Source organism: Amblyomma americanum, chromosome 9 (genome assembly GCF_052857255.1).
Source record: "Amblyomma americanum isolate KBUSLIRL-KWMA chromosome 9, ASM5285725v1, whole genome shotgun sequence".
NCBI classification, from domain to species: Eukaryota; Metazoa; Arthropoda; class Arachnida; order Ixodida; family Ixodidae; genus Amblyomma; species Amblyomma americanum.
In genome coordinates this window covers 139,416,955-139,561,133 of record NC_135505.1, presented here as the reverse complement: position 1 = coordinate 139,561,133, position 144,179 = coordinate 139,416,955, and the positions used below count along the sequence as shown (strand labels likewise).

Below are 144,179 nucleotides of genomic sequence, written 5' to 3'. Positions count from 1 at the left end.
AAACTCATTTTTAACAGCTATTGGTGGAACATGATGTTTTCTTTGTGTTGTGTTCATTGTGCATTGCTTCAATTTATTGGTTCGAGGCCGTTACATTGTTCGCGATATGTATTCAAACATGCTAGATGTAATCTTTTTTGTGTGTATATGCTTTACGTGGCCATTTTTACACAAATTCTCAACCCCATTCCTGCAATAGCCCCAATAGCGGATGCAGTATGTAAAAATAAATAAACACAAAAATCAACGGTAATTACTGCCACTGTGGAACGACAGGGGTCTATCTTGCGTTGAGCAGGCACTACTGCAAGGAACTCTGCTTGAAAAATAGGGGTGAAATCCTGAAGGCGCAGTGAAAAGGACCAATCTAAAGGTGGACAAAATCTTCCCACACGTTTTAGTTGCATTGCGAGGCACCGATTGTTATCGCAATGATTGCAGTAAGGGTCGTTGAATGATTTTCTAGTATTGTATTAAGAATACGGGGCGAAAAAAGATTTGTATTTTGGGGAAAATGCTATCGAAGTCAAATTGAATAAAGGGCTCACTGCGTAGCGCTGGACGGATGTTATAAATTTGTACATTTAAAGGCTCAAGAAGGCTTTGCACTTACATAACCTGTTGGGTATGGAAATGAGGCGATTGGACACTAAAAAAGGAGGACTGCTGGCAACAGAAAATGATTTGCAAATGCTGTAAATGTGGTTCATAGATTCTGAGCTAAGTCTGCACAGTTAGAAAGTGAAGTCTAGATAAGAGAGGGGGAATGCGGTCTTCATAGTAGAGTACATTGGTAGCCACAAATTTGGGGTGACCAAGGCACATACGGAGTGCTTCCCGCTCCAAAACTCCAAAAGGACGAGAGCCAGTGAGCTCTTGGCTTCGGGTAATTTCTTTCAGCAAAACAACCTGCAGTGTCAATCACTCAACTCTACACGCAGCAGAAAGCCTAAATTTAAAACTACCACGCGGAAAAATAGGAAAAAAAACGCCTGAAGCTTTGAGCTGTTCACAAAAAAGTAATTGAAGCTTCTCGTGAAGCTTCTTCGCTGCTGCTTGCTTACTTTCTGCTTGTGAGCTTCCAAGTCACTGGTCGCCTGCGTAGCAGCTGGACGAGATTTCAGACGGCGTTCTTGCAAACAGATTAGTGTTCACGAACGGCAGTGGTGCCCACTACAGGAATATCTTCCGGGCTCGATTTGTCGTCGATGGGCAGTCTTCTCGTGTTAACATGCTACCGAAACACTGGAAGTTGCCCTTCGTCTTCTGTGTCTGTGTTCGGATCTGCCGCGTGCTTCCGAGGAGCGCGCCGTGATTGATATCATAGCCCTGCTTCCGCGTAGTGTCCGGGTCACGTTATGATGAATGTAACTTTAATGGTGGTGCAGCTGTGTCTATTCTGACGCGCCAGACGTATGTCCATGGAACCATGGAAGCTTTTTGTTGTTGAAGAAAATCTTTGTAAATGTCCGAATTTAAAGGGGGTAAGCGGAAAACTTAATGCGTACTCTCTTACCTGACGGCATCTGAGACAGCGTTGGAATGGAGAAAGAGAGTCGTTTTGACGAAGCCGAAGCTTCAAAAAGAATATTTTGTCATGAAAAACTTTGGAGTGCCTGCGTATGCACTGTTTTAAGCAAGGAGCGGAAATTAAAATATCAAGTGCAGAGGAAATTTTGCACCTGTATTTTAGACCCCAATGAAAACTCTCAAGTAACAGAACAGATAGTTCCGGCACTTATAAGCTTCTCCCATCCAAAACTTCCGTACAGTACAATGGACCACATTAAAATGGACCTTCTGAGCCATCCAGCTGAACACTTTCGCTGCTCCAGCGCGTGGCATCGTCTGCCACTATGACTGAAGTGTTGCACTGCCTTTGTAGCGAGAGCTATACTGGGCTACCAGTCGAGCATTTCGCGGTAGATGGGAGAGGCCAGTTGTGCGCATGCGCCGTTACCATGCCAACCGAAGAGGAGCGAAGTGGGGCGTGCGCTTCGCCGTCGCCGCGCGCCCGCTCCGCCATCGGAGCCGCGCGCTTCGTCGTAGATTCGCCGCCTCGCCGCACAATCACCCGAACCGCCCGTTGCATCCTCAACGCTGCGTATAAAAGGCAGAGATTTAATGGGCGGCTGTATCACAACGTCTGACATGCACGCAGCGAAGGAGAGTCCAACCGCTACTAAAGGGCGGTAGAAACAAAAGAATATTAACTATTCCGACCCCGAGGTTGTCACCTGGCACTTGGCTACTAAACAAAAAGAGAATGAGCGTCTGAAGGCGAAGAGAGCAGCGCAGACGCCCGAACAACACAGAGGAACGGCTTGCCAAACGGAGATTCCAGCTAGACTGCCGAGCATAACAGACGGCGGATAGGCGCCCAGATGGAGCCCAATGTCTCTCATTGCTAAACATACAGTGACCACAACAAGCTCAGCCAGGGAAACGTACCTCTCGCTACGTATATATCCTGGCATAGCCGAGCTAAGCCACTGCCATTTTTTTTTATTTTCATTCTAGATGTATTTTGTATATCGCATCGCATGTCTGCGGTCTATGTTCCATGCCTTCTCCCTAATGCCCAGAACGGCGCTGTAGGAACCTATAAGAATACATGAATACATAAGTAAACGCGTTAGCGCTAAGGGTCCCGTGTAGCTGATAAGTCGGCGTTAAGCGAAAAATTCCTACGGAAGCGAAGAATAAAACTCATGAAGAGGGCAAACAATATTCGGATTGACGCCAAATGTCTCAGAGAAGTTCCTGTAACGAAATGAAAGCAACCTAGATGAAAAGAAAATTGTTTTATTTTGGGCTTGGGTGGGAATCGAACCTACGAACGTTGTATTGCATGCCGGGCACGCTACCCGTAGGCCACTAAGACTTTTTTTGAACATGGTTTTAAGGCTCGTTGATTCGAGCTGGATAAATGTGGACCTAGCGAATGCGTTCTGGTCTTCGAATCAGTCAACAGTCCTAGAGATGTGTACTGATGCGCACATGAGTAATTGTGAGTATGTTTATTACGAGTTAGGTCATTGTTTCAGTGTTGAGCAGGCAAAACTCGATAAGCCTATCACGTTAAACACTTAAAGGCGAAGCTTAAACGTCCCCGAAGTTTATTTTTTTTCGAGTTCCACCGCACAGCAATCCCTTCTATGCACTGCAAACCCTCTCGCCGACCAGCTGACCATAGTCCTTCTGGCGGAAGCGTACCTAGAGGTGTTATTTCGACCTTCAGTAGTTTTTTTTTTGCCTTATCATGCTCGCTTTTCGCCTCGTGGGAAGGTAGAATTCTTGAATTTTGTATCATCAATATTTGAAGTAACAAACGTTTTTTGCTACACTGTCTCAGCTAAGTCCTAATGACGGTCTATTTGCGTAGTTAGGCAATATGCGAATTAATAGTCCTAGCACTAATTGGCCCTTGTTTTCCGTTGTTTATATTGGTTTTGTATTGTTTATCACTGTTATGCTTTGTTATTCGTGATATGTGATTAAAGTGGTATATGAAGTGTATTCCGTGTGTGTTTGCATGGCATGTATGGAGTAAATGCATGACAAAGTGTTTATTACTGTCATTCTATGCATTAATATCACTCACGGCTTCCATTACGCAGAAAATCCGGTGTCGTCGGCCACGTTGTAAGCAGGAAAGCAGGTTGCCCACCTGCAACCCTGGTCACCTGCCATTCTTACGTCACCACAACCTACCTACTGCGACAGGTGGCAGGCATAGCAGCCCTATTCCCCGGAGTAACCAGATGCAAATTACACGTGGCGACCATGATGCGTTATAACGATAACTTTTGGCAAAGTGTCATGAACTTTGCTCAGATATAGAGGGTCTTGTACCCTCAGCTACAAATTCTGTTTCTTTCGCAAATTATAACGCTGCACTATTCCATATATTTAGCAGAAAAAATAAGACCGGTCGTCGCCAGTGCAAACGTTCCACGACTGAAAACGGAGAGATAATATAAATGGTTTTTATTTATCGCTCTTTCGCGCCTTTGCCTCATTGCTTTCGGCTTTGGAAAGGTTGAAAACGCTGCTTAAAAGTTTCGTTTATTTTCATTTCGTTGAACGAGGAGGGGCACCTTTTTAGTCGCCAGCATGGCAGCGCCTGTAACACGAAGCCAAAATCAAAAGAGGTGATTATTATTCCGGCATGGGTGGAAAACTGTGATGGATATTAACCATGATATCCCAAGCGTCTTCTTAGAGAAGAAAACTTGTGAGCGGGAGAGAAAAAAATACAAGAATAAATATAGCTGATTTACATTTAATGTAGAAGTGGATTACAGCCGTGAAACGTAAAAATTGCTTCTGTTTAACGCTCCTAAGGACTTTCTGGTGTCGAATTCAACTCGTTTTTGATATGAAAGTTTCAGAATCATACAGACACGTACGCCCCTCAGATGGTTGTTTTGGAGGATCTTCTCTTTCCCTATCTTAGCCTCATGCGCTGCTTAAGGGATGATCTGTGGGGTGGCTTCCGGCGGTTCGCATTATCCTAAAGTTTTAGTCAGCGCTTTTGTTTTCTCAAAAGAATAGCATGCTCCGAGTGTACGGGTTAGGTCTTTCTGTAAATGAGCGCTGATTTTAGCATTTTATTTTCTAACTATCGATTTCATTTGAGGTATTTCGTGCTTTACAAGCAACTTGCAGAGTCACATTCTTCCTTTCCTGCTGTCTTTGCTCTTTTGTTTTGTGCGCGTGTGAGTGAGCACACACGCAAGCAAAACACCCTTGTAGAACCGCAGTGTAATCTGAACGTCGATATGGGGAGCTTTGAAAGTGTTTACCCAATAGGAGCGCTGGAACGGTAGCCAAGATCTGGTTCTCTTTTAATCTTTGGCTTAAATATTCGTTACTTTGTTTCGTGACGGGCAGTCTTTTCGAATACAACTTCGACAAAAAATGCATATTTTTTGTTCTTTCTGTCCTTTATTTCAACAAGCGTCGGGTACTCCTCAGAATATCTCAAGCGATGAGTACCCAAAAGCAGCACATTTCCGTGTGGATGGCGCATATAAAAGGCTTGGAAGCTAATTAACGCAATTGGTAAAATATTCTGCGGCATGAAATGTAGTAGGATATTCCTATAGGCAATAAGTACCTTCTTTCGGTCCTCTCAGGGCAACTCCCAGTGATGCTCATGCATTCCTCGAAGCTATCATGTACACTTTAAATACACCAATGCTCCACCGTTAACCTTGAGGTGGGCTCCCACTTAAGCCGATGTATTACACCGGTAATTGCATCAGTGATTTCGGCCCGTTCCATAAAGTGCGGCGTCGACACAGGCGCACGCCTCTCCAAAAGGTAAATCCACCCCTCTTTTCGGCGCATGAGGTTATCCTGAGTGCGATTGCAGCGCTGTGGACGCACAGGTGCTCAAAAACCAGGGGTCGTGTGAGAAAGGACACGAGAATGGCAAACTATAAGCTCATAATGCATTTAATAGCTCTAATCTAATTACGTGTGTGTATGTGGAGGATGGGAAGGGGGGTGAGAGAGCAACAGAGATAGGATATTCCAAGCAATGCAAAAAGAAGCAAACATGTAAGAGTCGTACCATGGGGTCCTAATAGCCATTGAGGTGAACCTCTGCGACTACATGGCCTTCAGGGATGCCACATATAAGGCATCGCAAACTGATTTTCCATTCAAAAACATGCACATACATCAGCGCGGTTCCCTCCCGAGCTCTCAAGCAAAGTGATGATCGTCGATCTTTGATTAATAGCCGTCCTTGCTGGAGAGGTACGTTGCTCGTCACATAAGCTGGTGTTACTCAAAGCTTTACACCACACTCATTTCAGGATCATTTCAAAGCGCCAACTGTTTTGTCAGCCCCAAACGTGCTTTTGTTACGCACATTACTCGATGAAATTAGTCCTGAATAAGAAAATAATGTATGACTTGGAGTAGCGAGAAAGCTTCTGCTAACTTTGTTAAAAGTTTCTGGCTGCTTGGGCTTTGGAAGGCTTTGCGCAGCTCTTACAACCTTTTGTCCTTAAAGTTCCGAGACTGAGTCCATTAAAAAAATATGTTTAACGTTGAAATCATTTGTGCAGCACCCCTTCGAAATAGTCTCCTTTGCAGTTTTATACAGAGCTTCCAACGCTTCTTGAGGTCTGGGAAACAGTTGGAAAACGCTTCTTTTGGCAGCACTGTCAGCTCCTTTTTCGTGGCGTCTAGAATGGCCTCCACGCTCCCCATCCAGCGACCTTTTAGGGCTCTCTTCACAAGAGGAAACAGGAAAAAATCGCATGGGGAGAGGTCAGGCTAGTATGGTGGATTGGGAAGTGCAGTAATGCTGTGCTTGGCGAGAAATTCTGTCACGCTGGGAGCAGCGTGCGACCATGCGTTATCGTGGAGAAGGCTCCATTTTCCAGATGCCCACAAGTCAGGGCGACGGTGTCGCAGCCCATCACGCATGTGTTGGAGCACGCGGGTATAAAATTCCTGATTCATCGTCTGCCCTTGTGGGACGAACTCGTGGTGTATGACACCTCTTGCATCAGAAAAAACTATCAGCATCGTCTTTGTTTTGGTCTTCTGTCGCCGCACCTTTCTCGACGCCGGAGAGCTTGTGGGCCGCCATTCGGCGCTCTGCCTCTTTGTTTGAGGACCGTGTTGAAAGCACCATGTTTCGTCTTCAGCAATGATGCTGTCAACGAATGCAGCATCCTTCTCTGCCTCGGAGAGGAAATCAGCGTTCACTGATGCCCGCGTGTCCTTCTGGTCCTGTGTGAGGGAGTGTGGCACAAGTCTAGCATTCAGCTTTCGTTTCCCCAAGTTCTCATGCAAAATTTGGTGGAATGGTGTCTTACTAATGTCGAGAGCATCTGGTAGCACGCGGACTCTAATGGTGTGGTCTTGCTGTATGATTTTCCTGATCCGAGCCACGTTGTTTTCTTTCCGTGAGGTTGAAGAGCGCCCCTGCCTTGTGTCGTCTTCCACCGACGTTCTCCCCGAAACGAACCTCTTGTGCCACTCGAAAACTCGCGCCAGCGATAATGTCTGGTTGTCGTAAGCGTCACGAAGAAGCTCATACGTCTGTGTGGTTGTCTTGCCAAGCTTCACACAGAATGTTATGTTTACACGCTGTTCGAGGTGGACGCCCATCTCCACATTCACTCCCAGCAGAATGCGCAGACGACTTGTGACAATGTATTTTTCTACATGTAGTGCCATCTAGCGGCTGTCACAGCAATTAACATAAATAGCTCAGGTTAGCCCGAAGAGACGGCGCTACACCCACGCAGCAACATTAGTTTTGGAGGGTCATTTCTAGAGAGGAGAATAAATTAGTCTCGAAACTTTACGGACAAAGGTTGTATTTGTGTGATTATGTTCAGTGTTTCTTTTTATCCTCTTTGCTGCTATGAAGCTATATTTTTAATAATATGCATTCAATCTCTACCTAAAGCACATCATAGTGAACTGATTGAATGAAAGTTTACGACAAAATATAAAAACGTTACCAAGTTCTCAATGAACAGGGTTTGAAGTTTTACATACCTAAAGGTCTCTTTCATTGTGTCAAGGTCATGTCTCAAAAAACGGCTGTACCGTGAAACGCCAAAACTGGAACAGAAGTACCGCGCTATTCTTAATTCTATGACACACAAGAATGAACACAGTAAGTATTGTACATATTCATAGGCTTTACTCTTGTATGCAATCAAGGTGGCATACGCTTCAATTACGTTAAGAGGATTTGAACAGCGCTCTCTGACAAGGCGAATATTCTCAGGAAATGCGCACTAGTGTTTGTATTTGTCGCAAAAAAGCGTCTTCGATCATGTTACCAACCCTCGCACATGGGTAGCGGCTCTCGGACCGTGGTAACCTGTTATCAGATGGGCGCTCGGTTGCAACGAAAAGGCCTCAAGCGTTGGAATGGCCCTCAAGATAACATCCTGAAAGGACCAAATGGCGCTGTCTCCTGTGCACCTGCGCATCTTGGAAGTCACCAGCTCGACGTGCCACATCAGTTGTGCGGCGGAAGGACCAATGACGTAGCCAAGGCGGAGCGTAGTGCTCTGAACGCTTCCCGTAACACGTATGCGTGAGGCCGGAACGGCAAAATTGAGGCGGGTCGAACGAACATCTTGACACAAGACCTGAGCGTTTCCTCCTCTCCTTGAGGCAAGGAGCCTCCTCTCTATAAGGCAAGGAGCGGGTCGAAAGGGAAATAATAGAGGCTTATCATATACAGAAAGCTGGGCCCACGTCGTCGGTCAGACACAGCGACCAAGAACCGGGTTTTTTAGACGGACTCATGTAGAACGTGATATGTCATTGAATTGTGATTCTGTATTTTTTCCTCATACGTTGTTTTTGGCGGCGTTAATGTACTGGCGTATAAAAAAAAAAGGCCGCTACCGTCTGGAAGACGAAGTAACGAGTGATTCTGCATTTTTTACTGATACGTTGTTTTTAGCTGCGTTAATGTACTGGCATATAAAAAAAGGCCGCCACCGTCTGGAAGACGTTGAAGTAACGAGCGTCAGCTTTATTGGCCACGCGCAAAACGAAAGTCTTTCCGCATCCAGCAGGGCCAGTGAAGAAAACCCTGAGCGGTTCGGAAGAGTAACATAAATTTTCCGCCTAGCGGAGCGATTAGGGTGCCTCAATGCCAGCGCCGGGGTGGAGACAACTACAGCGGCGCCGCCATATTGAATCACACGGGATCAGCGGCGCTAGCGTTTGTAACGACGCCGTTCATGCTCTCGGCGCGCTTCAAAGTGCTTTAACTTGAACAGCCTTTTGTAGCGAGAGCTACACTGGGCTACCAGTCGAGCATTTCGCGGGACATGGGACAGGCCACTTGTGGTTCGATATGGCGGCGTGGCTTAAGTTGTCTTCACCCGGCGCTGGCATCGAGGCTTCCTAGGAGCAATCGACGCCCAGCGCCATCTATCAGAGAAATTACGATGCACGTCTACCCGTTGTCGACTACACCCCCTCAGGATACGCACCAAACGGAATTTGCTTCGTTTGGGGGTTCATGGTGGACCTAGAATTCGGCTTGCGGTGCGATATGGTAACGCTTCAATTCGTAACATAGCAACATAATTTTTCCACCTAGCGGAGTGATCGACGCCTAGCGCCAACTATCAGAGAAATTACGATGCACATCTACCAGTTGTCGACTACACCCCCTCAGGATTCGTACCAAAGGGAATCTGCTTTGTTTGGGGGTAACGTACCAATTCAATTAGTAATTGCACGTATACACCGTTTACTTATTATTTAAATGTGGTTTTATTTCTATACCACAACTCGTAGGGCTTTATTTTCCTACCAAATTCGGTACACAACTGTCCCCGGATGGGTGCCCCTTGTTGTCAGAGTATATATAGTGATCCCGTAACGGGACAGTTATCCTGCTTGTTATAGGATATTTCTTGGCTGTGAGGGGGGAAAGGGAAGCGCGGGCACAACCAATTTTAGTGGCCCCCATCTTGAATTCGAGAAACCAAAACTTGCCGCCATTTCCTCCCCTGACGTCATACTGAAAAGGGGGTTAGGAGGGGCGAAAGAGATGGGTGGGCGCTGCCAATTTTAATCGCCGCCATCTTAGATTCGAGAAACCGAAACTATGCCAACATTTTGTCCCCTGCCGTCATACTCACATAGTTTCGCCTCTATACACTATATTGGACCGTGACACCATCATTGGCACGCGGCATGTGGTTGTTTCCACAATGCTATTGTAGATGGCGCTAGAAGTCTCAATGCGAGATGTGCTGTTTTCTAGTTGCTGCCACAGATGGCACTGTGATCCCTGGGTGGTAGCAGACCCCACGATATCTCGAAACGTGATGAGTAAGAGCTCACGCTCTTAAAAGATGTTTTCCGCAGTAAGCTCAGTTGGTAGTAGCCGCTCTTTCTATCCAACCTTTATTTCCTCTGTGCGTGCCCTTTGTGTCGTTCAAATTGATAGCATGAACCAGCTAGCCCTACAGCAAGTACTACTGCGCTGTATTCGAGAAGCGATCCAAACAAAACATTGTAGACCTTGTCAGTTTGTTGTCAGTTCAGTTGTCAGTGTGTTATCAGTTTGGTGCCTGAATATAATAATAATAATTGGTTTTTTGGGGAAAGGAAATGGCGCAGTATCTGTCTCATATATTTTTGGACACCTGAACCGCGCCGTAAGGGAAGGGATATAGGAGGGAGTGAAAGAAGAAAGGAAGAAGGAGGTGCCGTAGTGGAGGGCTCCGGAATAATTTCGACCACCTCGGGATCTTTAGCGTGCACTGACATCGCACAGCACACGGGCGCCTTAGCGTTTTTCCTCCATAAAAACGCAGCCGCCGCGGTCGGGTTCGAACCCGGGAACTCCGGATCAGTAGTCGAGCGCCCTAACCACTGAGCCACCGCGGCGGGGCAGCCTGAATATGCATTCCTGATTTCTGCGTTGTAATTTCTGCATTTTGCGTTGTTCGTCACGTCAATGGCTTGTTTTAAGTTGTGTGAAACGAGGAGGTGCAGCATGGCGTTTTTGCTGCCTTTCCGGCTGTCACCTAGTAGTCGCCTCAGCAGTGAGGGATGTTGTGAATTGTGCCTGTTTGATGAGGGACAGAATGAAAAAGCTACTCTACTCTCCTGCCATCGGGTGAGTGTACTACGGATGACCACTTGAGCGCCCTCTCAGCGACTGAGCGCAGCGGGCCATAAAATGCACTGCTGTACCGGTCTTTAATGGGAAGGCCACATAAAATGCTAACCCCATCGCGGGAGCACGCACTCAAGGAACACGGAAGAGACGGCGCAATATCATATACGAGAACCAAAAAGCCTATTGCGTTGAGAGTGGTATAAGAGCCTATGTTGATTCGAATCCAGGAGAGGGCTTGGCTGTCAATTTTTTGTGGATTCGCAGTCTTTCTGTGAAGAAAGGAAGATTGCACATACAAACAGAACAATTGCCTCATCGACTGTGTCACATCACTTGGAGCGATGCAGAAATAAAAAAAAAAGCGTCAAAGCAATTAGTATTTGTGCATGACCCCTCAGGGACATACTGGATCTTAATGCTTGTTGCATTTATTTTTCTGGAAGCAAGGAGTAACATTGGAAGACAATTTGACGTTAACTTGGTCGAGTGCAGAACCATTGTACGACACGCCTAATTATGCAAGAGCTCTTTCCACTGTTTTCCACTGTACAAAGACCATCCATAATTTTGTCAATAACCAAAATTCTGCTGTAATTGCTGTATTCTTTGCAGAGCTGACGTTTACAAATTACAACTTTCTCATAAGAGATCCCAATATAGCTCTCCGCTCTGGGACTGACATACTGCAATGAGTGCACTGCAATGCTGTATATAGTTTGTTTTATCCCTTCCCTTACGGCGCGTTCAGGTGTCCAACGATATACGAGACAGATACTGCGCCGTTTTCTTTCCCCAAAAACCAATTATTATTAACCCAAATTCTGCCGTCGCAGTTAAGTTCCAAAGGGGGCACGTGACCAGTATTAGCATACTTGGAACGCGTCTGTGAGTCGGGCGACTAGAGGACTTAAGCTGATTGCTAGAGATCAATGATTCAAGCACTAGCAAGTGTTCATAATCTAGAAGTGTTCATTATCTAGCCCGGGTCTGACGCCGATGCATAGAAGCACTATAAGCTGGTCATAAACGGTAGCATTGTGAGGCCACTTGATATCGCCAGAAGCGGACCTAAGGCATCTCTAAGGCTGAACAAAAACCGAAGAACGCTGGCCTAAACACATGGCCGAGACCGACTCGAAGAATGCTTCTGGCAGAATTTATGAGCTACTCCGAAACAAACCGTGTGAAAAATGTCATTTGATGATAAGACCCTCAACGGAGTTCAATAGCTATCGCGGTAGAGCACCAGATTATACATAGAGTTGACAGTTTTTTTTTGCCTATTCATAGAGCGCGCTTTGGGACGCATTTTCAATATTACTTAGGTTATTCAGAATCTGTAGAGCATAACGATATGCTTTCTGACGCGTTTCATCGATATTTTCTATTGTGAATTGGTTTGAATCTTTTTATTTCTATTAGAAATGGGACGAATCATTTTACTTACGTGTTCGCCAACGCTTCGACTGCGTTCAAATAACTCCACCATGAGGAACTATCTTTGACCACTGCTACGCTTACGTAATTCGTACAAAACGTCCCGTAGGTTGCGATATCTGGAAGACACAGTGTGCAGCACATTTCGCTTTAAGGCCGACATTTCTGAAATGAAACTAATGTTAACGTACATATAGGACATCTAACGTACGCTCCACCTCCAACCCAGGTTAGGGGCACCTGTATTTTCTTTTTACTATGACTGTCGTACTATAGTGATTATTTGCTACGAGTCGTAAACCACCTTTAGGGGACAAGGTAGGCGTCTGTCTTGTATTTTCGCCGATGTTCGAGACCCCTTATCTCTGCTTCTAAATGGGTTAAAGCAATATCAATAGTATTGTTGCATTCAACTTTCTGTGCTGTTTTTACTCAACTACAATTTTGTTTAATAAACATTGTTTATTTTGTTCGTTTCTTCACTGGACTCTCCCAATTCTAGTTCAGTAGACGCTGCCTTGTATTTGTTAGGTACTGGGTAGTTCCTGAGAAAAAAGGTCAGTTGGCACAAAATTTACATTACGCATTACGCAAATTTACATTACGGAAGTTTACATAACATTACACCATGATAGATAATTTCCCATTAAATAAGCGAAAATTCGCACAGTTGTAAGCACGAGAATCAATAATTTCTCTAAGAAAAGGTTCAAGGAAGCGCAAATCTCTGTACAGCGCAAGGCTCATAATCCAGCTGCGCCAATATATAGTCACTTGTTTACCGGCCCAGAACATCAATTCAACTACCAAGCATCCAGTTTTCTTAAACGCCGTTTATACTCAGATCCCAACCCGCAATGCCATTTGAAGAGGAACCGTCTGATATCTATAAAACAGATACCCTTCTTCGCTGTAGTTAGCGGAACAGCCCTTCGTTGATTCACTCGATAATTGGAAACCTGAGTAAATGCACGTAAAACACCCGACTCCGCATTGCAATACATTATATAACATTGACGAATTCCGCACCTGATACAGCTAAAGGCACACGGTCTCCACGGTCATTCTCTTTATATATGTTGCTTCTGCAAAAGAAAAACAAAGCAGAGCTACATATACTTCCTTCACATGATTCCAAGAGCTACACACATTGAGTAAAACCGAAAGTTGGGCGAGTTGCTATACATTTATGATGAAAAAATAGCTCGAAGTTTATTGCGCTTCTTTGCATCGTCCTGTCCGTCCTTCGTGTTCCCTTCGCGATGTTTTTTCCTCATGAAGCTACGCACATGAATGACTTCGTGTTCAGTTTCCTAAAAGAGAAAGAGAGCTTTATGACAGGAAAATGCAGCGAGTTGGATGTAAAGCGATTTACTGCAACCTCCCACTGTATTGTGGGAATAGGGAAACAACAGAAAGTGGTTCATGATATTCGTCTGCTAGAAGGCGTTTTGTGCTGAAATTTGTACCCGCTGGCGTAGTACATCATGGAAAGCGACAGCGCGAAGCAGCAACGACGAAAGAGGGACGCGAGACATAGGACAAGCGCTTGTCCTGTGGCTCGCGTCCCTCTTTCGTCGTTGCTGCTTCGCGCTGTGGCTTTCCATGAGGTACCACGTAGTTAGCAGCCAGGTCGCTGACGTGTTGTTAAGGACCTCTCCAAACACACAATGCTTCAAGGACGCAGTGATATACTTGCGAAACCTGCGTTCTTTGCATTTGTTTAATTATGATTTCTGATGACTCTGGGCTTTTTCAAACAAACTGACATTCTTTAATATTTTTTTAGCGAAATGAATAAGGAAAACTGTAAAAACTGTCTGGGCTGTGGCAGCCAAGGTTGGTATTGGCCTATTCCTCTCACATTCTTTCTGTAGAGAAAGAATTTTAGAACATAAAACTTGAACAGGACTAATGATTGTGGTTTAGTTACATAGCCGTTACGATGACAAGAAAAATCCAGTACTGATCAAAAATCATGTCAAACAGACACTCCAATTTTTGAAAAGCAGAAACCTTGGATAGCAAATGGAGATTTATGAGCCATTTTTATTTCCAATGGTATTAAGTTTCAGGATCTCGCGCCACTGCTGTGAAAAACATGCGGTCTGTATGCGTTAACAGTGCAAGCAATTTTAAATTTGTATTGCTTGAACTTTTATTCTTGTTTTAGCAATGCAAAGCGATTTTTTGACATCAGGTAATCATTTCATTCTCTTTAATTTACTACCTCGACAAAATATGACTGCATCGTGCGAAAATGCACGCGCTTTCGAAAGCATGCAGGCAAAGCAACCCCTCCAGTGCATGTAACTCGTTGAAAAAGTCAAATTTTGTAGAGCAACAGCGGCGAGGGTAATGGCGTTTTCGAAAATCTAAAAACTGTTATGGCTATTAATGACGACCGGCTTCAAATCTTTACTGGCAACTAGGTGCCTAACTATAATAGGTAAAATGTTAATTATTAAAAAATTAGTTAACCAGCGTACTACTGAAGACGATTTACTGGTTTTCTGGTGTCCGCCGACAATGGTAATCCTATTATTATTATTATTATTATTATTATTATTATTATTATTATTATTATTATTATTATTATTATTATTATTATTATTATTATTATTATTATTATTATTATTATAGCATAAGGGAATTCAGACCATTCCAAGTTTCTGCACTCCTGCACTCCCTCTCCCCTCTGGACAGAATGCAAAAGTTGTTTAATTCTCTTGGTCCTCACCTTGATATATTCGAAAATTCTCTCCCTTCCTTTATATTGAATGTCCGTGACTTCCACTTTGAGCACTCTTTTTCTCATACATAACTTCCCCTTTCATGCATTTTGTCTTTACTACACTTGTGCGTTTGCACCGGTATTATATTGCTTTTTCTCTCCTTAATTGTACATCACGTATACTTGTTTTCATTAATATTATTTCTTTAATACTGTGTACTCACGCCTGATTGTCTGTAACGCGTTCCCTAATTACATTTCTTATTGTGTATGATTGTATTTCTAGCTTGTATTTCAGAGATCTCTTATTCGTTCATATTAGTATTGGCTTTATTCTTGTTTGTATTTTGATATATGCTGTACTTAGCTGTTATCGGTCGTTCTTGTGTTCATTCTCTTTGTTTATTGTTTTATTAGATATTTCTATGTATGTTGCCTGTTCTAGCTGTTTTCATTTACCGTTGTTCTCGCTGTTTCCTTGTTCTCGCTTTTTTGCTTCATGCTTGCTGTCACGCCTAGTTTTTGTGTCTTTTTTTTTCTATCGCCTTTACTGCTGCATTACCTCCCCTGAGTGTCTTCCTTTGTAGTGAAATAAATGTACATTTTGTGCGTGTGAATGGTGTACCAGCACCAAGACCTTTGGGTTGTTCCTGGGCACCGAAAAAAATAAATATTGATTGATTGATTGATTGATTGATTGATTATTATTATTATTATTAATTGGTTTTTGGGGAAAGGAAATGGCGCAGTATCTGTCTCATATATCTTTGGACACCTGAACCGCGCCGTAAGGGAAGGGATAAAGGAGGGAGTGAAAGAAAGGAAGAATAGGTGCCGTAGTGGAGGGCTCCGGAATAATTTCGACCACTTGGGGCTTGGGGATCGTTAACGTGCACTGACATCGCACAGCACACGGGCGCCTTAGCGTTTTTCCTCCATAAAAACGCAGCCGCCGCGGTCGGGTTCGAACCCGGGAACTCCGGATCAGTAGTCGAGCGCCCTAACCACTGAGCCACCGCGGCGGGGCATAATCCTATGACGGATTTTTTTTTTGTTTCCAACCAAAATCGTGAATGGTTCCTGAAAGCATTAATCCCTTGAGTTGTTTCTAACAAAACTGTGATACGTTTATGTCTTGGCGGAGGGCGTTCATGTCGTCTAGGTTGATTACGTCGCTGTAAACGACGCAGTAGCCAGCGGTGGATCTGAACTTGAATATGATGCTATAGATTTTTGGGACACAGATATACCGGATGTTTCAGCGAAAATTTTCGTAAATTTTCAAAGATAGTCTTTTTGGGGTAATCCTATGCCGCAAAACCCATATTTTACCCCAAAAAGCCTATCTTCGAAAATTTACGAAAATTTTCGCTGAAACATCCGGTATATCTGTGTCCCAAAAATCTGTAGCATCATATTCAAGTTCAGATCCACCGTTGGCTACTGCGTCGTTTACAGCGACGTAATCAACCTAGACGACATGAACGCCCTCCGCCAAGACATAAACGTATCACAGTTTTGTTAGAAACAACTCAAGGGATTAATGCTTTCAGGAACCATTCACGATTTTGGTTGGAAACAAAAAAAAATTCCGTGTATATAGAATATCCAGGCCTCCAGAACGGCAATTCGGTATTTTTCAAACTTAAACACATTAGTGAATAATTTCTTACCGGCATGTAAAAATTTTTTATAAACTCTTAAAATTGTATGAAATCATAATTATAAAATACTGGTTGTGTAAATTAGCACCAAAAGAATCGTGGAATCCTTTTCTTCTTCTGCCTTTGGCATGAAACTAGATATTGGAAAAAAATGAACTGACGTTAGTATTGGTGCCAAAATATGTCTTGCGATAGAATGCCGGCAGACGTGCTGCCGCCCTGAATCTTCTGGAAATGTTATTTGCTCCGTACGCTAGTTGGCACAAGAAAGAACCTTATTTGCTTTGTGAGGTGGGCTAAATTCGCTCGAAAGCAAGAAATTCAAATCAGTGCTAGGTAGAGCATACTTATAGAAAAAAAACCTTCGAGTTGACGATGCACTCTAAAGGGTTAAACTTAACGAAATGCAAAACCATGGCGTTTTTCTCTGTCACGCGGGAGGTCCGCACCAGCCACTATACCTGAACTCAGCCCCTGATATGTACAAGTCATAATGTAACTCTTTTCAATTGCACATTGTGAAGAGAAGGCTAAGGAGATGAGGAGCTGAAGGAAGCCAAGAATCCCCGAAGCCAGGAGACGAATACGGGGAATGAGTTTTTTTTCTCAGGTTGACCAACTGGAAATTAGGTGCGTAATTAATTTTTATCTGAAATGCAATGAATTAAAAACGAGCAGAAAAAAACCAGCTGCTCCAATAGAATCCGAGCCCAGGACTTCTGTGTGTATCTGATTCGGATCCCTGCTGCGGCAAGTGGTTGTTTTTCTCTGTGTTCATGCGCCAGAACATAGCCCTATGTATAGCTTGTGTTCACGTGCGTGAACCTAGTTTCGGGTAAACGTTTCCTGGAGCTCTAGTTCGTGCTACACTCGCCTGCTGAAACTAAGTGGTTGATATCTTGCACGCTGTGTGCGACATTAGCCTTTCGTGATTTCTAGCGCTTTAGGAGCGCGAAAACAGCGTTAAATCTTTCTGTGCCTTAAGTTCGTCGCAGTCAGTGCCATTGCACAATGGAAAACTCTGAACGAATACCGGTCGCATGGTTTCGAATGCAGACGCCAGGATTTTGTACTTTCCAGCAGAGGCATAGAGGCGGCGTTTTAGTATCATTTCCGAGGCGCGGCCAGGTCGTCGGCAGAAGAAACATAGTGACGCGAACTTCTCGACGCCTATTATGACGCCGAGCCTCGGGTCCTTGATGAGACGAGTAATGAACTCAGCACTCCGCGAGCAGACCTGGCTATCTGGACAGCCAAGAACATTGATCCTGTGCCCAGCGCTTGTTGACCAAGGTCATGCCGAGTTTGTGAAAAACATCACACCTCAACAACAATCCTGGGAGGCTTAGATAAACCAGTTTGTACTTAACTGATTTTGAGGCTTTCGGTCATGATGAACCGGTAAATCGTAAAGCGAATGGGCCTATATTGCATTGAATTGCTTTAATTTGATGCTTTTTCATCAACAAAAGTAGCGGAACCGGGTGTCCGCAACCTCGTTGGGATGCTACGAGTTTGCTGCGCAGCTTGTCTAGCTACAGATATTATATAACACGAGGTTTTATGTCAGAAAACAAAATGCCGTCGTATTTAATTAATGCATGTTTCAACTTTATGCGCGCTATTGCCCAAGATACCCCATAATCCTTTCTTTTCAGTACCAGCATGCTGAAAAGGCGGACATGTATTACTTACAATGTAAATAGAAAGTACACAGTGTTATTTGATGCGCCCAGGTGCATCGAGTAATTCCTTAGGTTATCAAATGTCTGTGTACCATTTATTGAAAGTTTGCTCCCTTCGTATGGGTCCGAAAGGTTGTTTATCTGGGGAAAGAAAGAGAAGCGCCGAGCACACGAAGCATTCAGGCCCTTCAGCATAAGCGCATAGCACTGGAACGCATTTTCGCGTGGCGGTGAACTTGCCCACGTTGATGAGATACAAAATGAAGACTGACCACTTCAAACGCATTTTCTACCACTACATTTAACACAGAATGCGTTGTGTGACAGTTTCGCTAGGATTTTTTCTACGTCACTGAAATCCTGGACCAGTGCAAGAAACTAATGAAACATGTACGCGCACAGTGTGTGCGAGAAGCGTTTGGCTGAGTCTTAACATCACGCATCGAACCCGATTGTCAATCCCTTCCTTAACGGTACATACCTATGCGAGACAGTTTCCGTGCATTTCATTATAACTATTCTTATCCCCTACACAGACTAGTATTGGCTCCTTGCTGCATTGTCATGAGCTTATGTCGCATGCTAATCGCAGGCGTATTTCTCTTATCTCACCTGCGCTACTTGCCTTTCAATTTCCATTTAGCTGTGCGATTGTACGAAACTAAAGCCTACCGCACAACTTTGTAACCAAACTACACTTAGCAGTTTTGTGGGCGTTATGGTTCACACAAAAATTCTCGCAATTTTAACAGCTGTGCAAAGGCGCCAGCGCGAGATACCCAAGAACCTAGCCGATTGCCGGACTGATGAATGGTTACACAAGGAGGGCTATCGCTCAGCGAGGGTTCGAGCGGAGAGGGTCGACGATGCCGCACGACTTAGAGATATCAAGCTACCCTTACAGATATGGTCTATAGACAGTCTATAGACTTCCTATAGACTCTATTGTCTTCCAACAGTTATTTCTTTTTGTCTATTCATACTCTATAGAGTGTCTATAGACAAAAGTCTATTAAAGTGTATGGCCATAAATCTTTACATTGTCTACAGACGGTCTATAGGATTTGTATTGCCTATATGGTATCTGTAGGATTTGTCTGTAGACTTCATAGACAGAAGTCTATGGAAAGTATATAGGGTGTCTAAAGATATTTTTTATGGGTAGCACCGTCTTATGTAGCAGCCGACAGGGAGTTAACAAAAAGAATAATAGAAGATCGCTTTTGTACAGCGTGTTATCTGTGCTAGCGACTAAGGTTCGAGAAGTATGTGCGGTAACAACCTTATCGCACGCATAGTCGCACCCATCAGGAAAGAGTTACTTCCAACGCCTTCGCACTGCATGCGCTCAGCCTGCTGGCAGTCGTTGATCGAACACGAACAGCATTCTTGCCTTTCCTATGCTGTTTTCAGGTATTTCGAGCATCCAAGAAACTTTGCCCAACTAGAAGGCATAACAGAGCCGCTGTTGATTCCAAGACTGTACTTTACTCTGTCTTTACGGCAGGTATTCAAAGCGTTCAACTTGAACAAGGAAGCGAAATGTCCCATTTTGCGTGATCCCCGCTGTTTGTGCACAAGGAACGCCTTTTGAGTGTGTTGCATAAAAACTTTATTTCATGTTTGGAGTATTTTTAAACTTCTCGTGAAGCACGCCAACATGCAGCGACCACGGCGAACATGACGTCCAAGGTGCTGCCCCCTCTCGCACCGACCCTGCTCAGAAACGGCGGCGATATCGTGATTCCGCTGCATTTAAATTTCACTTTATAAATGCAAGCGACAGCTTTGTGCGAAAAGATGTCGTCCATTCGTCTTATTTTAACTCGAAAAAGGGTGACTGCTCCGAAGCATCCCTACTAGCGACAGGTGCCATCTGTAACTTTTATTTTCACCACTGCCAAGGAGCCTCGCTGCTTCTTGAGCCTCTCTGAATGTACCGGACATGTTCTGAAATATTCCCTGCCGCTGGCAGTGATAATAATTGATAATTGGTTTTTGGGGAAAGGAAATGGCGCAGTATCTGTCTCATATATCGTTGGACACCTGAACCGCGCCGTAAGGGAAGGGATAAAGGAGGGAGTGAAAGAAGGAGGGAAGAATAGGTACCGTAGTGGAGGGCTCCGGAATAATTTCGACCACCTGGGGATCTTTAACGTGCACTGACATCGCACAGCACACGGGCGCCTCAGCGTTTTTCCTCCATAAAAACGCAGCCGCCGCAGATCGAGTTTTCTCCAAGACCGCTCGGGGTCGACGTTGGTACTCTCCACCGCGGAGTAGCCCAAAGCAATTGGAGGGAGAAATTATTTTCATTTTTTTTACTGATCCTGTAGTACTGAATACTCGTTTTTGAGATACTAACGCATAAAACCACGTCTCTAGTTTTTCTATTCGTCCATTTTCTGGCCGAATTTTTTGTTTTTATGCATTTTTGTGCAAGTCTGTCAAATTTTACCGATAGAATATTTTCTTCCTCGTAAGCAACACACATGCTTTTTCCTTGTCATTACAAGGAAAGCTGTATTAGCTACGCTATGTTATGTGCTGCAATGAAGCAAGTCTTTAAATTTATGGGTGAGTAATTGTCTTAAGCTAAACACTGTTAAATTGACTTTCTTCCTGTGATAAGGAAAAAGATTATGGAGATAATACTATAGTACGCAATGTCGTCGGCAGTTCCAGCATCGTGGTATAGCAGACACGCACATCCCCTTTGTCCACACTTATATTACCTGCTTCACTGATTCCATCGAAAACCGGCCTTTCCCACAATTCTTCAAGTAAGTCAGATCATTTAGCAGCTTCATAACGCTGCATGTGACCTCTCTGCGGGCCCTAAAGGATGCACCTAATTATCCCTTTTACTCGAAGGTTAGCTTTTCAGTGAAATACACTCATAGCAGTTCTTTGAACATGTGGTCACAAAGCCCACCCACTCCTAGCCTTCCTCAAAAATTGTCTGATCTAATGAGACCAATGAGACAGTACTCTCTTTCAAATATTTTGACGAATGTAAAATGTCCTAGCTTTCACTTCCGCCAGGCTTGATCTACGGGCAAAGGAAGCCAGTGCCACTTACCTGAGTAACATTTGTGACGTTAATAGTTATTGATACGTTTTGTTTGTTAAAACGATGTTTAACCTGCATGACAAAAAAGAATAAACAATACTTTGAATAGTGTTGCCTTTTGGTAGGACTATCATTGAATTAAGCATTGTTCTAATGAAACTTGTGAAATAAGAGTGACATTTGAAATCTCTTTTCATTTCTTCATTCTCGCAAAGTACGCGACGAGCTGGTGTTGGTGCGGATCCACAGCGGATGTGCAACGTACCATTGCGCACACGACTCGATGCATGTATCGTTGTTCCTTGGCTCCAGTGATAACCACTAAGCAGGCTAAACGAGCGCTGATACGGGCGTTTACTTTCAGGAGCAGCTACAGGAGAATTTTTTTCATGATTGAAGTGTGGCGTAGGGGTAACGACGATTCGAATTTAAAAGCAGACGTTAAGTGCAAAAGAAATTTTCAAAAAAAATAGAAAGGATATGGACACTCAATGCAACAGACAGGTGGGAGATCATTATCTTTACTTATCCTTTGTATCCTTATTTCGTTCCAAATAAACCCTCTACCCTATTTGCAAAAGTACGTCTTCCATACGTGTCATCTTTAATGGGACATTGGGATATCAGATTGGCTTATAAATACAGCAGCTTAGCAGCCGAGTGGAAATCGAGTTGAACAGAGAAGCTTCATTTTCGAATATATAGGAATGGATCATGGATGCAATATTTGGGCAGTGAATGAATGTTCCAACGTGTTCACGCCACCTTTAGCGTGCTGCAAAATTGAGAAAAGTACTGTTCTCGGAAACATCATTTGTTAATACTTTCAGGCGCGCACTGCTGCGTGAAGCTGAAGTAGAAGATACGTTCTTCATTGATAAACAAAAAAATGGGAGCAAACCAATGCCTACTGCCTTGCATTAGTAGGGCAGAAATTTTTTAGGAGTTGCTTCGCTTGTTTCATCGTTTCGCCTATTTGCCTATTTATTATCATCATCAGAAGCAGCAGTCTAATTACGCCACTGCAGGAAAAAGGCCTTTTCCATATTTCATCCAATTAACCGCGTTTTGTGGCAGCTGAAGCCACCTTCTTCGAATGTCTCCAAAACCCTGAATGTTATCCGCCGGCCTGACTCTTTGACAACTCCTTCCACGCTTGCCTTCTCCTAGAAATCACCTTTACTTTAAGAGACCATCGGTTATCATATCTATTTATTCTTCGTGATTTCGAATAAAATGTAAAAATCTCACAGGTATTCCCGGACCTATTCTTCTCTCTTCCTATCTTTTAAGGTTAGTCTAATAATATTCATATACAGAGGTCACTGCGCTGGCCTAAATTTAAGTTCAACACGTTTAATTAGCCTCAACTTTTCTGCCCAATGGGTTAGTTGCGGTGAGATGCAACTGTTATATTCTTTTCTTTTAAGGGTTACTGATCAATTGCTATTCAACACCTTGGAGTACCTGCCAAATGCACACCACCTCGTTCCAAATTTTCTAGTTATTTTGCTCTCAGGGTCAGCGGTTACTTCTGCCCTATGAAGACGTATTTTCTTACAACTTTCAACACTTCGCTGCCTATCATAAACTGATTTTTACTTCTCAGACTGCCGAACATTACTGTAGGTTCCTTCACGTTCATTTTTAGGGTCACCGCTCTTCTTTGAATGTCTAGGTCCACGATCGTGTTTGCAATCCGGCCGCTGAGTTACTCAGCAAGGCGATGTCACCAGCAAATCAGATTTCTAAGCTATTCTCCATTATACCTTATTCCTAGTTCTTCCCAATTTGCTTCTCTGGACACCTTCTGTAAACAAGCGGTGAATAGCATTAGATAGATCGTGTTTCTCTGCCTGATAACCTTCACGATTGGTATTTTACATCTTTCATTATGAGGGACATTGCTAGCTGTGCAGCCGGTACAGATATCTTCCAGTACTTACACATATGTATCATCTATACTCTGGTTACGCGATGCCTGCATGACGGATTAGGTTTCTACAGAGTCAAACGGTTTCTCGTAATCTATAAAGGGTAATATGGAGGCTGGTTATATATTGCACATTTCTCTATCATCTTACTGATGGTGAGAATTCAGTCTATTCTCGAGCAGGCTTAACGAGAGCCGGCCTTGGTTGACTGAAGCCAAGGCTGCTATAAATTTGTTTGTGATTAATTGAACAAGCACCTCATAACGCAGAATAATCTTATCAGTACAATTTTTCAAGTATTTGACATCCCCTTTCTTATGGATTAAGACGATATCATTCTTAAAACTCCGATATTCTTTGTGTGTGTCGTCACGATGACAAGGAGGGAAGTATTCCGAGCACAATTGACCTACTGTCCTTTAAGAAATTTGCTGTTAGCTGAGGCGCAGCTGCCGCTTTTCCGCTTTGCATTGTTTGCAAATCTCTCTCTATATACTTCCGCGTTCGTTACCTGTGTAGTGTCTAAATTGTGCTCACCACTGGTTTCATCATTTGAATCCTGATCATTATGGTTGCTGTAAAGATCTGTGTAGTTTTTTTTTCGGCCACATTACCTATCTTTTCAATATTGGTAATGACGTGTCCATCGTATTAAGTCAATTTCATTTTTAGGTTTGTTTTTATGGTTCTTCGAATCCACTTCCGGTTTTCTCGTTTGCAGAAGAGGATATTAATGACCCGTAAACTATTTCGTTCTCTGAACTGCACTAGTAACTCCCCCCTTCTGCTTTCAATACTCCCCAAACAAAAACTTTTCCTTTCAACCGAGCGCAAGTTGCGGAGCGGAAAACACGCTCCCTTTTCTAACGCAGAGGAATATGTGGTCTGATTTTTTAAACCTTGACAGATTTCTATTTTAAAAGCTGCGAGAGATACATCGGTGCGGTCTATCGAGCTGAATTGTACTTCAAGGGGGACGTGTTGCACCTCATAAGAATCATTATTTGAACAATTATTTAACTAAATTTAACTAATAAACTGTTTACTTTCGATTTCAGGGGCAAGGTTAAATTGCGGAAATAGATTGTCGTCAACGCTGAAAGTGAGCCCAATTTTAAAATTTGCCTATTTAAAATTTGCCTACTAGGCAATGTGATTCCAAGTATCGAACGTCAAAAATACGCATTTGAAAGCTTGTCGAGCTGGGTTTTCCGCATCACCTAAATATAAAATGCCATCACTGCGCATGGTATCGTCGCCGAAATCAATTTAACTTCTCGCACATAATAAAATGCACAAGAAATTGGACAGATGCAATTTTATAAATGCACAATGCGCGAAAGTCAAGTCAACGAGCTTTCAATTGCATATGTTTGACGTTCGATATCTCGAGCCAAATTGTCAATTAATAAAATTCAAAAACGCAGCGGACCTTCGATGTCAATGGGCATCATTTTGGCAATATAACCTTTCCCCCTAAGATCAAAAATAAAAGGCTTATTACTTCATCAATTTTTCCGTTTTAACCCACATGAGGAACATTGTGTTCGCCTTGCTGTACAACCCAGCTCAACAGACGACAACAACGTATCTGTCGCAGTTCTTAAAATAAAATCCCGCAAAGGTTAAAAAAGCTGCCTTTAGTTTCGGCTCGCGAGTATAAGTTTGTTTTTAAGACTTCGAATATTGTCGGTAACGGTTACTTAGGGCACCATTTTAACGCAACTGGATGTTAGAAATTGTAACGAATAAAAATTGGCGTAGGCTTAGCTAAGGTTAAGCCTGGATCTCTCGAAGCGAAAAGGTTCGGTGATGCTTGTGGTTTAGCTTATGGTTATGCCTTATGATTTAGCCTATGGTTATGCTTACGGTTTAGCTTTTCATTCTCCCTTCGCAACTGCTCAGCAATTCCCGAACTTTCACCATCTTGGCAACTCTCAGCTGGCATGGCCGAACGTCGCTGTTCAGCTTTGTTTTCACGCCGTTTAGCGAGACGTGCCTTCCGTACTTCTGGCGTTTCAGACTCGGCTCTGCTGCGTCGTTTAGCGAGACGTTCTTCTCGTTATTCGGGTGTCTCGGACGCTCGTTGAGCTTTCAGCCTTGCATTTCTTCGCTCCTTTTCAGCCAACTCCCGTGGTAGCACTTCTCTATCGGTAGTATCACTCTCTTCTCCTTCCATGTTGAATGCGCACGCCTATTCTCTGGCAAGCGGTTACATAGTCGGCCTCTACGATAAACACGCGCTTGCGGCGAACGTCAAACTATGACGCATAGCACGCGGCAGTGGCCACCTGCGCCGCGCGTGACGTCACGCGCGGCAGCGGCGAAAGGTCAGGCGACGGAGTCGGCAGCGGCGGCCACCAGCGCCTAAAGTCACTGGAACGGGAAAAGTACCGCAACCATCGCCGCAGCCGGTGACCCGCCGCCATATTTGGTCAAGCGCCACTGAAGCGGCGGCCGCGCGCTGTGTCTTTTACACAATAAATTAGGCTTTGCGAATTGTGCGTGTTTTTACAGCAATGAATGAAGCATGCGGTTGTTCACTTGCTAATTAGGCGAAAAAAGGCTGCAATTATTAGGACGGAAGCGTTATTAGGACGGATTGTGTCCTCGGCTCTCTGACCGGATATGTCACTCGTACATTAGAAGGCATGTAAGGAGGGAAATTTGATCTTGGCTGATATGGGCGAAAACCGATGTCCAACCTAATTTCACTGCAGCGAACACGATGATGAGCTCCAAATTTGGCCCGAGCAACTTCCAAACTTGGTCCACCCACCCCTGAAATTTGACCTCGGCCGATTTGGGCCAAAATCGATGTGCAACCTAATCCGACTGCGGAAAACGCGATGGTGACCTCCAAATTTTGCCTGGGCCGCTTAAAAGAATCACAAATAACGCATAGGAAGGCACAAATGCTTTCGCAATATCGCACGTGAGGAGACGTAATTGCTGCCTTGAATTTTTGCTTGAGTATGCATCACGCGTACTGTCGCGAAAAAAACTAAAACATGCGAACAGCGTGGTGCGTGTCCTCTCCACTCTTCGCATTTATTAAGGCGAAAGCCTTTCTTGCCTTATGAGCGGCGTAGACAGAAGTTATAGAAAGACCGTGCGCCCAAAAGTACGCACATGAACTGTCGATTCTGTGCAGCCATATAGCTCGTCGCTTGAGGTTTTTTTTTTTCCCCGCTGGAAATGAAATACAGCGTTTTTCCCGATTCCCGCCGATTGCTGCACGCAAAAGCGCAGTACCCAGGCATTCTTCGATGTCTTTTTCAGGCATCAAATGCACAAGCGTCAATACGCGGCAGGAAATTCTGTGCACGCTTATCTCAGGCTATAAGAGCAAGTGCTATACGTAATGCTCCGGACGGTCTGTGTGCCGGCGGCCGCGAGAAAGAAGCGAGCGGACCATTTATGGCGGGGAATGACCACGTGACCACGGATAACGAATCGGGAGCTCGCGCGCGCTGTCGCGGCGGTGCGGCGGCGAGAAAAAAGGAATGCGGTACTTTTCCAGTTCCAGTGACTTCCTGCGCCGTGCATGACGTCACTCGTGTTCCGACATACGCCGGCTCGTGCGAAGCGCGGTGTTGACTGGCGTAGTGAAGCTTTTCGCTTCAAAACGGTTCTTCTGGTTGCCATGGATTTCCTATATACACATTGGTAGTACAAGAAGCTTCCGCACATGGCTCTACCTGCACCAGCCATGGAGTGAAAGTGCTTCTGAGAGAGCAACGCGCCAGATGGCCAGGCGCACTGTTATGCGCCAGTAATTATTTGTGGAATGACAGTTATTAAGTCTCGGCCCCTGTAGCCATTTCTTATTTGCGAAGAAAAGCTTTCGCCAAGTATAGAACTTATGCCGTAACCCACAATGCCTGGACCCTTGCCTGCTTCTCGCCTGCCTTGGCATTGAAGGCGCCCATCAGAACAGTACTGGGATTTTAGTGTAGCCATTGCCGATTCCATGCCGGCATGACACCTTCACCTACCTCATCATCATTACTTGATCTTAGTGTGTACGCCTGTAAAACCTTCAGTTTCTTCCTGTTAATGAAGTTTATTACAGTAAGGACGACCCTCTCGTTATTTCTGCAGAGTTAGTTTAACAGTTATGTGCTTATTGATCAGGAATCCCACACCTAGCTCTCGCCGCTCAGCTAAACCGCAATAGCATAGCACGCGCCCGCCTTTTAACACCGTATATGTTTCATCTCTTGCCGTGACATAAGCCCTATGATATGCCATTTAATATCCGTTAGTTCCTCGAACAGTAATGCTAATGTAACCTCTATGGATGGGGTTCTAGCGCTATACGTTGAAATGTCCAGTTTCTAATGTAACCCTACCCAAAGCCAGAAATCATTAGCGCCATCTGCTGAATCACAGGTCTGGCCTTCGCCTTGGTCAGCGGCTCTGCAGCCGGGACTGGAGACTGAGGGCCAGGGGTTTATTGGTGTATTTATACAGCAGGTGATGGCCAAGCACTATACCGGGGTTGCCTAATCCTGTTCTGGTGAGAGGGTGCCCTGTCGACTCTGGTCACCGGGATTAGGACGCACGCCAGGCTTGGCTATTCAATTCCATCAACACCCGAATTTTGTTTTCTTTTTATGCGGTGGGTTTAAAGCCATAGTTCTCTTGAACGCGAGGCGGATGCTTCACCGTTATGCCATCGGTTCACTCATTCACACTTGCATATTCACATAACTTTAACCCATTTGATGTTATTAGCAAATTTGCATATCAAACGTTAGATAGCAAATTTTAAGAAACTTAATACGCTTAGTCATTACTTATTGGGAGCGCTGTCATGTCATCCTAGTTTTGAATGCCATTCTGGTAAGTTTTTTAGTGCTAAGAAATAAGCGGTTTTAAAATTATTAAAATTGCCATCACTCCCCTCTGATAGTATTATTTGTAATGTGAAGTGCATTAGTGGATCACCCTCCCCAAAAATCTGTCTGTTACACAAGTGCTATTCCTAACAGGCCCCACGGACCGGGAAAGGAGTAAAACTACACCTTCAAAGTAGCGACCCAACAGAGGGATACAATTCACAACGTAGCTTCGCAACATTTAAATACTTATTAACATAATGCCTGATAGCAAGATGAGAGCACGACGCTTTTACTGTTCTATAATTATGGTGATGGGACCTAACAAAGCGAGATATGTATAAAAGTTCAAGGAGTTCAGTAGTTTAGCGCTGTGTTCTGTACCGTCATACGTCAGAACTACAATTTCACTAGACCATCTCCATCTGCACTCTGCGTGCTGTAACCGTTTAACACATATCGCTCCACTGGTTGGTCCAGTGGCTCGACTCAAGACCTTCTGTCGGGTGGAATATTGCTGAAGATATTGGTAGTTTGCAGCAGTGCTCTTCCGGTAATTAAAGCTAGCGAATTACTTTATTGGAAATTCGATTCAGGGCGGTTTCATGCTTCGCAGTCCATTTAACACACTTACAAAGTAACATAAAACAATTTTACCTTTTTAAACAGGATGTCAAAATGATGCTTAGAAGGATCTTGGCTGCTGTTGCTTTTTCCTTCTTCAGAATCAGTTAGCTTAAATTTCTCATTGTACGACGAATCATAATAGACTGTGGCCAAAACAGTTATACCTTCGCCAATTTTCTTTCTGTCATCTGAAACATAACGCGGATCATTGCCAAATATCAAGGCAGTCCTTAAACTTTTCAGTGAAAATTGTGTCGCAGTATCAGTCTTCACGCAGTGAACAACAGGTTAAAAAGTGATGATCACCAGGGCAGCCAGGGGCTATAAGGAAAAAACGTTTCTTTAGGGAAAAATAATATCTATGTGGTGTGCAAACTATGACAGAGGACTTCAAATAATGACACACTTTAATCGAGTGACCGTAGCCTAGGGCAGACGAACGCGCAAGTTGTCAGTCACCAAATATGAACACATCTTTAGGTGCCAAAGCAAGACTCGAGCGTTAAGGCCTGCCGTATACTATAAGCCTGATCTGAACACAGGCCTTTGCTTATGCTGCTCGTCTGACTGGTACTGCCACCTTATTTATACTCTTCCCAAAAAACAAATCCTCTCTATATGAAACAGGCATAAAATAGGCGGCTACATAGTTGTTTGCTAGCACTGCGGTGAGTCTATGCTCTGCTCTTGAGAAGAATTAAATGTTTCTTAGACGCCACCTATTTATTACCTTGGTGCTTAATGGGGGGTGGAATGTCGTGTCTAGTTTTCATGTTAGTTATACTGGCTGCTTTGTCATACTTTATTAGGAAAACAGTAGTTTTGTGTAATAAATTCGATGCAATTTATTCCTCGTTGTACGGATCCCCAACAGGCGTCCGTAGTCCAATTTCAACGAAATTTTCATTTTGTGCGGTAGTAAATTCGAATAAGACCTTGGAAAAGTTTTGTCGTAAATACTGTAGCATGCGATTGGCATTGTTTGCTATGTTTCGAATATGAAGGGACTTTGTTAGGACAGCAGTTATATGGGCGCCGGAAGTTTCCGGGATGCGAGTTCTAGGAAGAACGTTTATTGCATCTTCACCTCGCTACCCAGTCGCCTTATATTGGGAAGAGAGGAAGGAGCATTCAGGCCTTCAACGCCTTCATACAGTATCAGGCGACTCGGTCGTGAGGTGGAGCTGCAATAAACGTTCTTCCTAGAACTCGCGTGCCGGAAACTTTCGGCCCCGATAGTACCTCCAGATATTTGTGCGAATTCACTAATTCCAAGGCAGTGCTACTCCAATAAATTTAATTCTGAATATTAGCTATTCTTCAGACTCGCATAATTTTGCATTTATTTGCATTCAGCTTCATTACCCACGTATTACACGAAGTTGATTAACTTTTAAGGTCATCAGTATAAATAAGTTACAGAAGTAGGCCAATGACTGTACTTTGTGGTAAGACAGAGTGCGCATCGTTCAATGAATTACAGCGGCTAGCAAGAAAGCACGCAGCTCATTGTGTTCTATGCTTAAATGCTTTAGTTCGTGAAGTAGTAGTTTACGGCGTACCTTATCATTTGGCAAAGCCTCCGAAAAACAGTCAGCATAGAATGAGTGATCGAGCATACCGTGTAATGCGTGCGTCAGTGGTGATCGTTGGGTCTTTTAGGAGAAACCCCCAGATCGAAGTTGATGTTAGTAATGTTTGTTTTGGCATACCCGCGCTGGGATATTTTTCATTGATGTTTATTTTCATGTTCACTCCCGGAATCTATACGATATCTTGGTTAACTATTCGTTTTTTCGTTTTACAAGATAATATCGGGCCCTGTCAACAAAATTACATCCTGGGGATGCGTTATAGGGCTGAAGCCGCCTCTGTCTCCTCTCCATAAAACCACCTGACTTGTCTCAGGTAAGCCAGGTTGCATTTTGGCAACCCACACACTGTTTTACTTGGAAACAAGATTTATTAGCAATGAAAACAAAAGTAGAGGTGCGGAGCGCTGCAACTGTGTCAATACGCCAATAGTTCAGCCGCAGGAAAGCTGGCTGACGCGTTGCTCGTTGTTCGGTTACTTCGCTCCGTCTGTGGTGTAGCTGGCGACATCTATGGGTGCTTGTTCTAACCGGGCGTACCAGAAATATTTGTTGTCGTCAATAAAGATGTTTTCTCTATCCCACTCTAAAGTTTAAATTGTATAGCTATGTAATAATTATGCCTTAAATAACGAGCTTTACCAGTACACTCCGCTTTATGAGGAAACTATGAACTTCCACCATATATTTGCAGAAAGAAGATCCGTGGTTCGCGTTTGTCGCTTTCGCAACATTTCCAGGAAAAAGTTTCATGGAGCGTAGAAAATACTGCGGTTTGAAATATTTGGGTGCTACAAAAAAAGCGTAGTGTAAGACTGCAGAATCGGCCACGAGCATTCCAATTATGACCAGTAACAGCAGCTCCTGAAAGTTAAGAAGCGCATATAAGAAATTGTGCACCGCCTGCAGGGCGTAAAGCCATATGTTTAGGGCTTCAAATCAAGATGGCCAGGAGGGAAAGATTATGAAGAGAGGAAAGCCGTGGTAACTCTACCGTTCACAGTAGGCCCCTATTTCACACCATTCGTAAAAAGGCGAACAGTTTCAAATGAAACTGGGATATATATATATATTGATGAAGAAGCGAAAAATGGGCATCGGGGCGCAAGCGCCTTCTCAATCTTATTTATTGCAGTCCTAGCTGGTGCCCCAACATACCCTACCAGCTAGGAAACCGCAGACGCCGTTTCAGGCTCAGAAAATGATGGAAGAAAGCTTACCAGTCGTATCAATTGTCGCATCACTGGCCACTGTGTTAAGCTGCACGCCGAGGGAAAGAATAACGAAAAAGATTCGACGCATCGCTGAGACTTCAGAGAGAACTAAATGGGCTCACAACGCGGGACTCGTCGCACGCATCCTTTATACTTTTATCCAGGTCAATGCTCTTCAGAGTCCTAAATGTCAGCAACGCATTTCTCGATGCGCCTAAGCGTCAGAGACTTTTTTAAATCCTAGATTTAAAGCGCACAAAAACTTTTCAATCTCACAATGGTAAGCAAAACATAATTCTTCGAAATGTCAATCAAAGGGCAGTATACCATCTTTTCTGTGCAATCATTCGCTTTTGTTTTTCGCAGGGTCTTGTGCAGCATGCATCTACGCGTGTGGCGTGTTGAGATTCTTTCGTCCCGAACCTCGTTAACTGCAGCAAAATCATTTACATTGTACCATTGAACCTTGTACTAAGTTCAACTGGACCACTCTGTTCAAGTCTTGAACGCTGCCTGGTAGGTACATGCAATTTATCGCTCTGCCTAGCATATTAAACCCCCTCCATTCCTTCCCTGATGACGTGGTTCATGTGTTCACACAAAGCCAGACGGTTATCACATCTTTTATGATACCGTTAAGTTTTTCACTGCATATTTTCTTACCTCTTTTATGTCGTGTACAGCGCGTTTTTTTTTTCTCTTCTAATGTCTCTTTCCTGCTTTCGTTATGCAAACTTGAGCGAAGGTAAACGACGAGTACTTGAAATCTAAAGAACCAGTGCAAATTTCTTGATCGTCTATTCATTAGCCAAAATTTTTGTTTCCGTCTCCTCATTAAAATTCACATTTCTAATGACGAAAAGGGTGCCGATTATTTCGAGTCATTTAGTCATTTTTAATGGATATCAGTGCCTTTGTTTTCTCATTATGTTTTGGTCATAAATTTTGCAACATCTATCAGTAATAGCGCGCCGCAGAATAAGTTGTGGTGCACCGTATAATGTCTTTTACAAAAGGTAGCAGGTATCCAAAGCGCTGCTTAGTATAGTTTTCGCTCCGGTGCCCACGAAAGGGTTAGTCGTTGCGTGGAACTATAGCACCCTTACCACATCATAAATAAAAATCGTCGTGGTTAACTTGGAGTAAACTAATACCACATTCCTTCCCTTGCACGATCCTTAAAGATGAACTTTAGCAAGCTCCGTAACTCTCAGCCGATTCCGACTAATGCTTCAGATTTTCCTCTTCATTACTGCATCCGTTTATACAGCCCAGCTATCAAAAACAGTGCTGCCATTTTCTTCACAGTCGTCGCAGAAATAATTGTTAAATGGGTTGTATTCCACAACTGCAAATGTGGCTGCGGAATGTTTCATCGTCGCCTGGTAATCATAGCGGAATTCATAACGAGGTCAAGTCAAGTCAAGTTTATTTTTCTTTTCGTCGAAAAGAAAGGGGCCAGGACTAAAAGCTGTGAAAGACAGCTTGACAAGGCCCTGGCCCCCACAATAATTGGCAGAGCAACAGCTAGGAGAAAGATCAGTTTGCATTATTTTATACATCGAAGAGTTTCATATTATTACTTTTGTCCGTATGAAAATAATACACACAGTAAAGCACAAAAACAGAAAATTAGACACATCCTAAAAACACAGTCTTAAAATTAGAGTTTTATTTTAGAAGGCAGCAAGTATCTTGTCCGGGCGATTGCGCCAACTGCTGATGCAACTTTTGAATGCAAGTAACCTATGTGGTCGTTCCATGTAAGGTGTCTTGAAAAGACCACTCCGAGTACTTTCACAGAGTTCACAATTTCAACTTTTTCTGTTCCTAATCGTACGCTCAAGATATCTGGTAATTCCTTCCCTTTTGGAATGTATAGGACTGCTTTTGTTTGCTTGTGTTTATTTTTAAGTGGTTTGCTTTGACCCAAGAGTCCAAGTCCAGAAGCGCCATATTTGCTCGCTCCTCTACATCTGCTTGCGTACTTCCGGTAACGAAAATGGTGGTGTCGTCCGCATAGGAATTAAACTTTACGTCCTGAGTGCAGTGCACCATATCATTAATATAAATAAGGAAGAGTAGCGGTCCGAGTATGCTTCCCTGTGGCACGCCGGCATGAACGGACTGCAAAGAAGATTTAATGTTATTTATTTCGACATGTTGTGTTCTGTTGCTAAGTTATGATGTAAGAAGCGCATGTGGTGTTCCACGAACGCCGTATCTGTGCAATTTTGAAAGAAGGATAGTGTGATTGACAAGATCAAATGCTTTTGAAAAATCGACATAGATGCCCAGTACCATACGTTTCTTGGTGAATTCTTTTTGCGTTAAAAGTGCTGTTTCTGTTGATTGATGCTTCCTGAAACCATGCTGATAATCGAGCAGAAGATTATTACGCGATAGAAACGATACAATTTTGGTGTGTAGTATTTTTTCAATACCTTTAGAAAATACTGGTAGCATCGGGATTGGGCGATAGTTAATGAAAAGACTACGATCTCCAGATTTAAATATAGGAACCACACGTGCAGTATGCATTGCTTGGGGAAATACGCCCGTGGACAAAATCAAGTTATATATAAAAGTAATGACTGGACAAATTACGTCAAGAACGTGCTTCACAGGAAGTACCTGCATACCACATAGTTCCTCTGATTTACTATTTTTGATGGAATTGATACAAAGGCATTCTTCTGTGCAGTCCGTCAGAGAAAAGAACAGTGAATGGCATGTAGCAGTCTGACAGAGGAAGCGTTCAGCATGGGATGTATTGTTTGCACCGAAGTAATCACTGGGATCGGCCAGCTGTACGAAAAAACTATTTAAGGCGTCAGCTAATTGGCTGCCATTTAGCCGTTTCCCTTCATGTATAAGTGCATCGGGTATAACTCCTTGAGTGCCAGAATGCATTAGTGAGTTCAGTTTTCGCCAGAGTACATCAGAACGTTTTATGCTCTCATCAGAAAATATATCTGCAAAATAGGCGTTCTTTGCTGCACGTAGTCTAGACGTAAGCTTATTTCGGTACGCTTTAAATTCGCAAAAGGCATGCGTACCTTTGTCTTTTACAAACTTTGCATAGAGGCCATTTTTATGTTTAATCGAATCTAGCAATTCCCGCGTTAGCCAAGGCTTCCGAGCATTTTTCGGTTTTCTTCTTGGACGTAATGGAAAATGTGTATCGTACAGTGCTTTGAAGAGGTCAATGAATTTGCAGTATGCTGTGTCACTATCTTGAGTTGCGTAGACAGGGTTCCAGTCCTGCTTACTAACGAAACTACGAAACGAATCAAGTGTAGCAGGGGTGATTTCTCGTAAGAATTTGGTTTTCTGGTTTTATTAGCTACGACATAAGATTTTCGAACCGACATTACTATTCCAAAGTAGTCACTGAGGCCAGTGCATACAGTATTTGCAGTCGTTAAATCTGTATTAATATTTGTGATAAATATATCTAGTAATGAGGAACTATCTGTAGTGACACGAGTGGGTTCTGAAATGGCATTCCAAAAGCCATTTGCATCCATAATATCACAGAGCTTCTTTTGTGTGTTCGTCCGTAAAAGCATATTCAAATTTATATCGCCCCCTAAATAAAGATCTAACTTATTGTCTGTCACATAACCAAATATATCCCCCAAAAAATTAAAAAAATATTTTGAAATCACCGGAGGGCGGCCGGTATACGACGCAAAAAAGATTTATTTCAGAGCGCTTAGTAAGTACCTCGTAGTCTGGAGTAACCGCACAAAATTCAGATTCTTCTTCGCAGGTTATGTTTTCTTTGGTTAAAATGGAGACGCCACCGCCTCGCTTATCCGAACGATATCGAAAAAATGACTGGTAACCAGGCAGATTGAACACGTGTGATTCTTGGGTGTACCATGTTTCTGTGAGCATGATAACAGAAAATACTATGCCGAACATCTCAAGTACAAGCATCAGTTCGTCTTCCTTATTTGCAACAGAGCGCACATTTTGGTGGAAAACACATAATGCCGGGTATTTTGATTTTACTGTAGTTTTAAAATCACATGGCTGAAGAATCATTTGAAAGAAAGAAGTCTAAAGTACGACTGCCACTACGACTAAACCAACTTTGTCAGGTCATCAATGAGCTCGACACAGACGACTGACGAGGCATCTGCTTTTCGGGCAAATACTTCCAGCCAACTGCTTTTCGCTTCTTGTTTGCTGCGCCAAACAGCCGTTTTGTTGCCGGGGAAAGGTGCTCATTCACAAAGATGGGGACCTTTGGTTTGAGGTTTAAGTCCTCTGACGTAAGGTTTTGTTTCTTCGCCTTTTCAAGAAAGGCGTCGCGCTTTCCCCTGCGCGTAAACTGGACGACAATGTTAGGGGCAGTATTGTTACCGGCTGTTCGGACTCGGTGGCATGCCTCAATGTCAGTATTTTCAAGAGGAACACCAATAACTACGCCAAGTTTCTTGGTGATTTCAAGAATGCTTTCATCCACAGTTTGCGGCACGGCCGAGATTTCAACGTTGAAACATCGGGAGTGCTGTTCATTTTGGCCAAGACGAATTTCATGATCTTTTAACTGTGAGCGCAGGGCATCACGTTCCTCCTGCAAACTAGTGACACATTTTCTGAGCTCTTCATTTTCTTTTTCAACGGTCTTAACTGAGGTTTTCATTTCTTCATAGCTTTGGTTTATGTATGTCAAGCTGCTCTTAATTTCTCGGATATCTTTTCTTAGTTCCCGCTCGAATCCTTCTTTGAATTCTTTGAATTCTTGCTTTAGTTCATGCTTGAAATCTTCAAACAGTTTCACAAGTTCTTTCGACATTTCGGACAATTGTGCTCAAGTGGTATTCCCAGGGTATTCAGTATTGTATACATGCCTCCGTTGTCATGGGCAGTGCTTAGCATGCCTTTGCTATTGTGAAGGTCTTGCAGCGCACATGAGATGATCTCTGAAATAACCGCGTGGCGGAAAAAAGATGTCCTCTTCGTAAACATGACGCCGTCGTGTCGGCAGAGCCTCTGCAGGAAAGAAGTAGGCGAAGAAGTCTTTCATCAGCGACGAAAGCCACAACGTAACTAACAGCTTCTGATTTTGAGCGACGTTCTAAGGTGTAAATGAAGCGAAGATCGTGTGGAAACGAAAGTGATAAGCGTCATTTTTTTTAAGTCACCGCGAAAAGTTTTCGGCTCCCCTTAACTTTCCAGTTCTACAATAAAATCTGCAATCCAAATCGGCCTCCCTGTAACCCCCCCCCCCCCCCCCCCCCCCGTGAAGTTCTTCAACGATGACCAGTTTAGAAATTTGAAAACAGTGGCCATCGTCTTCAGGACCTCACATTAATGGTTCTTGTGAAAAGCAGGATCTAAGTCAAAGAAATGAATGTAGCCTTTCGTTCCTATGATGGTTCTAAAGAGTAACCAGAGTTCGCAAGGCCTCTCCACTGAATATATGAAGAAGTTTAATAGGGTTGAAATGTGATGTTCGGCTCGCCTTTCCTTAGAGCGGCATCCAACTGCGCACCCATGTGCCAGTAATCTCGTCTTTTTTCCCTCGCCCTGTACGAAACTCATTTTATTAATGCTGTGTGCAGCGCGTCTTCGCCACTAAATTTGCTGATCGATATGATGCTCCTGTCACCCACCCCAGTCCATAGTTGGTTATCTGGAACAACATTACCCCACGTGGATATATAAGCGCATTTGGGGAGCCTGATATACCGCACTGCCAATTTCTGGATGTTGGAATAGCCAATCACTGAATGTAAAACAAGGAGAAAACTCACAAGACGGTTACGACTATGCAACGCGAGATTCAGCGATAGCCGTTCAGGCATTTATTTTTGGGGATATGATATTTCCCTGGTGCACTGGTGCAGTGTTCAAGAGATGCACCCCTACACTGCAGGCGGCTGTTCCAAACTGAGCCACCCGGAGGCTTATGCGACCCAGGTTGACCGTGACTTAAGGTGCCATCCACCCCGCACCACATGGGTGGTGGGTGGAGCCTGCCGCTAAGCCTGCGCTAGGGCGGATGTGTTTCACAGCAGCCGCCGTGGATTTAGCGTACTGTACGGTTCGGCTCTCGCCATAGCCTCTTCAACCCACGGTAACGATCCTCCGGGTGGTTCCCGTGCCACTCACACTCCAGCTACGCCTTCGTCCGCACTAATCATACCCTCTTCTTTCTACGGCAACGCTGCTCCAAATGCGTGGTTACCACGCTCCGGTTACGCTGACTACTACTGGTAGTGCTAGTTCTATGACCTAAACCAGGGAAAGCGGCCTTTCTCAGCAGTCGCTATAAAAGTTCGGCAGCAAATAACGTGGCCTTCAAAAGGTTCACACAAAGAAGCTGTTGTTCCTGCTGCATTTCATATGACAATATTTTAAACATTTTTTGCTATTTCTTCAACCATCGCATGAAACGGGAAGTGTATAAAAGCTTGGTCAACCTCTAGAGCAAAACAGGAGTCCCGGAACAAAAGCATGTGTGGACGAAGGCAGCGAACTTCATGTTAAAGAATGTCTATGATAGGTCGTCTTGTACGTAAATAACCTTTAGCGCCATCATGACGTTTCAAGAGTCGAGCAGATGCGAACACTGCGGTTGTTGCCGATACAACAGTGAAAACTGCGCCTGCGTTTAGTAGGTGCACTGCCTGCTTATGTGATGGGATTCGCTGATTTGGAAGGTTATGCATGGTTAAGAAGTTCCAACTGAACATCGACTTCAAGGCCCCTATGAGCATGTTTAAGAAATGGCATATAGGATTCAGCGCATAGTTCTAAAGGAGTTCAAGAGCATGTAATTTAACGCATCCGACTTGTTCTTCGCCAAATTATACATCTTTTTGGCTTCCTAAGTAGCCTAGAACGCGTATTACAAAGTGGTTATCGCAGTAAACATCAAATTGTCGATAATCAGTATGTTAATAATACTGGTCGGCATCCACACACCGCATATAAAGTCAGAGCTAATCTGAGCCTACAATACTGCTGGGCAGTTTTGTGTGATTACTGACATCATAGGTACTATTGGGGACATAAGTAAACTTTCCAAGTACGTGGGTTCTATTTCTGGGACAGGCCACTTCATTTTATTATCGTGCATTAAAGTGCGCGAGTCCTATGTTCTCCCCCACAAGTCTAGTCTGAAACCATGGTCGAACAGCAGAGATATCAGCTTCAATTGTCACTAAAACGTAAGGACAACGTTTTTGCTGCAATCACAGACTTTACATGACAACACTATAGCGTTTCTTGTTCTTGACATCATACCGCACGCTGCTCTTCCGAGCAGAAATATCGAAGTCAAGGTACTGTTTCTGCCAGGGCACCGTGTAAGAGCTTTCGCTGTTTCACGGAAAAGCTGGTCTTTCAGTGTAAAGAAGCTTTATTGATCGACGGTGAAGGGTTTTTGTGTAATTTTGATCGCCAGGTATTCTTGGGCCAAATCTCTCAGTTAATGAACCTGCTAGCCTTTCACCTGCATTCAAATGCTCCTGCCCCGGCCGAGAATGGAAGTCGGCCCCTAGTGCTTAGTGGCGAAATGTCATTCACTTTGACATCACGGCGAGCACCTGAATACTATACATCAAACGGAATCCTTCATATCAATCATCTGATTTGACAAGAACGTGGTTTATAGTTTCTCAATGTTGTTTTCACGTGACGCTGAAAATAGCATTTTTGGAGACGTAAAAAATATGCACGTTGCGGGCATTGACTTCGGGCGATGAATCTTAGGATAACGGTGATAAACCATTTTATTCAATGTAACAAGATTCAAATTGTTAGCCATCGTACAGCGTGTCCATGGTGCGTATGATCATGTATTGTCCAAGAAAGTGTTTTTTATTGCTTGCTCCAGTATTACAATACATGAAGACTGTAAAATGTACAGTGAGGTATTACTTGCATGCCCCGCCGTGGTGGCTCAGTGGTTAGGGCGTTCGACTACTGATCCGGAGTTCCCGGGTTCGAACCCGACCACGGCGGCTGCGTTTTTATGGAGGAAAAACGCTAAGGCGCCCGTGTGCTGTGCGATGTCAGTGCACGTTAAAGATGCCCAGGTGGTAGAAATTATTCCGAAGCCCTCCACTACGGCACCTCTTCTTCCTTTCTTCTTTCACTCCCTCCTTTATCCCTTCCCTTACGGCGCGGTTCAGGTGTCCAACGATATATGAGACAGATACTGCGCCATTTCCTTTCACCCCAAAACCAATTATTATTATTATTATTATTATTATTATTATTATTATTACTTGCATGGCATTTGCGGACGGTGGTTGGTGGCTTTGACCTCGTGACTTCGACTGAAAACGTAAAAAGATCACGCTATGATTTGGGAAGGAATAGGCGTAGTAAAAGGCTACAATTTAAAGTGAAATACATGCTTAAGAAGGGCACAGTTGGTAATGCTAGAAATTTATAATAAAGCAGCGCTTTGGGTTTTAGATCTGTGCACTGACGTCTATTTTTCTATGATTGATTGCACCAGATTAGCAGGCTGAAAATGCTGCTAAAGGATGGAGTCTGCACGCAAAAATTAGCGACGCGTAGCTGATGCAACTTGGCGTTTATATTTGTCTTAGAATCAATATGAACACCACTCAAAATAAGCGCCTCTTTAGGCGCCACTTTTTAGACGCAGTGGCCTTGTAACGGCCAGACAATCAAAGTATAGCACGAAAGACTAAACTTACAGAAGTTACTCTTTTCAGGCCTGTATACTCAGGTAGGCTTCAGGGAGAAATTGTTGCTCTGTGATTGTGAAACTACAAAATTAGGGTAATTGCTTAATGCCTCATACCCACAAAAAATGCGTGCGCCTACACACCTCATTGATCCAACCCAAATTATAATTGGTTTTTTGGGGGGAAAGGAAATGGCGCAGTATCTGTCTCATATATCGTTGGACACCTGAACCGTGCCGTAAGGGAAGGGTAAAGGAGGGAGTGAAAGAAGAAAGGAAGAGAGAGGTGCCGTAGTGGAGGGCGCCGGAATAATTTCGACCACCTGGGGATCTTTAACGTGCACTGACATCGCACAGCACACTGGCGCCTTAGCGTTTTTCCCCCATAAAAACGCAGCCGCCGCGGTCGGGTTCCAACCCAAAGCAAAACTCAGAACCGTACCATCGCACGCTGACAGCCTGCAGAGCAGCGCAGCGAACAAGTACGACCGGAGGGAAGACAACACGCGCTGGTTTGCCTCTTGTTGATCGATGAACAAACTAAAACTAGGCCAAGTCTCCACTCTACATCTCAAGTACCAATATGGTCGCTGAAATCCAAAGTCGCTTCACCAGCGTAGCTATCATGTGAAGTGAGTTACGCGCAGTATGGTTTTACCACTTCTCATAGCACATACTTCAATGTTTTGTTTGAGCAAAACTTATTGCAGGAACTTATCACTAATTGCTTTGGATATTCTTTTTGTGCCTAAGAGGAAACCATTTTCTTTAGTGCAGCCTGCATCGGGCAGGAAACGGAATACTGTTTTTAACGGACACTGCCCTAATGCAACAGACGTCAGAGTCAGGCGTCACAGCCGCATTTTACTCACAGATTTAAAGCGAAAAAAACAGATTTTTTCAGCTTTAGGACAATATTTGTAATTTTTTTCAAATGTCAGTTTAATGGCAACATATCTTCAGTGCGCATTTACTTGCTTTTGTTATTGGCTGGGGATTGTGCACCGCGAATATATGAGTTTGGTATGTTGCCACCCTTTGGACGCGAGTAAAGATGGCTCAACCAGCACCGCTTGCGCTTTTATGGCTCTGCCCCCCCCCCCCCCGTCCCCATATTTGGCTCCCTTAATCCCTTGACTGATGGCGTGGTTCAGGTCCCCTCATAAAACAAGACGTTTGCCGCGCACACAATACCTCCGTATTGTCTGTATGCGCGTTTTTCGGTGTCTTGTATCGCGTCTTTTCTCTTTTCTTACCACTATTTCCTCCTTTCGTTATGTATCATTGTACGAATGTAGAGTGTTAACGCTTGATATACAACCGACCAGTGACCTTTTTGCACACATTTTCAATCACCAAAAATTTTTGTGTCCGTCCACTCATTATACTTGACATACCTAATGTGGAACGAGGCTGGAATCCATTCCGAAGGCCGTCAGGCAGCTTTACTATTGAGTCGTGGAATGTTTTCGCATAATATATTGGTGATTTGTTTTGCATCATTCATCACTAATCTCACGTTGAAAAACAAGTCGTGGTGTATTATGGCTTCGCTTTGAAAAAAGGTCGCAGAAACCCTAACCGATACTATAAACTAGCGTTCACTCGGAGGTTACTGAAAGGTTAGCGGCAGCTTCGAGTCATAGCATCTTCAACAGCAGCGATAAAATTCCTCGTGCTTCACTTGTAAGAAACGAATGCCACATTCCTTCTCTTTCACAAGCATGAAACATCATCTTAAACGAGCGCGATTCCGATCGATCCATCAGAGTTTTCTCTTATAATTACTTCATCAGCGCTCAGTAGGAAGCGATCATAAACAACGCAGCCTTTTTCTTCGCAATTGCCGAAGAAACAATAGTGAAAGGTGCTGCCACGGTGGCTTAGTGTGTATGGCGCTCGGCTACTGACCCGAAACACTCGTTTTCGATCCCGCCCGCAGCAGTTGAATTTTGATGGAGGCGAATTTATTAAGTCGCGTGCGGTGTACGATGTCAGTACATGTTAAAGAACCCGAGGTGGTGGAAATTTCTGGAGCCCTTCACTAAGGCGTTCCTCATTGCCTGATTCGCTTTGGGAGGTTAAACATCCATAAACCATAAAACAATAGGGAAGTGGGCGGTATTTCACAACAGCGAATGTGGTAGTGGATGCTGCGTTACTTTCGCAAAATTTATTACGCAGTCTGCGTCGTTATACATAGTCGTTGCCAAAGTCTGTGCTTAGCAGGCGATGGCCAGCGCGAACGCCTTGCCACACACGTGACGATGGTCTTTATGCGGGAGTCGTGTTGCCAAACAAAATAATAATAATAATAATTGGTTTTGAGGGAAAGGAAATGGCGCAGTATCTGTCTCATATATCGTTGGACACCTGAACCGCGCCGTAAGGGAAGGGATAAAGGAGGGAGTGAAAGAAGAAAGGAAGAGAGAGGTGCCGTAGTGGAGGGCTCCGGAATAATTTCGACCACCTGGGGATCTTTAACGTGCACTGACATCGCACAGCACACGGGCGCCTTAGCGTTTTTCCTCCATAAAGACGCAGCCGCCGCGGTCGGGTTCGAACCCGGGAACTCCGGATCAGTAGTCGAGCGCCCTAACCACTGAGCCACCGCGGCGGGGCCCAAACAAAATGCTGTTTCCGTATTCATGGCGTCATCCTGTCGGCGGCTACGTCCTCTGCTGAAACGTTCGGTATCTAGCACACATTAAATTATGGTATAAAGAGTGCACGCAAAGTTAGAGAAATGTAAACATTTACGAGATTTCCACATGCTTTCCGTATTGATTTCCATATACCCTTCGTGTTTTCTGCTCGATATTCATGCGTATGGAATGCGCATGAATTTCGGCTTCCTCCCGAAAACCATTGTAGAATTTAACGAACTGGATCAGCGCGTAATTCAGGACACAAAATCAGCTGACATTTTTCAGAAAAAGTTGGAGTTGTGCTTGTTGTAGCCACGCTTATTTTTTGTGTATTCGTTTTTCCTCCCACCCTGTAACAGCCATTGAAGGGCTTACAGTACTGTAAAAAAAAAAAGTATGCGTCGTCCGCATGGACTGTTATGTACTGCGTATTTTTCATGTGATTGTCTTATGGGCTAAGTGGAAATCATGGGAAATATTACGAGAGTCATAGGGAACGTTTCGCTAAGGTTGAAAAGCCAGCTAAATCACACGGGCTAAAAAAAATTCTTCCAGCCCAGCTAAGAGTGGCAATGCAACTATACAGCTTCTGCTTGAAAGTGACATTCTATCGATGCCTGTGAGAGCACAGGAGGGCCGCGACGAGGATCATGGGAGTGACTCCGTGCATCACTGCCAAAATTTTGGCCTTTTCACAACCTTGAGGTCCTCGAAACGGTCTTGAATCCGAAATCAAGGCCTGAATTTCCCACCAACGCCTGACGTTCTTGTACGTGGCGCTTAATTTTGAAATTTAGAAAAATTCGCTGAAGTCTGAAGTCGATTGCTGTGAGGTTTTAGGCCACAGACAGCATGGGAACCCAAAAACTATGAATGGAACTCTTCGTCTCTATGGTTGTTCTAGAGATTAGGCCAGGATTGCGAGACTTCCCTCCAAGGTATTTGACCAGGTTTATTGCCTTTAAAACGTGATGCTCAGCTCTCATTGAATGATATGCGCTGCGCAGACTTCGCCACTAAATTTTCTTACCAGCTTCATGATTCTCTCATTCATCACTATTGTAGTCGGTTCTACGGAACACCTGGCATGACCTAGGGACTAACTATCGTTTTGGCAAACCATATGTAACGCATTTACAATCTCTGCGTTGAAACTTCGGGGAAAGGCACAGATTGCCCATTTTCTTTCGCTTTCTTTTTTAGGGTAGCAAGGTAAGGTAGCTATTTGGAAGAATAAAACCAGCGGGAAGGACACACACAGAGTGAACATGCAAAGTCGACGTGACGTCTACTGTGTATGTGTCCTTCCCGCTGGTCTGACTTCTCCAAATACATACAAACTCGGCCAGGTCTCCACTCTACTGTAAGCAACTATGTGGCGTGGTATCAACGATTCGTCGTTTAGTCTCGTGTTTTGTTAGGATATTACGCGAAAGATGATTTATTTTTGATGGCTTTATGTGAAGGCGTGCATACTTCAACTTCTCACAGCACGACATATTGACGCTAGCGCTGTAAGATTGAAATTAGTAAAATAAACTTGATCACAAATACAAGATGGGCAATATAAAATACTTGCGGTGTTAATTACCCATATATCTTGCTAGGCCTACTCACGTTTCAGTTTTTCTTCGTATGTTGCTGCAATGTTGCGTCATAATTTTAAAACTACAGTGTAATTTGATTTTTGTGCAGCATAAGCTGAGCAATCAACGATAATACAGTTCTACCAGCACAGTATCGTTCCGATTTGGTAAAATGGTCAGTTCTTACACAGTCGTCTCTTATGGGGATTAGCGAAGTGTTTTGGTATGGAAAAAGATGGAATAACAAGGACATGGCCAGTGTAGGGGTCTGCCAAAGCGGCTACTGTTCCGACTGCATTTCATATGACGAGCTTCCAAGAATTTTAGCCCGCCCGTTAAACACATGCATACAACGTGACGTTTGAAAGATTGATCATGCTCGGAGAGCAAGAAAAGAGGTGTTGCAGAAAAGCCAATTTAGAGCACAGCCGTTGAACTTCTTCCTAACAAATGTCGATGAAATGCAGTCCTATGCGCAAGGAATCTTCAAAGCGTCAGTGATGTTTCCTAGAATTTTCCAGATGCGAACACTGCGTTTGCGACAAATACAGCTAAGAAAAACTGTACGTGCCTGTGGTAGATGCACTAGCTGGTTCAGTGGAAGGGTTTGCCGATATTAAAGGCTGTTAATGACTAACAGTTACAGCTGAAGATCTTCTGAAAGGCACCTATGGAAATGATTAAGGATTAGAATATGTAATGCAGCGTATACCTTTAAACGAATTCAACCCACGGAGTAGATAGCATACGACCCGATCAACATCTTCAGCTTCTAAAGAGCATTATTACAAACTGGCTCTGCAGTACACTTCAAAGTGATGATAATAATCACCTTGATAATACTGGTCCGCAGACATTAAAAACCAGCCTATTTATTTAACTGTACAGTGGCCACTGCGCCTGCCCTGGGACATTACTGTACAGGGGAATATCACATACCGAAAACGATGCATAGTATTTATTAGGTTATGCACGTGATGCTATGTAAGAAGTACTAAAGAAGTATCCATGCTCAATAATAGGCTTTTTTTCAAGCAAAAGGTCGAAGAACAACAACAGAGTAATTGAATGCTAAGAAACTAATCAGGCGCAGAAGAGAAAAAAAGGATGTCAATATACAAACTGTTTACACATGGAGGAAAACTGGAAATCAGCAAGGAATAGCAAAAAGCACACTTAGAAATACAGGGCATAAAATACAGCAATCATTTTAACTGCAAGTTTTTCAGAGTTGTTGCGAAGGATGTGGGAAGGGCGGTAGCGATTTCAGCAGTCAAACTGTTTCAATCCCGTGTTTTTTGTGGAAGAAAAACTTTATTTGTATATTTTTACTCGGCCGTAGCGCTCACGCACTTTCACTGGGTTCAGTGCGAGGACCAATGCAGTTGGATTCTTTTATGTATTAGTGTTTCAGTGCCGTTATTATCATTAAGAACACTGTAAAATAATGTAAGAGTAAAAGAATTTGCACATGTATTCAAGTAAGGGGCACCGCATCACTGCAGCACGCTAAGCCACGAAGAAAACTGTGATCGCGTAGTTTACTGCTGCATGTGAATCATCATCAGCCTGACTACGCCCACCGCAGGGAAAATTCCTCTCCCATGTCTCTCCAGTTAACCCTGTCCTTTGCCAGGTGCGCCCACCGTATGCCCGCAAACTTCTTAATCTCATCCGCCACCTAACTTTCTGCCGCCCCCTGCTACGCTAGCCTTCTCTTGTAATTTACTCCGTTACCCTTAAGGACCAGCGGTTATCTTGCCTTCGCATTACATGCCCTGCCCAAGCCCATTTCTTCCTCTTGATTTCGACTATAGGATGTCATTAACCCGCGTTTGTTCCCTCACCCACTCTGCCCGCTTCCGGTCACTTAACGTTACCCCTATACCATTTTTATTTCCATGGCTTGCTGCATTGCCCTTAACTTAAGCTGAACCCTTTTCGTAGCCTCCACGTTTCTGCCCCGTAGGTGAGTACCGGTAAGATACAGCTGTTGTACACTTTTCTCCTGAGGGATATTGGTGAACTGCCATTCATGATCTGAGAGAACATGCCATATGCGCTCCACCCCATTCTTACGCTTCTGGTTATTTCCCTCTCATGACCTGGATCAGCGGCCACTGCCTGCCCTAAGTAGACGTATTCCCTTACCACATCTAGCACCACGCTACCAATTGTTGTGAGCTAACTACTGTTTCCTTGCGAGACTTGGAACAGTACTTTGGTATTTCTGCTTGTTAATTTTAAGACCTACCGCTCTGTTCTGCCTGTCTAACTCATTGATCATGCTTTGCACCTCATGTGAATAACATGCTTGTGAATAACATTCGTCATCTCGTTGTAGGTCTCGAGAGCAGACACTGCCGGAAAATTACCTCATAACGAAGCCCATCAGAAGCTGAACTAGTATGCGTCATATCTGTTCTCTGCAGCACGGTTGCAGGTGTTCCTCGTTTTAATGCTTGCGCGCTCTTGCCAATGCACTGCTTTCATTTGTCGTGTCATCTTTCTCAACAGTTAAGAAATATGTCTGCGTAAAAAAGTTGTTTAGTGATAAAACACTTGAATTATCACTTCCTACCAGGGCACCGCTGCATTATTTCGTGAGGCTCTGAAAACCTTTTTAACATTGTAACATGGGTCGGTGCGAAATACCACTGTGATGGAGTTGGTAGGCAAAACAAAATGCTGAAAAATTGGCAACGTTGACTTCTCATATGGATAGAAATGGTGGTTACATCCAGTCACGTTTGTTTAAGAAACAAGGAGTGTAGACGTCCGACATTGTTGTGAGCAACGCGTTAGCTTTATGTAGGTGATTCCGTGCTTGCCTTGTAATTTTAGGCGGAGCCAAAAAACGCATTCGTACAGACAGCAGTCCCCGCCGCGGTGGCTCAGTGGTTAGGGTGCTCGACTACTGATCCGGAGTTCCCGGGTTCGAACCCGACCGCAGCGGCTGCGTTTTTATGGAGGAAAAACGCTAAGGCGCCCGTGTGCTGTGCGATGTCAGTGCACGTTAAAGATCCCCAGGTGGTCGAAATCATTCCGGAGCCCTCCACTACGGACCTATTTGTTCCTCTCTTCTTTCACTCACTCCTTTATCCCTCCCCTTACGGCGCGGTTCAGGTGTCCAACGATATATGAGACAGATACTGCGCCATTTCCTTTCCACCAAAAACCAATTATTATTATTATTAGACAGCAGTCCTCGTATTAGCTGCATGCTGTGTCTCTAGCGCTTAAAAATTAGCGTTTGCTGTTGGCTTGCTGAAGTCCGTCGCCGGCATTTTATATAGTTCTTTAAGCATAACCTTTGCAGCAGATTGAACTTGACGGCAGCTTCGCACACTTCTTGCTTTTTGTGACTGTTGGGCCGGCGACAGTCACTTCGTTATAGCTCTTCACAAGACCGTGTGACCCAAGGGCACTCAGAGGTGAAGTACGAGAAAACGACAGCTTGTACGAGGATTCCGAGAGCAAGAAACTTGTGACCTTTCTGCTCCTACTGTCTGCAAGTCTCCATTAGTTGGCTGCAGACGAGCTTCGAGCAAAGCGCTAAATGTCACGCTCCATTTCAAATCAAACAGCATTACGAGCACTGTAGGTCTTAATGGCTGCAACGAGCCCACACTCCGAATTTCACGGCGACAGGGAAAACTTGCCAGACGGCACAAATATTTATGCAAGTAATGCTTTATATCTCAGAGGATACTGGATCGCTGTTACACGTGATATGATTACGAAAAAGAAATGCTTCTAAGAATAATAGCCACATGTCACTTTGTATTAGCACAAACCCAAGGGTCTCACTTCTGCCGCGGTGTGTCTTCCTGTAATACTTTAAATTTGTTTGAGGCCTTGGTACATCCCTGGCTAATGCCCTTTGCTAAAAATAAAACCTGGGTCTTCATTCTCGCCGCTTTTTGATGCGTGGAAAAACACGGACATGAAGAAAACGCATGCTAATGCGATGAATTGTACTTTCGAATGTTTATTGCTGAAAAAAACCTGACAAAGAAGAAACTTTTCATGTTTTGGTTGTTGTGCTGTCCTCGCCCGCATTGAGGGCTGTGTGTTGCATATGTTAGACTTCTTTGTTTGTTTTCGTGCTGCAATAAAAAGTTGAGCACTTCTTCCTGTGTGCATGGGTCAGCGTTTTTGCGCGCATTAAACAACTATGAAAGAGCACCAATTCGCCTTGCTTTCGATTATAAATCCCCCTCATTGCACTGTAAATAAATAAGCTCAATGGAGGCCCTAAGCATATAATAAACCATGTGAAAAAAGGGAATAATAGGTTTAAATAAAACAAATCTGAAAATAGTAATGCAGAATGCCATGATTGTACTGTCATTAGCCACGGTAACAACATACGCCCGGCGCTCCGCTACTAATGGGGCAGAGTAAATGCATTGACTAAGTGAACATGCATTCAAGGAGGCCAAACAAAATGATGGGCGCTTAGCCGAACATTACGGCTGCTAGTGAACAGCTCTAGCTGGTTCGCGAATTGATCGTCGAAACGATGACACGATACGTAACGACTCTGGTGATAAATAATTAAATATTTGGTTTTTGGGGAAAGGAAATGGCGCATTATCTGTCTCATATATTTTTGGACACCTGAACCGCGCCGTAAGGGAAGGGATATAGGAGGGAGTGAAAGAAGAAAGGAAGAATAGGTGCCGTAGTGGAGGGCTCCGGCATAATTTCGACCACCTGGGGATCTTTAACGTGCACTGACATCGCACAGCACACGGGCGCCTTAGCGTTTTTCCTCCATAAGAACGCAGCCGCCGCGGTCGGGTTCGAACCCGGGAACTCCGGATCAGTAGTCGAGCGCCCTAACCACTGAGCCACCGCGGCGGGGCAAACACAAAACAAATTGAACGAGGGGAGTGAGGGGAGGGGTACTTTGCAAGCATTCCGGCAAGAAGATTTGGCTTTTAGAAATATTGGCTAAGCACCCAGAGGCTACCCTATTATTGCGCACTTTGTTTTGCGCGGTCAAGAAACCCGCCTCCCTGCCCGATCTCTAAGATGGAGTCGTCTCAGGAATCAAGGCGAAAAATATTGGCTTCGGCATCTCTATGAAGCGTCCACCTGAAACTTGGTGTTTTGGGGGATTTGCCTCTGCCCATCGCCTTAGGGTGGTCGTCCGGCACGTTTTTTTTTTTTCATTCCGCCATTCGACCCCACAGACCAGTAGGCCATAGGATCATGACCCAGGACGATGTCTCTTTCTTTTTTTTTGAAAAAAAAAGATTCTCTTTCGCTTTCTGCCTCTAACGGCGCCAAATGCAAAAGCGAATTTTCTTTTCTGCGCTTTGCACAAGATAGATGTTTAACGGATGCTTAAAAATAAAAATATCTTGCAATGTGCCCCTATCAGTCTTGTGAACGATTGCTATCAGAAGTGCGCGGCGCGCTCAATTGCAGACTAACTACTGCATGATAGCTTGTAAAATGAAGAAGAGAGGCCTGCCTTGTAAATAAGTGAAGCAAAGCTGGCGGTGTTCAGGTCTTTTTTTTTTTTTGTCGCTTGTACACAAAGAAGCGTATGCCGGCCGCTCCATTAGACGTCGCGTGTTTTCGCCTCCCATCTTGTTTTGGGTTGCGCTCTCAGCCTCTCGAAGAGCTTGTTATTTCTTACACATACTCACGGAAAAAAGCACAGCTATTTGCAAGTGTAGGCATTTGTTCATTGCAGCTAACAAGTCAGTGCATTCCAACATCTCGCCCTTTCCAACATAAATGTTGAACTACCGCTTGGAACACTGCGTTCCTTGGAAAGAGGTATCAGAAAACCAAAACAAGATAAAGGTTGCGCAGAGCAGGCTTCTAGGAATAAATACCCATCATTTCTAAGTTTATTTTTGTCGTTTTCTTGACGATGCATCATGGGAAATATGGCGAACACGGCGTCGTAAATATTCTCCTTATGGCCGTCTCTTTTACTCATATTTGCCGCTCAGCAAAAAAAAAAAATCAGAATAAATGTTAGACCGTATTCTTCGTCCATGGTATGTCTCTATAACAAGGAACCATTTATTGTTGTGTTACTTCTGTGACTTGTCGCCAGCATTTTTAACATATTTCTCCAGCAGTGACCTTCGCAATAGTTTGAAATTTTAGTGCGACAAAACGCTAACCACGCGTTACGAAAAGAGCCAGGAAGAACTATTTACTCTTTTGAAGAAGCCGTCAGCATGGCGCGATCATCAGCCTGTCTGCATTAAGTGAACGACGAAGAGAAGGTCGCTAAGGAGGCATAAAATACCAGAATAGTTGTGACACCGTATTATATTACAGTGCGCAGCAAATGTTATACTAAAGGGCCCACCACCATCACACACATCGCGGTATAATGCCAGCAATGCGAGAACTGGAGCTTGTTAGAACAGCGTTTGAACCTGAATGCGCTTGGTGTAGGAAAAATGGACGAAGGCGTACAGTGTGTCAAAGGTTCATAGCGCTGCGGCTGTTACTGCCGCATTGCTAAGCCTACTGTCACACTGCTTCTGTTGAGACCGGTAACAAAAAATAGCCTACTGTAACACTGCTTTCGTTACTGCTTGTGGTTTCCTAAAGTGCATAAGGTAGGGCTTTGGGATTTGCAGTAGTGAAAATAGACCTGTAACAACAAATGACGTGTACAAAAAGCGGCACAATGCCCAGCCCTGCGTCATGGGTGACATTTCTTACCGCCCTCTCTTTTGCTGCTTTTTCCACGAGGAAATTTTCCACGAAATTAACAGTGCGGTGGAGTACATTGGGCCGGTACCCTCAAGTAATGAACAGCCGCATGCCAGTATCGCTTCCAAAGAAAGCACACGTGAGTTGTATCTCGCCAGTAGTTATCTATGGAGAAGAAACTAGGAGGCTAAAGAAAAGACAGAGTTTGCCCGGAAAAGCAAACTACCAGTAAGAATAAACAGGAGGCGAAACAAACTGTCAAGCACTAGTGCAGCCTACGCCTTAGCGATGTGCGGCGACACTCAAATTTGGGCAAAACTCTGAAGTTAGCATTCTACAAAGAATAAAGCTTCTTTCTAGTTGCATGTAACTTTCTAAAGTAAGTAAAAGTGTTTTAATCACGTATGTTTAACCTTCGCGAAGAAATATCGCATTCAATCTGTGCAAAGCTTTTCAGAAACGCCGACATACAGGGAACAAAAAGAAAACTTCGCAGTCTCTTCTGCTGTGGTGATCATCATTCAGTTTTCAGAGCCGTTTGCTGTTTCTTGGCAAGGTGACGAATGGCACATGTTCGCGCTGTCCCAAAAAGGCTCGGTAAAAAGTATATTGGCGAAAATGTCCGGCATAAATCGGCGCAATCACACACAGCATTCTGCACTCACCACACAGGATTTAATGCAGAAATTGTCATTTATCCATCTATACACCAAAGCGTGAGATCACTCCATAAAGCGAGCGTGTTCCATAATATATGCCGTGTGCTTGAATATGCCGGTTGGGAAAACCTTGTGACATGAATGTTCCGCATTAAATACACCGAATATTATCTTGTTTACCTGTATTAATGCCACAGCTTCGTGTGGGTGACTGCCAACACTCGAAACAGAGAAAGTATTCGATAAACAAAAAAAAACTTGTGAGACGCTTAAGCTCTGCCTTAAGGCTGGAACGCGATAGCGTCAGTTCCTTATACTCTCCACATGACGGCATCACTCCGCACTGCTTCCAGAGGCACCCGTGCGCAATGGAAACTTTCGACTCCACCTCATCAAGGACGAACAGTGACGTCAGACTCACTTACAGCGCCCCTGGTGGCCTCCGCGAGAAGTGAAAAGCTTGCGCAAGGTTTTACTTGCACTGACGACGCGACGGAGCCACGGCAGCAGTTGCAGCCTTAGACTATGACGACGCTGGCTTTTCCACCTCACGAGCTCCTTAACGCTCTCGTGTTAGAAATGGAGCTCATAGCTTTGTTATGAATCCACAAAGGGCTACAACTGTTGGCTATCGCGAGGCCACAGTGGAGCGCCAGTAAAGGAGAACCACCGCAGCAAGCTTCTGGAATTGAACTGCCGGTACTGTGCTCGCGCACACACGGACACAACAGGCGCCACTCATCTGCAGTCTTCTCTTCAAGATCTCAGCGCCATCTTTGAGCGCCGATCTTAGCGCTTCTGCGGTGCGGCATAAGAGGGCGCTATACATAGCTTCCTCAAGGCGTCTGGAGCAAAGCAAATCTTAAACACAACAAACGATAAAAAGTTAATGACGGACTTCCTCCAACATATGGGATGACAAAGCCAAAATAAAGGTGCCATTAACTCCAAATCCAGTTCTATAGCGACCTTGCAACACATAAACATGGCCAGTGGCGTAGCCAGAAATTTTGTTCGGTGGGGGGGGGGGGGGGGGGGGGGCGGCTCATGCTGCAGGGCGGCCTCCGCATAGAATGTGTGGAGGAATCAAACGGAAGAATAATAACTGCATTGCCATTGACAATGCCATTGTGCATTAGATAGCGCTACGCACTGTCTAGACGAGTGAAATATCTATTATTTAAATAAAAGAATGTAGTCGTATGTATTAAAAATCGTGGCAGACAAAACTGATACGAATTGTTCAATATTTTTGCGTATTTAATTAGTAAAGAAAATATCACTCGACAAAAAGTCGAAAACTATATCAGTCCGAAACCAGCAAAGCAGTGCATGGGGCTGATGTGAAAGACGTAAAGGCCATGAAATTAGCAAGTAGAGGACAAACATTTTAATGAATCTTTGTCGTTCAAGAACCATTAGATTTTTGTACATATCCAACGGCCAGGGAAAAATCTCAATGACGCTGTTCTTCGTTCCAGTGTGCTGCGCAGCAACAGCTGTCACCGCTCATGTATTGCGAGTAATTGCACAGAAATTTTATTCTCAACAGCGAGCACATGTATAAACGAGGAGTTCTGCAAAATATGCATTATAAGTGCGAAGATAAAATGGAGTATTGGAACTGCGAAGATACAACTTGATAAAGGACAAGAAAGTGTCACTGGAAACAAAGTCGCTTTATGCATGCGCAAAACCTCGCATCAAGATATATAAATACACGTATGTATCCATTAAATGTACGTATCTAAGCAAAAGTCACTGCATACAATGCGTCAAACAGGGCAAATAAACATCTTGCGCAATCGCAGATAGTAAACTTTACACGCGGAAAGACAGACGATCCAGGCAAGAACGAAACTATGATAGCAGAAGTCGCGATATGTACTTGGGCCTTGCTGCGGTCGCGACAGCACCATATGGTTAGAATAATAGAGGAAGAATGCAGAAATCAATACGAAAGTATGTATTTTTTAACTGCCCGCTTGGCGACCATTATTCTGCACCCATAATAAAGAAGGGTATTCCTTTGATTCAAAGAACAAATAAAAGCAGGTAGATAAAAAGGAAAGAAAAGGACAAACGGAAGCCACGAATGATGCCGCAAGTTGAAATAACCAATATCCGAGAGTGCAGCTTGGGAAACACAGCGTGGGCAGGGCTTTCAATGAGCAAGGTCAATCAAAATCGGTTATTGATGTCCTCAAAATTTTCGTATTCGCATGGTAATTTTGATCATGATGCTAACTGTTACAATGAAGCGCACAAATTTCTGCGCTATGAACAGTCATACATTTTCGTAATTGCCCGTTCGCGCCAGAATGAGAAAAAGGCATTGTAGGTGACAAAATCCAGAATAACTTCCGGCGCCGGTGGTTGCTTTGGTGAGCGGTGCGTGACAGTTCGAAAAAATTTCGGGTGGGGGTGGGGGGGCTTGTTATGCCCAGACTGATCTTCTCCAGTGACCAATCATTAATTAACTGCTACCTGCAACAGTGGTCAGTTTGCTCACTATCCGATGGGCAGGTTGTGATGACGTCAGAAGGTCACATGACCCAGGTGGCTCACCTGGCACCTTAAGGGGCCATCTAGATGCCAGGTAGGATTCCAAGGGCAGGTTGCCCACATTCCTGTGGGCACATAAAGGGTCCCTGCAGACAACTAAGCGGCTGACTGGAAGCTCTAAATGTAGCACACTAAAAAAGCAAGAGGACCTAATAATGATTAATATGCACACTTGGGGAAGCTGGTATGATTAATACCAGCTTACGCAAGTTCTGAAGCCTTATCAGCGGGTATGAGAAGTGCCATAGTAGAGAGCCTCTGATTTATCTGGAACAACTTGTTTTTTTTAATGCTAATCTCTGTAAACAGACCTTCCTGCAAATCTGCTGGTGAGATCGCATAATTGACACCAGCTTACCACAGTTCCGATGCCAAAGCAGCAGGTATGAAACACGTCATAATAGAGAGTTTGAGACCAATTTGTGGCAGTTGGTATTTTTTGATGTTTGTCTTTGTATCCTGCTGACACCAGAGCCGGCGGTGGAATCAGCTAAGTCGAGCTCAGTACTAAAATAAAATAGACACTCAGCCACTACAGCAGGAACGAGAGAAATTTCTCGAACAGACGCTCAATATTCCTCATCATACATTATGGTGGCCTTATGATAGTTTCCTTTTGCGATTTCTTTTAAGATGTTTTGACGTGAAGTTGAAAAGAGCAGACAGGGCTAAATATAAAGAAAACCAGACGCCCGTTGTGGACATTGACTCCTTCCATGAACCCTTCATATGATGACCGTTATCTTTTATGTTGAAAGCGTCAAGCCGGCAGACACGTCAACCCTGTGAACAGGCTTTTATGTTTATACGAGCTCACCCAATGGTAAACGCAAAAGCTGTGCGTATAGGACACGCCATAGTAATGTGTGTGTGACTGATTTGCATTACCCAGTATTTTTTTATGGTAATCGCTATATACGCCTCTCCCTGCAGACTCCAGAGCCGGTGGCGTAACCGCTACCTCGAGCTCAGGAGCAAAATAAAATAGACTCTGCCACCCCGGCACGAACCGGAAGATTTCATGATTTATGATTTATGATTATTATGATTTTATGAGAAGACCTTATGCTTGGTTCTCTTTTGCTATTTCTTCTAAGTTGTGTTGACGTGACGTTGAAAAGAGCAGACAGAACAAAATAAAAAGAAATCCAGACGTCTATAGTGGACATTGACTCCTTCCAAGAACCCTTCGTGTGTTCACCGTTATCTTGTGTGTGAAAAGCGTCAAACTGGCGGACATATAACCCCTGTGAACAGACCTCCTTTCAGATTACTTCATGTGGTGTTATTTTTATACCAGCTCACCTAAGTGTAAAAGCAAAAGCTGCGAGTATGAGACACGCAACAGTAGAGTTTGTCGGTATGTTTCATCTGGTATTTTTTTTTTGGGGGGGGGGGATAATTGCTGTGTAGGGCTCCTCCTGCAGACTCCAGAGCTGGTGGTCTAACCGCTACATTGAGCTCACGACCAAAATATAATAGGCACTTAGTGACCTCAGCAGAAACCATATTTTCTACAACGGACACTCAACATTGCTCATTAGACCTTACGATGACCTTATGATAGTTTCCTTTTGCTATTTCCTCAAAGTTGTCTTGAGTGAGGTTGAAAATAGCAGACAGGGCTAAATGAAAAGAAGGGCTTGGCACCCATTATAGACATTGACTCCGCCCCAGGGCTGTTAGCGTGGTTAGCGTTAGGTTACATGTAAAAAGGATCAAAGCAGCGGACATCTTACCACTTGTCTTTTACATTGACGTGTACTTTAGCTAGTGTTAGGCATTACTGGGTTTGCAATGATAACAAATTCAGGCTCTGTATTTCTCTCTTTAGAAGGCCATGCTCGCATGGGTCTTTCTGGACACACGAAGGATTAACCGCGTGGTCTTAGCAGATGGCGACTGAGATCTCGTCAGGGTTTGTAAAAAAACATGTAAAAGCGCTTGAATTCTAGGAGAGAACTCATGTGCAATAAAAAAGCGTCGAACTTAAAGCTAATAATCCTGACAAAGCGCATCGCTGTCCATCGTAGATCTTTGCAGTGAGCTTTATGTTTCCTAGTCTCTCAAATGCGAAAACTGATTGCCTAACAAATATACAATCGGCTTCTTTCTACACCACATTAATTAATTTAATCTTTACTTGAGAAATATGTCGTAAAAAGTATAGTTCTGTGGGAACCGAATATTGTAATGCTCGCAACAAAGTAGGTTGTGACTGTTAGTAACGTTTGTATCGTGCACTGTACGCAGGACTATACGTAGTAACAGACCTGGGCAACCGGAAATGACGCCATTTCTTTTCTTGTGACCGCTGTTTCTAACAGACATCGATATACGAGCCAGGCCGTTTCATGTACGAACTCCCAGCATATCGCCATCTGTAGCCAAAAAAGCAAAACGCCAGCCATGAGGCGGAGCCCCGCCGCGGTGGCTCAGTGGTTAGGGCGCTCGACTACTGATCCGGAGTTCCCGGGTTCGAACCCGACCGCGGCGGCTGCGTTTTTATGGAGGAAAAACGCTAAGGCGCCCGTGTGCTGTGCGATGTCAGTGCACGTTAAAGATCCCCAGGTGGTCGAAATTATTCCGGAGCCCTCCACTACGGACCTATTCGTTCCTATCTTCTTTCACTCCTTCCTTTATCCCTTCCCTTACGGCGCGGTTCAGGTGTCCAACGATATATGAGACAGATACTGCGCCATTTCCATTCCACCAAAAACCAATTATTATTATTATTATTATGAGGCGGGAGTTCAGGGTCTGATGGAGTTCGGATGTTTTTGGTATACGTTGAATCACGTGGTTTAAAGTACTCAGGACTGAGCGCACGTTTGTTATCTATCAGTGTGTGCCCTGTGTACCCAGTAAGTACTGGCCAACGGCCATGTGGAAAAGTCATCTCCCTTTGCTCCCTCCTCTTTGTATCTCTCCCTCCGTTCCCTTTCCCACGTGTAAGGTAGCATACCGGGCGTCGCCTAGTTAACCTCCCTGCCCTTCCTTTTTTCTTTCTCTCTCTCTCTCTAGAATCACGTAAGGTCGCCGCTCTTTGACTGCAAACTTTTTTTTTTGGTGGGGGCGGGGGGTGGGAGAGGTTAGGTAATGTCTGGCAATGTTGAAATTGAAATGGTTTTTGGGGAAAGGAAATGGCGCAGTATCTGTCTCGCATCTCGGCGGACACCCGAACCGCGTCATAGGGGAGGGGAAAAAGGAGGGAGTGAAAGAAGAAAGAAAGGAAGATAGGTGGTGCCGTAGTGGAGGGCTCCGGAATAATTTCGACCACCTGGGGATCTTTAACGTGCATTGACATCGCACAGCACACGGGCGCGTTAGCGTTTTGCCTCGACCGAAACGCGGAGCCGATGAGGGATTGTATTTTATTGCGCAGGGAGCTGAGCTGACAAAAGCCACGAAAAGATGTAAGATTAGACGAAGTTGAACAAATATCGAGTCGCCTTTTTTTCTGGCAACCGGAACCGGGATACAAGCAGGTTCAGTTGCACGCCTTCACGTATCGTTGATAAAAGCAAATGACGAATGGTTTCAGTACAGCATGAACCACGATTTAAACGTTTACATTCGCTGACTTTTTTTTTTTAGATAGAAAGAAGGATATGGTTCAGATCGGAAGACATACTCATCCGCAAATCGAACGCATCTGGCTATGCCGTTACTGCGTATTGTCCTGTGTACAGTGCAGGGCACAAACGTTACTAACAGCCGTAATTAACTTTGTTGCGAGCAATAAAATATCCACTTCCCACAGTATTATACGAACTACTTACCACGACATATCTATATTGAGCTACGCATATATTACATAGTTTTTTAATACTTTTTAGCAATATGTTCACACGTAATCACACCTCAGCGAATAATAATAATAATAATAATAATAATAATAATAATAATAATTGGTTTTGGGGGGAAAGGAAATGGCGCAGTATCTGTCTCATATATCGTTGGGCACCTGAACCGCGCCGTAAGGGAAGGGTAAAGGAGGGAGTGAAAGAAGAAAGGAAGAGAGAGGTGCCGTAGTGGAGGGCTCCGGAATAATTTCGACCACCTGGGGATCTTTAACGTGCACGGACATCGCACAGCACACGGGCGCCTTAGCGTTTTTCCTCCATAAAAACGCAGCCGCCGCGGTCGGGTTCGAACCCGGGAACTCCCAGTCAGTAGTCGAGCGCCCTAACCACTGAGCCACCGCGGCGAATAAGCACGGCCACATTTCCTAGGCGTCTAAAACTTTCCGACTGAAGTGTTTCTATCGCTCGCTTCGAGTAGCTAAGACTGTCTTAGAAAACCAATGGGGAACGTTTTTGTTGATAATAAAAACGTAAGTCGCAGAAAAAAAGCAAGCCTGCTGATATACAAATTGTTATAGTTAAATCTTGTAATATATAACAAAATTGCGTTCATAAACTATTTCCCGTTGAAAAATGGTTTTGTCCAGAATCGTTGGGTATTACTGTGCGACGTGCGAGTACATGCCCCCGACGGCTACCCACGGCTTTGGCATGATAACGGCACCTGAAATTTCTAAAAAACTTCACCACAGTGTACCAAACTAGGGACAATCCAGCGGCATTTTATTCTCCTGTCTTTCACTGCACATAGTCCGCAGTCCGTTCACTTCCAGGGGGTGCGGCTTGAAGGGAGCTCTCAATTCAGCCTCACGAATGTTATATCCGGTAACTTGGCTAACTGGGCCAAACGGTGCTGGGCACACGCTTCATTTGCTACAGAGCTTTTTAAACGCCTGCAACAAAGCTACCAGTTTTCTACAAAGCATGCAACTCTGTCGCGATTAGTTTCACGACATACTCAGCCGGATTGGAAGCATTCTAGGCAAAGTAAAATTGCGTTGCAGTAGTACTTGGAGTTTAAAGTAACGATTTATTTTGCAGTTTAAACTACGAAATTTGAGCCTTGGCTGACTTGTACCTCGTTAGGACTGATGCTTGGGCGAGTTTGTACGCCAATTTCAAGGACAGTGTGAATTCGATAACGACTTTGTGTTTGTCTTCCTTTAGTCCTGGTCTAATTCGCGCTGTTTTTAAAAATTTTGTCCCACCTAGGAATTTCCCCCTCGACCTATGCGCGAATGATGCAGTTTTCGCGCCGTCAAGGTGACCCTGAAGACATCTCCTGTACAACACAAAACAGCAAAGCTTCCAAAATTTCTCGCTAAGGAGGTGAAGAAAAAATACCTTGCCAATTTTATTCTGAGGGTATGTTTCGGTGTTTCAGTTGCTACTCAGAAAAAAAATCCACATTCATGTAAAAACTAGTTTTCTTATGCTGGTTTTGAGAACTATTTGGTTCCCGTTGTCTTGTTGTCTTCACGATTTGTGGACGTGTTGACGTGACACCGTCTGAAATACAATTAATAGAGGTATTACTTCCTAAGAACCTGATTGCCTTTGAGGTCAGAAAACCTCGAGGAAGGAATTCGGAGACTCTTTACGGAGTCACCAATGTTAAGAATAAATTGGTTTACTGGTGACCTCAGTCCGAAAGACTTTTCCAGAAAGTACACCAATAATGTTTACTGCACATAGTGGACAACTTACGAAGCCGCGAAGACATGACTCTACTGCGATTATCAAGACTAAGCTGTTTTCTATAATTATTGCTCGTGATTATTTTTGTGTGGTCTCCCAGCAAACTATTACTTTGCATAGACATGATCAAGTATCAGCTCAACAGGCCAGAAAACTGAGCTAGTGGGTATACGTTCATTATAAAAAAAATCCAGGCGCTCACAAAAAAGGGCTGTGTCCCATCTGGGTCGTTGTTTGTTAGCGCCTGGATTTTTCAGAATGCAGGCATTAGCGGGTCTCGCTGCTATAATATTCTCGTTGATACTGCAGCAAAAACATTTCAATCAACCATGTTCTTAGTCATTTCTGCATTTACGTTCTGCGTCGCACAAGCCACTCTTAGAAGTCATTTTATTCACTGCATGACCATGCTAACGTGTAACCTCAGAATTATATTGCAATCGGTTATTTTTGATTTATCTTCGATGTATTCTACGTGCAATCAAAGCAGGATTTATAAACCACCTTTCTGGACAGAATTGCCAGAGGCGAAAGCAAAATTAATACTTACGAGAAGGTTTGTTTCATGATCCTTTTGTCTGACGGAAGAAAGTTTGGATACGTGCTTGAGCCGAAGCTGCGGACAACAAAGAAAAATGGTTTCCGAGTGTTTCTCGTGCATAAAAAGTCGCATGCACACTAAATGTGCACAGTGGATTTGGTCAGTAGCAGGAAAATTTGTTTTCAGCCTTTCTAGCACTCGGGAGGCTTTTCGCAGGGTACTTTAGCTCTCTTCTCTGCATTCTAAGCAAAGCTCGCCTCTTCAACGTAGCAAATACCTATCAAATATTCGTGGCTATAATCTGTTAATCACATATTAGGCTAATTGTTATTTTATTTGACGAAGCTAATTCCAAAGAACCATCACTATGTGTGTAAAAATACAGCTCGCCGCTGGCGCTCAGCATGAAATCTCTCGTGTGTGGCATTCATTCTTTTTCTGTTTTTTTTTTGTTCATAAGAACAAGTAAAGATTAATTAGTACAACGCACTTACATTTTCGCAATTGCATGGGGAAGTGTGTCCTGACGAGAAATTCCCGGGAAATATTTGACAACGGCTGCACTTGCGCTGGCACTGCAGAATGTACCATGGGTTTCAATTGCTGTGAAAAAGAGTAGTTATTACCTCTAACTGCCCATGTTTTGAACCACATTTTACTAAAGTTGCCCAAAATAATAGCTGAATGCAGCACGGTATGTGAGCCAGAAGCAACCCTGTGAGAGCTAGAGCAACCGCAGTCTTCTTTACTTGCACCATATGCAAAATGTGCTGCCGCGAATGCTGAATCAAGCGGTGAAGCCTGAGTTAGCACAGTAAGTTCAAAGAGCCTGCTGAAAGCACACATGCATGGTGACTGTTGACATCCGGTTCAAATATGCTGATTTGCCATTGGCTCGCTGGCGGTCACACCACACCAAAAAAAGATTTAGGGGTGGCCCACCGACTGGCCACGAGCACAGAGATTAGGACTGCGAAAACCACAGCCACACACCTTCTGTACCAAACGTAACCGGTCAATTAGTTTTGCTTCTTAGCTGTATAAGAGGACACTTATCGCAGGTCTTGAGCTCTAAATGTGTATAATAAAAACCCCTGTCCTCAACTTTCGGGACCTCTTGGTCCGTAGGAGGGCCGTAAGATCTAAGTAATACGTCTCAGAAGCAAACCCTATTGCTCCGTTGCTTTTGACAAAGGTGGTAGATGTTACTTCAAGCACGAAGAGGCATCATTCCGCAAATGTTTAAAGGTTTTAAAGCGCATATAGAGTCGTTCTAGAAAGACAGGCGTAGACTCAGGGCCTTTTACAGTGATATATTCAAACTACGAAACGGCGGGAGTGGGGGTGGGTGGGGTGAGAACAGAATAAACTGTGTGCGCTCAGGAGGTATATAGAGAAAGGAGCGTGAAGAAAATTTTGCTATTTCACTGTCTTCGTATGGGGCAGGAGCCGGGAGCGCATGATGTCCGACAGCCCGACGAAAGTGGTGAGGCTGGCCAACACATAACTGAATGTGCGGTTCCCTCTGAATGTGGTTAAGAAACGGCTGCGGTATAACACTTCTAAACCTAGTTATACAGATCGAAAGCTCCGGCAGCCAGTGTCTGTATCTCGGCCACACACATGGTAGACCGCAAAGACTGCGAGAGTGCACGACACGGGTATAGTCCCAGCATCACCCTTTTCATTCTTTCCTAGCAATATGCCCTTCAATGAGGCGTGATTTTCCTGTAGAATTATCAGTCTCATTCTTTTCCGTCGAATGGCCGCGATATATAGGCATTTTTATTGCTGCATTTTGTTGTCTAATAAAATTGTTTATATTACTTTATACAACAAGGAGTTATAAAAGCATAGGTCGGTCGCAATCACTGAACTTAAGAAAGAAATAGCATTAAAGCTTTAACGCCACAACTAAAGATCCTTTGAAGCATGAGATACTAGGCTAATGAAACAGCTGAGAAAGCTGTCAGCCGTTTTGTGTTAAACATCCTGTCTATCAATCTATCTTTTTATTTTTATTTTCGAACAGCAAGCTTCCAAAATGACGTGTCGTTCAAAGTGTAATGGGTAATATTATAAATGCTCACAGAATAACTCGACTGGAATATTGTCGCCCTCGTTGGTTGCTTTAAGCATCGTCCTCCTGCAATAAAGTAGAGCGGTAGTGTGTTATCATCTATGCTCAACAAAGCTTGCTGCCCACAATAATGCGTAAAGAAATATTGCCGCCATTGGCGGTCTACAAACGACTAAAACAAAAACAGGCATGCGTTTAGCATTGGATGGCTCTCCCGGCAGCAGTTTCTTTCCACCATCGTTGCCGCTCAAAACCACGGTAGTGACGTCATCTCCTACATCTGTAGGAGCGTATCTTTACTTCTTGAAGTGTGCGGCACAGAATAGAGAGTACGCCGCACACCTGATCAACCTTATGCGAGGCACCATGGCACTCCAGTAATTTTCAGGCGAACCCATATAGAGGCTATTAAACATCTATGACGTGAAGGGTAGAGCAAATTAAGACGTCGGGCAAAGAACAGATACACGCATCACAAGCGCTACCCCTTGTGCCAAGAATCACCGATATCAACATGTCCAAGTTTCTGCCCTTGTCTGTTGAAAAGAATCCGGCGATATGTTTCAAGTGGTAATCAATAAATTTTCTTAGCGTGATTAACGCTGAAACCGTTTTCACAGCGAGAATACTTCTCGCTATTTATGACGGGTGGCATACGAGCTGTAACATCCATGTGATATTCAAACGTTTCGATTGCCTCCAAGCTAATTTCCTTTTTCAGGGTGCCAAATCATAGTATAATCGCCACAAGCCTTTACACTTATTTCTGGTCAAGATAAAGCAGAGAAAAATGATAATAAATAGCAAATAGCGAAGGAATATTAGACAGTTATAGCCTACCGCGATCTTCGATCCTCTACCCTGATCCGCTTCAGCGCCCCGCCAGTGGGCACGCGCTGATTGGTTCCGACGCGATAGGGATGCGCGCAGCTGGCCAGGTACATGGCGCCATCTGGCGCCCTCAAGGCGATCTACGCATTCGCAGTGGTGCCCTACAAAAGAGGATCACGGTATCGGATCGCGCTATGCTATAACTTATAATGCCATGATCGAGAGCTTAACAACTAACTGCGTTGTTCACCTTTGGTATCCTAGGTAGGTGGCTGACCAGTGAAAATTAAGCGAAAAGAAATCTTAATATAATACTCGCAAAATAGTTTGTTCCTTAATTTATAGCAGCCCTGTTTCCTAACACAAGATAACCTGGAGTGTCCAAAAATTTGAATATCTTTTCATGAAACTCTTTACGTTTACGGTTATGGACGTTACATTTTATGATAATTTGCCATGAAAATAACCCAAGTGCAGCATATACTTACGCAGTGAAAAGGAAGAAAACAGTGTCATTCGTTGCAGCTTGCTGCTGTCCGTACTTTTTGAGCTTTTCCAGCGTCTTTGGACCATCAAGATAATTTCTCGATCCATCGAACATGACAGAAAGATTTCCGTTCTAAAAAACGTCCGAAGCATGCGCATGTTCACATCTCCAATGAGCATGATTTTTTAAATGATATTTCAGCATTCATTGTTCCACTGTTCGCACATGATCAAACTTCAAGTGTCTGTGGATGGTGTTTGGATCGTCCTGTCAGAATACTGTTGCAGTATAGCTCAACTTATATTTTGTGCCTGAACAGATAACTGTCGCATCCGAGCCAGTCTCCTTACGCACAGCCTTATGCAACACGTTCGTCAAGTTACAGCTGCCGGTATCTCACATTTATCCGCCACCATTTTTTTATCAATCATGATGTGCGCTCTTTATGCCACTAACTTTGCGTGCAAGGCGACTATAACCGTATGGTTTAATGTTATTCTCTAGCTTATTGATGCGTGTTTTTTTTTTGCAAAGCCCTACACCAGGTACGCGCGCTGGCGAATGCAGTCATTGAAGGCTATCGATCAGTTCCTTTTATTTTCATGTTTGGCTTTTGCATGTCTTCATCTCACGTACGGTTCTAATTTCCGTGCGTTATAAAAAAAAACTTATCTATAAGAGATGTACAAAAGCGGCATATCGTGTACACGAATGCAATGCCGTAACCCTGAAGGCAGCGCAGCGATTATAGGAAATCAGTCCTCACCTTAGTAACGTTCTCAACGGTAATTTTAGCCATCACCGAGTACCTCTTAAAAGTTTCTTCAACCTAAATGAAAAAGGAAAGGTTGTGACTCAGGGCGTCACCCTAATAGCAGTTTCATAACATACATTTACAGATTTTGAGGATGTGCGGCACTATCTACACACACCTTAATTACAACTGTAATGTATATAAGCACCGCAATGTAGATAGCATATCGTTACGAGAAACCGACATAAACATCGCGTTTACTGTCTTTAGTCCACGCACGTATAAATTTTGAGCGCCCCTGCCCGTAAAAAATAAAGATCGTTGTTATCACACCGCTACAGAAGAAAATAAGAACAATCAGTATACTTCCGGTCGGTAAGTAGTTGTCGGGCCTTACATACCAACTTCCCCCTCTTTCTGGCCTGCACTTAAAGTAAGGCTTTTGAATAATACCTTATTTATACGTATATGAGGTTGGGGAAAGCTAAAAATATTGAAAAATAATAAGCCTCTGCCTGCACCACAGGCTTATTTATACAGGCATAACAAGTAAATACAGGCAAGAAAAGTAAATAAAAGAGAAAAATATCTTTCGCGCCGCTTAATGCTGATCGGTGTGTGTCGTTTCATCTTAACTTTCTCGCCAACATCGAAGTAGAAGCGTTGCCTGGCGGAAAGTCGTTTAGGAAAAGCCTCGTGCAGTTAAACTAGATATGCACGGGAGCAATCATAAGCAAAAGGAATAACGTAAATCTTAAACTCTTAAACTTACGTAAAAAGTGATAAGAAACTGCATGTGGAGTTGAAAATAAGGGAAGAGCCACACCATCCCCGTTATGTAACGGCAGCTTAGGGTGTCAGTCACAAAAATGTACTGTCGCGATGGAAAGAAACGCGAACAACGCGGCGCCTATGAGTTCCAGTGTCCGAGTTTTTTTTTTTTATCGCGCTTTCCTGAATGACAAAAACGTACAGACATCTCTGTCACTCTCTCCTGTGCACTAGCGGTGGCTGACGATCCCAACAGATTATAATTTTTCTGGGTTGCAGAATAGTTTTAGGGCATTGCAGTTCGTCGGGCCAAATGTTTAAAAAGCGAAGAGCAATGATATTTTGGTTATCATAAGAAGGAGGCACTGTTAAGTATTTTTCCGTACAGTAACCTTGACAAGAGGTAATACACATCAAGACACATCTTACCTTTTGGAATAACTCTTTCAAGTCTTCTAAACTCGGAGTTTGCATAAGCCCTCCATTTTCAACGCCTGAATTTTCCCGTTGCGGAAACGTGTCATCGTATAGGACCTTTGCGTGGACAGTAACGCCTGTGCCTATTCCTTTGGATCGTCGATCCGCTCCTAAAAAAAAAAAAGAAGAAAAGGACGTGTTCTTAAAGTGGCAGTGGTCGCAAATTTTTGTTGCTGAGCACAAAGCCGCGGGTTCGAATCGCCTTCACGGCGGAAGCATTTCGATGGAGGCGAAATGCACAAACATTTATGTGCTGTGGTATGTCAGTGTTCATTGCAGGCGCAAGCTCAAATTAACTGCACGCACTCATGTTCGTTCCAGATTGTAGTTGTTCTGCGCATGCACCAACTTATCTCGCTGCTCATTCACTAAATGCTGTCACTCAAATCAAGCGTTCATATATTAAATGCATCCCGACCGCGGCGGCCGCATTGCGATGTGGGAGAAACGCAAAAAAGCCTGTGGTTTGTGCGATATCAGTTCACGTTAAAGAGCCCCAAGTGATCTGAAATTATCCGAAGCGCATTAAAACCGTGTCAGTGCACTACGGCCTCTCGTGTGTTGTTGGACTATGGCGCAGAGGTATAGGAGACGGCTGCGGTGTCTGATTGAACATAAAAGGAAAGACTTCTAGAGAGAGAGAGAGAACGAAATGAACGGAAAGGCAGGGAGGTTAACTATGCGACGCCCAGTATGCTGCGCTAGGGGTGGGGAGGGGAACTGAGAGAGAGAGATAGAAAGGGGAGAGCGCCCTGCGACTGCACAGCCAGCAACACGCAACCTTCCTGGGCTCCTCCATCACGGCGGAGTTGATGGGGATCCGGCTCGGGCTGGACCTGCTGCTCACCCTCGGCCCTCCGCCGCCCAGGAGAGAGAGGAAAGGGTTTGGTTCGGTTTTTTCGGGGAAAGGAAATGGCGAAGTACCTGTCTTACATCGTTGGACAGCTGAACCGTGCCGTAAGGGAAGGGATAAGAGAGGGAGTGAAAGAAGAAAGGAACAATGAGGTGCCGTAGTGGAGGGCTCCGGAATAATTTCGACCACCTGAGGATCTTTAACGTTCACTGACATCGCACAGCACACGGGTGCCTTAGCGCTTCGCCTCCATCGAAACGCAGCCGCCGCGGTCGGGTTCGAACCCGGGAACTCCGGCTCAGTAGCCGAGCGCCCTAACCACTGAGCCACCGCGGCGGGTAGAAAACGTGTCTTGCAATAGTTTTTCAGTCGAAAACATCTGATCTGCATGTTCGCGACTTTACCTGTACACTTTCGAAACACTCTTGTTAGTGGTCTGACCCTGCCTTAGGGCATACACTGCGTTAGTGGTGCGTGTTAGGGAATAAAGAAGGCTAGTAGGAATCGCTTTTGCAGGAGCACAAGAGACAAAGGACGAGACAAACGCACAGACACGTCGCTGAACTTACAACTGGTATTATTGAGGCCATTTTCAATCCTTAAATACAGTGTCAACCAATCTCAAATGAAAAAAGAGAGATACATAAAATAGATACACAAAATGGCGAGAATGACAATTCCTGAGCACAGGGCTACAGTGGCACAAGACCAGCCGCCGCCCTGTGGCTGCGCCACCACGTTGCTACGTGTTTGGTCACGTGGTTCGGAGCATCTGCTGGCCACGCGGCGCCATGGCTGATCACGTGGTTCGTCACGTGGTTGGTCCCGTGACCAAGTTAAACTTGGCAAGCTGTAGCTATCGCGTCACTCCAGGTTTAACCAGAGCTAAACCACCGCCAATTTTTTATATTCTCATCAAGAAAACGCAGTTCTTTTACCCGACCGCGGCGGCTGCGTTTTTATGGAGGAAAAACGCTAAGGCGCCCGTGTGCTGTGCTATGTCAGTGCACGTTAAAGATCCCCAGGTGGTCGAAATTATTCCGGAGCCCTCCACTATGGCACCTCCTTCTTCCTTTCCTCTTTCACTCCCTGCCTTATCCCTTCCCTTACGGCGCGGTTCAGGTGTCCAACGATATATGAGACAGATACTGCGCCATATCCTTTCCCCAAAAAAACAATTAATATTATTATTTTGCAGACAGAGCTATTGAAGCAACGCTTACGCATTAATGGATTTCATGGGCTTGAATGATTTCACGAGTGATTTTTGTTCGATTATCTCACAGCACGCGGCACTGACTGAAAATTGGATAACACGGCGCTTTCATGTTCTTTTTTTCTTTCCTCTGTGCAGTCTTTGCAATGAATGCCAAGGTGACGGGATGCGGTGTTGCTCACGTTGTTATGTTCACGCAGCCGGTCGTTGAGGCAACGACCAGTTTGTCCCGTGTAGTGCTTGCCACACGATGGCGGAAACCTGCGTCTGTGCACTTGCCTCGTCCTTTGTCCCTTGCGCTACTGAAAAAGCAATGTCACACCAGCTTGCCCAAACTTCTACAGTAGGAATCACCGACAACCGTTTCGCACGAAAAAAAAAACGATAATAATTGCTTGCAGACGATGACGGTCATTCGAACTACACTCAAGATTGATGGCTGGGAATGTCCTGGTCCTCTCGTTATGTTTTTGTTCATGAGTCGCAGCGCCCAAGTTGCCACTCCGCCGCTCTAGGGATCGGTTATTTGAGCTAATTTTTCTCCACTGTAATTACTCAGTAGCGCACAGAAAATCAAGTTCACTGCGAAGTGAAGATGTGCAATTCTTCCTCCCGTCAACCTGCGCAGTTGCGTCTACACTCTGCTAGCGTTGGTATATTATGACACCTCCCACCGCGAGCAGCTGTGCGGTGAATTTAGTTAGTAGATTGCTCCGTTAAACTGACCCACTTTACTAAACGTTACCATGTCCGCCATTCTCCTCATACAACTTTTCTCGACTTATGCACCTTTTTCCCTTCTTTGCTGGCTGACAGTTCAGGTGCCAGTGGTTTTCTATGACAACTAGAGGCCAGTTCACTTTTTCACTCTAGTTGTTATCATGCACGTACAGGCGTGGACAGAATATTATGGACCACGCTTCGGCATTCCGAACGTTGCGGAACGGGAACAGAAAAGTTTAATACCTTTATACTCAAGCACACCAGCTCCCTCTGAAAGCACGAGTATCAAACAACGATTACCTCTCACTAAGTAACGCATCAGAAGAGTTTGATCGCCAAAGCATAGGCTTTGTTATCCTACCTGTGACTGTACACAGGCAACAAGGCAAGGTTCTAGACAAACAACATTTTCTTCTCAACGAGCAACCATTGTATTCTTTTCAGGAGCAGTGACTTTCAAAGCCTTTTTATTCACCTCTTCCTTTATGACCACCAGTTTGGCCGCTGCTGCCTACTCTTCCACTTCCTTCCGTCAAACGCAATAATAATAATAATAATAATAATAATAATAATAATAATAATAATAATAATAATAATAATAATAATAATAATTGGTTTTGCGCGGAACGGAAATGGCGCAGTATCTGTCTCATATGTCGTTGGACACCTGAACCGCGCCGTAAGGAAAGGCATAAAGGAGGGAGTGAAAGAAGAAAGGAAGAGAGAGGTGCCGTAGTGGAGGGCTCCGGAATAATTTTGACCACCTGGGGATCATTAACGTGCACTGACATCGCACAGCACACGGGCGCCTTAGCGTTTTTCCTCTATAAAAACGCAGCCGCCGCGGTCGGGTTCGAACCCGGGCAAACGCAATGCTCCATCTACCGTTTTCTAGGCTCCCGCTGCAGGACAAACATCAACATAACCAGAGAAACCCATAGAAGCGCTCTTTACACAGCAAAATAGTGCACGAATTGGTTCTCAGCGCCTTTAAGTTACAATTAGTTCCTGAAGCTTAAACCAAAGCTTATTTGTTTTTTTTTTTTTGCCCTTCTTAAGAAAACATTACGGCGTCGTGCGCAGAACTTACTTTTTTGGCCAAAAGTACTGACGCTGCTCGCAATAACCCAGAGGCACAAGGCTATATGACTGAATACAGGCATTGCGGAAAACTAGAAGAGGACTGCCTTAGCACTTTTGTAAATTCCCAATCTCGTTTGGTTCAAATAAAGCTCCAAAAAGGGCATCAACACCGCTTGCTAAGGACTTTCTTGCTTTGCATTTCCGTCAGAAAATTGATAACACTCATATGTTCTCATTATTTCACGATACATTGGGATGTAATAGCCAAGCCGGCCTTTCTTCTTTGTCGAGCACCTTGTGCACAAAGTAAAAGTGATTAAATGCAAACACCTCATGTCCTTTCCATAAAGAGCACAAGCCGCCAGTCCACTCTGCAGCATCATTTGGAGCTCAAAATCAAAAGGTTCGTGAACTGCTCACTAGGGGTCAACATGGCGGTTGTTGTCGTTAAACAGCCAGAGTAAATTAAGATTGTTTTTCTGATTGCCTATTTTCCGAGAGCTACACCTAACAACCCAGAGTTCTTTAAAAAAAGACATGTGGCAATTGACTTGGAAAAATTGATGCAAGAAAAATTCACGCAGAGAAACTTCCAGACAATTTGCCTTCACTAATTTTGTTCAAATGGCAACAAGAGCTGCTTGCTTTTTCCATTTGAACTGTTGCTACTGCTCCGAGAGCTTTTTGATTAGTTTCTCGATAGAAGTATAAAAAAAAACGGCAGTGGCTTAGCTCGGCTATGCCAGGATATATCTAGCGAAAGCAAGTGTGAAACTCCCCGGTTGGCCTTGTTCACATATTCCACAACATCTGAAGCACATTCATAAACGTCCAGTATGACCTGTAGGTCCATGTTTGGTTTCAGCGCCGAGGCTATCCAAGGATTGAAGGGGTCGCGTCACTCTTACGCATATTCTCTAGGTTAACGGCACGTTGATCTTTGGTTTCTTGAGCCCGCCGCTAAGTCTCTTGGTCGCATTCCATCGTTCATCACGGGACGTCTTCAGTGAAGCAGCACTCAGGTCTCCTCCGGCTGCTATCGCTGCTGCTAGCGGTCCAGACACCAGACGTTAAACGTGCCTGTCTCGCGGCGGCATATTCGCAGCGGCGTTTAGCCAGTCGTTCGGAGCGCTGTTCGTCTGTTTCTTACGCGATTCGTTTCCTCTTAATCTCTTTCCGCTGTCGATTACAGGCCTCCTCCTGCTTAACAGAATTGTCGCCGTCCATACTGTCGCCTCAACTGTGGTTGCGGCGCACGCCAGCTCTCCTTTTCAATCATGTGACACCTTATCACGCATGCGACGCAGCTGTCGAAGCGAGAGAAGGCGAGGGAAACGACGAGGAACGCGGTGTCACGTCCTACCAAACGGCGGCGGCGGCGAGCGGTGTGACGTCATGCCAGATGGCGCGGCGAGCGCGCGAAGCGCAGTAACCTTCCGCGGAGAGGCGCGCGTTGTGACGTCACGTGCCTCCATGGAGTACCGCCATGGCGAAATCGCGAGTTTACGGGCAATAAAGCTTTCGCTTTAAACATTGATGCAAAAAAATTCACACAGAGAAAGTTCCAGACAATTTGCCTTCACTAATTTTGTTCAAATGGCAACAAGAGCTGCTTGCTTTTTTTCATTTGAACTGTTGCTACTGCTCTCAGAGCTTTTTGATTAGTTTCTCGATAATAATATTAATTGGTTTTGTGGGGAAAGGAAATGGCGCAGTATCTGTCTCATATATCTTTGGACACCTGAACCGCGCCGTAAGGGAAGGGATAAAGGAGGGAGTGAAAGACGAAAGGAAGAAAGCTGCCGTAGTGGAGGGCTCCGGAATAATTTCGACCACCTGGGGATCATTAACGTGCACTGACTTCGCGCAGCACACGGGCGCCTTAGCGTTTTGACTCCATAAAAACGCAGCCGCCGTGGTCGGGTTCGAACCCTGGTTTTGAGGAAAGGAAATGGGGCAGTAATTCTCACACATATGTCGGTGGACACCCGAACCGCGCCGCAAAGAGGGATAATAGTTGGGCTGAAGGTCGTTCAAGGTCATCCTGCGGCCTGCGCTGCGACTGCTTTACCTAGCGTAGTGAAGCTGTTTGCTTCAAAATATTACTTCCGCATGCCAGTGACGTTCAGCCTGTTAAAAAAATCTGAAATTATTCAGAGGAAGTTGATCCTCACTGGGACGGAACGAAGTGCTGCGAGGCTCGCTACATGTTTTGGTTGCAAGAGCGGGAGCACTGCCTCATGTCAGAGCGCAGACTTTTGCAACTGCGGCTTTAATGGCGATCGCGTCGCACGCAATATCAGTGACAGTCTGCGGTGTCTGATTAGTTTCTGCGACATTTACTTTAATGTACCGCCTTAGAACTTTGATGCTGAAACAATTGAACGAAGAACTCGTCGTGCTGGGTGAGGAGGCCTTCCTCCACCGCTGGTCAACAAGGTTCATTGTTGTTAGCGATAGAGGGGTGTCCACGCCCATCCTTCCGTATTAGGAAGTTTGGCGAATGTTGCTCATTTTTTCCTTCCTTATATTCCACTTAAGCGCATAATGAAGCTGCTTTAAGCCAGCTCGTGTAATAATTGGTTTTTTGTGTAAAGGAAATGGCGCAGTGTAGAAACCACGACTTGTTCACTGAAATGTCATTTGCATATATGTGATACCTGTACAATGATGGTTCATTGTGATGTCCTTGGAAGCCAGACCACTTGTGTAGAGACCTTAGCACTCTAGATATTTTCGGAAAAATAAAACTTAAAATTTTCCGCAACATTCACTTGTGACATGTAGAGTGTGTTAAAAATAAGGTCACTGTATATTTTTTTCGGTGGCCTCCCGTTCTGTATGCATTTGTTGTGCCCTCAACCATGAGTGTGTATATACATCGTTTTGTTTGTTTACACTGTACAATAAACTTCCCTTTACAAGTCAATGAAAGTTCGCAGCGCATCTTAGTAACAAATACGCCAGTAGGCTCCGTCAACATATACATTAATGTCTTCCGAGCAAAGTTATATGAAGCGCGCTAAACTAAATATCTGCTTTAGCGATGCTGCAAAATACTGTATGCAAAAGACCATTTAAGACTTCTAATCATGCTTTAAAGCATACCTTTTAATTTTCGTCACATACAATCCTTGATGCACTGTGGACTCGTGTAACCTACAACGCGTAAGAACTGCATTAAAGAAGGACACGAAAAAAACTCGTACACGCACAAGGCCTTAGTCGCTTTGTTACAATGTGGCCCCAAACTGGCCATATTTTGGGTAGCTATGGAGGTCGCCCAACTCATAGTTACTCGAGATCATCGACAACGGCATGGCGTTTGGGCCCCGCCACGGTGGCTCAGTGGTTAGGGCGCTCGGCTACTAATCCGGAGCACCCGGGTTCGAACCCGACCGCGGCGGCTGCGTTTTTATGGAGGAAAAACGCTAAGGCGCCCGTGTGCTGTGCGATGTCAGTGCACGTTAAAGACCCCCAGGTGGTCGATATTATTCCGGAGCCCTCCACTACGGCACCTCTCTCTTCCTTTCTTCTTTCACTCCCTCCTTTACCCTTCCCTTACGGCGCCGTTCAGGTGTCCAACGATATATGAGACAGATACTGCGTCATTTCCTTTCCCCCCCAAAAAATTATTATTATTATTATTATTATTATTATTATTATTATTATTATTATTATTATTATTATTATTAGTAGTAGTAGTAGTAGTAGTAGTAGTAGTAGTAGTAGTAGTAGTAGTAGTATTATTCATGGCGTTTGGAAGGAGTGCAGTTGATGTACAGGCCCCGTGCTCTCATGAATATGGCAGATAAAAGTTAATAGAAAAAAACAGATGGTCACCACAAGACAGGCTCATAACTGTTGAAGGATCTCCAGGCTTTTTTTATTTTCTGCTCATCTAACGCACCCAGCATTATAAGCTTCGGCAACCAAAAATATCGTGAAAGGCTTAGAGTTCACTAAAGGACATCTGTGAATACACCTCAGCACATAGACGCACCTTCGAATGATTGAACTAAAATAATTTTGCGTGTACCAGCACACACATTATTATTGGGAGAAGACCTGTGTTATTTTAGTTTCCAAAACAGGTGGCTTTACTTGTCAGCTAAGATTAACTTGCTTCAGGTTGAACATACGTAAAGAACGAACGATCTCCTCGGCAGTGTTAGTAACTTGGACAGTGACAAACGTTTCAAATTAGATCGCATGGCCACAGGAAGCCATCGTTTTATTTTCATGAATATCACTTTCGTATAAGCCTACACGATCGAATGCAACGAGAGCGGTACAGCACTGTTCATCAATTACATCTAGTTTCAGAGATCACCTACTTACCTAGATTGAGTAACCATCTTTACTCTAATTTGTAATCAACCAGGCGCGTCTGCAAGCCGTCAAACCATTCTGTGTCAATAATGATGATTTTTGCGCGTTTCTGGATGAAAACTTATGCGATTTAAAAGGGTGAAGCAGCAGAAATAATAGGGCACTGTTGAATAAAATTACTGACGGAATTCTAACACATCTCCTTACTGGCGTCGTCATATTTAACTATAACGCGCTTTGGTAAATTAGTAACACCAATTTCTTATTTGACAAAAAAATGAATTGGTTTATAATTGTTTTTTTTTTTGGGAGGGGTGGGGGGAAGGAAATGACGCAGTATCTGTCTCATCGTTGGACACCTGGACCGCGCCGTAAGGGAAGGGATAAAGGAGGGAGTGAAAGAAGAAAGGAAGAGAGAGGTGCCGTAGTGGAGGGCTCCGGAATAAAAAAAAATGAATCTGCAGATCACCTAAGAGCCTTAAGCGACTCTCGCTCTCACGCTCGTAAGTTAGTTTCTGAAGCATACTTAATGGCACTAGAGAATGCAATGAAAATTTTTTTGCTTAGCATAGCCGGTAAAATTCATTAGCATCGATTTTACTGTCGTTGCTAATAAATAATTCTTCGCCAGTTTCATCGTGCGGCGACTTCTACCGCACACCCTTTCAGTACGTTCGTTATCGACGCATACTGAAATTTCGAATGCACCCACCATACAGCGCCTCTGCCAAACTCCTCGACAGAACGCACACACGCTGTATGTATGGTTCAGATTCTTTTTTAACCGCAAATCGAGGCACTGGCGTTCTTTTTCATGAGGACCTCATTCTTGAACTCCCCGATTCCAGATCCACTCGCCTGATATCAGAAAGCTGCACAGGATCAGCTACTGTGCATCCGAATGCTAGAAGCCAATACTTTCTGATCTTTTGAGGGCGCTCGTGTGATAAGTTCTTTCTTGCGGACCAGCTCCCCATTACTGGCGAACACACCCTAAAAACTGAGATCACTGCGGAGGCTCCATTGGAGAAATGCGAAAGCATTAGCGCTTGCAGCGATGTTGGTGGCTCCTAGTCGACGCCTTTCTACGCATACTCTCACCCACTCCGTTAAGATCCGACCTCCACTCTTTGATCTTCGATGCTACCACTCGACGATGTGTGCTTTTTAATGTTGCTGCACACTGATTGCTTGTTGGCGTGACGTCATCAGACGTATGGATGACGTCGCACTTTTATGACGTCACGAGGTCTCACTAATTAACCCATAAATCCACCAAACTATTTATCCGCATTTATTAAAATCGTTAATTAGTGCAGTTAATTAGTACCACCGGCAGTGCTAATTAATTACGGTTATTAGCGATTGCTGTTAATTCACGGTGGCTAATGACTCTGAATAGATTTTGTTTAGTCGATGACTTTATATACTTCATCACATCACTGTTTAGAATATGACTGATGACGTAACTAACTGATGACGTCACATCCGGCGACACATTTTGGGGACACTTCTGGTGCCGACTTAGCGTAGTAATGCTCTCGCATTATTAATGCTGCTTAGGCTCGAAGCTATCGCATCCCGCCGTAGCATGCACCATTTCATGTACAGTCATGGCGCTGCTTGTTAAGCGGGGATGATGAAGTTTATTGGAACATTATTCGTGTCGCACATCAACATGACATTCCGTACACACGTTACATTTGTTTTATGGACGATAAATTTCCTTGTTGTTGTACAGGTATTTATTTGTTTAGAATGAACTACTGATTCTGAAGAGAGACCGACGTTCTAAGTGGATTAGGTAATACTGGGCAGAGCGCCCCCCACCAGAAGGTAGCTCAAGAATGCTTGGCAGAAACAAAAAAGAAACAGCAGGGTCATTCTCTAATAAATTAACAGGTCTAAAGGAGAAATAGCAGTCGTGGAAACTTTACAGTAAGCAACTCTTCCCTATTTTAAGAAAGGACTGTAATCACAATTTCGAGCGCTGTCTCGTAGCATTTACTTGTTTATCATCATGCCGACGTTGCTGTCTTCGGGCCTGTCATACAGCAACACCGCTGATAAAAGTGGCGTCCACAACTATCTCTGAAAAACACCTAGTTTTCTCTTCAAGCGCGCACACAAAATATCTGGGTAATTTTATTTCGGTGCAATGTTTTCATTCCTACTGATATAAATCTCCGGTATCGATGAGCTTTCAGACTCTGGTTGGAACAACTGTTTCGTTTCCCTTTGCTTTTTTATTTTTCGAAGGAGTGACTGGACACCGTCTGAAATGTCATAAAACACAGACATTATTTGCTGAAAAGTCCAGCACACGCGCACGCGATAAATCTCGATGGGTGCAGTGAGCGGATCATAAGGAGCTATCCTGATATAATCTACTTGTGTAATGTCGGATCCGACGGATTTTATTCGGAAATTCGCAAGTTTTTCGCAACAATGGAGCGTAACCTGATGTACATAAAAAGTGCATTCGGCAGCAACGCTACTGTATACAACGTGGAAGCTTACGCAGATTGCATCAGACCGCCACATTCTATAGCAGCGCCTGCTATTGGAACAGGTGAGGAGATGACCGTTTCATCCACAGACATGACAGTTCCCTTTTTCTTATTCACAGCGCGAACGCCTGGAAAGACGTCGTAAGACAGCAACTCATGCAAAATCCCGCTTTTTAATAAATTTTTATTGAAACCAACAATTGGATGAAGTTCACTGTTTCTTTAAAGATCGGGCATAGCATTTTTGAGCATGTTTCTCGACCTGAATCAGACATAACCAAGAGACGAAGGGAACATTCCCTGCCTAAGTCGCATAGTGTGGGATCGTCTTTGGCATATTCGAATTTATGACCAATTACGAGCGGTTTATTAATTACTTCATGCCCTAGCTTCAGGATAAATCAATCAAAATGCAAGCGCGAAATCACAGTAATATTCAAAGTAGCCATTCTCGAAAACATTGAAGGAGACAAAATCAAGAAAATTACTTACGAAAACGTTTCGTTCATGTGCTTTCTGTCTGACCAAGAAAACCTTCTGTACGTGTTTGAACCAAATCTGCGTGAACAAGAAAATAAAACTTATACCTTCACCTGCTAGAGAAAAACATCAGTTTCTGTAGGGCGGCACGCAGTCAGTCGATATATATTTCGATTTCTAAAATGATTTTTCTCAGTGTGCACGCCTCTTTCCTCGTAGGACTGATGCACTTTTCTAACCTGACTAAATCTGTTGTATTCAGAAGATTAGTCAGCCTTAGAAAAATTAACGTCGCTTTCATGGTCACTGTATTAGTGAGACACTAGCTTAGCTGACATGACTGCGCCGCAGGTATGAGAATATTAGCAACATTTGAGTGATCAGAAAAACGTCCTGAAAATTGTTCTGCACTACGCTCATTCATTTATCTGTTCTTGCTCTTCAGAAAATTCGAGGCGACACTTAAGCTTCGCCTTAAGGGTATGACGCGACAGTGTGAATGGGTTAATGCCCCAATGTGGGAATTTGTCATTCTCTACTTTACAGTAGCAGATCGATGGGAGTCCTCGTGCTATCCCTGGCGCCGTGGCGCAGGAGTTAAGCGATGCCCTGCGATGACAGGTGCTGCCACCTGTGAGACTGTGCGACACAGGTTGCTCTTCCTGAGAAACCTTGATCTCACGACCATTTATTAATTCAACTGCCACCTGCTACGGGGGTCAGTTCGTTCACAATCCGGTGGGCAGGCTGTGATGACGCGACAAGGTCACGTGACCTAGGTGGCCAACTAGGTTGCTTCTCTGGGGATTTCTCGCTCTCAACGCCGACGCGACCACGACAACGACGTTGGATTTCTGTAGAACAGGAGCCTTGACTCTATCGCGTTAAACTGAAACCAAACACTCAAACTTCACACTTACATTTCGGCTGTCGCTTGCACAGCGAATTCATAAGCGTAATTGGCAGGTACATAGGTCACGACGGCTGCGCTTATATTGGTACTGCAGAAAGTTCCGTGTGTTTGAATCGCTATGAAAAAAAAAGTTGTAGTTATGATTCATTGTCAGAAACAGAAAATTCCTGCCTAGTTCAACTGCCTTAGTGTGCTACTTCCACCACGCACGTACAGAACTAAAGCGGGGCAGGTCAGCTCGAAATGAACAGCCTAGTACAATCGCGGTCAACTTTCTGTGGCACTGCAGTAGAAGCTAGGCTGCAAAGTGAAGGGAGGGTAACGGGCCTTTGGTCCTCTGCCATGGGGAGAGGTTGTTCACTTTTCCGGCTATGGGGGCGGAGGGGTGAAGAGAGAAAATTTTAGAGGCGGTGCAAGGCTCGCTAAGGGGGCTGAGGGAGGAGCACTCCTTGAAGTACGGGGACAAAGGCTCGTCTGCTTCGCTTTCCCGCCTTGCCTCTGCTGAACTTGCACTTGCTGCACTTGCATAGCGAGCGGGCGAGCGCGGCCAACACCCTCTAAATACTTTCTTCAGGCCTCTCCAGGCCCTCCTTTCCACACGCGCTACGTCACGCCAAGTGTCCGGTCAGGCTGCTCACCAAGCGCGGCTCCGCTCCGCTCGGTTGTCTCCCTCGATGTGCTCGCGCTTGCCCGGGCAAGCACAGACACGAACGCAGTCTTGCAGTGAGCGTCTAGCTGCTGCTTGAGTCTTTCAGCCTGGCGTTGGGTGCATTTCCGTTCGCTCCTCGCACGGCTGTGTCTGTTTCGTGTGGCCGTTTCTTGTGTGGCGTGCGTACCTGTGCTAGCGCACGAATGGGAAACTGATTGCCTGCCGTGTAGCGAGTGCAACTTCGTGAAACATGGGCCGGTGCTGTGTTCCCGGGTGCCGCGGGAACTACCGGAATGGTCCCAAAGTACGTGTTTATTGCTTCCCAAGAGACGAAGTACGAAGAAAAGCCTGGTTGCGAGCCATTCCACGGAAGGATTTCACACCTACAGAGCATTCGAGGGTAAGACTCTGAAATATTGCTTAATAGGCGCTGGTAATTATCTTAGTTGTGAGCTGTCGCTCCCGGAAAGGCATGCTGTCTTTGTAGGCAATGATATCACTTCTTACACTTATGTATGAATTGTCCAGGAAGCATTTAGTTCTGTGGATGTGCATAAGGCTTGTGTAAAAGCTGTGTAAATATGTAAAAGCTGTTCACTATTCAGACTCTTTTTACTTAGTGTTTTAGGCAATGGAGAGTCATGGCGAATGGCCTTGCTTCATTTTCTCGTGCAGGTGTGTGAACTGCACTTCCACGCAGGCGACTTCATTACGACGTTGTCACACCAAGATGAACTGACAGGGAAAATAATAGAGGTGAAGCGTGACAGGCTACAGTTGAAGATTGATGCTGCGCCTTCTGTTTTTCCAAACTGCCCAAAATACTTGTCCTCAACGCCTGGACGGAGTGAATCGCCAGAGACGAAAAAAGCAAGAAGGGAAAACGCTGCTTTGCAGGAGGCTATGAGGAAGTCACTTCAGTCTAATGAGCTTGAACAGAAAAGAAACAAAGTTTCATCTTACGAGGAGTTCAAATCTAAGTTGCCTGGAATCTGCAACACGAAATTCTGGACCGTTTCTGTCGATGAGCAGTGCGTTAGGTTCCTTCTCATCGAGAATGATCCTTCACCTAATGTGAAATGCGCCTTGGTAGTTCTCCCTGATCTGTCACTTTCTGTTTTCTTGAATGGAGTGAAGCTTCTGTCGCTTCCTTCAGGCAGGATTCTGCCAGCTCAAGTATGCGACACCTCCAGCCTGTCCTTGCTGCTAGAAGAACTCGAGATAGGCTTGCATAATATACCTGAGGTGACGAAAGAGTCGAAACATACTAAAGTATTGCAGTTTGTCGGTTCACTGCTTGCAGACCTCATTGAGGACAGTGATACGACGAAAGAACAGTCTTCTTTGCTGAAATTTCTGGTTGAGCAGATAGAGCTTCTCCTCGCGAAACAGCATGTGTATAGCGCAGAGCTGCTGGTATTCGCCAGTATTTTGAATTCAATTTCTCCTCACGCATATCACTTCACAAGAGCTGCATCAAGAATCATTCTGCCCCATCCTTCCACACTGCGCCGTGTTTGCTCAAATTACAAAGCTGACCCTCTTGTGGAGCAAAATCAACCGCACTGTCTCTCCTACATCCGAGAACGAGTCAAATCAATGAAAGACCACGAGAAGACAGTGACCCTGATGATCGATGAGATCCACATAAAACCATACTTCGACTACAAAGGGGGCACAATAGTAGGATCGTCGGTTCATTCAACGGAACCAGCAACAACAGCCCATGTGTTCATGGTACAATCACTCCTTTCTGCAAACAAGGACGTCATTCACATATTACCTGTGAGCAAACTGAGCGCAGAAATTTTGCACGAGCATGCTAAGAACATAATCATTAATGTTGAGAAAATGGGGCTCAAAATTATCGCTGTGATAACGGACAACAATGCTCTGAACCGCAAGATGATGTCGTTATTTGCTACAAGTCCTCAGGTGAGCATTGTCTATCCCCATCCAGCCGATAACGCTCGCCCTCTTTTCTACGTGGTCGATCCTGTGCATCTCTTGAAGTGCATTAGGAACAATTGGATTAACCAGAAAAACCCTGGAACATGCCTCTATTTCCCTGAAATGGACTTGAGTGGAGCAATGCCCGAAGGGCCTCCTCGTATGAAAGCTGCTTCTTTCGCAGCTGTGCGGCAGCTTTATTCTTCAGAGAAGACGTCGCTTGTGAAGGCTGCTTACAGACTGAACGCAAAAGCCGTGAATCCAACCTCAATGGAGCGGCAAAATGTAAAGCTCGCTCTCGACGTCATTAATCAGTTTGTTTCAAATGCCCTCAGGACACATGGTTCCGCGTTCAAGATTCCTCAAGCTGAGTCGACTGCTCTTTTCATTGACGTTATCCTCACATGGTGGCAAATAGTCAATGTTAAGACCCCTTGCAAAGGCCAGAGGCTAAGGGACAGCATGCAAGACCCTGTAAGGTCTGTTGATGACACACAGTTAGCTTTCCTGAGCGGCGTTGTGGACTGGTTGGACGCTTGGGCAAGAATAAACATCACCAGTGGCTCGCTGACGAAAGAGACTCACAGTGCTTTGCGACTGACATGCTATTCTCTGGTAGAACTCTCGCGCTACTGCTTAGAAGAACTTCACTTCAAGTACGTACTGCTGGGCAAATTTCAGACGGATGCGCTAGAAGACCGGTTCGGCCGTTACCGCCAGCTGGCAGGATCACAGTACCACATTTCCGTGCGTCAGCTCTACGAATGTGAGAAGAAGCTTCGTCTTCAAAAACTTTTGACATTTCCACGCGAGGAAACAGAGTTTAAAGACGTAAGTGAGGATCTTGTCCCATGCAACTTTTCTGTGGCTGTCAGCGACGACGATATTACACACGCCCACTCTGACATGGATGCTATTGTCTACATTGCAGGATACGCTGCTCATGCTGCTTTAAAGAAGCTTTCATGTTCTGCTTGCTTCAGCACATTGGTGATTGAAAATCGAGAGATCGAAGCGGAAAATACTGCCATGATAGCTAACCTGTCGAGAGGAGGGCTGAAGTTTCCCCAGCCATGCACAGTTCACATGGTACTGATGACTAAACTAGTTGCAGAGAAGTTGTCTTTTGGAGCAACCGCGGAAGATTTTCTCTCCTGTAGAAATCAACGTGGTGTCGTGATTTCACAGACGATTTCCCTCCTGGACGAACACGACATTGAGACATGTGAAAATGGCCACACTGCACAAACTCTCCTGCGCTTGGTAGTACGCGTTGCAACCAACGTTGTTCTAAACAACTTTTGCAAACTAAGAAATGATGCCATACAAGACAATGCGCAGCAGAAGGCCGCAGCCCGGAAAGCAGCAACGCTTAAGAAGAAGTAAGTTTTATTCCCAAGCAATAAAAATGCTTTGCGCACACTTCATTGCTGGTGTCTCGTCGTTTTTTATTGTAAGGGTCAGATTAGCTGTACAAATACTCAACAGCGCAACATTATTGTGAGTGTCATTATTGCTGTGTGTGAAAGCTTTAAGCAAAACACAATACAGAATAAAACTAACACAATGCGCAGTAGACGGTGTTTTTTTTTTCAATGTTCACGAACTTCTACTTTAACAACTAGATATACGCATGTGCGGTCTGTGCGGATGGATTTTACCGCACGGCAGACATCATGTACGTGATAGAACCTAATAATTAGATGATTAATTGAAATTAACTAATCAATTTTTTATTGTAATGACCAATAATGCGAAATTGGCGGCCGTATGCTAAATTGTTTATTATAAAAAACTGTATTAGCAGCTCGAACTTTCTTGACAATAAGGTGTTCTGCAATAAAAAAAATATATAAAGCAGATAAAATGATAGCCTAAGGCGCGCACAAACTAGCGAATTTCTTTTCTGCAGCAACGACAAAAATGAAAATGAAGGAATCACTTATAAGGCAGCTACGTACGGCAGTACCCGAATAGTGCAGACGGGCGCGGCGCGCTGAAATCGCGGAGCGCGGGGCCTGCACGGTCCCTTGGCGTGACGTCACGCGGCCGGTGGAGAGGCCTTAGCATTGAGAGGGTGTTGGCGCGGCACACGTGATTCTCTGAACGTGAAGGATGTTTAGGGGAGAGGTGTGAAAGGAAAAATACGAGACGGTAGAGGGAGAGACAGGGCGGGAAGTGACGGGTGGCCAGATCACGTTTCACTGATTTGCATCATCAATCTTCCGCCTCACCATGTAGATTCCCCCGCCAAATGCAGTGCTGAACGGCTAAATCAAAGCTGTGATAGCTTTCTCAAGCCGAAAGCCTTTAATGGCTCATCGTTGTCCGTCCCTCCGTCCGCGAAATCTGTCACACTATGACGTCATCAGTGGCATAATTGCTATAGCCCATACACTCTTAGCAATTACTGAGTAATGTGGAATCAGTAATTAGTAATTGGTAAAAAATGAAAATGAAAAAAAATAAAACTAAAAGAATTTAAAAATGAAAATAAAATTTAATAAATTAAAAATAAAAGAATCAAAATAAATAAAACTAAAAATAAAAATATATTTAAAATTTAAATAAAAATTTCAGTGGCTACAGGCGCCAAGCAAGCAAAACCGCGTTGTAGAAAGTACCATGCTTCCGCATTCCTGAACGTAAGCAGACTTAAGTGCCCTCAGAATTTTTTTTTCTGGTTAGTGCTCCAAGCCGGTAAGCTTAGCTCTACAAATGTTTTTAATGTTTTCCGACAGAATTTCCCGCGGTATTCCCCTACGACGTGCAGCTCATAGCAATTTTAAGAATGCTCACACGATAGCTGGAGTGGGATTTTGTCGCCCCTTTCCGTTGCCCGAAGGATCTCTTTCCTGCAATGAGGTGCAACGTAAGTGCGTTAGAAGAACCTACGTTTTGTGAATTACGATTCAGAAAAAAGAATAGTTCTTCACTTTCCCTACAGGTTTTAGTTATTATAGGTAGCAGATATATCAAAATTGTTACGATACTTCATTTCCATGGTTGTGGCTCACAGTGCATGTAGCCGTGGTAAATGATCGTAAGCAGCATAGAACAACTGTTATAGAACAGCTGCCTAAATTTAGAGGATCTGCCTCTTCAGAAGGAAATACCGGTTTTTAAACTTGATACAGCTGGCGATCTACAGCCCTCTGAAAGGTACAAGCTAAGTAGTTCGCTCTCTCAGCACTTCCAGCAGGCACTAGATCGTAGCTTATTTCCGGTCATATATAGCTTGTCGCTTTGCGTCTCACGCAAAGGAACTGCGAGCGGCGTGCTTGACTGGCATGGATAGAGTAATTTGCTACAGAGTAACGGAAAATTTTCGCAAAGGTTGGGGTTGCTCCAAAGAAGCGTGCTAGCATTACTCGGGCTGCTCTTGTTGGGATATTGCAGACGATATAACTGTACTGCCCGCAAGCTTGGCTCCGGCTAAGCTGGTACAGTGTCATGCTGATGCATGATGATATTTAGGAGTGAGCACATAGAGAGCCAAATGTTCATTATGAAGGAGTTCTCTGCGATACCGCAGCTGTGGTCTAGCGGTTGAGGATTCGCCTCGCATGCGGGAGGATCGGGGTTCGATCGCCAACTCCGCCTGTGATACAATGGGTATATGCTTTCCCGCGGCCTGCTGATCAGCTTCTTTGATGTGAACTACTTGGAAAATTGGTCTTTGGTCCCACCTTCAGTACACGCAAACACTTTGTGCTACGGCGCTCTTTGTCCACAGATGCCCTTGCGCCCAAAATTGCAATCATCGTCATCAGTTTTATGTGAGCACTCAAGAGCATCCGCGCGATAATGGTTAACGTCACTTTCGTACCGTTCATTCTCCATTAGTTCCTAATTATCAACGCTAAATGTCAATGCCTGACATGCTAACCATCATTTGTCGTGCCTGAAGAACATATAAGTATGTAAGAAAACTGGTAGCATTAGCACATGTTATAATACCTTGTAGCATGCCGGGTTAATAACCAGACACACCTCTTCTGTGTTCATTAAAACCTTGCACTCTCCCCAGGGAAATGAACCGTGTACAAGCTTCTCGTGTTGTTGAACGTATCATGCACAAATAGCGATGTAATTCAGTTATCTTCGGCGTGCACATGTTCTTACACTTTGCATTCGTACCACGTGTTTGGAATAATACGCTCTCGACAGGTACAGACATGACAATAAATGAAGCTTGTTTTGTTTGTTTTCCGTTATTGTCTTCAAGGTAACACCCAACAGTACGGAAGTAAAGGTGCGCGTGTGATTTTCTTTGTTTCGGAATTTACATTTTGCCGGCAAGGTGATCTGAACAAGAACCAAAGCAATAGCGTTGTCTTGGTTGTTCGTTACTCTTGCCCCGCTGCAATATGGCGGCCAACTAGCGCACAGCTATGGTGCGTACGTGCTGGATATTTGGTGTGAGAGGTAATCTGCTTGATGTGTTCGGTGTGCTTGAGGTTTTTTGGATCTTACTGCGGGTGCATCGCGCGCCCATGTGTGCACACCATTATCAATATTGGACCTTTAAAAATTATCCTAATTATACGTTTTAATTATGTAGTCCTCGTACTTGTGTCAAAAATCTACCAGTTTTTTTCGCGCTTCTGCAATGCAAGTATATCTAACAAAGCAATACTTTTCTCCGAAGTTAACATTGTGTTTGATCCATCACACTGAGCAAAAGGTTACGAGAAATGAATAAATTATCTGGAACTTCGCCGGAAACATGGGTTCTCCGAACAAGAATTTAGAGAAAAGTTCAAGAACCTTGCTGCCATTTTAAATTAATGCTCAGGCCTTTGTTTCATTTGTCCGCGCTTAAACGCAAAATTTTTGTGCGATTTCTGCTAGGACAGATACGAATGCACTTGCTGCATAGCAACCCGTTTTATATGTACTCCTGCCCGCAGATGTACAACGAGCATAAACATGCTTCAAGCCTTCTACAGCAACCCGCTAGGTGTGCCAATAAATGTCCTCGCATGTACTAATACAGCATGTACTTACGCAGTGAAAAGATAGAAAACAGTGTCATTCGATGCATATCTCTGTTTTCCGTACTCTTCGAGCTTTTCAAGTGTCTTAGGACCATCTAGGGGATTTCGCATTCCTTCGAATATGACGGAAAGGTTTTCGTTCTGTAGAAGGCGGGAAAAAAGGCACATATTCACGCCTTCTATTCGTGTAGGTGACCGCAAGACACGCAAACATTTGGCCTCTCACACTTTAGGCTTTTTGTTAACACGTTATCAAAATTCTAGTGTTTGAAAATGGTGTTTGCGATGCACGGGCTGGCTCGTGTTCGAGTATAGTGTAACGACAAAAAGTTTTAACGAGTTCAACTGTCAACTGAATAAGCAGTGCATTCGAGCCAGTCCTGCTAGCTTTATGCAAAGAAAAAATGCTACAAGTGCTATGTACAGCATTTTTCTGCCTCTGTTTCTTTTTTTAAGGATCATTAAATTCTTGCCTTATGTCAGTTTTTACGTCCATGTTAACTATTTTCCTTACAGTTAACTGTTTTCTGTGGAACCCATTCACCTGGATGCAGTAACGGAAATCTCTCCGTCAGTTCAAACTAATTAGTATCTTACGTTCTTGAATGCGTTCAGAAAACTCCTTCCACGATCGCTTATTTTGCGTCTGTATCCGAAGTGTACGAAACTGGCAACGTTGAGCGCATGAATGCAAAGACATATATACTAAACCACCGCAATGCAGATGTGAAATGAGTACTTACCTTTGTAGCATTCTCTACTTTTATTTATTCATTACTATATGAAACCACCGCTATGGAGATGCGAAATGAGTACTTACCTTTGTAACATTCTCAACTTTTATTTTAATCATTACTGAATAGTTACGGAAATGATCTCGGGCCTAAAGGGAAAGGAATACAAAAATGTACAATGCAAGTCTTTGGGCACTTTAGTAAAATGAATACATTTATTGAATTTGGCTACGTGCGCCATTATATGTACGCATCGTGATTAGAAATATGCTTATAACGCCACATTCTACTTGAAAGTATCTATGATGGGAAGAAACGCAAATCTAAACCTTTGGAATATGCTCCTTGTGCACGGAAAATCGGCATGAACTAAGGATGTCTGGCATGCAAGTTGTGGTGATGACTGTAACTACAATGTTTTAACGTCGCTATTGTCTCACGGGACCCTTGAATGCTACTTTGAATTTAACTCACAATCGTCACAGGGTTATTAAAAGTGAAAAACTGTTTTTTTAGTGTTTCTAACACATAAGCGTCATTGTTTTTGCTATCACCCTTGTTGTGTCCCACTGACAATTATTGATTTTGGCTGATTCGCAGACTTTTAAGCTGAAGAAATAATGTGGACATACAGCAATTGTCCGCCTCGCATGAGAGAGGTGCGGGGTTAGATCCCCAGTGCCACCGGGTATCCACCGGTGGTACCATAAGTACAAGCTTTCCCCTGGTCTGGTGCTCGGCTTATTTAGGGTGAAATGCTTGGGAAATGGGTCTTTGACCCCACCTTGAGTAATCGAAAATACCTTGTGTCATGGCGCTCTTTGGCCATAGATGCCCTTGCGCCATAAAAATCCATAATCATCATCTTCACATACAGCAATTTGTTGTTATTTATTTTATTTTTATTTTGCGGGAAAACTGCTTGGCGAATGTTGAAAAATCGTTAAATTCTCTGCATTCTCGTACAGTCAGAGGAACAGCTGCTAACAGAGCAAAACTGGCATATCTTACCTTCCGGAATAATGCCTTAAAATCGCTTAAAGTTGGACTTCTCACTCCAGGCACAGGATTTCTACCCTGCGCCACTGTTTCATCATATAGCACCTGCGCATGCACAATGACGCCTTTGCCGATTCTTTCTTGCAGCCGAGGATCTACTTAAAAAAGAGAAAAAAGAACCACTTGTAAAGCTCTAAGACTCATTTGAAGTGTACTTCTCATGAGCTGCGATTTGCACAATTAAACCCAAGTGCTTTGGGCTTACCTACGCATGTTCTGTACCACGACTGCTTGCATGCACAGCCTTTTTCAAAAGTAAGGCGCCCAAAGGGCTCCCTTTGAAGTCGTGTTGTGGAGCTCTTGAAGTATCCGTGGAAGTTCTAACTTTTTAAATGGTTTGAAAGTGTGTCCCTTTTCTTCTCCGAATACCGGGAGCACTGGCCATATAAAATAAGCCACACAGAATGGTCCAAAAGACAAACCCTTGGGCTCTAAGCTTCTGAAAACGTTGCACCTATATTCTTTACAGCGACAGCTGTTACTGCCTTAACTTCCGTGGTCGGGGTCTCCCCGCTCCTCGTCGTGGCGAGAGAGGAGGTGAATGTTGTGAGCGGGACGTTGGGAGACAGGAAGCGTCTCGCTCGGCGCCCCAGCTCTTTCTGCGATGTGGCGTAGGAAGCTGGTACATGAAGAAAAAAAAAGTCACGCCTTCCCTCCGAGATTCTGAAATTTTGGTTAGAGCTGCCCTGCGTGTGATCCCTTGTGGTTGAGCAACGGTCGCAAATAATTAACACGTTAGAGAATTTTAGCATAGCGTACACCGTTACCGCTGAGCGCGTACTGCGCACCGCCATTGCGCACGGGCTAATTGGTCCCGACGCTGCAGCTGTGCGCGCAGCTGACCGGCGCCCGGAACCATCTGGCTTCCTCAAAGCGATCTGTGCATTCACACTGGCGGCAGCGCTCCGTGGTAATCTATAGCGGTATGCGCTATGCTAAAATTCTTTATTAACAAAATCTTGCCGCTCTATTTTTGCGACCGTTTCCTACCGCAAACCTAACTACGTACCAGTTGTACACCAGCTATCACTAAATTCGGCGGTGAATTCCCGTAATGTAGAGTCAGTTTTCTGTCTTTCATATCTTTTGCTCAGTTCGTCCCTTCTATTGTCGAGCGGTTCACGTGTCCACCCACAGCGACAGTTACCGCGCCATTCACTTTTTTATAACACACCCTTAGCTTCCTCAATGCTGATTACAACTCACTTCTGCAATCGCCTAGGTTTTATCAACGCCATTCATGCCGCTTAACATCGTTCACTTACAGTCAGTCGCAAAGCATGCGCACCAAACTAGCAGCCACAACCCGAAGTATTTTATCAAATACAGTTTGAAATTCCGACTTGTGAGACCTTTCCAACGTCCATGAAATATCACGCGCAAGCGGCAGTTAGGAAGAGGGGGAGGGACTTTAAAGGAACAGGAGAGCAAGCGGTGGTGAGATAACATTCGCTGATTACTTCGTGTGCAGCGTATTCGGCGCAACAGTTTTCTAGGAAAAACCGATCCTGTATCTTGTATAAAAGACGATACCTAATGACGCCTGTATAACTTATTTAGCGTTGCTACGGTAGGGTCCGCTTTCGCAGCTTGTTCTTGGGGATGAAATCGAGGGTATACTCTTTTTTTAGCTCCGCTCAGAGGCCAAGTTGCATGTGCAAAAGTAGACGCTGCCGCCGCACCACACGCGGACACCGTGAAACGAGAGAACGAGAGAGAGAGAGAGAGAACTTTATTGCCGGAAAAGAAGGGTTCCTAGATTCTTAGCAAAAGGGCCAGGTGCCCGTCAGCTGACAACTGGCGGCGACCTCTTCGGAGCGCTCGATGGCTCCCGCCTGGACGGCGGGGTCCGAGCTGCACAGGACTTCCTCCCAGGCTTCTGGTGAGGGAGCTTCTATAAGAGCTTCCGGAGGAGGATCCTCCGGGCAGTCCTACAGCATATGATCGAGGGTGGCAGTGCTACCGCAGTGGATTCAGGTGGGGTCTATGAGGTCGGGGTAGATGTGGGCGTAAATGTACGGGTTCGGGTAAGAATGGGTTAAAAGTCTTCTCCAAGCCACCTTTTGGTCTTTGGAGAGTGGCTTGTCTGGGGGAAGATAGATTCTTCTAGAGAAGTTGTAGAATTGGGTAATGTCGTGATATGAAATCGCTGCCTCCATCTCGGGTCCTCCTGGACGAGACCCTCACCGCTCGTCCGACAAAACATCAAGCGTCTTGGTGGGCTGCTTCGTTCCCTGGGTTCCCCGAATGGGCAGGAGTCCATACCAGTTCTATGCCTCGTTCTATTATAATATTTGTGCAAATGTTTCTAGCAGTTAGAGATATTCCACCGCGTGAGAAGTTGCGTATGGCAGTCTTTCAATCACTGACAATGGTGTCAGCGTCAGTATTGGCTATGGCCAAGTCTATGGCCGTTTCTTCTGCTTGATCCGATTCCTTGACCGCGACCGAAACCGCAGAGATGCACTCGCTTCTTCCTGCCATGAATTTGGAAGTGCAAATGGCGAAGGCCCCTGGGTTGAAACTATAATCGGCTGCGTCTGTGTACAATGCTCTAGGATGGTTGAGGTATGCTATGCAGGGCCCGCGCTCTGGCTCGTCTTCTGCCATCGTGGAAGCCCGGTAGCATATTTTAGGCGACCGGTTTAATGACTAGTTTGTCGCGCACTCCTTGTAGTAGAGGGCCCGGTCCGTTAGACATGGGATTAACGTTTACGCCAATTCGATTTAGAATCTCTCTCACCGCTGTTGTGTCGGCCAGTCTTTGCATGTGCATCGCCTTCTGCGCAGTGATAGTGTTGAGTATACCCAAGAATAAAAATCTCTTCTCGAATGTGTTTCTAGGAAGCCCTAGACCAGCTTTACGAGCTTGTCTGAGTAACCTGTTTAATCTGTCGATGTCCGCCTTAAATAGATTCAAGTATTGTAGAGAGTAAGTGAATGTGCTAATGACGAATGCATGTATAAGTCTACAGATGTCTGCCTCCTTTATACCTGTCTTTCTAACGGTGATTCTCCGAGTGAGCCTGACTATCTGGCTGACCGTTGTTTCCAGACGGCTGACTGGAATGTTGCTCCTACAATTATTTTCAGTGAAGACACCTCGTACTCGAGTGGTTTCGACCTCCTGTATCGGGCCACCTTGAAGGTTCACCTTTATCTCTCTGTTTCTTCTGTCTGATTAGGAAGAGTTCAGACTTGGGTTGAGAACATTTGCTACTCGCGTGCACTTGGACTACTTGTACCGCTTTCTGAAGAGTTTCTTCTATGTGAGCGTCGGAACCATTCGCCAACCATGGGGTAACGTCGTCCGCATAGAGTGTACGACGTAAGTCCTCTATGACGTTGAGCTTGCTAGGCAGCGATGTGAGTGATAGGTTAAAGAGAAAGGGTGACAGGACGGAGCCTTGCGGCGTGCCTCTGTCCCACAGTTCTATCCTATCCGACCTGATTCCCGCGATTAAGAGTTCCGCCGTACTCCCCGATAGGAAAAAGCTCACATACTTGTAGGTTCTGGCACCTAAATTTATGCTCGAAAGGCCTCCTAGAATTGCGCCATGCGATACGTAGTTACAGGCCTTTTGTAAGTCAAGTCCAAGAACGACTTTGGTGCCTGTTTTATCCGGGGGATCTATGACGTCGTTATACAACTGAAGCATGACGTCTTGGGTTGATAGTCGGCTCCTGAAACCTACCATAATACTGGATATTAAGTCATTATCCTCAGCATAGCCTTGCATTCTGATCAAGATCACATGCTTCGTGAAACGAACTTCTTTAAGTGCGAGGAGGAGGGAAGAAGGGCTCTTTATGACATACATGAATGAAGCCAGCATTCAACGAAACCAAGAAGCATGGGGGATGTTTTTTCTAATTTGTGGTGCTCATCAACGGGAGATTAATAGGGTAATTATCTTAAAGATATTTTATTAGAAAGCAGAAGAAAAAACAACCACATGCTGCCGATGGGATCCGAACCATTTGGTTTCCGTGACTGCTGGCTTCCGTCATGTATGTCATTAACGAGCCGATCTTTCCCTTCACCTCTCTACTTAATAGGTATAACAAGAGCCTCAATTCTGGCAGCCTTGATGCCATAGGTAGCATAAGAGGGTTCTCGCTTTGCTTCCGCCCTCACCATTCGATCACGTTCCTACGTGGCACTCGCGGTAATACAGCACATACTACGTGCGCCGCTATGGACGAGGGTGGCGCTAGTGTACACTCTCAAGGTTCGCTTACGCCCCACACAAATACCCCAGAGAGCAGGAGATTGGACAGCCCTCGGCGTTGCTTAGAGCACCGGACGCGAAATTCGGAGGCCGTTGGTTCGGATACCACCAGCGACATGTGGTTGTGTTTTCTTCTGCTTTCTGATCGATTATCTTTAAATGAATTATCCTCTTAGTCTCCAAGTGATTAACATCGCAACTAAAAAAAATAAATGAACACCCCCTACGCTCCTTGGTTTCGGTGACTGTTGGTTTCAAATTGTTTTGTTGATTAAGCATAGAACAACGCACTTTTCTTCGATTGTCAACTGCAAGCAATTTTTTTTCAGTTCACTTTCAGTTCGGTTTTTTACCATTGCCACGTCTTATCACCGTATGTTTAATGTTCATTATTTCATTTCAAAATTTGCTGTTCACCTGCTCAGGTTATCAGTATTTCTAGCGTTCACTCAACAAATGCGAATGGTATACTATATTTAAATAAAAGTTATACTGATCGCACAGAAAACTTACTCATTAGGTCATAAGAGCCGACACTGTTCACGTAAGGCAGAGCCACAGCGCCGTGAAACTAAATCCCGGCATCGCAGAAGAGTAGGTATGGTCTGTCTTTGCAGGAAAGGCGTCTGAAATTGACTCGAGTATTCTGTTGGATTAAAGCCCCGAGAAAGTCATAAAATCCTCTTTTTTAGTGATGCCTCGCTTCGCATTTGCGTCAGACACATGGCAACAAAACTCATTATGTTTTCTTGTTTTTTTTTCGCGAGAATGTTAGATGTGACAGAAGAGACGAATTTGGTTTTTTGCCGGGAAGCCACTGCGTAAAGTAAAAATTTGACGAAATGTAAGCACAATGCATCTTTTCCGCGAAGATCTCAAAGCATCAGCCATCTCTACTCCAATCAGAGCTCAAGACTAAAATGCCTGTGAACTGTTCGTCACAGCTGGACACGACAGCGGTGATTTCGCAATACGCTGAGTAAAGTAGACGCTGCTTGCCTCAAAGCTGGCTATCAACGAGCAGTGGCGAATGACCCGCACGCCAGATTAAGAAATGTCAAACAATACTTACCAGAGGGGAAATTATAAAATATATCTAAACAAGCTTGCAGGCATTTACCCTGACTAGGGTCGTCGAAAGGGCACTGACAGCTATCTCTTTTTTCCCTGAACTTAAAGCAGTTGCTGTCGCAGTCATAAACGCCGTCTCCTCTCCTTGCATGCTATATAACGTTATTCATCGCTCCAAGAAAACGAGAATGGCCTAAATCAAATATATTCACTCACTTCAGGAACCGTATCTTGACCCATCTTGCACATGCAAATTGTAGATACGCTTTCCTCGACTGATGCTCGCTGGTACGCAATAAAATTTGTCTAGGTTTGTAATCGTTTCTTTCCTTCACAGCTGATTGGAAAATTGCCTTGCATCTCAAGGCTACCGTTTGACAGCTGTGGCTCAGCTGCGCTTGTGGCGCATCGAACTTGTGTGGCAGTGAAAGAGAAAGTGACCTTCCGCATCTTCCAAAGAAATGCTGCAGCTCTTCACTGTAACAAAGACGTCATAGAGGCCAATGACAGTACATTAATGTGCTCGGAGAGAATAGACGTACTGCTGCCCTTAAAGCATAATGCGAACGTGCGTCGTGTGGCGTGGGTTGACATTAGCGCCACAGAGAATGTGCCACCGGGTCCGAGGTCATACTGGGGTGGCTGGAGCGCATCCAGTATCGACAGCTGCCTCGAAAATACCATGCAGCACGGTCTCAAAACCAGCGGCCAAAGCTCCACAGTGTAAATGTCAGGCCAAACCACAGTTATATTTGCGGGTGGCGATACGTTACGCAGAATCTGCATTACAGGTTCACGTTGTTGAATATGTTCTGCAAACTGTGCAACATATTCGGCCCTGGTTAAGAGCTGTAATTTCAGAATTCGAGAGCAGTCATGGAAAATCGCTTTCCACTCTTGGGAAATACATTATACTAATCACATTAGACGGGAGGCGAGAAGGCTAAAGAACTGAAATTCTTCTACAGTGTGGGCTGCTACTATAGCATTTACCCCGGTATTATGTCGTCGTGGTCGTTGCCGTCCGCAGTTCAAGAATCAGACGCCGCGGCAGGAGACGGACGGGCTTATACAGCGAACAAAATAATGGAAGGGTTTTAACGTAGTTAAACCGCATAAACTTGCGAAAGCAAGAGGTTCTTTCGCACCCCTTGTTTGAAAGGTGGGAAAGCAGGGGACATTGAGGGTAGTAAAATCACCCTCACGATCACCCTCCCACTGGCTACAACTGGCGCGACGCTCCTCCCAACTTAGCCGGGCTTACCCGAGTTACTCCGAGACTTCAGACAAGATTTTATGTTGTAACCGTGTTAAGTAGTGAACTTTTAGGCGACCCTCGGTGGATCGTTTGAATACGTTAGCGACCAAACGTTCCTTATACCCGAGCTTGACACATTAAAATTCGCTATAGCTTAGTACATTTAGGTTCGTTATACCCGAGGTAAACGCAATACGGTCGTTGTATGCGGGGTCCAGACATGAAAGTTCGTATACCTAATGCGCATAGGTAGCTTACTAACTTCAAGTTTCAAGTTTCAAGTTTATTTTATTTACATCGTAGATGTGGGTAGGTCCGGGTAAAAAGGGATCGCAGATCACTTGAGGGACCTCCGGACAGCATATGGTTGTTTTTCTCCTGCTGTAACCTATTAATCTTCCATTCACGAAGTTAACACATTAGAAAAAAAAACACCATATATGCCCCTTGGTTTCGGGGGCTATTAGGTTCCGTCATGCCATAACCAGCCCCTGATTTGCCTTCTCTTTTCTGCTCAATAGCAGACGAGGGCCTCGATTTTGGCAGTCTTGATGTCAGAGGTGTACATAAGAGGGTTCTCGCACAGCTTCTGCCTTCACCGTCCGACCCCGTTCCTGCGACGCACTCGCGGTAATACAGGACGTACTAAGTCCACCGGTATGGACGAGGGTGGCGCTGGTGAACATTCTCAGGGTTCGGTAACACTGTTCATAAATACCCCCGAAAGCTCCTTGGTTTTGGTGACTGTTAGGTTCCGTTATGTATGTCATAATGAGCCCCTCTTTTCCCTTCCCTTGTCTGCTCACATTATGCATACTCATACCGGACAATTCTGGACAAGAGAAATTTTGAACTGGAAAGAGGTTATGAGCGGAATTTTTTTCATATATTGTAACATTTCAGTATAAAAATCAATATACCCGCAGATCACCCGACGGTAGTCTTGAATTTCTTTCTATTAACGTTTTTGCTACCGTCAAAAACGTTCCCCAGTGGTTTCCTATGGTAGTCTTAACTGTTCGATGCGACTGATTGAAACACTATAAAAAATATTTTGTTACATAGCAGAATAATGGACCATTACCTTTAATGTTTCCATAACAGTACCTTACAATTTTCCAATATATTCACCATTTTTGCCCAGAAATGTTGGACATGATTTCAAGGGAATTAACAAAATAGTACCCCGAAGCTTGAAGTCCAGCAGTCGTGGAAAATTTGTCTGTTCAGGTAACAGATTCTGGCAACATCAAACACACAGGGCATTGCACCAGGTCTCTAATACTAGGCGTTCACTTGGTGCGTGATGTATTTATTGTTTTCTAAAAAGAATCATTCGACGCGTCATGCTAAGTAAGCGGGTAATATGTCCTTCTTAAAACATCCTGCAATAACGCCATTTCTGTTTTTACCTCAATGAGTATCCTTTTAAGTGTACGTGCTAATCCCACGCGGAGGCAGTTATCAGAGTAGTAGGCCTCGTGGGTTTATCATGGAAAAGATCAGCGAATTTATTAAACAGTTCCTCGTGCACTATGCGCAATATGAGTGAGGCGCATGGCACCCACACAGAAAATACATTACTATCATTGTGAAACACGCTTATGACACATCTTGTCAGTGTTACTCGAAATTTTACACTTTATTGCCAAACTCTAAAGATCTGCTGAAGAAATAAACAACTATCCAATTTGTATTTCCATTTTTCTCTCATTTTCATGGCGTTCGCTTTTTTTTCTCAGCTCGGTGTTCCGCTGTGGCATCGTCTGAAACATATAGGAAAGGAGAATACCACTTATATTAACCGCCATATAAGCGCTGAATATGGTGGTGTAATTGAACTGCCCATAAAATATTATCTAGTATTGCCTTTCGATGAAATTATACCTGTACTGGCTACATCGAGTGCTACCGGCTTTTTATGAAAAAGTTTTATAATTCAGTATTATAAGAATATACAATTCGGAAGCCGCTACATCCTGATGAATAGTTCAAATTCTCTCTTTCGTCGCAGTGCATTACTTTTTGTTATACTTTTTGGTATAACAACCCACTCCATGCGCGACTTCGTTGCCGGACGCGGAGCGTGTTTAGGCGTTCCTTCACTCTTGGAACAGCAATAATTGCGCATAGTTGGTGCATGATATAATTTTCCTAACCAAAAAAATATCATTTTTGTGCGACTGCTAAACGCGTATTCATTGACCTAACTAAAGCGTTTGCTTCGATTAGGCAGAGAAACGTTATTTGCCAAGCATTATCATCATGAGCTGCGTTTCATCGCTAGTCAAGTATTTCTGCTCTACAGGCAACAACTTCTGTGCATCTCGGGCGCATCTCCAAACTTGAGGTTCACTGACGATGGAGCACCGAAAGGACCAATGCTTAGGCGACTGTAATTCCTAGTTTCCGTACCATTTCCGTACAATTTCCTTGTTCTGCAGACACTTCTGTACTATACTATACAAAGTTTAATCCAGCCGGCCATCAGCCGGCCATATATATATAGTTGCGAAAACATAAGGTACTTGACTGCTTAAAATAATATACATTGAAGTATACGCTTCATTTAAGGAAACATGTTTATTTTACTCGACGATTCGATCGGTCGAGTAAAATAAAAATGTTTCCTTAAATGAAGCGTATATTTCGATATATATATATATATATATATATATATATATATATATATATATATATATATATATATATATATATATATATATATATATATATATATATATATATATATATATTCTATGAAGGGAGCTAACAGTCACCGAAACCAATGTGCATAGGGGAACGTTATTTTTTTAATGTGTTATGCTTATCAGTGGGATAATAATACTTAGATTAATAAATCGCTTAAAGAAAATTACTTATAAAGCAGCAGAAAAAACAACCATGCCGCCGGTGGGATCCGAACCCACGACCTCCGAATATCGCGTCCGGTGCTCTTACCAACTGAGCTACGGCGACGGCTGTCCAATCTGCTAATAGCTTAACGAGGGTCTCGGTTCTGGCAGTCTTGATGCCATAGGTAGCATAAGAGGGCTCTCGCACAGTTTCCGCCCTCGCCGTTAGATGACGTTCTACGTCACGCTCGCGGTATTACAGGACGTGCTACGTCCGCCGCTATGGTCGAGGGTGGCGCTGGTGAACACTCTCAAGGCTCGCTTACACCCAGTAAACATAAATACCCACGAGAGCAGCAGATTGGACAGCCGTCGCCGTAGCTCAGTTGGTAAGAGCACCGGACGCGGTATTCGGAGGTCGTGGGTTCGGATCCCACCGGCGGCATGGTTGTTTTTTCTACTGCTTTGTAAGTAATTTTCTTTAAGCGATTTATTAATCTAAGTATTATTATCCCACTGATAAGCATAACACATTACAAAAATAACGTTCCCCTATGCACATTGGTTTCGGTGACTGTTAGCTCCCTTCATAGAATTTGTCAAACGGGCCCCTCATTTCCTTTAACTTGTCTGCTAATATATATATATATATATATATATATATATATATATATATATATATATATATATATATATATATATATATATATATATATATATATATATATATATATATATGTGTGTGTGTGTGTGTGTGTGTGTGTGTGTGTGTGTGTGTGTGTGAACTTTCTTTATCTTTAATAAGGGAGTAATTATAGACAAAGGAAGAGGAGCGAGTTTTATTCTAAACACACGAGATCTAAACATGCTGAAAAATCCCTTGATCGATGGCACCGCTACCTCTGCTGCGGCATCAAATTATTGTTAATGCTTCTCGCACGATTAATTCTGAAAGCCTTGAGACTGTAGAAAATACCTCTGTTCGTATTTATGTTGCCATCTTCTTCGTTCTGTTTCTATAACTCTTTTTTCGCCCGATAGGGCTCTGCTTGGATTTGTACATTACGCGCAATTAAAGAGAAAGAAAATGGTACGAAAGCTGATGTGATTTCCCGTTTCTCGGGTGCATTCTAAACATGCTTGTTTTTCATATTATTTATAAAGTGGCGCTCTTAAGCAAACATATTGTTTCACTTTGGCATCTCAAGGCATTGCAACAAACAATCGTCCGGTTATTTATTATGTACCAGCACCATTGCCACCATCATCATCGCTGCGAAAAGGAGAAACGGCGACAATGCAATCGTCTGTGTGTTTTTACTTGGCATTAAGCACCAGTCTCCAACCAGTCCCCCAACGTGGGTATATGCCACGCGTACTGAGGTCAACGACAACAATCGGCCATCGGCGGTTTACATGGCAGAGAATTCAGTTTTTGGAACTGCCGTTTACTCTTCCCGTCCTCCTCTCCTAGGTGCAACCGTCAAAGGGCATACCATTATAGGCAGGTGTGTGAGCTTCTTCACAAGTATGTCATTGAAACCGGGAGATTTTTGTGTTAACTTCTCGATGCCTTTACTTTCCTCTCAAAATTATTTCTTTCTGATGAATTCTTAAAATATAGTTCTTCTACTCCCACCGCTTTGTTTCCTTGATTTTCATTCCGATTTCTTCAAGCTCTCTCAAAATTCATGGTTTTCTTTTTCTCTCAGAGTCCTCTCTATTTATGAGCTGCTTCAGATAAAACTGGATGAGATTTTCCCTGTTTGAATCTGCACCAAACCCTGGCCAATACCCCACCGTGGATATGTGCCATCGTATTTGAGGCAACAACAACAACAATCAGCTGCTGCCTCGTGTGCGCCGTTCCGGCCTAGAGCGTGCTGTTCGCTCTCAGTGTTCAGTTAGTGCAATGTCGGCCCATGTCTCTAATGGATCTGTGTCCCTTATTTGTTTCCGGTGAACGCGAACCCCTTCATCGTCCAAAAGTGGTGGCTCGTGCCTTCCGCATCCCGGTGACACTTTGCTGCCTCCACCCTATAATAGAATCCACCAGCAACACAAGGCAAGCCTCCTCCAACCATGGGGCGTCCCATGAGGTCTCTGCAGTCTCACTCCGTTCCGAAGTCTCGAAGTTATGGCCTTCCCTATGGCTCGTGCAAGCCAACAGCCAGTTCCTGACGGCTCGTATCATATCGCAAGCTTCCAAGGTTTACCATGTTATCTGCCTTACCTCCGGGGATTGCTGGCGAGATCCGTGACTTCATTCTTGTATCGCACGAGACAAACACCTATGGTACATTGACGGCCGAGCTCCTCAGCGGACTTCGTCATCGTAAAGGCATGGACTCCAGCAGCTGGTTTCATCCGAAGGGCTTAGCGACCGGAAGCCTTCAGACCTTTGCGCCGCCTTTCAGCAGCTTTTTGGAGATACAGCCTCCTCTTGCGACGAAGGCCTACTCAGGAAGCTCTTCTTGAAGTTTCTCCCTTCCTCCGTTCGCTTGGTGCTCACTGCTGCCGCTGGTTTGTCCTTGGAGAATCTTGTGCAGCTTGCAGACTCCGTCATCGACGTCGCCTCGCCGTCCATTTCTGCTCTTGCGCTTTTCTTCTGGAACAAGCGAGGCATTCCGTCCGACCCCACCAGACAGACCTGCAGGCCCTTCGCGACGAGTTTCGTAGCCATTTGGAGCACCTGTTAGCGCAGGTTGCGTCCCTGTCGACCGGCTCCCTATTTCCGGCACGCCACCGCTCCTCTTCCCGTCGGAGCTGTTGATGTCCAACGTCACGCCCTGCTGGATGGCTGTTATCTCAGCACCTTTGGTGCGGCCACCCGGAAGTGCACGTCTCTGCATATTCACAGGTAACGACGTCGCTCACCGCTAAAGGCGTTGAGCGGCGGGTGGCCGCGGCGAAGTAAGCAGCCACTTATTAATGAAAGCATTAGATGGCTCATCGACCACGAAACCCGGCCTCGCCTAAGATGTGGCGCTTCAAAGCGTCGTAATAATTAGCTGGTTGATTAAGTCCAATAAGGTAGATTGGTCGTTAGATTAAGTCAAATGAAGATAAATTATTTGGTGATCAAACCGGATTAGGGTGGATTATTGGCGGTTTAAGGCAGATTAGTTCGTGACTTTAGATGGTTTAGTGGGTGGACTATGTAGGATCAGTGAGTTAAGTTGAATTAAGATAAATTAGCGGGTGCATTAAGGTGGATTAGTGGGCTCTGCATTCTGTCCCAAAGGATACCTCGAGCGTGTACCGAGGCACAACCAGAACCAACCATGAGAAACGCATCTTTGAGCGCAGCTCCAACTTCTAAAGGTTGTGGTTTGCTGGACGACGTACACCAGCACCGTAGACAGCATAAGTAGATTATGCACAAACTTTCAATGCAACTGCAGATGAGCCATCATTCCTTTCGCATTACTAGCACGTGAGTCCCATAAGTGCCCCTTTAACTTTTTCTCTTCCTGGACAAGGTGCTCGGCCTGTTTCCTCGACTTTAGACGGGAAACGAAGTTAGCGTTTTTTAACCCTCAGCTATTCTTCCGAAGAATCGCTGATCAGCAATTGTCTTGCAAGTCACAAACGAAACTATCATCGTGACCTACGATGAACGTGCCCTAACCCTCAACAATGGACTGCGGCGTCTTTGCTGATGGGTTTTCCCCATAGCGTCCGTAGCTAGCCCTAACTTTCTAATACGCTTGACCTGCACCTCGCTGTTCAAGGTTCGCTGTTTGACAGCAGCGGTTAGCACTCTTGTCAGCAGGCCGCCTTCTTCAATCTGAGAAGAGCTACGTAAGGAATTCGCAAGCTTGCTGTGCCCATCCAAACCTCTTATGGCCTGTCAAGAACAATGTTACCCTACAGGACCGCCTATCCATGCTCGTCTAAGACGCCTAGCGCCTAATGGGCTTATGACTGCACGCGCCGAATTTCAGTATACATTTGAGCTAGGAATTGTGCAATCACCGTCAAATTCTTGGCCATTTCCCCTCCTCATAGTTCCCCAAAAAGTCCCGAGGTTACTGCTGGCCCAGCGGAGACTTACGTGCATTGAACAACGCCACTGTTCAAGACCATATATCTCCTGACTATAGCATCGCGAATTTCACCGCACCCTTCCACACAGCGACCATCTTTTCGAAGACTACAGCCTCGCCCAAGCATATCACTACATACTTGTCAAGCTCTCATACATTCCCCAAGGTTTCCATTATCACACCTTAAGGCCTTTTTTAATAACTGCGGACGAAATGCCGTCCGAACTTCCCAACGTTTCGTTGATGCACTCAGCCGAGGTTTTCAGTTCTGCTTGGCCTATATTGATGACCTCATATTTAGCCTTTCCAACGGTTGGCAGAGTACAGACCGATCGTCAACGAGGCCAAGTGCAAGTTCGGAGTGCCCAAACTTGGTTTTCTTTGACACCACGTTGATCGCCGCGACATCTGGCAACTCCTGACCTAAGTGTAAGCCATTCGTGACTTTCCGCAACCCACTTCCATTCATGAGCGGTGGTAGTTCCTGGGACTGCTGAACTTCTATGGGTGTTTTGTTCCTCTCTCATCAAACACTCAGTGTGTCCACTGAGGGATGTGTTCACACTTAAGTACATTGACGCGTATTACTCAGGCTTCCTCATCCAATCGTGCTCCTTCGTTGCCAGAAGAGAGCAAAATAAAAAAACGGGGGGGGGGGGGGGGGGGCGATTGGCGCGGCGTGAAGTGGCGATGATTAACTGCTCCAGCATTGTGAGCGCCGCTTGTGCCTAACGCGCGCTGTTCACTTCCGGTCTTCGGTTCCAGCAGTGTCGGCCTATGTCGCCTTGCAGCCTTTTTGAGCTGTAATATATGTTAATGATATAAGATATATCTTAGTGTATCTGCATCCCCGATTCTTTTCATGTGAACGTGGCACCCTCATTATCAAAATATTACATGGGTACCTCCTGTACACAATTAACCTGTTCATAGGTATCATAACAGCATGAAAACATTATTGCGTCTCTACAGACAATTGCATGATTAGTCTATAGCACGCATAATTTTCGCAAAGCAAATGTCTTGAGTATGACATGTATCTTCAAAACACATGCCTGATATGAAATCAGCTAGAAAAGAAAATACAACAGTTACTCACGAAAATGATTCCTTCATGAGGTCTCTGTCCGTCTTCTGAAAGTGGCTGTACCTAGTAGAGCCAAAGCTGTTTAAAAGATAAATCGAAAGCCATCATTCGTGACAGTGCGGCCACCAGTTAGGAGTAAACATCAAGAAAAGTTGCCATATTCTTTAGGCCAAAATCAAAACATCTAAATTTAAACATATATCCTACGTAAGTTAGCACAAAAACAGACGCAGTAAAAAGTATTAAATTCTTGTTGTTACTTTTCACAAAATATGATTTGGAATCCTTATGTAGATTCGTTTTCTCTAAACAATTGAGAGTTGTCGTTATATCGGGATGTAGGATGATATTACCATTTAGCATGAAAATGCTTATCTGTAATTCTGTATCTTACTCCAACTTCTCTTATTACTTTTTTTGTATGAAGGTCTACCTGAGGAACAAACCTACAAAAGGTGGTCATCCTGCAAATATATATATATATATATATATATATATATATATATATATATATATATATATATATATATATATATATATATATATATATATATATATATATATATATATATATATATATATATATATATATATATATATATATATATATAGTTTGGCTTCTTTTCGATGCTACTTATAATTCTCACGCTCTCGATCTGTTTCTTCAAGGACACATAAAGAACTGTCAGGAAAATAACTTTGTTTAGAATATCGCTTCTGCTACCGAACCTTTTACACTTACAGTCTATAGGAAAGTACCGCGACATTACATGTGCTGACGCTTCTCCTGGACTTCCAGAAAACTCGAGGGCTGTGATTTCGCAGTGTGTATTCACCGACCGCGGAATTCGCCTCTAGTTTCTCGAGGGCATTACAAAGTACGCGCGTCGTGTCGCAAAGCATGACAGACATTTGGACACCCTTCTTGGAGCTGGACGACCTAGAAGAGGAATCTGTGAGACCACGTGGAATTATGGAAAACACAGCCGACATCAGCGAATGAGACGTTGCCACATTTGCGCGCGCACTTGCCGGTACGTCGTAGCGCCACGCCGAGTACCTGACAAAATTTTAGAAACAGTAATTTTCGTGGGCACAGATACTTCCAGTGAAACGCTGAGATATTTATTGGGCCTCGTTTTTGCAAGAAGCGATATTGACCCTCTTTTTAGCGAAACGAACAAAACAAGAAGAAAAATGACAGTGCAAGAATTACTCTGCGATAGTTAGTGGATTCAAAGCTAAGAGCAAAAACAGCGACTGCGTTTTAAAAGCTTACAAGAAAGTTAGGCGCAGGATAATTTGTTGCAGCCTGCGTCCTTGAACTTTTGCTGGTCGGCGAGGTAACTGTCATGAACTACAAAACTAGAATTTGAGCTTGCATGTAGAACAAACCTCTAATCATTCTTTTCTCGCGTACGCTGTTCAATTTCTTTTTTCTTTGCTGCCAGTGCACGATTCATGGTTCTCTTTGAGACGAATGCACGGGCAGTTACTGTCGACAGCTCGAATATTTAAGTCTGACGTTTAGCTGTTGTCAGAAGGAAAGAGGGAAAGGTTATGGAATCAGCTTTCCAGTGTAAGGAAAATCACTTAGCTCAAACCTCTCCCATTAATACGCCTTGTGTATTAGTAACGAATATGAAATCGCAACTGCGTGAGATATGCCCTTCATGTGCCCTTTCTTTCTTTTCGCAACCTCTGGGTGCGCGTATAATCTGGGACAGTCTATAGTAATGAGTAAAGACACCGCAATAGTTACACACCCAAAAATTGCTGCTTTTATGGTGGTAGCAGTAAAATTAAGAATTTAGGCATGAACGTCATTGGTGCATGTTGTTCGTGTCTTCGCTCGGCGAAAAGCTAAACTAAGATGTAGATTGAGGGAGACGAATTTATTAACCGCCAAGTTTTCTGTGAGACCAGGGAAAATGCAAAATCGTTGTGCGTTTCACGTGCAATGTAATACTTTTTGTACTCTTTGTCCAGGTATCGGTCTGCGGTGGGTTACTTTTCTGGAGACAAAAACTGTGCGCCTAAGTACTATCAAACTTTCTTTGATATACCTCCGTAATATTTACATCCCTGAACAGCTGCTGCTATGCTTCAAGGCAGTGTGGAACGATGGGCTTTTAGTTCCTGCATAAAAATAATCTTCACTTTTCCACACGGTTATTTGCTTGTTTTTTTTCTGTTTTCGTTTAAACATAGGCAAATACAAAAATTCATGCTCACATGAAGGCCATCGCTTGCTCTGCAAAATCGTAGTCCTTATAATATGTAATGATGGCGGCACTTGCCTTTGCACTGCAGAAGGTTCCAGCAGTTTGAATACCTACAATGCAAAAGTTATTGAGTATTGCTGTCTTCATACGACTTGCTTACATTCCAGTCTTACATACCAGCGCCCCGCTGCGGGTCGTATAACATGGCATAGTAGCGAGCAAAAGAAAACTTGTATTATGCTATTAATTAATTATCTCAAATAATTAAATACTGTTTTGTGAGTTAATGGATAATTATTTATCTAATTTTTAAATTGATTATTTATTAATTAGCTGTATAACCAATTAGATCAAAACACCGATTAATTTACGAAGCAATTGAATAATTCAAATAATTATAGAGATCGTCCAATCGTTGAATTACTTGTATAGTTAATCATTTCAGCGACTGAATTATCCATTCATGCTAATTACACAATAATTTGATAACTTGTATTAATTATCCCTGTAATGGATTATTGACAGTTCGTGCAGGCGCGCTCTGATGACACGTTCTCCCGACAGGTCCTGTACACGCCGCTCACGAGACAAATGCTTTCGCATTAACACCACCAGCGTGTCACGCTGTTGCGCTTCGTTCTGCTGCGCCTGCACAGCCGAAATGTCTTCATTCGGTCAGCGAAATTAATACTTGATTATTGCTTACTACGCCGTCTGGTGCCCGACACAAACGTTATAGCGAAATGACAGAGAAAGTCCAAACGGTTTCAGGTAAATAATGTTAAAATTGTATCCAACTTGCGAAGTTTCTTAAGTTCATAAATTCGTACTGTATTTCTCAGTGAAGATATCTGCTTCGGGATTTTTTTGGAGTATCTTTCTCCTGAAAAGAAAAAAAAGGAACATAATGTGCGAATGACAAGTTAACGTATAACAGGTGCGAATGGCAGTTGTAAGTGCTCAAGTTGCTTGTTATTCTCAATGGCGTCTTACTTTCCCCGACTGCTAAAAGGCGCTGATTGCTGTAGCTTCTTCTACTTTGTCTGCAAAACCCTGAAAGCCGCTTTTACATTTGACACCCGTAACCGTGGTCGGAACCTTCGTAATTTCATCAGAATGAATTCAACCCAATGAAAATCTAAGCCCTAATTGTTAAAGTCAAAAAGCGGAACTCGACATAACAGACTGCTATAAGCATATGGCCAAAAGCACGATAGCAACCATGGAACAAGTGGCAAAATACAAATGACATGTAAGAACAACAGCTGATTTAACCGCTTTTTGTGTGCTTTTGGTTGCTTTTAATTTTAAATATTCCCTGAAGGAACTCTTTGCTCAACACGTGAAATACTGTGGAGTCGGTAGGACCCATTCATTATACGCTAAAGCATTCCAACGCACAAGACTCGACACAATATGGATGCCATATATAACTTGTGTTCTTTTCATAAACTGCAGTTCTGTCCTCGGATTTCTTTTTACTTGGTCCGCGGGAGCGAAGGTCGCCGCCGTACTGTTGTCGTTCCTCATGAAAGCCCTGCTCCGGCTCCACTGTAGAGGGGCGTCCTCGGTAGCGACACGGAGCAGCACGGGTGCTGACGTCACACGAATTACGCTCTCTGAAGGCGTGAGAGCTGGACGGAAGAGAATCTCAAGAAATAAAGGGAACCTAGACCTAGCACCGAGTCACTTGCGCAAGATTTTTTAGTTGACATCGTTTTAAAACAGCACGCAGCGATTTCTTCCTTGTATTTTGTTTATTGAAGAAATAAAAAAACTATGGCTCGCACCAGGTTGCTGCCACCGACAAGTAAACGCGAATTTATGGCGAAATTCAAAAACAACCACGGTACCACATAAGCTGACCCAGGGAGCAGTCCTCGGTGAACTGCCATATTGTATTTATAATGTGCGCAATCTAGGTCACGAAAATCGTCAACACAAAGACTAGTCAAGCGCGCATCACCACACTGCTTTTTGTGACGCTGAGACCATTCCTGAGGGTTACTTCTATATGGTCGACAATGCTTCTTCTGGCTAGATAATGCTTGCAGCATATCATTAGGTGTCTCTTCTTATCATTACATTCTTCATACGGCAGTGGACGCGCAGATTAGTATGCGACGAGACACATCTTGTTTACTCAAAGCGCAAATAGATTCTCGGCATTACCCTTCGGCGTGCGCATTCTTCTAAGGCAGGAGACTTCATGCATGGCCTGCTATTTCCCGCGGCCGCGGCGATGACTCGATTGACATAATTTCCGAACAGAATAAAAGCGCTACAGACGACATCAGAAGCAAGGCAACAGTAGAGCGCTTCCTTATATGCGATAGTTTCCATGCGCACAAAACCATGCAGGCCTGGAGAGCGCATATAAACGGCGTTTTGCTCAGCGCTGACGAAGGTTTTCCTCGCCTTTGAGATTTCTATATGACAATCGTAAGAATTCATCAAAAGCTCTCGTAACGAAAACATGCAAGCTTGTTCATCATCAATAATGCATGATTTTTAATCAAACCAGCTTTCTAATAGCATCCCGATAATTTATTGTCAGTTGACAAACATTGACCCTTCGGATAAAATGTTGTTTATTTGTCTTGGGTTCGAGGCTACTGCCATATCAACTGAATAGCATTGCATAAGTGATCTAAGTGCACAAAATACTTACTGGGTAAAAAGACAAAAAATAGTATTATTTGGCGCGTCCTTTTTTTTCTGCGCAAATTTCTGAAATTTTTCTAATGTCCTCGGGCCGTCTAGCGACGTCTTGGAGCCGTTGAACAGAGTTGTGAAGTTCTCCATCTGAACAAAATAAATGCCAAATTCACAACGGAGCTACAATCCAAAAATCTCATTAGTCGTGTAAAATACTCAAAAACTCACTACATGGCCCCTTTCAACCCTTGCAGTCGTGTAGCATACTACATCAAGTGTTTCTCACCTGCGTCTGATGTTTCGAATTTCGTTCACCAGAACCATAAAATTTTGCCTCTTCCAGCAACTTCTCGATATATTTTGGCGTTGTTATACCCGCTGAAGCTGCTCTACCGCCTCATATCAACACCAATGTAAAAAAAGTAAATATTACAAGACAAAAGGGGCCGACTACTCGTCTTCGCGTCACATATAATAAAAGCCCGGTGTTTATTGTTATTTGCATATGTTTTTCTACTGCTTTCAAAAGACAAGCAAGTAGAAATTACAAGAAAGTAATGATATAAAAAATGCTGGAAACACCAAATTTTTTCTGCAATTCATAATATAAAAATATCTAGAAGGTCACCAAACGTTTTGCTTGCGCTCGCTGTATAGATTCACTATGAGTGCCTTCTCTGGACACCGTCAAAAGTCACACAACGCCCTTAAGTAAGCGCATATATAAAGCAGGGCACATGGAGTGAAACATTTTGACAAGGCCACGAACCAATATTTAATTATGTTAACGGTCTAGCAGCAAGGCCAGAAGCTGGTTAGTCTTATAGAAGCGGTATTATGGACATGTAGCAGGATCCTGTGAGCGCTTTGTATTTTTCATTGACAGAGCACTTTTCCATCAAGAACACAGAAGCGACTACAGTTTCTGGCTGTGTATGAGGTGGCTCCATCACAGAATCACGCTTAAAAATTTTTTTATTTGGTGCAAGGAAGCTTGTGCAGACCTTGCCAAGATCGTCTGTTTTCCTGTACGAATGCAATGGTTGGCTTCGATTCAAACCATTCACTGAATGTCTGCCTCGAATTGAATTAACTGGCCTTTAAACAGTAATTCTGAAGCAATCTAGCAAGTTTTATTCTGGGCCGAGCACATAACTTTTTTGGCACAAAAACCAAAAGACAAATCGGAATGGGAGGGTTTGTCAACGATTATTTGTCGGCTATATGCATGGTGTGCAGAGTGGCCTCAGCTCGATTGCAACGCACTAAATCGAAATGTGATTGTGGGCCTTCATTGCTATTTGATAAATTACGTTTACCTGTCGTAGTAATGAATGCTGTCATATATGCACAGGCCGATATGTTTCATTGAAAAATGCGCCTTGTTTTTATGTTCACTGCTCTGATATCAAAAATGCAGATCTTCCTGCGCGCCGGCCATTGACACGCGCGTACCGTATACGTGTTTTTTGGGTGTGATAAGAAGCTGTTTTTAGCCAGGGATTTCTGACATATTCGGAAAAATCCAACAGACGTCTACGCTTTTGAAGTTCTAGAACATCGCTTTTGACACAAAGATTGTGGGGATTGAAAGATATGACTCTTACCAATCTACTCAAAGCCGTCCAAAATAAAGGAACTCCATCCTACTCGGTTTCAAAGCGTTTCTTCTCAGAAGGAAACGCTCAACACACCGTGCTTCACAATGCGCAGAAAATTTGCTAATATTTTTTTTCACTCACATTTTACCGCCGCCTCATAACTCACATCACATCGGTTATGCCTACAAAGTTAACCTTGTCTTCTTCCGCATGGAAAAGTAGGAAGGATTCATCTTTAACCTTATAAAAAAACAATTAGCTGCGGTTTAACTATACTGCTGAACATGGTTAGAGAGCTAAGGCTGTTGTGTGTCGGGCAAGTAGACGCGGCTTGGCGCCTGTAACGCTGAGTGCGTTCCGCACACTACATAATCAGCGTGCCCACCCTACCATCCTGGCAGGTGGCAGTTAAAGGTTCATCGCGAAACGTTGTTCACCCAATGAAAGCTGCGGCCTATGGCTGCAGTGCCCCCGTGTCTGCCACAACGCTGTCAGCGCTGATGCATGCAACCCACGTGTCTCCCCCACAAACGCCGCGTACCTCAAAGCGCGATTGAGGCGTCCACATGTCCTAGGGAGCCAGTTATGCGCCCTTCCTTTCCTCAAAATCATCGGAGTCTAGAACGCTGTCAACGCCAACGATAAAGAACACAATGAACGTCGACGCCCCATAAAAACAGGCGCGCGCTCGGTTTCAGCGTCGGCGTCGGCGGTAGCTGAGTGACGTCCATAGCTGCCACGTGGTTCAAGGGCAGTTCAAGGTCAAACACGTGCACTCGGCGCACACGGCGAAATAGGCCGCAGCGTTCATTGGGTGACCAACCTCTCGCGATAAACCATTAACTGCTACCTGCCATGGTGATAGGGTGGGCGCGCTACCTATCCAGTGTGCGGAACGCACACAACGTCACAGGCGCCAAGCCACGTCTATAGTTGGCCGATTGAAGGTCGTTGAAGGTCATTCTCCGGCCTACCCGACGACTGCTTTACCTAGCGTAGTGAAGCTTTCCGCTTCAAAAGAACATAATGAGTTACTCTTCAGGATCGCCAAGATAACATACTTTCGTTATATCATTCAGCGTTACTAATTTATATAGAATCCTAGCACTTGCTGTAATGAAAATTACTTTTGTCAGATTCACAACCATTTTTTCTTTTTTGTTTTTTGTTCCCCCCCCCCCTCCCATGTAATGCCCACAGGGGACCCTTAGAGTATTTGAATAAATTAGTAAACAAAATGAATAAATTGTCCTTCATTTGCAGGCTCCAACAGTTATCAAAGGCGCCGCGCCGCTTTATTAATTTATCAGAAGGCAGTAAACGATTACTTGGCCAGTGCATGAGTAAAACAAATTCTTTACCTTTGCTCCAAGTAGTCTCCTTTTCTAAGTCTCCTTTTTTTAGATAAATCATTTATAGCTTTTCAACATACACATAGTTGTAAAATTAAAATTGGTTCCTAGATGACAATCAGGTGTTAAATTTTTGTAATACTAGTATTCTTACTTGAGTCAAATCTTTTTCTGGAAGTGCCTGGCAGATGGCATGGTTGGCACATCAAATGGGAAATATAACCACAGTCGTAATACCGGAGGGAGCTACTGTGAGAGAGCAAGCAGCTCTTGTGCAGATACAGCCGCCGCGGTGGCTCAGTGGTTACGGCGCTCGGCTGCTGGCCCGGAAGACGCAGGTTCGATCCTGGCCGCGGTGGTCGCATTTAGTTGGAGGCCCGTGTGCTATGCCTTGTCAGTGCACGTTAAAAAGGAGTGGAAATTATCTAGCGCCCTCCACTTTCACGTCCCTCATTGCCTGAGTCGCTTTGCGACGTTAAACCAAAACAAAATCAGCCGCGTGCAGAAACTGAGTACACAGTGCGACGTCTGGGGAGCCCTCCACTACGACACTTCTTTCTTCCTTTCTTCTTTCACTCCCTTCTTTATCCCTTCCCTTACAGCGCGTTTCAGGTGTCCAACGATGTATGAGACAGATAATGCGCCATTTCCTTTCCTCAAAAATCAATTATTATTATTATTATTACGACGTCTGCAACTGCTACCGAAGGTGCCTCTGCGCACTTTCCACGAATTCGTGTGGTCGAGGTATGCTGGCAGATTTTTCCAACGCATTCTAAACAGCTTTCTTCTATTCTGCTATTCGCCTCAAACTAGCCAGATAATTGCAAGAACGCTGCATCGAATCGAGCAGCCAGTTTGGTATGTTTGCCTCCAGGCGCATGCCCGGTAACGCAAAGATGCCAATTTCCGAGAGGTTTCACAACCTCGCCTCACTTAACAGCGCACCGGTAGTTAACATTCAAGCCCAAGTGAAAACATGAGAGCGGGTGTGGTGAGAAATTATAATATCACAGATACTATTCGTTCAACTTGCGCCTTTGCGCCTTCTACGCGAGCGCACACTCGAACCTAGGCGGCGAACAAGTTTTGTTACCGTACATTTCTTCTGCAGCAGATTTTGACTCCGTTCTAAAATAAATCCAGAGAATTTGTGTTTTAGGTGCTTCAGTTTGACAGCACTACTACGCACGTACCAACACCGCGCAAAAATCTTGTCTTGTGCTTCTTGTCTTGTGACCTTGTCGCATCAGCACAACCTGCCCACCGAACTGTGAGCAAACTGACCACCGTGGCAGGCGACAGTAATATTACTGATTGGTCGCGAGAGGTTGTTCGGGAAGAGCAACATCGGTCGTACAATCCCTACGGGTGGCTGTGATAGGAGCAGCCACCTGCCAGTGCAGTGGCGCATATCTTAACCGCTGCACCACTGCGCTGGTATAGTGGTATGAGGACTGGCCGCGACCTGTGGATGTTAAGTAGAGAGAGACCAATCCTGCATATATGGGAATTAACCCACTAATTCCCTTAAGGGGGAGCTCAAGTGTACCCTGCTTTCGCGTGCGTACTCGGTTTAGCTACGTTGAACCCCTACTACTTTTTCCTCTTGTAAAAATATGGCTGCATAAAATAAGGATGTATGACAAATTGCAGTTATTTTCTATCCATACGTTTTGTTTTTTTACTGTTACGCTTTCCTGAGAAACTATCCTAAACAGGCCGGAGTGTGCGCAAAGAACAGTCGCCTGAAAAATACCCAGGAATCGCAATACGGCAACATTTAGCACAAGTGGCGTAACGCGCTGCCGTAAACTAAGCACCACGGTGAAATTACAAGCCGTACAGGCGTCATGTGCTTTGTAGATACCATGACTACGAGCAAAGAAGTATGACATAAATTTATAAAATATATTTCTAGATGTTTCAGAGGACTATTAGGATCGTCTCTAATCTTCATAGCCCGCAAGTAACTCACTGATTTTGCCGTCTCCTGCAGCACTCGGAAGTTTTTTGCCGCATGATCTTTTTCTCACTCTGCTATTCCATTTATAGCTATATTGCTTCACTTTCACAAACCTTATAATGGTGCACACTACTCGTATGTAACTGTAACACTTACCTTTCTAACTTTATGTATATTGTGCAAAGTAATATTTATCGTCACGTTGTTTTCGTTGAAGAAGTTTTGAACCTAAAACAGAAACGAAAATGAAGTGCTCTGCCTCCGGAAAAAAACCACTCGCATTATATCAAGCCAAGCGTTCCTCAAAACTCATTCGCTGTGGAGGGGAAGCCACGAATGCCAGGCGCAATCTTTCATACTTGTATTTTTGGGTCACGATCGTTTGAGAACAGATTTGGGGAATCAGAAGCCTGCACTTCTAGGCTTCTATCTTCTACTCCACTGAGAACAAGTTATGAGGCTCAGTATCAGTAAACTTTACAGTATATCAGGGCGTGCTGCTTACTGGTCGGAAGAAATAAAATTGCCTCGAGGATGCAATGTTTTTACACAACGGATCAAAAACCTTTCAACAACAGAGAGTCGTGTCCGGGCTTCGCCATTAGCCGAGAATCATTGTGTATAAAGGTAGGCTCTCAAATATATGCCCCATCTCTCTGCAGGCAGTACCAATAAGACATTTCACCCAGCATGAGCATCTTAATAAGTCCATGGAGCTTAATTAACACTCTGCACTGGAGTGCCACAGGATATCGAACCTTTAGAGGGCAATTAGCGAATATCATAACGTTGTTGACAAGAATTTTTAATACATTTATTTACTCTGCTGCTCGTTTCTGCAAAGCTTGCAAATTGTTTCATTTTGATTAAAATTGATGTATAACAACCCTACACTATCAGCATATATTGGCCACTAAAAGTGGAATGTATAAATAAGACATCCATTCAACTGTGGTTGCAAGGTTACCATGAGAACTTCACCATACGAAACGGTGCGCTTCATATATTTCCATGCGTACATAAAAACTGACAGAAATACAGCAAATGTCCTTAGCATTAAGACCCATGAAAACTGGACGAGCGCTGAAGTGGCGATCTAATGTTTTGACTGCTTAGCTATGAGCACTCAACTGCATTGGCAGCCACTAGACGCTGAGACTCAAGCAAGGCTGCCAAAAAATCTCACGTTCTGCTTCGTTGCGCCTTTTTAGAGATCATGGCTACCGTAAAGTTACATACACGACGTTTTTGCTACCCTATAACGGCCCAGAAACACAGAAGGAGGAAAGCGGGCCTCGTTCAGACACTCAACCCAACAACCACCACAGATTCAAGCAAAGCACAGAGCACTAGCCTCGCAGTCCTTCACGTGATATTTACTTCTACTAGCCAACTAGCGTAGAGAGCCGCCGCGGTGGCTTAGTGGTTATGGCGCTCGGCTGCCGGCCTGAAAGACGCGGGTTCGATCCCAGCCGCGGCGGTTGAATTTCGATGGAGGCGAAATTCTAGAGGCCCGTGCACTATGCTATGTCAGTGCACGTTAAAGAACCCGAGGTGATCGAAATTTCCAGAGCCCTTCACTACGGTGTCCCTCATAGCCTGAGTCGCTTTGGTACGTTAAAACCCCATAAACCAAACCAACTTGCGTAGACACAACCGATTTACAACCGGGCTGGTATCGAAGTTTGCATCCGTGAGCCACAGCAAAGTGGATTGGCCGTGCGCCTCAGACTTGTAAGGCAAGTTTCGTGTAGGTGAGCAATGTCATGCTAGCGAAACACTAAACTGCACGTTCGAAGCAGTTAAGAAGTCACAAATCTAATATGAGTAACTTGGTTACTACTTATGAACTTCTTTCGTTCCCATAGAGGACCAACGACTTGTCCACCGCATTGTACTTTAGCGATGAACGTATAAAGCTGTGTGACTAACCCATTCCTTCACACAAACTCCCATCCTCGCATTATCTACCTCCTCGCAGCGAGGCGAGGAGAGTAAATCATTCAAGACAAGAAAAAAGCAAATAAGCATGCAGTTACCGATGGAAAATTTTCGTTATCTGATGTCCTCAAAAAGGTCAGATATCTAGATATTTGTGCTGTAATTCGAAAGAATCTGTTGTTTTGGACTGGAGCTTTGACTCGGAACTAACTACGACTAAATTTGACCTGAGTGTAGCCAAAACGCTGCAAAGTAAAAAAATATAAATCGTTCTCATGTCTTCGCAGTTGGTGAAAAGGAAATTTTGTTTCATCTACAAAAGAATTTTTTCTAGTAAGATTTAGCAGATCTTCCTTGTGTTAAGAACCTTCATATCATGGCGTTGCATTCGTAGCATTTGAGACCTGTATAAGAGAGTACAAATACGCAGAAAAACTAGGCTGCCCAGTGCGAAGTGCAGAAAATGTTCCTCAAAACGGCCCATTTTTTTCATAATTGCCGGTGACATTGTTAATTGAGCGATTTTCGAAAAAAAAAACATTGTTTACAAGGAAGCCCTCACGAGAGCATTATTTCTCGCTGCTCGAACCCATTAGCTGAGGACCTCCACTCAATAATCAATCCTGCTAACATAAAACTACTGCGTCCCTCATCCCACAGCAGGCGAAAATGGGGAAATATTGAGTGACCATAGTGAAAAATTATCAGTTAGTGATCTATGCGCGTGGTCATGTTCATTTCTTTTTGCTATTGTTTGATGTTTAATGGTCGACTTCTGTACTCGTCAGCAGGTTTCCTGAGCAAAATGGCAGCATTCAAAAAAGCTCACAATAACATGTAATGGTACATTGTGGAAGGCTGTGCAAAAGCAAAAGTAGCCGTGAAGAAAGGAAGATAAAATAAAAATAAGAATTTCTAGAAAAAAGCGCCGCTAAAGGTTTCATAACGCGTTAACATGTTAGGCATGTATCCACAGGGAACTGCTAATAATATTGCTCTCATGAAATCAACGAGCCTGCCGTATCACTAAGTTTGTCTGTACTTTCAGTCAACACCCTTTCCAATCGCGTAAACGCAGTAAAACTTTCCTGATCAGTTACAGAGTCCTCAACAATTTGTGGTAAGAGCACAAGTTCGCGCCGAAAAGTCGCAATGAATAAATTCTTTGAATAAAAGTATATCAGATCATATCCCCAGAGTGCATCCACTCGAATATGTTTGATTGCATTTTCTTTGTATCCTATCCTATTGTTTCGTTTGTATTCTTTCTGTGGCGTCAAAGGTATAATGAAGAATGCCGCAGCCTTACTGCCACTCGGCATCCGTAATTTACCTTCTCAAATATCGATTTATAATCTTCCAAGGAAGGTTCCCCGGCCTTTCTTCCTCTTCCAGTTCCTTCAGCGACAGTGATGCTCGCGTCGTGAAAGACACGTACAAGCACAGTGATTCCTTCGCCGATCGGCTCCAACAATTTTTCTGTTTTTCAAATAAGAGGCGAACAATTATTAAATAAGTTATTTTTCTGCCTATATACCTTAGTTTTATATTAACTTATCTCCTATGTTATTTATTATTGTAACTTCTCGTGATAACAAATTCATTACCGATCCTGTTCGTGTTTTGGCCGTTTTGCTCTCCTGTCCCCCCTTATTTAATGCGCAGCTAGTCGTGTTGGGCATCTGTTATAGTGATAAATTAATAAAAAAAGATTCAGCCTCACTTGAGCTTACTTAACAAATTTCACTTCACACGTAATATAAGCACTTTAGTGCTTATGTTCGTGCTTAGGATAGGCAAAATTACTAGAGCCTCAACCCTTATAAAAATTCTCTTTTTATACAATCTATTGACCATCATTTAGACCTTTCCTTTTATCTGCAGAATATATATAAACTATCTGCAGACAAAACTCTATAACAGCCTTAATTTCCTTTGGTTGGTAGAAAATCATTAGACAGGTTTACAACAGCCTTAATTTCCTTTTGCCTTTAGACAGTCTGTAGACTTTCTATAGACTAAAGTTTACAATAGCCTTAATTTCTTTTCACATGTAGAGAGAGTCTATACTGTATATAAATACCAAAGTCTAAAACAATTACAATTTCCTTTGACTCTAGGTAATCAATAGACTGTCTTAAGAAAAAGTCTATAACAGTTAAATTTCATTTTAACTACAGAAAATCTATACACTTCCTTTTCACTACAGTCGGTAACAATTGCAATTTTGTTTTCTCTATCGACTATCTATAGACTGCTTTTCGACTAAAGTTTATGACAGCTTCAACTTAATTTTGTCTATTTGAGGTCTATGAATAGTATATAGATTCAAGTCGTTAAAAAGGCTAATTGGATGAGTAACTGGCACTGTCTCTTCCAGCTGTTTTGAGGTATAATATGTGACAGTTGCATTGTGCTAGCGTCCGCTGGCTTCCATGTCAGCAGCAAATTTACTCGATCCCTTGTAAAATATGTATCCGCCGCGCTGGCTCAGTGGTTACGGCGCTCGGCTGCTGACCCGAAAGACGCGGCCTCGATCCCGGCCGCGGCGGTCGAATTTCTTTGTAGGCGAAATTCCAGAGGCCCGTGTACTGTGCGATGTCAGTGCACGTTAAAGAACCCCAGGTAGTCGAACTTTCCGGAGCCCTCCACTACGGCGTCTCTCATAGCCTGAATCGCTTTGGGACATTTAAATCCCACAAGCCACAAACCTTGTAGAGTACGAGCACCTGCGCGGTGTCAATTGCTCAAGACGTAGACAAAACGGTTTACTGTCGCATGTATTAAAAAAGCCACCATATTTTAGCCAGTGTTATTGCCTTAGTCGTTCAGGTTGGTGGCGTTGTTGCCTTGCGTAGACACAAATTATTAATAGCGCGGGAAATGTGGGCACCATCTTTACGACCGCTTTTGTCCAACCTGGGAGGGTCTAGCGCAACATGGCGTTTCGCGCCTGCGAACGTGCCCGATTCTTCAGGTGTCCACATGTTGAATAAGCTGATCATTCAGCACTGAGTGCAGAGGGCACCTCTGCAGCGGCTGACCGCAGCTATGGCTAGATCTCTACACCTCCCCCGCTATTTCGGGAATTTAAAAAGATATATATTCGTAGAGGACAATGCAACGATCTCCAATATATTGTTTTTCAAAAACCCTGAAAGTCTTCTTTTCGTTATACCGTGACGTATATTGTGCTCAGACATAAACAATGTTTAATGCTAACAGTTAAAGTGAGGAAAGGCAGTCATTCGTGAAGTCGAGGTACCTGCAAACTGCACTGCAAAAGTTGAAAACGCTCTCCCTTAAAAAAATCGCCCGAGACAATTCTATTTTTTCTTTCGATCGTTAACTGGCCAACGCACTTAACTCAAAAACGTTTCGTCAGTGGTTCCCCATTCTTCTAAACATTCCTGAAAATAAAGGGGGGAAGACGGGTGTGAAAATTGAGGAATGTGCCCATCTATTACAAGCACCGTGAAAGGACTCAAAGAGCATTGTTCTGTTCGCGATTAACAACTACCTTTTACGCCTTTGCAGTTTGTATTCACGTGTAAAAGTACTGCGACGCAACAATCAGCCAGTATTTTTTCGTTCCTCTCCACATAACTGCTGCTTCGCAGCCGATGACCGACTGTTGTCGCCCATACCAGTTTTCTAAACAAAAACACGCAAAATACTATGCTATGCAACTTTTTCTATTATTATTCATAAAGTACCACATAGTGGTTTGTCGGGGAGAGGCGGTGCTTATGGGCAAAGGAATAAGGTTTCGGGTTTCTTTTCGCGAAAACAATATTGTTATAAAATTTGAGCGGAGTATTTAAACTTAAAAACAAATTGCCCACTGTGGTCTACGATACCAGAACAAGATGCACAAGGCAAGCGTGCGAATGGTAAAGATACGCCCATGAAATGGGTTTTTGTTTCACATTTTGCGGTGAAATGGCGGAAAGCCATTTAGGCTGCTGGCAACTTTGTGTCCTTTTACGCAAGACTTTAATGTGCGGGCTTGTGTCGGTGTCTTCTCTCGTGTACTATACGCTTCCGTCGAAACCCAACTTAATCGTCCCCTCATGGTAAGTCTACACGATGTTTTATTGATTTCGTGCCCGAGACTACCGTAAGGAGAGCTGTGGGTGTTGAACAGATTATCTGCGCAGCGACAAATTTATTATTGTTTGCTAGCGGCGTATTTATGTATTTATGGCGCACACTTGCCATAAATACATAATTTGGTTTTGCTGTATACAATATGGAATCATGTAAAGTTTTTTCGTGCAGCAACTGGAGAAGGCTCGTACCCTCAGCTACTGGGAGAAATCCTTCTTTCTTGTCGCTGTTACTCCCCTGTAAAGTTCGTGTCGTTGATCAAAGCCCTTGTCCCTGCAAAAGTCCACAGCAGGTGGCGAACATCCACATCTGCACCCATGATGTGGAACACCTCGGGCAAGTGGTGGGTCCTGCTTCTTCTTCAGAACTCCATCGGTACGTGACCGACGGGGCAGCCCTGATCCTTCTAAGGGATACCTCCCCCAATCTCGTTAGGTTATGAGGGAGGGAGAACGTGCACGAGGGAATGAGGGCACGTGTACTTTTCCCTATAGAGGATGCTAAAATTATAAGAGCTGAATGGGTGCAAAAAGTGTGTCTGGTGCGGGATGCAATAGTGTTTGGAACTTGGTGTATAAGGTAACAATAAGAATGGGGTGGAAAGCATATGGCAGGTTCTCTCAGATCATGAATAGCAGTTTCCCAATATCCTTCAAGAGAAAAGCGTACAACAGCTGCATCTTCCCGGTACACACCTACGGGGCAGAAACGTGGAGGCTAACGAATAGGTGTCAGCTTAAGTTAAGGGTAGAGCTTAAGCTAAGAGTGAGTGAGGGAACACAGGCAGGTCAATGAGATCCTAGTCGAAATGGGCTTGGGCAAGGCATGTAATGCGAAAGATAACCGCTGGTCCTTAAGGGTAACGGAGAAGGTTTCAAGAGAAGGCATGCGAAGCAGGGGGCAGCAGAAAGGCAGGTGGTCGGATCAGATTAGGAACCTATAGGTTATAACTAGACATATAGAAAGAAAAGGCACGGTAGCTATCTTTTAGTGGCGGCGTACCTCTGGACTGTGTCGCGAAACAAGCCATTTAGCAAGAAGTGAATATAGGCTGCGATTTAAGAAATTGGCAATTTCGCTCCAACTGTCCCTGAATTTTCCAGTTTACGTAAAACGCATGAACGTTGTCATTTTTTTAAAATCATCCGCGCTTCGCTCAAGACATAATTAGTCGTATCGCTTTAGTCAGTCCACTAGTTCGGTTTTGTGTTCATGGTTCATGCGGGTCATTTCTTTCTGCTCCCCCTTTCGTCCTCTTTTAACAATCAGTTGTATATTTTTGCCAACGTCGCTACAATAAACGGTACACTACCGCATTACATGTCTGCGTCTCCTTACCGCTGTGGCGATGCAACAGTTACACAAAAAGACAGTCGCATTTGGTTCTCCGAATTACTTGTCCCGCCAGGGTTCCCTTCCACTTCTTCACTACTGCTAGTTTGCTGATTACATGAGTTCGTGTTCTCATAAGGATCCTCTCTTCCTGTCCTTGAATTATCATAGGTAACATGTTACCCTCTTATTTTCCTTACCATAGCTCGTTGCACTGTCCTCTATTTGATATTAATCTTTTCTTTGTATCCAATTTTTGCCCGCAGAGATAAGAAATATTTTCATAAACATTTTGGTTTGTTAACCTGACTATTCATTTCCAACATTCATGATGAAAATTTTTAATATTGGAAAACTAAGTTACTGGTATAGAAATATTGAAGGTAATGGTCCCTTCTTTTAACGAGTAGCAAAATATTTCTTTTATAGTAACTTTATCGTTCGCATCGAGCACTTAAGACAGCTATAAAAAAACAATGCGGAAGGCTTTTGACGATAGCAAACCGTTAATAGCAAAACAATTTAAACCTGGCGACGGGAGATCTGCAGATATATTGTTATAGAGAAATCTAACTATATATGAAAAAATTGCGCTCATAAACTATGTCCCGTCCAAAAATGCTTTTGTCCAGAATTGTGGGTATGTAATACAAAATACACTGGTCCTCAACGTCCTGGTAATCTTTGCCTTGCTTGTTACCTACTGTGATTTAAACGATCACATTTACAGAAGTGCAATGTCAGAATAGAGTATCTTGAAGTCAAAGTAACCGCACAAATGCCTGTAGACAATCAAAGCCTGTGTCAGGGCATTGAATTCCATTATGCGAGAACCTCAGAACCAGCTTCCAGTTTTTTTGCTGTGGTACACACTCTGTATTAGTCATGCTATGATCAAATTACGTGTATTGATATTTCAGGCTTTAAAGTAAATGTCATTCTCTGACTTACACATGGAGAGCTTGGTGGGCTGGAGCGTGTTTTTTCTCTCAGAAAAATTAGACGGGGAGAAAATGCATGGCTTATCACATGCTTTTGTCGATAAAAATATGAGCTGTGAAAGAATCGCAGCCATTTCTTCCTTCGACCCCAATGTGCGTGCCTGGTGTTTCGTTTGCACACATTAGTCTATCAACTACCAAAAACATTTTTGGCAAGAAAAATTCTCGTTCACTTTTCGTTTCATCCAAAGTGAAACTTTAGGGAAAACTCTCAGAAAAAGATCAATCGACTCTATAGGAGCACAGACTGACGCAATGAATTCTTTGCGTGCTACTTGGCATGCGGCGCGGGTGTAAGACACGTGCAAAACCTTACTTAGATATTATCCGCACTTGTGAGATTGTGAAACCCTCATGCGCCGAGAGTATGTTCTAAGTCGAACAGCCGGCGGGCTAGCGAAATACTTCCTGAATATAATGAGCGCCGCATGCAGAACATTTCGCAATATGTGACGTCAGAAGTCACGTGAACTAACAGCTGACGCCTGAGGCCATCTAGCGGAGCAAGCTGCCAATAGATGTCGCTGTAAAACAGACGCTTCTGTTCTGATTATTACCACAGCTAAGATAGTCTCGCCCACTATTGCATGACTTTTTCAGCTGTCATCCAAAAAGAAGCTCTGATTTCATATTCGTGGCGTATCAAGAACAAGATCGTACACATCTGCGCAGGTCAGGAATCGAAACGCAAGACTTTGAATTATTAATTCAGAAGAGAGCGATTCTAGCGTACCACACTTTCACAATGTGCCCCTTCTACTTTGCTTTAGCGTTTCCTAAACAATTCACTTTTCGCCCGCCTAGAAGTTTTCTTAGGCGACGTGTATTCTAGTACATAAAGAATAGGCACTTACACTCTCATGTGCTCAGGGAATTGGTTATACGCCTAAGGATAAATCACAGTTGCGTACTCAACAGTGAAGGACGCAACGAATATGGCGCAACCGAGAATTACTATAAAAGATACAATTCCGCACTGCACGACAGGCCGCTGTAAGGCAAATCCCGCCTGTACATTTACACAACCACTTCTATTCTAGCGATATGAGGTCTGCCAAATATAAAGCAGGTCATATAGCACGCAACAACTGTTCAAAATTGTCTCCTCAGTTTAACATATATTTTGCACCAGGCATTCTCTGTGGCATTCAAAAGCACCTCTCCCAAATAAACATATATTTGGCTCCGGCTCAAAGAAACCAACCAAATCATTTGAAAACGTTGTACATTAAAGTAAACTTGGGATGCGAGTGCGATTCCCTGCAACGAAGCCGATCAACAACGTCTCTTTCCTAAGATCTGTAACGAATCGTATGATATAGTCTTAGATGTGTGATTTCGGAAAACCTTTTAAAAGAGAGAGCAGCATTAAACTGCGCAATACTTCCCTAGTGGCTTCAGCAGAGAAAACTAAGTTAGCATGAGTGTACTTTTACAATAATTAGCTCTCTATAGGGAGGCTCACCATATTCGCGAATTTATTAACGCGATTGCCTTAAAGGCCCCTTTACGCAGAAAATACGGCGTCGCGTCGGCGTTGTGAGCGACAAATCACAGGCATGGCTCTGACAGGTGGTACCCAGAGGGCAACCTAGGAGGCAGGTGGACCACCTAGGTCACGTGACCTTGCGGCTTCATCACAACCTGCCCATTGGATAGTGAGCAAACTGCCAACCGTGGCAGGTGGCAGTAAAATTAATGACTGGTCGCTCAGGAAGAGCAACCAGGGCCGCACAAGGCCCACCGGTGGTAGCACCCGCCGCCGCAGGGTAGTGGCGCATCGCCTACCCGCTGCACAACTGTGCCAGGAGTGTTATGAGGACTCCCAGCGATCTATGAATGTAAAGTAGAGAACGACCTTCTGCATATATGGGAATTAACGCTTTACGCTATAGCGTCATACGCTTAAGGTGGAGCTTAAGTGTTCCGTCCAATTTTTTACCCGCTTACCAGCAAAGGGACAAATTCTGAACGCAGTACATACCCGTCACTTGCTTCGTCTTACGGCCAGTTTAAAATGTAAATTACTGGCAAAACCGCCAGCTCTACACTTGTTTCTGCCACCATAAACGGCACATCAACCACAAGATGGTAATCTTTCCTCGCTCGTCTCCAACAGTAGGCTTACCATTTAAGAAAAGAAGCTGAATCAGGTAATTATAGGCGAACTAAGAAAACGAAACTGCCTTTCTGAGCTCTATCTAACGAATTCGTCGTAAATATTGTTCAAGGACCTTACTTCTCTGAGCATGAGCTCCATCGTTGTTCGCCGCGATGCAGAGGAGAAGAACCAAGTGACAAATGCTATGCATCGTTGCCGACTACTGGAAGGTTGACCTGAAGTCAACGCTTTATAAGCTCATTATAGGGCTTTTCCTGAATAAAGTTTACGTGTCGTCTGTTGCTGTCTTTCGAAAGCCCATGCGTTACTTTTGCTCCATAGTCGTCCAATGACAGTCAAAACCACTAGCATTTCTTCCTTTCTCAACAGCTGCAGCAAAAAGCAAAATTGGAGGAGAGAAAACCTAGCAGTCGCTCTCCCTCGCTTTGCTCAAAGTCTACAGAGCTTTTTCTAAGCTTCTGAGGGCACCGCGACCACAATTCGCTGACTAAAAGCGATGGCTTAAGGCCAAGGTGTCACGGACTTATAATGGACTTTTGACTTTCTCCTGTATACAAGCCGTCACAGTTCCAGGAAAATGCTTTGTCGAATATCACTGTTGCTCTTTGTGGCCACTGACGAATTAGCAAGCCGACTACTATGACGCTGTGTCTGTAACAGGCAGTCATGAGGTCAGGTCACTGCAGTTCGGCACAAACTGGACAGCTGGGCACAGCATGACCTTCGTTTCGAATCCTGTACCCCATAGTTTAACTTTTAGACCTGAATACACCCAATAACTGAGCCCCTTTACTCTTTCATAAAAAAATGGTGTGTAGAATCCCTTAAACCAGTTAAGAAGCATGGTTGGGATGCCTGCAAAGATTAACAACTGTGCAGTCCTTCCAGGAAACTATTTACGGTTACTCGAGTATCCTGATGTGCGCCGCTTCGCAGTCACAATCAAAGGTAATAACTACAATATGGTACATACTTATTACTTTCCTTTTACTAGAGATATTTTGGTGGCAGGCATTGCTTGATTGTTAATCATCTCAGTCATGTGAGCCCTGGAGGTAGACTGCGGAAACGGGTTTGCTTCAAATAATTGTTTCAAGGCGACAGTTTTTAAGGCCGCGTTGCCGCTTCTGTGACGTCGTTGGCTCAACACGGCAGGTACCGTGATGAGGAACGTCATTGCAACGCGACACACTGATTGGTCCAAGCCCAATAACTGACAGTGTCATGACAGTGCCTGTCGTTTTACGCCAATGGCACCGCAGAAACAGGAAACGTGGTCTGCTAGCTGTCGCTGAAGAAACGGTCGCGGTAGCTCAGTGGCTTTGACGTTCGGCTACCGATCCCAAAGGTCGCGGGATCGAATCCTGGCCCTGGCAGCCATATTTCGATGGAGGCGTAATGCAAAAACGCCCCATTGCTATGCAATTCTAGCGCACGGTAAAGAACGTCGGGTAGGGTAAATTAATCCGGAACCGTCAACGACAGCGTCCTTCATAGCCCACGTGTCGCTTTATGACGCTAAATCTAACATAATAGTACCATATACATATCACAATGACATCACTCGTGACGTCAGGAGAACTCATTAAAACCAGGCGCCAGAGGTTCTTGCTCAGTACTCTATTTGCTGTGCTGTGTCCTAGTGAGTAGAACCGTTGACTAGAAGATTCAGCCTTTAGGGTCGCCGTAGCCCAAACCCGTTGATTTGATCCTCACCTCGTTGTACCTTATGGATGCTTGCTGAACCTGGACTCTCCAACACTGCCGACGCCACACTTCTCCACCTCACCCTCCCTCGCTGCGTCTGTAGCGCCGCAGGCCCTCCTTATACAGACTGACTGGCCATAGTATGGGACTGTGCTTGATGCATGGTCGTACATGCATCAAGCATAACCTTCGCCCCTACGCAGAGTTTCAAACAGAACGACTAAAATTTGACAGCATTTCACACCACGGCGGTTGTAACTGAAATTCGCATCATGACAAGTGAACGTTTCAGTTATTAACAGTTTAATATCTACATTAGAGATGGTGTCACTTGATAAGCTCCAGCATGTTGATCGTTAGCAGCGGGCCGGAGTAACGGACCATACTTAAAGGTCGATGTTGGGGAAAAAGCCATACAATGTATGCATTTCACGAACATTTTTTTTGCAGAAAAAGACATTGTGGGTGTAGTTCTTGGAAAATAAACTTTATAATGCAAGAGTCGTTTTATCAGGGGGGCTAGCGATGGGAGGCGATTCCCCCCCCCCCCCCATAACCCCCGCACCCCTGCTCTGTAAATCCGCTCATGCATCAGCATAAATTTCTGGAATTTAAGTGCGAAGCTGAAATGTATAACTTATTCTCCCTTTATTTTTACGAAGGCAGTCAAGATTCTACAACAATATCTCTCCGGGGGCAATTATCGTCGTGGACAACAAAACACTTGCGGCAGCTTTTCTACACCATTTGAATGGATTCGTTTTCGTTCCTAACACTTCGTTGAAATTCTGCTATTTTTTGTTGAACTTTCTTTTCATGCAGCATGTGCTCTTTTGTTCACCTTTGTAAACTTCCTCTTCACATTTTTAATATACCACAAGTAATGAAGTCAAGAGGACTGCAGCATTAGCGGCCAGCGTTTTCAGTGACATTAAAAACATAAATTTCCTCAGTTTTTCTGAGTGCTTGACACTACATTTGCTTAAACCACAGCCGAATGCTTGTCCTCAGGTGGCGGCTGACGGCATATGCACTTTTTTTATAGAGGGCGCCTGTGTCTTCCTAGAACGCGTCAACTATCTGTGTTAGCTGAGCATTTAGGTATACAAGCGTTAACACCATCTGCAGCTTCATATGCAGTGCACCACTAAAAGTTATTGGGCTATAGATTACACGCAGTCTCTAATACGGTTCTTGCTTTACGTAAAATGAAAAAAAAATGCAATGCCAGGTCGCCTGCTACCAGCGGTACTTTACATAGCAGACCCACAATGCACAGATACAAATGAGTCCTAAACTATACAAAACAGCTAACAGAATAAGAAACATAACAAAATACATGCTTTCTATAACGCATCAATGCATATACGACCAACAAGGCGCGAACAGTCGCCCTGATTAGTTACATTACGCTTAAAATTGAAATGACATCAACAGTGCACTTAAAAGAATTTTTGTGGGAAACTATACATGAAAATAAAAAGAATGAGGCGGCAAGCATGACACGTCACGTATGCGTGCATTTTTCTTGCCCAGTTAAAAGATCATGAAATGCAACCCTTTCCACTGTAGGAATAATACTTATGCTAATGCTGTCTTGAAACGAAAACATGATGCAACGACCAAATCTTTATCGTGGCAGATTTCTTTGCTCAAAAAAATTTATGTTTTCAGGCCGCGCCAAACGACCTGAGATCAGGTTCACGGTTCTTCAATTTGACTTTCTTTTTTTATTCCAAGTTTTAAATTTTTATATTTTACATTTCCCTTGCAGCACCCGCGTCTGACGAGCAAATGTGTAGTTACAGAGTATAATGAACACGAGTGCATCATTTGTGAACACTCATATGACAGGTGGAGAACCTGATTCAAGGTGCGCCGTAATGGGAGGACTCTGGATTAATTTGCTACCTGGTGTTTTTGAGCGCAGACCAAAATCTCAGTACTCGGTGCCTCAGCACTTTGCCTACATGAAAATGCACGCACCGTGGCAAGGAATCGAACTCGCGACCTCGTGCTCAATAGCAAATCTCTACAGCCGCTCAGTCACCATGGGGAATGTAAAAAGTTCCGCATGGAATATTTATTGGTTATAATTGAGCGCCTTGGAAAAATTACCCCATATATCTTGCAATGTTTCGTTTCATTTTAACGTCCTTTAATCGTCTATCATGACGTCATCCACCAGGGCCTACGTCATCGGCGAGAACCGACCAATGACAGAGAACCAAAAGAAAGAAAAACGAAACTTTACAGATAATGGCGATTGTCCAACTTAATTATAGGCTATATATATTCGTCAGCTTTTTGCTTTAATAACCACTGCTTACAAATAAGATGAGGGAGCAGAAACATTTTCATGCGAGCTTATTTTTATTCGCTTGCCGTATGCGGCAATGAGAGACAAAAACTGTCGCATTCAAATGCATCGGTAAAAATTAAGGAGGCGCAGGAGCTCGGCTGACAGATATACGCTCTGTAAATCGGGTCTGCGTACGCCATTTGCAAGCTTTCCCCCACACAAGGTGAAAATTATCACTGCAGAGGCTGCAGTCAAGCCCTTAGTCAAATGTAATTTGTGTTGAAGACCTAAAAATGACCTAATGGCAAGGCATGGCATGCCTTGAATTATGCTTTAGTACGAAGTTCTTGATGGTTAGTTTATTAATTATTAGTTTATTAGAATTATTAATTTCTCCTGGTCTGGTGCTCGGCTTACTTGGGGTGAAATGCTTGGGAAATGGGTCTTCGACCCCACCTTGAGAATTTGAAAATACCTTGTGCCATGGCGCTCTTTGGCCATAGATGCCCTTGCGCCATAAAAATCCATCATCCATCTATCCATCCTCGATTATTAATTTCAAAGAAAGTTAAGACTGCGCGAATAAGATGTGGACAACAGTCAACGAAAATAAATAACTGCGCCCTTGGTGGTATATTCGTTTTTCTGACACATCTATTCGCGCAGTCCTAACTTTCCTTGAAATGCCAAGAAAAAAGAACAAAGGCCCTTACTTTCGGCAGGACACCTCCGGTTACTCCACTTTCCTAGGTGTACGCAGCTTTGAACTTGAAATTAATATTCGTCACTACGACATGGTGTAAAAGACTTCGTTCAATAATATTTTTTTTCTTGGGGGGGGGGGGAGGAAATTGTGCAGTATCTGTCTCATATATCGTTCGACACCTGAACCACGCCGTAAGGGAAGGGATAAAGGAGGGACTGAGAGAAGAAAGGAAGAAAGAGCTGCCATATAGCGGAGGGATCCGGAATAATTTCGACCACCTGGGGGTCCTTAACGTGCACTGACATCGCACAGCGCACGGGCGCCTTAGCGTTTTTCCTGCATAAAAATGTGTCAACGTTTCAGCGTTTCGTTTTCCGTGGATGACTTAAAGTTCGAAGTCCAGTCGCTATCTGAGAATGTGTTTTGTTGATCATGAGGAGAGGGCGAGATGCATGCGTGACACTTGGAGGATGCGGTTAGGGAGGAGGAATGGACCAACATAAGCTATGCATTTTTCGAACTTCGCAGAAACATTCAAAACAAAATCTACTGCCTGCAGAAAAGTCAGTGGTCATCTCCCTTTGCCCCGCTCAGTGCTTATAACCTTCCATGCATGAACAGAGTATAGAAATTCGAGTGCAGAGTTGCATTGTAAAAATCACTTCTCTTTCCGAAGACTGCCAGTATTCGGAAGGATCTCTCTTCTGTGGCAGTTAGCTCTGTACAAAGTGAAACGTTTGCAGCACTTTTGTAACACCAAGGTAACGTTCTCATTTGCGCTCCTTAGACTTTTCTATATTTTTGCATTTTCGTAGACACCGTTTTCTGAGGCTCTTTCATATTTTCTTAACTTTATGACCTTCCCCTTCAATAATTTTAATCTCTGAAATGACGCGTACCCTAGATAAAAAATTTTACAATAATGTTAACAGCCTAGCAACATTAGCAACCAACATTTCCAATTAGATTGAAGCAAAATCTTGACTTATGCACGAGACCTTGTCACTGCCCTTCTGCTGAGGTGACAGCCAAGTGGTAGCGTTTTTTTTTTACTTTGGTGGATTCGAAATGCATCAGCGACTATAGTATTTCTGGTATGCTCTGTTTTTTTTTTCTTGGAGTCGCAGAAGCCTGTGACTGTACCTCCCTAGCACTTCTCGGCTATCTCTGCCCACTTGGCACTCGTAAAGCGCTAGCGTGAGTCACGGCTCTGTTTACAGCTCAGGATTAAACGCTTGCCGAGCTATGGATTACATAGGGTGCATGTTTCTTGCTAAATGTAAAAACTTAATGTTAAAAAGCTCGCAAACCATTAGTGACAAATGCGGAGAGTGCGTTTCAACGAGATACACAAAAAAAATACAGGAAGAAGCTAAACAAAGAAAAAGATACAAGACTAATGTTTGCTATCTTCAACGCCCCACTGAATCATTAATCGACAAACTACAAGCAGCGACGTTAATAATGACGCGCTCAAAATTTAAGATATATCAGCAGAGATCACTTGAAATCATCCCTACAAATAAAAAAAACGCGTGTATAAATATAAACAAATTATGAGATAGAAAGCATTGCACATTATGTATCTATGCATTTCTCATGGACACTAAAAGTAATGTACAAAATGCGATCTTGATGCCATTAAGAATAAAATTTACATAATTACCTCCTTGAAACAAGAAAAAATTTTCAAATCGAAAAAATTGATCGCGTCGGATTTCTTGCCATCACAGATATGTTCTCAGGGCACCGCAGATGACCCCATTCTGCGTTCCGCATTTATCAACTTTTAATTATAATTTCTATAGTTTCCACTTCGATAGGAGAGGCCACGTCCGGAAGGCAGCGGATATGTAGCCTGAGAGAGCAATCAACACATATTCTAGGACACCCCGACTTCCGTACTAAAGTTAAAATTGACTCCTGCATTAGGGTCCATGGTACAGAGAGCTTGGGTAGATTGCTCTTGATAATCACAAAGTAAACAAGGGACGGAAAACCTCAGGGTGCTTGCCTGACATATCGACAGGAGGATTTGTCGTCGTATTCGACAAGTCCTCTTGTCTAATTATTGGCAAGCACCCTGAGGTTTCCCCTTCCTTGTTCACTTTGTGATTTTGATTAAGGGGAAGGGCTCGGGCTACTTGGTGACTCACGTCAAAGTATTGCTGCGCAGGACAAATTAACCGACACACAGAAGCAAGATGACACAAGAGCGCTGTGTGTCAGCTCTGTGTCGTGTGTTTCGCAGCAATACTTCGTAATTTGACTTTTGGACAATATAGGCGAAGACGAAAGCTAGTTAGGAAAAAAAATAAGCTTATAACAGAATTGTAGACTAATCCACATTTCAGTGCTCAAACATTCGTCTCTCTCATATCGGAGGATCCTGTACATGATTTAGAGACCTCCATGCCAAAACCGAAAAGGCAGCTCTGAGACACGCCGTAATGGGACGATTCCGGAGTCGTTTTGACCACCCGGTGCTTATCAACGGCTACCGGAATATCGGCACACGGATGGTTTTGCTGATGCGGCCGCAGTGGCCGTGGATCGAACCCACTGCGCCGTGCTCAAAGCAGAAAGCAAAAGCCGCCAAGAAAGCAAGGATGGTGTCAAGACTCGTGTACAGATTAGCTATTGGATACATTACATCGCCATTGAAAAATTACCCCATGGCCATATCTTGCAATGTTTCGTTTCATTTTCCTTTTTGTCATGTGTCGTCGCGTTGTTCTGCAGGGCCTACGCCACCGGAAAGCAACGAGCAGTCACAGGGAACCGCAAGAAAGGAAAACGGAACATTGCAAAATATTCCCCCCTGTAGCCATTTCTGTTACTTTTATTCATAAACTTTTTTCTTCATTAACGACTTGTCACAAATCAAATCAGGGTGCAGAAAAACTGGCATGCGAGTTCACAATTTTACGCGCGGCATAAATGGGAAAGGACGGGAGAAACTGTGGCATTCAAATGCATCGTTAAAAAGCAGATGGACCCTGGATCTTGGCTCACAGATGATCGCTCGGGAAGTGGGGGTCAGTGCACGCTATTTGCAATCTTTTATCGCGCACGAGGTTAAAATAAATGGCGTTAACCTTTTGCGAGATCCGAAGCCTCGATGATGGCATTAAAGCAACCGACATCTTGAGGAGAGCCATAAATTGAGGGTCTGCCTGCGGTGTAGACAGTATATAAAACTATTTACGTGATCCAGACGGTGACAGTCAGTAAACCGTGATTATGAAGTTAGATTAATAAAGTCTCCCTAAGATGATTTTTAGCCCCGGGCAGCAAGATCATGTGATGTTATAGTTCATAGCTAGCAACAACCGCTGTCTGGTGGCTCTGGCTTCAAAGGCATGCCTGATCACTGACAAATGACAAAGTAACAGTCCTTTAAAATGACGTCATCCGTACTGCTTTTAATTTGTGCAATTTTTCGTGGTCTTAGAACTTCTGGTTTATAAAGCATCACGCTGCGAACAGATGGCACTAATAGCATTCCTCTTTCTAGACGGGAACAAATGCAGTTATCTAATTACAGACTTCGCAATTATTCAAGCACCCAACATTGCTATCAAGCTCTTCATACTTATAGCAACTGAATACTAAACTTCATTGCCTCCGAATGTTTAATACTGCGACCACGGATACGGTATCGCCTAGGTTAGAGCAGTAGCACACGAAAACACGGCATTTGGTTAAGAATTAAACAAAAGAATTTAAACAATGCAAGGTAATGTTTGGTGTTAAGCACCTCTGTGCACTCGGGCACCTGCAACAGGATGAAGATATATTTTCTACATTCCATCAAAGGCGGCAATCATTTCCTCAGGAAACAGCTATTAAGACTAGCAAATCCAACTAACTGCCTTCTTGTAGAAGTTCTTTCAAGTGAACTTTAAATTCCCACATGAAAGCGACTCTCCCGAGTGTCTGGAAGACCTGTAGATATGGGCATATTCTGGCGCCATCAAACAATGCAGAGTGCGATTGACGGCGATTAGCTGTGGCATTTCCTCTGCAGGGGGCGACCGAAGTCACTGAGGGGGGTTCGCGAACTCTCTAAGGCGCCATAGATACTGCCACGCCTCTTGCATACGCCGCTTTCTGCTGACGAGCAGACTGTTTATTTCTGTGAGCACATCATTAAAATGCATGAGGATGTCCGTGACTTTCCACAACGTTATCAAGCACAAAGGGCTTATCATTGTTATTTGTTCTGGCTTTCTTCTCTTTTCCGCGGCTGTTTCTGAAGTTTCGAAAACACTCAACTTCGTGTGTTTCCTATAATAAAGCTAGCTTTCTTTTGCTTTTGGTCAGTTTTCTAGAGTGTGTAATTGTGGACACGTGCAGAACGTCATCATGTGCAGCAATAAACATCTTCATAGGGCACCTACCATAGCTTACGTGTCCAACTTTCTTGGACAAAAATTTTGAATATTACAAATGTATAACGTACTGGTATAAAAATATTGAAGGTAACCGTCCATTCTTCCGATATGTGGAAAAATCTTTCTTTTAAACTTTTTCAGTTGCTCGCATGGAGCAGTTAAGTCTGCCATAGAAAACCAAAAGGGAACGCTTTTGACGATAGCAAAAACGTTAATAGCAAAAAAAAAATGCAAGCCTGCTGAAGGGAAATCTGCGGATACATTGATTGTTATAGTGAAATCTTACAATATATGAAAAATTGTGTTCGTGAACTCTTTCCCGTTTAACAATGTTTTTGTACAGAATTAATGGGTATGTTAACGTAATTTGTCTAGAAGGTGCTCAGATGTACACTGCTTGCGTATTTGCGTAATAAATGCTTCGGTTGTCCAATTGCGCCTGAGCATCCTGAAGTGAATTCATGCTGACCTCGATTCGTGCTTAACTTAAAGCTTTAAAATTCAATAAACAAAAACCACATTCATATTCCATTCTTTGTGCATGCAGTGGAATTCATAAAGCGGTGTTTTATCGGCACCAGAAAATGACTTTCAGGCTTGGCCAGAGTGGACATCTAGATCATTGATCAACAAGCTCGCTATCTGACATTGCCACTATGGATCACGAAAACCATAATACACTTCTGCAGAGCACACCCAGAAGTTTTGTACTGTATTCACTGTTGAACACCTGCGCGGCATTTTCACAGCACAAAAATGGATCCTCAAAGGTATATCATTCAAAATGAAGGGCGAATTCATCGTAAAAGGCGCCTTGAGCTAAGCCTTTTTCATACTTGGAAAGCTTTCGGTTTATTATTATTTCGGTATCACCGGCACCCTCGTAAAGTGGAGCTGCGAGAACAAAACCAGTATGTTTCTGTTTCCGTCAGAATAGGGCTTGCGTCAACGCATTCGGTCCGATGAATGACGTTGCTGTGCGCAGTCACAGACGATTTAATAACAGGGATGGGCGCTCATATTGACCAGAATTCAAAAAGCGGAGACACTCCTTCAATGCGCTAAGGGCATATTTTGTCATTTGACGACTACTTTCTCGGCTTTATTTATTTATTGACCGCAGAATATGTCGCATTCAAATGCTTCGGCGGAGAGGAGTAGGGAAGAGATCAGCTCATAAATAATTTCTCTTGAAGAGCGGTCAATGTACGCATATAACTGTTAAGCTGACAGATGGTGAAGCTGAAACGGCATTTGCCTTTATAAAGGTCCGTATATTGTTTACGTTGCAGTTATGCCGCTGACAATAAGGTCACTTAATACCAGAATGGACGGTTGATTTTCAATGCTGCTGCTCTTAAACCCCTAGAGCGAGCGATGCCGAAGATTGTCCCAAAAGGTGCAGTATAGAGGAAACCAGAGTGAGATTGTGTCCGCAAGATGATATGCATATCTCAATGGCTGTAATTGGCTCTATATGTGAAGGCGTGAGGATGAAATATACCTGCCGTTTTTTTTTTTCCTAGGTCGCTATCTCTGAACTACGTTGCTCACAACCCGGTGGGCAGGTTGTGATGACATCACAGGGTCAGGTGACCTCTCTTGACAAATCATTAGTTTAATTACCACCTGCCACCATGGAAAGATCTCACAATCCCGTGGCCAGGCTGCTACTTCACACTATGGGCAGGCTCTCATGACGTCACAAGGTCACGTGGCCCGTATTGACCAATCAGCGAGTTTCATGACATACGACGAATTTTCCTCATGTCGTGAACCCTGACGCTATCGAATTAAAAAAAGTACGGTCTTTTCCTTTATTCTTTTATTCAAACTGGATATACGCTCAAGCCGAGGAACACCAGAGGACAAAATTGGGGGAACGATGCGGCAACTGCTGAAGCTGCGAAGTGTGATCGTCCCCGATATCCGACCTTGCGTGGGTTCCGGAGGAGACTGACTTAAAATCTGACCCTTCTGGAGTATTTACTGGCCGTTGAAAGGCTTTTCATTACCGGGCCTCAAGTCCGTCCGTCCGTCCGTCCGTCCGTCCGTCAGTCCGTCCATGAAATCGAGCCGCTAATGGCAAGGTGCTGGGAACATGCGGAGACCCCCTCCCCCTAGCTGCACTGTTCATTGTAGCGAAGCAGTCATCGCGGCGGGTGCCACGTGTATTGGCTTTTTTTTTGTTAAGGATAACTGATACACAAATGCAAACAATTCCTTTATTGAAATGCGAATTTCTAGTTAGCGCTGTGTCCGCTTTCTGATACATGCAAGCGCTCTGCGAAAAATATCTGGCGCACCGACTATCGCATGTGCCAATGGGAACTTATGGAGCATAGGGCGACTTGATGCTGCAGGTTTAATTGCTGTGCACAGAAACCGCGTCGAGTTGACAGCGCAACGCCATGTTGACGAAACTTTCAAACAATAAGTAACAGGTTTATTATTTACATTCAAAATTAAATCGCAACGTATGAAACATATTTTCTCTCAACGACTGTAATCAAGGACAAAGCTCTGATCCCATGTTGATTGGCATCTTCTGCAAAGGGAGTGGGCGTCCACGGCGAAAGAAGGCTTCCGGACCAAGCAGTGTCACCTGAAAGCAATAACAAGTATTTGTCTTGTATTACTCGCCAGCAATCCTATTAGATAGCAATTATACGTTAATGGAATATCATGGAAGAAGAAGATACCTAAACGGATACCTAGCTACACACAGGCGCCATCTGTGAAGGGCTTCCACATCGATAGCCGAGTAACTATCTTTGGAAGCCATGCTTTACGTTTTCCTATGAAGTTACCGTAACTGTGAGTTATAAAAGAACACTACATGTTGACGCCTGAAAGCTAGTAGTAATAGGAAAAACGCCGAAGTAGAGGTACGCCGTTAACTATTTTTACAACTTACGTCCTTGTTTTACACGCAACCGCATTGGCGGTGGCATGTCTGTCACTGACATCCAAAACTACCTTCAAGCTTTCACTGGCTGATAAAGAGCAGGCTCTTCGAAGTTTGTACATAATTCATGCAGTGACACTGTGCCTAGCTTTGTCACTAAATTCTGTTCCGTAACGCGGAAGTCTGTATTTGTTCTTTCCAAACCAGGGTGGAATATGAGTATTACACTGACGTGCTAATATGCTGTACAGTGTGATACACATTGTGAGTACCCTCGTAACTCACTCCCTGCATGGGCCTGTCAGGGCTCACAGTATTGCTAAATAAATGAATAAAATTAAATATTTCAATTTCAAGTGTAACACCTCTCCGGTTTGGTCATATCTTCAGATGACTTCTACTGAAACTGCATGAGTTCGACGTATTTCTATGCCTCAAAATGTTTCTCTGCTCCTCAAAAACAATTTTTAAAAACTAGCGGCCGCCTTGGTCAAATGTTTAGGGGAATCCCCCAAGGTGGAGTAGATTTGCAATAAGGAACTAATTACTCATTGACATCTACCAGAGCGCAGCCATACGGCTACAGAGGAAAGCTAACAGCTTTCTCAGAAACTTTGTAGTTTAAAAAGAAAAATTCGTCCTGGTCCGGGATTCGAACCCGGGACCACCGCTTCACCGCAGCAGTCGCTCTAGCTTTCCTTAAAAGCCGTATGGGTGCGCTCGGGTGGATGTTAAAGTGTAATAACTCCCTTATTAGTGGCCGCCTTCCCTGAAACACCTTTTACATAAGAATAGTCTCCGCTTTTGCTCCGTTAGATCAAATGGGGGCGCTTAGCGTCGCACAGATCTACTCACATAGTGGGACGCAGCTCTTGAGCGAGGCGCGGCCTGGGGGCCGGTGGCTCTGGATTGGCGGCGGGCTCCCTGCCTCCACCCCGGTAGAGCGACGACACCAGGCCGCCGATGTATGTCACCATCTCACCGCCAGGGTGCGTCGAACTTTGCTGCGCGAATGAAAAGACGCGTTCCTCAGACCCCGTGTGCAACTTAATGCTAACTAGTTGTCTCAAGAATAACAATAAGAGGCCTTAAAGTAAGGTTTAGTTTATGGTTTATGGGGGTTCAACGTCCCAAAGCGACTCAGGCTATGAGAGCCGCCGTATTGAAGGGCTCCGGAAATTTCGACCTCCTGGTGTTCTTGAACGTGCACTGACATTGCACAGTACACGGGCCTCTAGAATTTCGCCTCCATCGAAATTCGACCGCCGCGGCTGGGATCCTTAAAGTAAGGTGAAACAAGTTTATGCGTCAGCTGTGTTTGTAATAGGGACGTGGGCGCCCAAACGCCCAAATAGGGCTCCCAAACGACGCTGGTGATGTAATATTTAAATAAATTTATGGGTTATTTTGTTGGTTATAGGGGACATTTAAGTGGAGTCTTACCTCGCCATTCGTGCCAAAGTCGGCGGCCGTCATGCAGCGGCACACCAGCGCACACGTCGCCATGGTCCAGCACAGCACGATGAGCCACACGAAGATCTGCGAGGGATGATTGAGTACACGCATCAGTGGAAAAGAATCGAGAACAGTGAGAAGCGGAGATTGAACTGGCTGTAATAGCACATCTTCAGAGGATACAATATAGGCTGTATTTAGGCAGTGCACGTTTGTGTACGTGAGACCATATGCTTTTCAGTACAATTGTTCGGTAGACAGGTCAACAAAAAATAACTGGAGGCCATCTGGAGAGACCTTTTTTCTAATGCTGATGATGATAGCATTAATCTAAAGAGACGATAGAGAGAGCGAGGATCTGCATTGAACCTGTCCTGCGAGCAAAAGGGTTCGACCGTTAGGCATATAGATACAGAAGAGCGTATAGATACAGATACTCCGAGGAAAGTTCGCTAAGTTCGATAAAGCAACGACAATGAGTTCTATTTAGAACCGACGAGATGGATTCAAATACCTGCCGAAAGAGCGAGGCTGAAAGCATACCAAGTTTCGGCAATGCTTTGCATTTAAAGTAAAAAAATTCAACGACTAAGCCGCCGCGGTGGCTCAGTGGTTATGGCGCTCGGCTGCCAACCCGAAAAACATGGGTTCGATCCCGGCCGCAGCGGTCGAATTTCAATGGAGGCGAAATTCTACAGGCTCGTGTACTGTGCGATGTCACTGCACGTTAGAGGCTGGTCGAAACTTCCGGAGACCTTCACTGCGGCGTCCCTCATAGCCTAAATCGCTTGGGGACTTTAAACCCCTATAAACCACAAACCAAACTATAAACCAATCAAATACCAGCTGCCAGCGAGTGCATATGACAGCAAACTTTTAGCAACAGAACGCCATATTTTCCTATACATGAGTGTGTCAATCATGAACAAAGTGTCATTTTGCTATTAACAAACGCTCATCACTTTCCTCATTTTCATTAACCAGCGCAACAACTACGGCTAGTTAGAATCCGGTTCTTCTTGCGAACGTGCAGGAAAAGCTTTGTGAACCTTGCTTCTCGATCTGCGGATGGCTCACCTGCGTGGTGAGCCTCTCGTTGTACAGCGTGGCCACGCTGTCGTTCTCCCAAGCCGCGGGTCCGCCGGCTCGGGTCGTGCAGCTGTGCAAAAGGCAGAGGGGACGATAAAGGTTTTAGGGAACGCTTCAGACGTGGTCTGTCAACGTAATTCTCGGGTCGTGCAGCTGTGCAAAAGGCAGAGGAGACGGTAAAGACTTTAGGGAACGCTTCAGACGTGGTCTGTCAACGTAATTCTCGGGTCGTGCAGCTGTGCAAAAGGTAGAGGGGACGATAATGACTTTAGGGAACGCTTCAGACGTGGTCTGTCAACGTAATTCTCGGGTCGTGCAACTGTGCAAAAGGCAGAGGGGACGATAAAGGCTTTAGGGACCGCTTCAGACGTGGTCTGTCAATGTAATTCTCGGGTCGTGCAGCTGTGCAAAAGGCAGAGGGGACGATAAAGACCTTAGGAAATGCTTCAGACATGGTCTGTCAACGTAATTCTCGGGTCGTGCAGCTGTGCAAAAGGCAGAGGGGACGATAAATGCTTTAGGGAACGCTTCAGACGTGGTCTGTCAACGTAATTCTCGGGTCGTGCAGCAAAAGGCAGAGGAGACGATAAAGACTTTAGGGGACGCTTCAGACGTGGTCTGTCAACGTAATTCTCGGGTCGTGCAGCTGTGCAAAAGGTAGAGGGGACGATAATGACTTTAGGGAACGCTTCAGACGTGGTCTGTCAACGTAATTCTCGGGTCGTGCAGCTGTGCAAAAGGTAGAGAGGACGGTAAAGACTTTAGGGAACGCTTCAGACGTGGTCTGTCAACGTAATTCTCGGGTCGTGCAACTGTGCAAAATGCAGAGGGGACGATAAAGGCTTTAGGGACCGCTTCAGACGTGGTCTGTCAGTGTAATTCTCGGGTCGTGCAGCTGTGCAAAAGGTAGAGGGGACGATAATGACTTTAGGGAACGCTTCAGACGTGGTCTGTCAACGTAATTCTCGGGTCGTGCAACTGTGCAAAATGCAGAGGGGACGATAAAGGCTTTAGGGACCGCTTCAGACGTGGTCTGTCAGTGTAATTCTCGGGTCGTGCAGCTGTGCAAAAGGCAGAGGGGACGATAAATGCTTTAGGGAACGCTTCAGACGTGGTCTGTCAACGTAATTCTCGGGTCGTGCAGCAAAAGGCAGAGGAGACGATAAATACTTTAGGGGACGCTTCAGACGTGGTCTGTCAACGTAATTCTCGGTCGTGCAACTGTGCAAAAGGTAGAGGGGACGATAATGACTTCAGGGAACGCTTCAGACGTGGTCTGTCAACGTAATTCTCGGGTCGTGCAGCTGTGCAAAAGGCAGAGGGGACGATAAAGACCTTAGGAAATGCTTCAGACATGGTCTGTCAACGTAATTCTCGGGTCGTGCAGCTGTGCAAAAGGTAGAGGGGACGATAATGACTTTAGGGAACGCTTCAGACGTGGTCTGTCAACGTAATTCTCGGGTCGTGCAACTGTGCAAAATGCAGAGGGGACGATAAAGGCTTTAGGGACCGCTTCAGACGTGGTCTGTCAGTGTAATTCTCGGGTCGTGCAGCTGTGCAAAAGGCAGAGGGGACGATAAATGCTTTAGGGAACGCTTCAGACGTGGTCTGTCAACGTAATTCTCGGGTCGTGCAGCAAAAGGCAGAGGAGACGATAAATACTTTAGGGGACGCTTCAGACGTGGTCTGTCAACGTAATTCTCGGTCGTGCAGCTGTGCAAAAGGTAGAGGGGACGATAATGACTTCAGGGAACGCTTCAGACGTGGTCTGTCAACGTAATTCTCGGGTCGTGCAGCTGTGCAAAAGGTAGAGGGGACGGTAAAGACTATAGGGAACGCTTCAGACGTGGTCTGTCAACGTAATTCTCGGGTCGTGCAGCTGTGCAAAAGGTAGAGGGGACGATAATGACTTTAGGGAACGCTTCAGACGTGGTCTGTCAACGTAATTCTCGGGTCGTGCAACTGTGCAAAATGCAGAGGGGACGATAAAGGCTTTAGGGACCGCTTCAGACGTGGTCTGTCAATGTAATTCTCGGGTCGTGCAGCTGTGCAAAAGGCAGAGGGGACGATAAAGACCTTAGGAAATGCTTCAGACATGGTCTGTCAACGTAATTCTCGGGTCGTGCAGCTGTGCAAAAGGCAGAGGGGACGATAAATGCTTTAGGGAACGCTTCAGACGTGGTCTGTCAACGTAATTCTCGGGTCGTGCAGCAAAAGGCAGAGGAGACGATAAAGACTTTAGGGGACGCTTCAGACGTGGTCTGTCAACGTAATTCTCGGGTCGTGCAGCTGTGCAAAAGGCAGAGGGGACGATAAAGACCTTAGGAAACGCTTCAGACATGGTCTGTCAACGTAATTCTCGGGTCGTGCAGCTGTGCAAAAGGCAGAGGGGACGATAAAGACTTTAGGGAACACTTCAGACATGGTCTGTCAACGTAATTCTCGGGTCGTGCAGCTGTGCAAAAGGAAGAGGGGACGATAAAGACTAGGGAACGCTTCAGACGTGGTCTGTCAACGTAATTCTCGGGTCGTGCAGCTGTGCAAAAGGCAGAGGGGACAATAAAGTCTTTAGGGAACGCTTCACACGTGGTCTGTCAACGTAGTTCTTTTTATTTTTTCACCTCTGTGACTTTGGTCACAACCGGTGTCAACCATTTCATAGCTCATCAAGTGCAGACGAATTATACACACAAGAAGGGCCAGCCAGGCACCAGCACAAGACACGGTATAGGGCCAGCGCAGGTGGCCATTTTCAGCAGAATTCATAGACCATGGTAAAGTCTTAGTGTACTCACTTCCTCTGGACGCGAGCTTCTAGCTCGTGGAAGAAGGTGTTGACGCCGCTGGTCACCAGCCAGGCCATGATGAAGGTGAGCAACGCGAGCAGCGTGCTCAGCGCCGTGGCTGGTGGGACGATCTTCCACACGTGCACGATACTGAGCGAAGTAAGAGAACCCATCGTTACTAAAGAAAGAGGCTATAATTATTTCCACCACAACACCGCGACTAATTCGTGGCATTCGGGGAGAAAAGTGGCTTTCCAAGAATAACCACATTTTCCTTCCATTCCCTTTACCGTTGACGAAAACAGATTGCCCGCAAGGACATGATTTGTGCCATCTAAAATAGCGACGAAAGCTTATTCATGAACGGTGTTCAACCTATTTCATACTGACTCAGAACAATGCGACGGTAAGGCATTATAAGAAACAGCCTAAATTTAGTCGCACTAACTCGACGCATTTCAGCAGAAAACTTTTTTCACTAAATCATGGATATCTACTATGGTGTAAATTTGTAGAGAATATTCTATTTGCTTCTGTTTCGCACCCCGGTTATGTAACCCCCCCTCACATAATACCCCTGTCGGAGCCCGTGGGGTATTTGAATAAATAAATAAATGAATAAATAAATAAATAAATAAATAAATAAATAAATAAATAAATAAATAAAAGAGTGACCTTCCGCATATTTCGGAATTAACCCATTACGCTATCGCGTCATACCCTTCAGGCGGAGCTTTATTATCCCCTCCAATTTTTTCTAGTCAGAAAGGACCAAAAGGAGCAAAGGGAATCTCCGTTGAAGATTCCCTGCTCTGCCGCAACCAATAATGCCCCAAGGATCAAATATGGCTCCCTTAGAAATTAGACGCGCAAAAACGCCAGCGAGTCGCTGACGTCGCGCGATTGTCGTTGTCATCATCAGCAGCCTGACTACGCCTACTGCAGAGCAAAGGCCTCTCCCATTTTGCCAGCTGCGCCCACCCTGTGCCCGCAAACTTCCTAATCTCATCCGCCCACCTAACCTTCTGCCGCCCCCTGCTACGCTTGCCTTCTCTTCCAATAGACTCCGTTACCCTCAAGGACCTTGCCTAATTCGCACTACATATCCTGCCCAAGCCCGTTTTTTTCCTCTTGATTTCGACTATAGATTGTCATATAAAGTCGCGTTTGTTCCCTCACCCACTCTGATCGATTTGCTCAATTTGTCACGGCCGCGGCATGCCCGAGCAACTAGCGAGAAACCGTAACGAATCGTCCAAAGCCGGCAGCGCGACGTCCGCAATTAACTTGGCGCGATCAATGTTAGTCGATCTTTTACGATGCCTGCGACTTGTTTGGTGCTCCGTGAGCTTTACGCAAAGAATAGATTAAAATTGGCCATGCGACTACCGCGATGTGCTGCTCTGAGTGTTCAAGTCCGAATGACTAGTCTTTCATCACAAGGACCAAGAACAAAATTTAGCCCTACCCTACCCATTTTGACCAGGAACGTACTACTCTTCCACATTAGTTGAAAGGTTTGTGAAGTTTCTGAAAATTCATTTCCTCCTGCCGGACGCGAACTCTAGAGGGACTGCGGTGGCGATGCACTCACCTGTCGTCCTCTGGCACGCTCCGGCTGGGCGCGCACATGATGAAGAACCAGACGGAGATGATGCCGTACACGAACGAGGCGAGCAGGGCGAAGAGCACGAAGTTGCACAGCCCGTCGCCGCCCCACTCGGTGCGCGCCAGGTCGATGCGACAGTTGCCCGTCTTGACGTTCAGCTCGACCCAGGGATGCGTGTAGAGCATGCACTTGCCCATGGTCGTCTCCAGGCTCGAGTTCATGTTGCGGTAGCTGAGCAGCGCGCCCAGCGACGTGCCGATCGAGCAGACGTAGATGAGCACGTGCGTGGCCCGCCACACGCTCAGGTTCCGGTGCTCGGGCATGCTGCGCGGATGGAGGCGGCCGGGTCAACATCGAGGGCCTGGGGCTGCCGCCGACGATGGCTTCTCCCCTGCTTCTTCTTCTTCTTCTTTGGTGGTAGCTTCCGCTCCGCGTGACATCTGTCATCCTTGATGGTGGTGTTCGTTGTCTTGAGCATCAGGGCGTCGTCGCCCCAGGCCATGGCCATTCCCCAGAGTGTGTACATGCGCAATTTTCCTTCCACATCTGGGAAACAACAGTAACCCTCACTACGGTAGTAATATGGCAGCTAGAACTGAATAATTAAACAAAATTTACGATTGTTTTCTTCGCCGTTGTCTAATACCAATGGTGGAGCTGATGGTGGTGGTTTCAGGGCAAGTGCTATTAGCCCTTTTTACCAATGGAAGCACTAATTTTGACAGAGCCAGACGACGAAGCAGAACGAGCGCCTACTTTTGGTTGTTTCACTTTTACAGGCAGGAAAAATTTTTGTAGGTTTATTGCCATTAGCCAGAAATATGAACTCCAACCACAGGCTGGAGTTCATATTGGAGGTCTGCCTGGTTGTTGCCAGGCCAACAACCAGGCAGACCTCTCCTGCTTCATTAAAGTGTCTCTCCTCCTCCAATAATAGCAATATTAATTGTTTTGGGGGGAAAGGAAATGGCGCAGTATCTGTCTCGCATATCGGTGGACACCTGGACGGCGCCGTAAGGGAAGGGATAAAGGAGGGAGTGAAAGAAGAATGGAAGAGGTAGGTGCCGTAGTGGAGGGCTCCGCAATAATTTCGACCACCTGGGGATCTTTAACGTGCACCGACATCGCACAGCACACGGGCGCCTTAGCGTTTTGCCTCCATAAAAACGCAGCCGCCACGGTCGGGTTCGAACCCGGGAACACCGGATAAGTAGCCGAGCACTCTAACCCCTGAGCCACCGCGGCGGGACGCAGAATGCCTCGTGCGAAGGACGCAGAATGGCTGTCTGCATTACCACTCGCGCGTACCCCTAGCTGGTACGTGCGAATCAGTCTGAAGACAGGTCTTCACTCGAAACGAATAATATTTAGAATAATCTGTCGCGTTAGAGGCGATTATAACCAGAAGAAAAACAACATTGTCACCGTTGGGATCCGAACCAATGACCTCCGAATTTCGCGTCCGCAGTTCGGAGGTCATGGGCTCAGATCCAACCGGCGGCATGGCTGTTTTTTCTTCTGCTTTATAATTAATTGTCTTCAAGTGACAGATTAATGTGACTATTATTATCCCATTGATTAACATCACTAATTAAAAAATGCGGCTTGGTTTCGGGGGCTGTTTCCTTCGTATATATGTGTGCCCGCGTGCGTGTGTGTGCGTGGGTGCGTGCGTATAGTGAGGAAGCTAGAAGACGAAGTTGGCAGTGGCGTGCGACGGGGCATCAACAACAACAACAACACTCGCGCTTGGCCAGCGGCCATTAAGTCACCTCTTGTCCATCGTTCATCGCGCCTCATTCCTCGGCTGGCCGCCACGTATGTAACATTTGGTGGAGCATGCGGGGTACCACGCAACTCTCATATATCCTCCTGGCCATCGTTCTTCGGAGCCCTGCTGTACGTCTGCATCCTTCCGTCGGTTGCGGGTTCATGGTCCGTGTCATCCATGCCCCAGCCTGCCAGACTCGAACAGACCTCGCTGTTGCTCCCCCGCCCCATCCCCTCATACGTACAAAATAAAAAGGCTTTTTGGCGTGGCTGTGCACAAAATATCGTGCACTGTACGGTGGGCACTTAAAAGGACACTGAGGACAAAGGTATCAAATTTTTTTGTTCGTAAAATCTTATAGTTCGGCATTTTGTGGCTTTGTTGCCACTTGTCCGGCAGCGATAGGTGCATTTATTGCTAAGAGATTTGGATTCGAAGTTGCAAAACTTTTTCCGGCGCTAGCATTGAAACTCTGGACTCTCTGATGACGTACTAGGACATAACCTAGGATAAGGGCGACGTAAAGCGGCAGAAAAGGAAATGCGGACTACGTGATTCATGCTGTGGTTGCTGGCGGCGGCCGCATGCGCTCCCGCCTAGCAGCGGCAGCCGAGATGAAAACTACTGCCAGCCGGATGTTGAAGACCTCTGTCAGCCGTCATCGCTTCGTTTACGTTTGCACCAATGTTACGATGAATCCCGTTCCCGATTCCGACAAAGAAGTTCTCGGAAAGAACTGCAGCCTGCATTCGATCGGCGACCTCAACCCCACACAGCGTGCGATGCTATTGAGGGCTGAGACGGCGGGTCTTACAAGAAAGTCTAGCGCCAAGGGGTCGGCAGCGTCGCTCTCACCACCGTCACGACTGATGTGAGCGACTGGTACATGCGGATATGTTTAAATTATGTAATAATGGACCTCGTAGGGCTGGTTACGCAGCCCAGCGTCTTGGTACGTTAACGATGTGAACACGCCGAGCGGCCCGTTTGCTAACGCGGAGGCGCGTTGAACATTGGCTATACACAGCTTTTCCTTGTCGCAGTTGCGCGCCGTTGCGCGAATTTCTTCCACGGAGCACTTAGAAAGGCACTTGGAGGTCATCTGCTGCTCTGCCCCTGTAAATCGAGGCGCATAACGAAACCACGCGGGCAAGCAGAACGCATAGCCCCGAAGCACCCCATAACATACCGAAACTCAGCTGGCCGCCTGTTGCTCCGCCAACTGCACGTTTTCTCTGACTTCCAACATTCAAGTTTTGTTTTGTCCGTCTTCCTCGTGTGACAAAAGTGCACTAGTGG

General features: G+C 44.4%; 3 protein-coding genes, 2 long non-coding RNA genes and 1 other non-coding gene across 6 annotated transcripts; 1 reads left to right on the top strand and 5 right to left on the bottom strand.

Moving 5' to 3' along the window:
- Positions 1-12,085: 12,085 nt before the first annotated feature.
- Positions 12,086-31,602, bottom strand: LOC144103737 (uncharacterized). The gene is made up of 6 exons (XM_077636392.1): positions 31,453-31,602; positions 28,671-28,828; positions 21,245-21,307; positions 18,173-18,303; positions 13,109-13,164; positions 12,086-12,198 (listed from the first exon to the last, which is right to left on the bottom strand). Exons 1-6 carry the CDS (start codon positions 31,532-31,534, stop codon positions 12,086-12,088), a joined length of 603 nt encoding a protein of 200 aa, XP_077492518.1. The 5' UTR covers positions 31,535-31,602.
- A 19,309-nt stretch (positions 31,603-50,911) lies between these two features.
- LOC144103736 (uncharacterized) lies at positions 50,912-87,292 on the bottom strand. Its single transcript, XM_077636391.1, has 7 exons — positions 87,243-87,292; positions 86,318-86,380; positions 85,508-85,638; positions 83,297-83,352; positions 77,906-78,014; positions 54,287-54,414; positions 50,912-50,997 (listed from the first exon to the last, which is right to left on the bottom strand). The coding sequence occupies exons 2-7, from the start codon at positions 86,348-86,350 to the stop codon at positions 50,912-50,914; spliced, it is 543 nt and encodes a 180-aa protein (XP_077492517.1). The 5' UTR covers positions 86,351-86,380; positions 87,243-87,292.
- An 8,182-nt stretch (positions 87,293-95,474) lies between these two features.
- Positions 95,475-101,920, bottom strand: LOC144104905 (uncharacterized). Its single transcript, XR_013308651.1, has 2 exons — positions 101,855-101,920; positions 95,475-95,617 (listed from the first exon to the last, which is right to left on the bottom strand). It is a non-coding gene; the product is annotated as an uncharacterized LOC144104905 (long non-coding RNA).
- TRNAP-CGG (transfer RNA proline (anticodon CGG)) lies at positions 97,078-97,151 on the top strand. Its single transcript has one exon. It is a non-coding gene; the product is annotated as a tRNA-Pro (tRNA).
- Positions 101,921-106,743: 4,823 nt separating the features above from the next.
- On the bottom strand, positions 106,744-122,390 carry LOC144105639 (uncharacterized). The gene is made up of 4 exons (XR_013308842.1): positions 122,268-122,390; positions 114,919-115,064; positions 111,801-111,872; positions 106,744-106,872 (listed from the first exon to the last, which is right to left on the bottom strand). It is a non-coding gene; the product is annotated as an uncharacterized LOC144105639 (long non-coding RNA).
- A 12,631-nt stretch (positions 122,391-135,021) lies between these two features.
- Positions 135,022-141,486, bottom strand: LOC144103735 (uncharacterized). Its single transcript, XM_077636390.1, has 5 exons — positions 141,095-141,486; positions 139,510-139,650; positions 136,703-136,784; positions 135,614-135,709; positions 135,022-135,174 (listed from the first exon to the last, which is right to left on the bottom strand). The coding sequence occupies exons 1-5, from the start codon at positions 141,430-141,432 to the stop codon at positions 135,022-135,024; spliced, it is 810 nt and encodes a 269-aa protein (XP_077492516.1). The 5' UTR covers positions 141,433-141,486.
- Between the last annotated feature and the right edge of the window lie 2,693 nt (positions 141,487-144,179).

What these genes read in the sequence shown, in the direction of transcription:
- LOC144103737 (XM_077636392.1), bottom strand. Translation starts at nt 31,534, where the DNA reads ATGCGTCGAATCTTTTTCGTTATTCTTTCCCTCGGCGTGCAGCTTAAC. An exon ending in TTGACATCCTGTTTAAAAAG is followed by an intron (nt 21,308 to 28,670) that starts GTAAAATTGTTT and finishes TTTGTCATGCAG; the next exon opens with GTTAAACATCGTTTTAACAA. An exon ending in TGTGCCTTTAGCTGTATCAG is followed by an intron (nt 12,199 to 13,108) that starts GTGCGGAATTCG and finishes TGTGTCTTCCAG; the next exon opens with ATATCGCAACCTACGGGACG.
- LOC144103736 (XM_077636391.1), bottom strand. Translation starts at nt 86,350, where the DNA reads ATGATTAAAATAAAAGTTGAGAATGTTACAAAG. An exon ending in GTTTTCTATCTTTTCACTGC is followed by an intron (nt 83,353 to 85,507) that starts GTAAGTACATGC and finishes ACCTCATTGCAG; the next exon opens with GAAAGAGATCCTTCGGGCAA. An exon ending in ATGGCCCCTTAAGGTGCCAG is followed by an intron (nt 50,998 to 54,286) that starts GTGAGCCACCTG and finishes TTGTTGTTACAG; the next exon opens with GTCTATTTTCACTACTGCAA.
- LOC144103735 (XM_077636390.1), bottom strand. Translation starts at nt 141,432, where the DNA reads ATGCCCGAGCACCGGAACCTGAGCGTGTGGCGGGCCACGCACGTGCTC. An exon ending in AGCGTGCCAGAGGACGACAG is followed by an intron (nt 139,651 to 141,094) that starts GTGAGTGCATCG and finishes TACTTCGCTCAG; the next exon opens with TATCGTGCACGTGTGGAAGA. An exon ending in GAAGCTCGCGTCCAGAGGAA is followed by an intron (nt 136,785 to 139,509) that starts GTGAGTACACTA and finishes CCTTTTGCACAG; the next exon opens with CTGCACGACCCGAGCCGGCG.